General features: G+C 42.5%; 5 protein-coding genes and 1 pseudogene across 11 annotated transcripts; all 6 read right to left on the bottom strand.

The window, feature by feature from the left end:
* Positions 1–16,876: 16,876 nt before the first annotated feature.
* Positions 16,877–19,900, bottom strand: LOC110517641 (zymogen granule membrane protein 16). Of its 2 annotated transcripts, none has more exons than XM_090188626.1 (5): positions 19,758–19,900; positions 19,424–19,441; positions 19,225–19,277; positions 18,781–18,949; positions 16,877–17,776 (listed from the first exon to the last, which is right to left on the bottom strand). In XM_090188626.1, exons 3-5 carry the CDS (start codon positions 19,274–19,276, stop codon positions 17,410–17,412), a joined length of 588 nt encoding a protein of 195 aa, XP_090044752.1. In that variant the 5' UTR covers position 19,277; positions 19,424–19,441; positions 19,758–19,900; the 3' UTR covers positions 16,877–17,409. The 2 variants fall into 2 exon arrangements, with proteins under 2 accessions (XP_090044752.1, XP_090044748.1); XM_090188622.1 differs by having other exon boundaries at positions 19,754–19,838.
* A 15,154-nt stretch (positions 19,901–35,054) lies between these two features.
* On the bottom strand, positions 35,055–38,078 carry LOC149984839 (zymogen granule membrane protein 16-like). 2 transcript variants are annotated; one of them, XM_090188618.1, is made up of 5 exons: positions 37,936–38,078; positions 37,602–37,619; positions 37,403–37,455; positions 36,959–37,127; positions 35,055–35,954 (listed from the first exon to the last, which is right to left on the bottom strand). In XM_090188618.1, exons 3-5 carry the CDS (start codon positions 37,452–37,454, stop codon positions 35,588–35,590), a joined length of 588 nt encoding a protein of 195 aa, XP_090044744.1. In that variant the 5' UTR covers position 37,455; positions 37,602–37,619; positions 37,936–38,078; the 3' UTR covers positions 35,055–35,587. The 2 variants fall into 2 exon arrangements, with proteins under 2 accessions (XP_090044744.1, XP_090044740.1); XM_090188614.1 differs by having other exon boundaries at positions 37,932–38,016.
* Positions 38,079–53,232: 15,154 nt separating this feature from the next.
* On the bottom strand, positions 53,233–56,256 carry LOC149984838 (zymogen granule membrane protein 16-like). 2 transcript variants are annotated; one of them, XM_090188612.1, is made up of 5 exons: positions 56,114–56,256; positions 55,780–55,797; positions 55,581–55,633; positions 55,137–55,305; positions 53,233–54,132 (listed from the first exon to the last, which is right to left on the bottom strand). In XM_090188612.1, the coding sequence occupies exons 3-5, from the start codon at positions 55,630–55,632 to the stop codon at positions 53,766–53,768; spliced, it is 588 nt and encodes a 195-aa protein (XP_090044738.1). In that variant the 5' UTR covers position 55,633; positions 55,780–55,797; positions 56,114–56,256; the 3' UTR covers positions 53,233–53,765. The 2 variants fall into 2 exon arrangements, with proteins under 2 accessions (XP_090044738.1, XP_090044736.1); XM_090188610.1 differs by having other exon boundaries at positions 56,110–56,194.
* Positions 56,257–73,120: 16,864 nt separating this feature from the next.
* On the bottom strand, positions 73,121–114,913 carry LOC118937668 (zymogen granule membrane protein 16). 3 transcript variants are annotated; one of them, XM_090188636.1, is made up of 5 exons: positions 114,818–114,913; positions 74,952–74,969; positions 74,752–74,804; positions 74,306–74,474; positions 73,121–74,020 (listed from the first exon to the last, which is right to left on the bottom strand). In XM_090188636.1, exons 3-5 carry the CDS (start codon positions 74,801–74,803, stop codon positions 73,654–73,656), a joined length of 588 nt encoding a protein of 195 aa, XP_090044762.1. In that variant the 5' UTR covers position 74,804; positions 74,952–74,969; positions 114,818–114,913; the 3' UTR covers positions 73,121–73,653. The 3 variants fall into 3 exon arrangements, with proteins under 3 accessions (XP_090044762.1, XP_036793408.1, XP_090044770.1); XM_036937513.2 differs by lacking the exon at positions 114,818–114,913 and adding an exon at positions 75,296–75,418; XM_090188644.1 differs by lacking the exon at positions 114,818–114,913 and adding an exon at positions 75,292–75,364.
* Positions 112,191–114,935, bottom strand: LOC110507434 (zymogen granule membrane protein 16-like). Of its 2 annotated transcripts, none has more exons than XM_090188604.1 (5): positions 114,814–114,935; positions 114,484–114,501; positions 114,285–114,337; positions 113,840–114,008; positions 112,191–113,260 (listed from the first exon to the last, which is right to left on the bottom strand). In XM_090188604.1, the coding sequence occupies exons 3-5, from the start codon at positions 114,334–114,336 to the stop codon at positions 112,843–112,845; spliced, it is 639 nt and encodes a 212-aa protein (XP_090044730.1). In that variant the 5' UTR covers position 114,337; positions 114,484–114,501; positions 114,814–114,935; the 3' UTR covers positions 112,191–112,842. The 2 variants fall into 2 exon arrangements, with proteins under 2 accessions (XP_090044730.1, XP_090044732.1); XM_090188606.1 differs by having other exon boundaries at positions 114,818–114,935.
* Positions 114,936–116,820: 1,885 nt separating this feature from the next.
* Positions 116,821–117,998, bottom strand: LOC110520765 (zymogen granule membrane protein 16-like; annotated as a pseudogene).
* Between the last annotated feature and the right edge of the window lie 26,181 nt (positions 117,999–144,179).

The raw sequence follows: 144,179 nt of genomic DNA, 5'->3' as shown, positions 1-144,179 counted from the left end.
AAATCTCAGATTGTAACTTTAACTTAAACACTATGCAGCTTGTCATGCAATGCCAGGCTAGAAGGAGAGCAGACTTCATAGACAAAATGTTTGATGTTATGAATGGGTATGGCAGATATACAGTTGAATTCGGAAGTTTACATAAACTTAGTTTGGAGTCATTAAAACTCGTTTTTCAACCACTCCACAAATTTCTTATTAACAAACTATAGTTTTGGCAAGTCGGTTAGGACATGTACTTTGTGGATGACACAAGTCATTTTTCCATCAATTGTTTACAGACAGATTATTTAACTTAGAATTCACTGCATCACAATTCCAGTGGGTCAGAGGTTTACATACACTAAGTTGACTGTGCCTTTAAACAGCTTGGAAAATTCTAGAAAATTGTGTAATGGCTTTAGAAGCTTCTGATAGGCTAATTGACATAATTTGAATCAATTGCATCAATTGAATCAAATACACCTGTGGATGTATTTCAAGGCCTGCTTTCCAACTCAGTGCCTCTTTGCTTGACATCATGGGAAAATCTAAAGAAATCAGCCAAGACCTCAGATTTTTTCTTTAGACATCCACAAGTCTGGTTCATCATTGGGAGAAATTTCCAAACACCTGAAGGAACCATGTTCATCTGTACAAACAATAGTGCGCAAATATAAACACTGTGGGACCACGCAGCCGTCGTACCGCTCAGGAAGGAGACTCGTTCTGTCTCCTAGAGATGAACGTACTTTGATGCGAAAAGTGCAAATCAATCCCAGAACAACAGCAAAGGATCTTGTAAAGATGCTGGAGGAAACCGGTACAAAAGTATCTATATCCACAGTAAAACGAGTCCTATATCGACATAACATGAAAGGCCGCTCAGCAAGGAAGAAGCCACTGCTCCAAAACCGCCATAAAAAAGCCAGACTACGGTTTGCAACTGCACATGGGAACAAAGATTGTACTTTTTGGAGAAATGTCCTCTGGTCTGATGAAACAGAAATAGAACTGTTTGGCCATAATGACCATCGTTATGTTTGGAGGAAAAAGGGGAGGCTTGCAGGCCAAAGAACACCATAACAACCATGAAGCACGGGGGTGGCAGCATCATGTTGTGGGGGTGCTTTGCTGCAGGAGGGACTGGTGCACTTCACAAAATAAATGTAATCATGAGGAAGGAAAATTATGTGGATATATTGAAGCAACATGTCAAGACATCAGTCAGGAAGTTAAAGCTTGGTCGCAAATAGGTCTTCCAAATGGACAATGACCCCAAGCATACTTCCAAAGTTGTGGCAAAATGTCTTAACTTCACTAGGGTAGGGGGCAGCATTGGGAATTTTGGATGAAAAGCATGCCCAAATTAATCTCAACTACACCTCATATTGAATAATGTGGAAATTGAGCAAGTTGAGGTGATTAAACTGCTTGGAGTAACTCTGGATTGTAAACTGTCATTGTCAAAACCTATTGATACCACGGTAGCTAAGATGGGGAGAAGTCTGTCTATAATAAAATGCTGCTCTGCCTTCTTAACAACACTATCAACAAGGCAGGTCCTACAGGCCCTGGTTTTGTCACACCTGGACTACTGTTCAGTCATGTGGTCAGGTGCCACAAAGAGGGATTTGGGAAAATTACAGTTGGCTCAGAACAGGGCAGCCCGGCTGGCTCTTAAAAGCACACGGAGAGCTAACATTAATGACATGCATGTCAATCTCTCATGGCTCAAAGTGGAAGAGAGATTGACTTCCTCATTACTTGTTTCTGTAAGAGGTGTTGACAAGCTGAAGATACCGAGCTGTCTGTTAAAATACTGGCACCCATGCATACCCCACAAGACATGCCACCATAGGTCTCGTGACACTCCCCAAGTCCAGAACAGACTATGGGAGGCGCACAGTACTACATAGAGCCATGACTACATGGAACTATATTCCACATCAGGTAACTGATGCATGCACTAGAATCAGATATTAAAAGCAGGTAAAAATACACCTTATGGAACAGCGTGGACTGTGAAGTAACACAAACATAGGCACAGACACATGCATACACACACATGATAACATACGCACTATGCACACAAATACATGGATTTTGCATTGTAGATATGTGGTAGTGGAGTATGGGCCTGAGGGCACACACTTGGTGTGTTGTGAATTCTGTAATGAATGTTTTGTAATGTTTTTAAAATTGTACAACTGCCCTAATTTTGACGGACCCCAGGAAGAGTAGCTGCTGCCTTGGCAGCATGGGGATCCATAATAAACCCCAGGAAGAGTAGCTGCTGCCTTGGCAGCATGGGGATCCATAATAAACCCCAGGAAGAGTAGCTGCTGCCTTGGCAGCATGGGGATCCAAAATAAACCCCAGGAAGAGTAGCTGCTGCCTTGGCGGCATGGGGATCCATAATAAACCCCAGGAAGAGTAGCTGCTGCCTTGGCAGCATGGGGATCCATAATAAACCCCAGGAAGAGTAGCTGCTGCCTTGGCAGCATGGGGATCCATAATAAACCCCAGGAAGAGTAGCTGCTGCCTTGGCAGCATGGGGATCCATAATAAACCCCAGGAAGAGTGGCTGCTGCCTTGGCAGCATGGGGATCCATAATAAACCCCAGGAAGAGTAGCTGCTGCCTTGGCAGCATGGGGATCCATAATAAACCCCAGGAAGAGTAGCTGCTGCCTTGGCAGCATGGGGATCCATAATAAACCCCAGGAAGAGTAGCTGCTGCCTTGGCAGCATGGGGATCCATAATAAACCCCAGGAAGAGTAGCTGCTGCCTTGGCAGCATGGGGATCCATAATAAATACATATACAAATGACCCCTAGAGTCTATTGACTTGGTTACAGTACTGGTTGAATGATGGTTAACTGACAGATGCCAGCAATTTTCTGATATCTCTAACATTTAATGTGAATGATTCACTACTCTAAAACAGACATGTGTGTGGAGATATATCTCTCTCCTGTCTGGCAAGAGAAACAGATTCTGACGATTAGAGCAGTTTCCCACAACCTGCCTGCCTAATGAATAGAACGGAATGGGGATATATCTGTCTGTCACTGAACTTAATCGTCATAACATCAGGAAAGTCTAATCCAGAGCCAGAAAAGTTCATGATCTCACAGCAGTGTCGAGCCTGTTTGACTAGTTGATGGAGCAGAAAAATGCTTGGCATTGCTTTTAGGGGGAATATTTAGATCGGACCAATTTTTTTAAATTGTTGTCATTAGCACAAAGTTCAACAAAGGCCCCAATAGATGCTACATATTAGTCCAAATCTAGAAGGGGTAATAGACATGCATTATTTATCTCTATTAAATGCAGACTATGAGAGCAGTACACTGATTCACAACATGTTAACAGATTGCAAAGGAATACCTTACCCATACAAGAACAACATACAACAGAGACAAATGAAAAGAGAATAATGAAAGAGACAAATTAAAGTATTTCAAAAGCACCACGTCTTCCCTTCAAAGAAAATAGTTTTTAGGCTTGATGATGATACACTATCAGCAAAACTATCAAAATTATCAAACATTGAGGAATGAAAGATACAGGATTTTATATCTTTCTTTCTTTTTTTATTGGTACATTTTTTGGGGAAGCATGGCTTCCCTTGGCATCCATGAATACACAACACTGATAAGAATTTTAAAAAGACATACACTAAACAAAATAACAATTACATTAATATATCAGATGAATTCGAAATTCACATTTGTTTATATTTTTCATTTGACCAAATTAGTCTTATTGAGATAAAAAATAAAAAAACGTTTTTAAGAATGACCTTGTCAAAATAGCAGCACATAAGGTTTCATACAGAGACACATTTACAACATAAAAACACAACAATATAAAAACATCAATATACACATTGAGCAGACAAGATGCTTTGGTTGGGGTGTAGTACATCTACAGGTAGGTGTCAACACATTGACAGCCCCCCTTCCCCCACTTCATTGTTCAGGTCAACAAGATACAATCATGTGAGATTACACGATAGTTCTGATTGGTCTGCTGGACAACACAATAATTTTTTTTAATTCAAATTATTATATTTTAGAATCAGTCTCCCCATCTTTAGTTGTTTCTGACACAGGATTTGCAGAACTATGAAACCATGTCGTTTTTTGTGTGTGTCTTCTCTTGTGTTGAAATGTAGTTTTTTTGAGTTCAGGTCAAGGTAGCTTGACTATTGTCTATAAACTTCTATAGAATTTCATCCTATAATCGTTTGTTCCATACACTTGAACTTGACTGAACTGACTGTAAAACACTCTAATCACTAGCATACATGCCTCCCCTTTTTAAACAATCAGCATTCAGAATTAGACCCACCTGTTGTATTGTTAACCGCTAAGCCACAATGGGGTGTGGTATATTGCAAATATACTACGGCTAAGGGCTGTTGTTGAGCATGACTCAACGTGGTTTGCCTTGATACGGCCCTTAGCCGTGGTATATTGTCCATATATCACAAACCCCTGAGGTGCCTTATTGCTATTATAAACTGGTTACCAACGTAATTAGAGCAGTAGAATAAATGTTTTGTCATAACCGTGGAATTTGGTATGATATACCACAGCTGTCAGCCAATCAGCATTCAGGGCTTGAACCACCAAGATTATAATCATAAATTAACAATGCGAAAAAACAAAGTGAATGTGCGTTTGATGAAGGTTACTATGGAGTGTCCCGGTGACCTTTTGGCCTTCATACCATCTATAGCGGACTTAAAACAAAAAAAGATCATTATGAATATTCTACAGGACAACGTCACAAGAGATACCCTTCTGGAGGTTTTCACTCAATCCCCAGTTGTAACTAACCTGATTTATCTTATAAACCAGTGAATTATTAGAATCAGGTGTGCTAGATTAAGGTTGGAATGAAAAGCTACAGGATGGTAGCTCTCTAGGAACAGGGTTGGAGAGCCCTCTTCTAATGCGACTATGGTGCATTGTTTTATGGAGAATAGTTGTGTGTTGATTGGTTTGATGAATAAGTTCTGTTAGCAGGACTAATTGAGCCCATAATTTGGTTTCCAGGTTTTACTGCTAACCTACAAAGCATTACATGGGCTTGCTCCTACCTATCTCTCTGATTTGGTCCTGCCGTACATACCTACACGTACGCTACGGTCACAAGACACAGGCCTCCTAACTGTCCCTAGAATTTCTAAACAAACCGTTGGAGGTGGGGCTTTCTATTATAGAGCTCCATTTTTACGGAATTGTCTGCCTACCAATGTGAGAGACGCAGACTCGTTCTCAACCTTTAATCTCTCTAGGGTACGTGGGACGGTCCCACCTCGTCAACAGCCAGTGAAACTGCAGGGCGCCAAATTCAAAACAACAGAAATCCCATAATTAAAATTCCTCAAACATACATGCATTTTAAAGATAAACTTGTTGTGAATACAGCCTGTTGGGGAATAATCAGAACTAGTTGGTAACATAGTTAAGATGTTTTATATTCATCATATGTTTGTAAGTTACTTCTCATCAGAAAGTGTTTGTATAATACTGTGGCGTGGGTTGCAGTATCTGTTCTCTGTCAAGAATATGTTATTTGGGCCGGAGAGAGGGGAAGAGGTCAAGCGTGTATCTCTTGGCTCCACAATGTCTGTGTGCCAGTCAATGTGTCTCGGTGATCTTGTCAAGGAGGTGGATTTGATATATGCCTGTTGATATAAGGATTTGTTTATGGTTCTGAGTTTGAGAAAATAACATAGTTTAGGAGACAAAGCTGAACGATAAATTATGCCGATGCTGTCTGGCTATGTGTGTCTTTGCTATAAAGGATCTCAGTTGCAATGTGTAAGGGACTCTCAGAGAATTCATTGATAGACACTGAATTGATCTGAGAGTCACAGGGTTGTGATGGAGCTCATATAATTAAAGATGGACTTTGTGATAACTAACTCTGACTTGTGTGTGGTTTGCTCTCATGATTGGGTAAATACAGGAAATTTCCACGACAAGCCACAGTGTCCGATTTCAAAAAGGTTTTACGACGAAAGCAAACCAAACGATTATGTTAGGTCACCACCAACTCACAGAAAAACGCGCGAGACTGAGCTCGTGGCTCTCTGGCAGACCTCTGACTCAATCCCCTCTCATTCCCCTCCCCACTTCACAGTAGAAGCATCAAAGAAGGTTCTAAAGACTGTTGACATCTAGTGGAAGCCTTAGGAAGTGCAATATGACCCCATAGACACTGTTTATTCGATAGGCCAAGAGATGAAAAACTACAAACCTCAGATTTCCCACTTCATGGTTGGATTTTTTTCTCAGGTTTTTGCCTGCCATAAGAGTTCTGTTATACTCACATACATCATTCAAACAGTTTTAGAAACGTCAGAGTGTTTTCTATCCAAATCTACTAATTATATGCATATTCTATATTATTTTATGGTTGAGTAGCAGGCAGTTTAATTTGGGCATGCTTTTCAACCAAAATGTCCAATGCTGCCCCCTACCCTAGAGAACTTAAGTATTTTTTGAAGACTCATCTCTTCAGTAGGTCCTATGATTGAGTGTAGTCTGGCCCAGGAGTGTGAAGGTGAACGGAAAGGCACTGGAGCAACGAACCGCCCTTGCTGTATCTGCCTGGCTGGTTCCTCTCTCTCCACTGGGATTCTCTGCCTCTAACCCTATTACAGGGGCTGAGTTACTGGCTTGCTGGTGCTCTTCCATGCCGTCCCTAGGAAGGGTGCGTGACTTGAATGGGTTGAGTCACTGATGTGATCTTCCTGTCTGGGTTGGCGCCCCCCTTGGGTTGTGCCAGTCTTTGTGGGCTATACTCGGCCTTGTCTCAGGATGGTGGTTGAAGATATCCCTCTAGTGATGTGGGGGCTGTGCTTTGGCAAAGTGGGTGGGGTTATATCCTGCCTGTTTGGCTCTGTCCGGGGGTATCGTCGGACTGGACCACAGTGTTTCCCGACCCCTCCGGTCTCAGCCTCCAGTATTTATGCTGCAGTAGTTTATGTGTCGAGGGGCTAGGGTCAGTCTGTTATATCTGGAGTGTTTCTCCTTTTTAATCCGGTGTCCTGTGTGAATTTAAGTATGCTCTCTTCTAATTCTTTCTTTCTCTCTCTCTCTCTGAGGACCTGAGCCCTAGGACCATGCCTCAGGACTACCTGGCCTGATGACTCCTTGCTGTCCCCAGTCCACCTGGCCGTGCTGCTGCTCCAGTTTCAAATGTTCTGCTTGCGGATATGGAACCCTGGACTGTTCACCAGATGTACTACCTGTCCCAGATCTGCTGTTTTCAACTCTCTAGAGTCAGCAGGAGCAGTAGAGATACTCTGAATGATCGTCTATGAAAAGCCAACTGACATTTACTCCTGAGGTGCTGAACTGTTGCACTCTCGACAACCACTGTGATTATTATTATTTGACCCTGCTGGTCATCTATGAACATTTAACATCTTGGCCATGTTCTGTTATAATCTCCACCCAGCACAGACAGAAGAGGACTGGTTCCTCTCTAGGTTTATTCCTAGGTTCCGGCCTTTCTAGGGAGTTTTTCCTAGCCACCGTGCTTCTACATCTGCATTGCTTGCTGTTTGTGGTTTTAGGCTGGGTTTCTGTACAGCACTTTGAGATATCAGCTGATGTAAGAAGGACTTTATAAATACATGTTGTCATAACAAGAAAAAAGCATCAATGTATACCATTTAGCATATTATTAACTAATTATAAACTCATCGGCCAGTTTATTAGGCTTCCCCATATAGTCCCGGGTTGGAGCCCCCTTTGCCTCCACAACAGCCTGACTTCTTTGGGGCATGGATTCTACAAGTCGTAGACATTCCACAGGGATGTTGGTCCAAGCTGACACAATGGTATCACACAGTTGCTGCAGATTGGGCAGAAGTACTCCACCACCACCAGCCTGTACCGTTGACACCAGGCAGGATGGGTCCATGGACTCATGCTGCTTACGATAGTGTAATGTTACAATATGAAAAATAAAATAGTCACCTTTAGTCTTGTGAGTCAACTCTGATGATGAGTCTGTAGCTGCTCTTCCATTTGAGATGAGAATGGGTTATGATTATACCTCCACGTATGTATATTCTTAAAGTATTCCTACGTACTATTGCAGCCTGCCGCGTAAGCCCTCCTATCTGTAGATGTACAGTACCTACAAGATTCCCCAAACAATATTTTTAACTGTCTTACATGAACCATCTACTGGTTTGACATCTTTTGGCAGGATTATCTTAGCCAACCCCAGTTAAACTTATTGGCTAACTAGTCTCAAGAAAAACATGTCATTCAGCATCTGACAACACATTATCTAGTCATCAATCAAAGAAGAAGACAGATGATTGTAACTCTTTCAATTTCACCTGGTTGTTCGCTATTAAAAAACATGTACCAGGAACTGCCATTACTTCCTCAATCCTTTCCTGACGAGCAAATGATGTCACGCATGTTTTCTTCTAAAGACAGGTGTAGAGGAGGCATACAGAAACAGTCATACACTGTTATAAATTATCATAGGTCCACAAGTGAGTTGGTTGCAAATCTGATTGAATGATGGTTAACTGACAGATGGCAGCAATTTTCTGATATCTGTAACATTTAATGTGAATGTTTCACTCCTCTAAAACAGACCTGTGTGTGGAGATATATCTCTCTACTTTCTGGCAAGAGAAACAGATTCTGACAATTAGAGCAGTTTCCCACAACCTGCCTGCCTAATGAATAGAATGGAATGGGGATATATCTGTCTGTCACTGAACTTAATCATCATAATAACAGGAAAGTCCAACCCAGAGCCAGAAAGTATCACCTAAGTTCCATGATCTCACCGCAGTGTCGAGCAAATTTGACTACTTGATGGAGCAGAAAAATGCTTGGCATTGCTTTTAGGGGTAATATTTAGATCGGACCAATAAAAATGTTATTTTGTCATTGATACAAAGTTCCACAAAGGCCCCAATAGATGCTGCATATTAGGCCAAGTCCATGAGGGGTATAAGACACAAACTCAGCAAAAAAAGAAACGTCCCTTTTTCAGGACCCTGTATTTCAAAGATAATTGGTAAAATCCAAGTAACTTCACCGATCTTCGTTGTAAAGTGTTTAACACTTTTTCCCATGCTTGTTCCATGAACCATAAACAATTAAAGAACATTCACCTATTGAACGGTCGTTAAGACACTAACACACACACACACACACACACACACACACACACACACACACACACACACACACACACACACACACACACACACACACACACACACACACACACACACACACACACACACGGTAGGCAATTAAGGTCACAGTTATGAAAACGTAGGACACTAAATAGGCCTTTCTACTGACTCTGAAATTCACCAAAAGAAAGATGCCCAGGGTCCCTGCTCATCTGCGTGAACATGCCTTAGGCATGCTGCAAAGAAGCATGAGGACTGCAGATGCTTGGGGTCAGGGCAATAAATTGCAATGTCCAAACTGTAAGACGCCTAAGACAGCGCCACAGGGGAGACAGGACGGACAGCTGATCGTCCTCGCAATGGCAGACCACGTGTAATAACACCTGCACGGGATCGGTACATCTGAACATAACACCTGTGGGACAGGTACAGGATGGCAACAACAACTGCCCGAGTAACATCAGAAATGCACAATCCCTCCATCAGTGCTCAGACTGTCCGCAATAGGCTTAGAGAGGCAGGACTGAAGGCTTGTAGGCCTGTTGTAAGGCAGGTCCTTACCAGATATCACCGTCAACAATGTTGCCTTTCGGCACAACTCCACCGTCATTGAACCAGACAGGACTGTAAAAAAGTGGTTTTGTCTCACCAAGGTTTATGGTCGGATTCGCGTCGAAAGAATGTGCGTTACACCGAGGCCTGTACTCCGGAGCGGGATCTATTTGGAGGTCCGTCATGGTCTGGGGCGGTGTGTCACAGCATCATCGGACTGAGCTTGTTGTCATTGCAGACAATCTCAACGCTGTGCGTTACAGGGAAGACATCCTCCTCCCTCATGTGGTACCCATTCTGCAGGCTCATCATGATCCCTCATCCTCATCCCTCCACCATGACAATGCCACCAGCCATACTGCTCGTTCTGTGCGTGATTTCCTGCAAGACAGGAATGTCAGTGTTCTGACATGGCCAGCAAAGAGCCCGCATCTCAATCCCTTTGAGCAATTCTGGGACCCGTTGGATCGGAGGGTGAGGACTGGGGACATTCCCCCCAGAAATGTCCAGGAACTTACAGGTGCCTTGGTGGAAGAGTGGGGTAACATCTCACAGCAAGAACTGGCAAATCTGGTGCAGTCCATAAGGAGGAGATGCACTGCAGTACTTAATGCAGCTGGTGGCCACACCAGATACTGACAGTTGCTTTTGATTTTGACCCCCCCAATGTTCAGGGACACATTATTCAATTTCTGTTAGTCACATGTCTGTGGAACTTGTTCTGTTTATGTCTCAGTTGTTGAATCGTGTTATGTTCATACAAATATTTACACATGTTAAGTTTGCTGAAAATAAACGTAGTTGACAGTGAGAGGACGTTTCTTTTTAGATTAAATAAATAACAAATAATAATACATTATTTATCATTATTAAATATTAAAGAGTGGGGAGACACTTAGAAACCTTGCCTTAAACATAATGATTTAAAACACAGTACACACACACACACACACACACACACACACACACACACACACACACACACACACACACACACACACACACAGGAATGAGGATATGCTAAAAACTCTGTCACACAAAACTTTGAACAACAATCCGAACTATGAAACTTGAGATCAGGTCAAGGTAGCTATATTCGTCTATAGACTTCTATAGTCTTTCATCCTATAATCGTCTGTTCCATGCACTTGAACTTGACTGAACAAACTGTAAAATGTGTGCATATATTTCTCTTGTATACAGGGGTGAGAGGATTTGTCAGGACTCTGAGAACGGTTTTGAACATTCAGTTTGGTCTGAAGACATTGAGTTAATTACTTCCCTTGGTGTTGGCTGCTTTTTCAGCCCTTCAATGCTTCTTCCTAATGGCTTACTTGTTCTGTTTGAAGTGATTCCAGACCCATCCTTTCTCTCCATCCTCCTCTCTTCTAAATCAGCTGCTCCAGAGACCATAAAAGACCTTCTGCTCGTGATATAAAACATAATTCTGCTAGTTTCATTTTCTTTTTCAATCATCCAGGCTGTATCACAACCGGCCGTGATTGGGAGTCCCATAAAATAAATAAATAAATACAATATGTGGATGAGATAGTTGGATAGGCTATTTACAGATGGGCTATGTGCAGGTGCAATGATCTGTGAGCTGCTCTGACAGCTGGTGCTTGAAGTTAGTGAGGGAGATATGAGTCTCCAGCTTCAGCGATTTTTGCAGTTCGTTCCAGTCATTGGCAGCAGAGAACTGGAAGGAGAGGCGGACAAAGAAGGAATTGGCTTTGGGGGTGACCAGTGAAATATACCTGCTGGAGCGCGTGCTATGGTTGGGTGCTATAGAGTGCTATGGTGACCACTGAACTGAGATAAGGCGCGGCTTTACCTAGCAAAGACTTGTAGATGACCTGGAGCCAGTGGGTTTGGCGACGAGTACGAAGCGAGGGCCAGCCAACGAGAGCGTACAGTTTGCAGTGGTGGGTAGTATATGGGGCTTGGGTGACAAAACGGATTGCACTGTGATAGACTGCATCCAATTTGTTGAGTAGAGTGTTAGAGGCTATTTTGTAAATGACATCGCCAAAGTCGAGCATCGGTAGGGTAGTCAGTTTTACGAGGGTATGTTTGGCAGCATGAGTGAAGGATGCTTTGTTGTGAAATAGGAAGCCGATTCTAGATTTAATTTTGGATTGGATATGCTTAATGCGGGTCTGGAAGCAGAGTTTACAGTCTAACCAGACACCTAGGTATTTGTAGTTGTCCACATATTTTAGGTCAGAACGGACCAGAGTAGTGATGCTGGATGGGCGGGCAGGTGCGGGCAGCAATCGGTTGAAGAGCATGCATTTTGTTTTACTTGCAATTAAGAGCAATTGAAGGCCACGGAAGGAGAGTTGTATGGCATTGAAGCTCGTCTGGAGGTTAGTTAGCACAGGGTCCAAAGAAGGGCCAGAAGAATACAGAATGGTGTTGTCTGCGTAGAGGTGGATCAGGGAATCACCAACAGCAAGAGCGACATCATTGATGTATACATAGAAGAGAGTTGGCCCGAGAATTGAACCCTGTGGCACCCCCGTAGAGACTGCCAGAGGTCTGGACAATAGGCCCTCCGATTTGACACACGGAACTCTACCAGAGAAGTAGTTGGTGAACCAGCGAGGCAGTCATTTGAGAAGCCAAGGCTGTTTAGTCTGCCGATAAGAATGTGGTGATTGACAGAGTCGAAAGCCTTGATGAAGACGGCTGCACAGTACTGTCTTTTATCGATGGTGGTTATAATATAATTTAGGACCTTGAGCGTGGCTGAGGTGCACCCATGACCAGCTCGGAAACCAGATTGCATAGTGGAGAAGGTACGGTGGGATTAGAAATGGTCGGTGATCTGTTAATTAACTTGGCTTTCGAAGATTTTAGAAGGGAAGGATGGATATAGGTCTATAACAGTATGGGTCTAGATTGTCTCCGAATTTGAAGTGGGGGATGACCGCGGCAGCTTTCCAATCTTTGGGGATCTCAGACAATATGAAAGTGAGGTTGAATAGGCTAGTAATAGGGGACAACAATGTTGGCAGATAATTTTAGAAAGAGAGGTTCCAGAATGTCTATCCCAGCTGATTTGTATGGGTCCAGATTTTGCAGCTCTTTAAGAACATCAGCTATCTGGATTTGGGTGAAGGAGAAATGGGGAGGCTTGGGCGAGTTGCTGTGGGGGGGTGCAGGGCAGTTGACCGGGGTAGGGGTAGCCAGATGGAAAGCATGGCCAGCTGTAGAAAAATGCTTACTTGGGGAGGAGGCCTCTAATGTTAACATGCATGAAACCAAAGCTTTTAAGTCAACAAATGAATGCGCCTGGGGAATGGGAGTGGAGCTAGGCACTGCTGGGCCTGGATTAACCTCTACATCACCAGAGGAACAGAGGAGGAGTAGGAGAAGGGTACGGCTAAAGGCTATAAGAGCTGGTCGTCTAGTACGTTCGGAACAGTGAGTAAAAGGAGCAGGTTTCTGGGCGCGATTGAATAGATTCAAGGCATAATGTATAGACAAAGGTATGGTAGGGTTTGAATAAAGTGGAGGTGAATCTAGGCATAGAGTGACAATGAGAGAGATATTGTCACTTTAAACATAATTTAAACCAGGTGATGTCACCTCATGTGTGGGAGGCGGAACTGAAGGGTTAGCTAAGGCATATTGAGCAGGGCTAGAGGTTCTACAGTGAAATAAGAGAATAATCACTAACCAGAACAGCAATGGACAAGGCATAATGACATTAGGGAGAGACATGCGTAGCCGAGTGATTATAGGGGTCCAGTGAGTAGTTAAGCTGGCTGGAGACACGGTGATTCAGACAGCTAGTGGGCCGGGGCTAGCAAGTAGCACAAGGGCCTTAGAGGTACGTCGCGACGGAAGAGGTCTGTTGTAGCCTCCTCGTGTGGTAACATCGGCAGACCAGCAGACCAGCATCGGCAGACCAGCCGTGATGGATTGGTAGGGTTCCGCCTGGTCCAATTGGAAAATAGGTATAGTGGCCCAAGAAATTGGCCGATGGACCTATTCAGCTACCAGTCCGATATTCCCTAGACAGCTAGCGGACCACAGCTAGCAGGCTAGCATATGGGCATTCAGGGGACATCGCAACGGAGGGGCCTGTTGCAAAAAGAACACTCGGCAGATTATGTCGGTAGTCAAGATGTGATGGATTAGCAGGGCTTCGTGTAGTAATAGTGGTCCACAACAATTGGCAAAAATAGGTATTGTAGCCCAAGGAGTAGAGCACACTTCTGTCTATTTGAGCTGGTCAGTATGTGTTGGTAATCCTGTCGTATAGTAAAATGCATAAGCGTTGCTCTCCACTTTCTGGAATTCGAGGATGATAGCTAAGGAGGTGGAGAAACACTGAATTGAAGTTCAGTTTATAACATTGAGAAAAAAAGTATCTTAACAGCTGATCAGGCCGTTGATTGTGGCTGTGCAAAGTTGCTGGATGTTGGCGAGAAGTGGAGCATGCTTTTGTACACGCTGGTCTAGAGCATTCCAAACATGCTCAATGGGAAACATGTCTGGTGAGTATGCAGGCCATGGAAGAACTGGAACATTTTGAGCTTCCAAGAATTGTGTACAGATCCTTGTGACATTATCATGCTGAAACATGAGGTGAAGGCGGTGGATGAATGGCACGACAATGGTCCTCAGGATCTCGTCACGGTATTTCTGTGCATTCAAATTGCCATCGATAAAAATGCAATTGTGTTCGTTGTCTGCTTATTCCTGCCCATACCATAACCCCAGCGCCACCAAGGGGCACTCTAATTACAATGTTGACATCAGCAAACCGCTCACCCACATGACGCCATACGCTGTCTGCCATCTGGCCGGTATAGTTGAAACCGAGATTTATCTGTGAAGATCACACTTCTCCAGCAGACCAGTGGCCATTGAAGGTGGGCATTTTTCCCACATTAGTCAGGTACATTCCCAAACTGCAGTCAGGTCAAGTCCCTGGTGAGAACGACGAGCACACAGATGAGCTTCCCTGAGACAGTTTCTGACAGTTTGTGCAGAAATTATTTTGTTGTGCAAACCCACAGTTTCATCAACTCTCCGGGTGGCTGGTCTCAGACGATCCCTCAGGGGAAGAAGCCAGATGTGGAGGTCCTGGGCTGGTGTGGTTACATGTGGTCTGAGGTTATGAGGCCGGTTGGAAGTACTGCCAAATTCTCTAAAATGGCATTGAAGGCGGCTTATGGTAGAGAAATTAACATGATCTTCTCTGGTAACAGTGCTGGTGGACATTCCTGCAGTCAGCATGTCAGTTGCATGCTCCCTCAACTTGAAATGCCTGTGACATTTTTTGGGAAACATGGGACCAACACTTTACATGTTGCGTTTTTCTGTTCTTCAGTATATATACACTGAAAACTTGTCATAAACACCTACTGTACATCATTTGAAATGTTGCGCAGGTTGTGCTTTGTGATGCCTTGAGGGTCCAATACAGGGGGATACATTTACTTAGATGAATGATTCTGGTCTGAAAATACAGTAGTGAAGCAGTAGTCAAGCTAACATTTTAGGCTCTATAATAAACTATAATGTAGCATTGTTCATGGTTTAACAACTATAATTTAAAAAATCACATATCATTTCTTTAAGATTTGCAGGCATCCCATTGCAGTATCATCCACATTACACTAAATGCAAATAGCAAAAATGCATATAATTTTTGCCCCATTTAAATCGATGTCTGTTCCTCAAATTAGCTCGGATTTACTGGGACTAAGACAATGTTTCAAGGAAACACAGACTTATTCTGTAAAACAAAGACAATATATATATTTTTCCTACTTTCATTCGATCTCACCAAAACTAGTTAAGCAGCTTTGACTGTTGAACCATCCATATACTGTATAAGCCCCATCTATCAAACTGTCTAATCTAGACCATCCATATACTGTATAAACCCCATCTATCAAACTGTCTAATCTAGACCATCCATATACTGTATAAGCCCCATCTATCAAACTGTCTAATCTAGACCATCCATATACTGTATAAACCCCATCTATCAAACTGTCTAATCTAGACCATCCATATACTGTATAAGCCCCATCTATCAAACTGTCTAATCTAGACCACCCATATACTGTATAAGCCCCATCTATCAAACTGTCTAATCTAGACCATCCATATACTGTATAAACCCCATCTATCAAACTGTCTAATCCAGACCATCCATATAATGTATAAACCCCATCTATCAAACTGTCTAATCTAGACCATCCATATACTGTATAAACCCCATCTATCAAACTGTCTAATCTAGACCATCCATATACTGTATAAGCCCCATCTATCAAACTGTCTAATCTAGACCATCCATATACTGTATAAACCACATCTATCAAACTGTCTAATCTAGACCATCCATATACTGTATAAACCCCATCTATCAAACTGTCTAATCTAGACCATCCATATACTGTATAAACCACATCTATAAAACTGTCTAATCTAGACCATCCATATACTGTATAAACCACATCTATCAAACTGTCTAATCTAGACCATCCACACAGTCTGTGATTCGTAACAAAGTGGTGTCCCTCCCCACCACTTGTTTTGGTATACAGCTGAACATTGAACAGCTTCCCAAATCTCAGACTTTAGCTTTAACTAAAACACTATGCAGCACCATATTATAACAATGGTGTTGGTATGATATGTATTATGATTCTCCTGATTCTACACTTATTGTGGTTATATACTGTTATTTATTGTGATTCGATGTTCCAAACATTGCTCACTATATGTCTGTGGCAGAGAGACTAGAAATCATGAGAAAGTAATGGAAATAAAATTTCCTCCAAATATGTGCTTCCTATTTCAAATGAAAATGTTGAACTTTCTATGAAGGAAAATAAGAGTTTTAGTGCAGACAGCCAACTAACACAAAAATAATAGTTTGATATTGTTGATGCGATACGACATGATATATTGTGGAAAATAATATCCCGATATGTAACTATCCATTTTTTCCCCTTCATTACTATTGAATAGGCGTTTCAACGGTCTTGCTGTTATAAATGTAGTTCCTTATTGACACCATTGAGGTAGGGTTTGTTAAGATGACAGATTAGTTTATCGTAGCGTCTGGCCACTACTGTATGTATATGCTTATCAAAAGGAATACAATGAAATATAATGATTAAAGATATGCTTTTTATTAAAATGTCCAGAAGCAGATGTAGCAGAAAAGGATCAACAAATAACAAATGCAGCGTGTATAAAATAGTGAAGGTGAAACACCTGGAAACACTATTATCTCCCCATAATATTTGATTGTTCCATTAATCAAAGATATAATTAATCCTTTAAATCCCATATGAATCTTTCCTTTATTGTGATAAAATGTGATAACAACGCATGTTGACCCAAGCTGACAGGACTGTTTGAATATTCCTATCTAATGGATGCTTCATGAGAATTTGAACTGAATGAATTTGAATGTTAAGAAATATTTTATTACTGCTTCAAGTGAGGAATCACCTCAAAAGTACTTCCAAAGTACTCAAAACATTCCAATTCAATCAGTGAAATAAAAGTGAAATAACAAACAGATAGTGAAATAAAAACTGTTCTGTCAGCGTCTATGTCAAACATCCGTCCATCATATAAGGTCAGTTTCCTGGACCCAGATTAAGTTTACTCCTGGACTAAAAAGCATTTTTCCCCCTAAAAAATAGGAGTTACTGTTTCCAGTGCTGTTCCCAGAGTACTGTTTCCAGCCCCTTCCATGTCCACAAATCCCCAGTGGGCTCCGATGGAGGTGATTCCAACACCGTTGAAGCGACCGCTGAGGATCCTCAGCTCATTGCCCATGTTGGATGGGTAGAAGTTGAAGGAGACCTGGTTGGGCATGCCGGCTGACAGAGTGCGCCCCATGTTGGTGGTTAACACCAGGGAGCAGATGTAGTCTGCTGGGTTGTACTTCCCAGACACCTCGACAATGGCCTCATCATTAAACAGCTCCATCACCTGCTTTACACTCCCTTCGTTACCGAACACAGGAGACCAGGTGTTGCCGTATCTCAGCTGGAACCTAAAACAGAGGAAGCTTTTCACGTTGGTTGTGTTTTGATAAGGCACATTCAGACCGAGACAGCAGGTAACATCAGAGAATATCAAGGAATTACATTTTACATTGTACTCTGGGTTAGATACGATAACACTATTGTTTGGTCATAAACTGAATATGTAATAAACACAACAAAGAAAGAAAGAGTGTTTGTTGGGTAGTGTAGTTGGACTGAGTCAGTGGTGTTTGTTGTGTAGTGTAGTTGGACTGAGTCAGTGGTGTTTGTTGGGTAGTGTAGTTGGACTGAGTCAGTGGTGTTTGTTGGGTAGTGTAGTTGGACTGAGTCAGTGGTGTTTGTTGGGTAGTGTAGTTGGACTGAGTCAGTGGTGTTTGTTGTGTAGTGTAGTTGGACTGAGTCAGTGGTGTTTGTTGTGTAGTGTAGTTGGACTGAGTCAGTGGTGTTTGTTGGGTAGTGTAGTTGGACTGAGTCAGTGGTGTTTGTTGTGTAGTGTAGTTGGACTGAGTCAGTGGTGTTTGTTGGGTAGTGTAGTTGGACTGAGTCAGTGGTGTTTGTTGGGTAGTGTAGTTGGACTGAGTCAGTGGTGTTTGTTGGGTAGTGTAGTTGGACTGAGTCAGTGGTGTTTGTTGGGTAGTGTAGTTGGACTGAGTCAGTGGTGTTTGTTGGGTAGTGTAGTTGGACTGAGTCAGTGGTGTTTGTTGGATAGTGTAGTTGGACTGAGTCAGTGGTGTTTGTTGTGTAGTGTAGTTGGACTGAGTCAGTGGTGTTTGTTGGGTAGTGTAGTTGGACTGAGTCAGTGGTGTTTGTTGGGTAGTGTAGTTGGACTGAGTCAGTGGTGTTTGTTGGGTAGTGTAGTTGGACTGAGTCAGTGGTGTTTGTTGGGCAGTGTAGATGGACTGAGTCAGTGGTGTTTGTTGGGCAGTGTAGTTGGACTGAGTCAGTGGTGTTTGTTGGGTATTGTAGTTAGACTGAGTCAGTGGTGTCTGTTCATGGGTCAGAGTCTGCTCACCCGCTGATGTAATTGTTGCTGTTGTAGTTGTAGTAGTAGTAGTAGTAGTAGTAGTTGTTGTTGGTCTCCCACACTCTGACTCCCGTGATGCGCCCCTCACCGTAGGAAGCAAATGGGGTGCCACCTCCCTGACCCACCGCAGAGGAATACGAGTACGGGTCTTTGATGGCTAAAATAACATGGCCAATATGTTTACTATATTTACTATATTAATAATACATATTTATATACATCATTTTATTTTTAACAACACATTTCTGAAAGATCTTGACATTATGAATAAAGTGCAGATGAATTAACTAAAGTACATTCTGCAATTATTTAATACATTAGTTTATGTCTCAAAGAAGAACTCCTAAGTCTAACTGTTAAAAGACAAGTTGGTGAAAGCACAAGAGCTATTATTTAATCATTATAATTCAGAATTGTATTTTTATAACTCACGCATTGCCAAGCAGCCAGCCAAGAACATTGTGACAACCAGGATTAAGAACATTCTGCAAAAGTGAGGCATCGACACTTAAGACCTTTAATTTCAGTCAATTTCACTCTCATTCTGTTTCACTTTAAATGGTAAAACTTGAAATAATGTAGTTAATAATGTTTTTCATAGTAGTTTGTCAAAACAAATAAGTCATTTTACCTGTCAGGTCAGTGTTTCCTAGGAGGGAAAAGAAAATAACCTTTTGAATTGTGATGTAACAAACAACAAACCATTGTTGAATGTGAAATGTTATAAAACGGCTCTAAAAAGTTGAACCTCTAGTTTACTACAATCACTCTTGCAGTGCTAAGCTACTGTCACATTAAAAATAATGTCAGATCACTGAATTTAAATTTAGTGGCAAAAGGGCCAAAATGTTTGTGCCCAAGAACCAAGAGAAAATTAGAATTAACTTCATAACATTTCCCACACCAGTACTATGCATTAAAAACAAGTGCACATTTTCAATTTAGTTAGTTGTGTAGTTACCCACAGTGCTATCTTGAGATGTGTGAAACCCTGTGAAAGCTTATTGTCTCTCTTTCTCTGCCAGGTCCTTCTAGTCTACTGCTTCCTCTAAGAACTGCATTTATACCTGCTGAACATTCCATCAGCTCTAGATGGAAGGAGCATGACAAAGAACACGTTTAGTCAGTCACTATTGAGAAGTCAGACATTGTTTTCTAATTGGTCGAGGCTACTTTGGGAGGGAGTATCAAGGAAGTACTATAAGGAAATAATAATTGTGTTCTTTTGAATTGTAACTAATTAATGATCTGAAATAGGGATTAAAAAAATATACAATCGAACAACCGAACAATTAAAATAATATACCAACTTTGTATGAATGTGTACGAAAATCGCTCAAAATCAGTCTCCCAATCTTCAGTTGTTTTATTACACCAAGAGGAACTCCTTCCCTTCAAACATTAACATGCTGAAAAAGACGTGTGGATCTTGTCATTAACAGGATGGTTAGTTCATTGGTTTGCTCAAATACCTACAGTATTTTATTGTAGAATATTTGTTTCAGAACATGTTTTTCCATTTAATTCTAGATGTGCAGACGAGATTCAACATTTTTATCCTCCATTATTGTCCGACGTTTTCTGCAGTCTGTTACAACACTCACATCTTCATTAAATCACTGGCAACCTGTTCATGTTACTACAGGAAAACAATCTGATTTATTTTTCTGCAGATGAAGCAGATAAATATCAGTAGAAGTTACAAAGTGAGAAAATAAATAAAATATTATATACACATTACTGAGTGAAATACCCTGAGGCACTTGTTACCACCTATCTATAAAATGTGATAGTTCAATTAACATATTGTTAGATTACTTGTTAGATATTACTGCATGGTCGGAACAAGAAGCACAAGCATTTCGCTACACTCGCATTAACATCTGCTAACCATGTGTATGTGACCAATACAATTTGATTTGATTTGAGAGTAATACAAATACAGTGGGGCAAAAAAGTATTTAGTCAGCCACCAATTGTGCCAGTTCTCCCACTTAAAAAGATGAGAGAGGCCTGTAATTTTCATCATAGCTACACATCAGCTATGACAGACAAAATGAGAAAAAAAATCCAGAAACACACATTGTAGGATTTTTAATGAATTTATTTGCAAATTATGGTGGCTCATGTAACATGAAACCCACATTTCACATGTTGCATTTAAAAAAAATTGTTGAGTGTAAAGTAGTTAGGTCACATAAAGATGTATGTAATTCATATGAATGAAATCATCAACATGTATTGATCACATCTTTACTAATGCTGCAGAAATGAACTTTAAAGCAGTATCCAAATCCATGTGATATAGTGATCACAATATAATAGCCATATCTAGGAAGTTCCAAAGGCTGGGCCTAATATAGTGTATAAGAGGTCATACAATACGTTTTGTAGTTATTCATATGTTGATGATGTAAAGAATATTTGCTGGTCTGTGGTGTGTAATGAGGAGCAACCAGATCCTGCACTTGACACATTTATCAAATTGCTTATTCCAGTTACTACTGAGCACGCACCCATTAAGAATATGACTGTTGGGGCCGCCCGGGTGGCGCAGTGGTTTTCTGTACTGCAGTGCCAGCTGTGCCATCAGAGTCCTGGGTTCGCGCCCAGGCTCTGTCGTAACCGGCCGCGACCGGGAGGTCCGTGGGGCGACGCACAATTGGCCTAGCGTCGCCCGGGTTAGGGAGGGCTTGGTAGGGGTAGGGGTAGGGGTGTCCTTGTCTCATCGCGCACCAGCGTCTCCTGTGGCGGGCTGGGCGCAGTGTACGCTAGCCAGGTGCACGGTGTTTCCTCCGGCGCATTGGTGCGGCTGGCTTCCGGGTTGGATGTGCGCTGTGTTAAAGAAGCAGCGGCTTGGTTGGTTGTGTATCGGAGTGACTTTCAACCTTCGTCTCTCCCGAGCCCGTACGGGAGTTGTAGCGATGAGACAAGATAGTAGCTACTACGAAATTGGGGAGAAAAAAGGGGTAAAATTCAACAAAAAAAATAATATAAAAACGGTTAAATCCCCTTGGATTGATGAGTTGTAAAAAAAAAAAAGTTGTATGGTTGATAGGGATGAGGCAAAAGGTATGGCAAGTAAGTCTGTCAGCCCAACTGATTGGCAAACGTACTGTAAATTAAGAAATCCTGTGACTAAGCTTAAGAAAAAGAAAAATAAACTATAACAAAGATACATTATATAAAGAATGACAGTGAAAAGATTTGGAGCACCTTAAATGACATTTTGGGGAAAAAAGCCAACACGGCTCCATCATTCATTAAATCAGATGGCTCATTTATCAGATATTGCAAACTACTTTAATTACTTTTTCAGATAAACAGTACATGCCAGCAACAAACGCTGACACTACACATCCAAGTATATCTGACCAAATTATCAAAGACAGGAATTGTACTTTTGAATTTCTGTAAAGTCAGTGTGGTACATTTTATATTGCTACTCCATCAATTTAAGCCTACTAGAAAGTGTGTGCCCTCAGGCCTGTAGGCAAGCTAAAGTCTTTCCACTACCCAAGAATAGTAAAGCCCCCTTTAATGGCTCATATAGCTGACCAGTCAGTCTGTTACCAACCCTTAGTTTACTTCTGGAAAGAATTGTGCTTGACCAGATGCCGGTGCGGTAGGTAACTTAGTGGTTCGAGTGTTGGGCCAGTATCTGAAAGGTTGCTGGATCGAATCCCCGAGCTGACAAGGTAAAAATCTGTCATTCTGCCCCTGAATAAGACACTGTTCCCTGTAAATATGAATTTGTTCTTAACTGACTTGCCTAGTTAAATATTTGTATTTTTTAAATACAATGATATTTCACAGTAAACAAATTGACAACAGACTTTCTGCACGCATATAGGGAAGGACACTCAACAAGCATGGCACTTACACAAATGACTGATGAATGGCTCAGAGAAATTGATGATAAAATGATTGTGGGGGCTGTCTTGTTAGACTTCAGTGCAGTTTTTGACGTTATGGATCATAGTCTGCTGTTATGACTTTCCACCCCCTGCTATAACGTGGATTAAGAGTTACTGTCTAACAGAACACAGAGGGTGTTCTTTATTGGAAGCCTCTCAAACATAGAACTAGGTAGAAGCAGGAATTTCCCAGGGTAGCTGTTTAGCCCCTTGCTTTTTTCAATCTTTACTAACGACATGCCACTGGCTTTGAGTAAGGCCAGTGTGTCTATGTTTGCAGATGACTCAACACTATACACGTCAGCTACTACAGCAACTGAAATGACTGAAACACTTAACAAAGAGTTGCAGTTAGTTTCGGAATGGGTAGCAGGGACTAAGTTAGTCCTAAATATAATATGAATATAATATTTTCTTAAATCTCCTAGCTATAGGACAGACACTTCAAAACGTTATTCCTTATGATTCATTTTTGACTGTATTTTTTGCCATGCAGGAATGTGTTATTCAATGCGTTTCTATAGCCTATAGCAATAAAGGCTGAACTCAGTCATTTATTTTATTTTTTTAACTTATTTTTTTATCCTTAAGAGTGTCCTAAAATTCAAAATATATTAGGTAAATGATCCATGGTATGACCATCTTAAAACAATTCCATATGCTAGCTTAGACCCCCCTCCCCCTCGTCCCCCGCACACACACACACACACACACACTCTCAGGAATGAATGGCTTTGACATAAGAAAGGTGAGGATGGATCAACAAAATTGTATTTACTTTACAATAATAACCTAATTCACACAGTTGTCCAGAACAGCTGATGCTCTCATGCATGCCTCAGTGTTGCTAGCCTCGAAGCTAGCATAGAAGTGATTCTGCTTGTCTGGTAGGCTCGTGTCACTGGGCAGCTCGCGGCTGTGCTTCCCTTTGTAGTCTGTAATAGTTTGCAAGCCCTGCCACATCTGATGAGCGTCGGAGCCGGTGTAGTATGTTTTAATCTTAGCCCTGTAGTGATGCTTTGCCTGTTTGATGGTTCGTCACAGGGCATAGCGGGATTTCTTGTAAGCTTCTGGGTTAGAGTCCCACACCTTGAAAGCGGCAGCTCTACCCTTTAGCTCAGTGCGAATGTTGCCTGTAGTCCATGGCTTCTGGTTGGGGTATGTACGTACAGTCACAGTGTTGACGACGTCCTCAATGCACTTATTGATAAAGCCAGTGACTGATGTGGTGTATTCCTCAATGTCATCGGAAGAATCCCGGAACATGTTCCAGTCTGTGATAGCAAAACAGTCCTGTAGTTTAGCATCTGCTTCATCTGATCACTTTTTTATAGACCTAGTCACTGGTGCTTCCTGCTTTAATTTTTGCTTGTAAGCAGGAATCAGGAGGATAGAGTTGTGGTCGTATTTACCAAATGGAGGGCGAGGGAGAGCTTTGTACGCGTCTCGGTGTGTGGAGTACAGGTGATCTAGAATTGTTTTCCCTCTGGTTGCACATTTAACATGTTGATAGAGATTTGGTAGAAGTGATTTAAGTTTCCCTGCATTAAAGTCTCCGGCCACTAGGAGCGCCGCCTCTAGGGGGGGCGGTTCCTGTTTGCTTATTTCCTTATACAGCTGACTGAGTGCGGTCTTAGTGCCAGCATCTGTTTGTGGTGGTAAATAAACAGTGTCACGCCCTGACCTTAGTTGTCTTTGTTTTCTTTATTATTTTGGTTCAGGGTGTGACGAGGGTGGTATGTGTTTTTTCCCTTGTTTTTTGTACATTTTTGGGGTTTTGGTATTGTCTAGGTAAATGTAGGTCTATGGTGGCCTGAATTGGTCCCCAATCAGAGACACCTGTTTATCGTTGTCTCTGATTGGGGATCCTATTTAGGTTGCCATTTTCCATTTTGGTTTTGTGGATTATTGTCTGTGTGTAGTTGCATGTCAGCACTCGTTATTATTAGCTTCACGTTCGTTTTGTTTATTGTTTCTTTGTGTTCTTCGTAAATGTATTCAAATCACGCTGCGCCTTGGACTCATCATTACGACGAACGTGACAGAATAACCCACAATAACAGGACCAAGCAGTGTGAAAAGGAGGAGCAGACGTTATGGACTTGGGAGGAGATTTTGGACGGAAAAAGATCCTGGACAATGGAGGAAATATTAGCTGGAGCAGGACCCTGGACGCAGCCTGGGGAGTATCGCCGTTCTAAGATGGGGAAATACCGAAGAATAGAGGAACGGCGACAATATGAGGGTACACGGCTGGCACGGAAGCCTGAGAGGCTTTGGGGGGACACAAGAGGAGATTGGCTGAGTCAGGTAGGATACCTGAGCCAACTCCTCATGCTTACCTTGGGGAGCGTGTAACTGGTCAGGCACCGTGTTATGCAGAGATGCGCTTGGTGTCTCCAGTGCGCTATTCTAGCTCTGTGCGCTCTATTCCAGCTCCTCGCATTTGCAGGTCTAGAATGGGCATCCAGCCAGGATGTATTGAGCCAGCTCTATGTTCTGGATCTCCAATGTGTCTCCACGGTCCAGTGTATCCTGTGCCTCCTCCCCGCACTGGTGCGTGTCACCAGCCCGGTACCACCAGTTCCGGCACCACACACCAGGCCTCCAGTGCACCTCCAGGGTCCAGTACGCCCTGTTCCTTCTCCTCGCACTCGCCCTGAGGTGCATGTCACCATCCCAGTACCACCAGTGCCGGCACCACGCACCAGGCCTACAGTGCGCTTCGGCAGTCCAGAACGTCCAGTGACAGTACCCAGTCCAGAGCGTCCGTTGACAGTACCCAGTCCAGAGCTTCCGGCGACAGTTCACAGACCGGAACCTCCAACGACGGGCCACAGTCCAAAACCTCAAGCGACGGGCCACAGTCCGGAACCTCCAACGACGGGCCACAGTCCGGAACCTCCAACGATGGGCCACAGTCCGGAACCTCCAACGACGGGCCACAGTCCGGAACCTCCAACGACGGTCCCCAGCCCGGGGTCTCCAGCGATGGTCCCAAGCCCGGGGTTTCCAACGACGGGCCACAGTCCGGAACCTCTAACGATGGGCCACAGTCCGGAACCTCCAACGACGGTCCCAAGCCCGGGGTCTCCAGCAACGGTCCCAAGCCCGGGGTCTCCAGCAACGGTCCCCAGCCCGGGGTCTCCAGCACCGTCCCCAGCCCGGGGTCTCCAGCAACGGTCCCCAGCCCGGGGTCTCCAGCAACGGTCCCAGGCCCGGGGTCTCCAGCGATGGTCCCCAGTCCTGAACCAGAGCCGCCACCAAATTTAGATGCCCACCCAGACACTCCCAAATAGGTTTAGGTTTACGGCCGCGAGTCCGCACCTGTCACGCCCTGACCTTAGTTACCTTTGTTTTCTTTATTATTTTGGTTAGGTCAGGGTGTGACGAGGGTGGTATTTGTGTTTTAGTCCTGTCTAGGGTTTTTTGTATATATATGGGGTTTTGGTATTGTCTAGGTAAATGTAGGTCTATTGTGGCCAGAATTGTTTCCCAATCAGAGACAGCTGTTTATCTTTATCTCTGATTGGGGATCCTATTTAGGTTGACATTTTCCATTTTGGTTTTGTGGGTTATTGTCTATGTGTAGTTGCATGTCAGCACTCGTTATTATTAGCTTCACGTTCGTTTTGTTAGTTTGTTAGTTTGTTTAGTGTTTCTTTGTGTTCTTCGTAAATAAAGAAGAATGTATTCAAATCATGCTGCGCCTTGGTCTCATCGTTACGACGAACGTGACAAACAGCCATGAAAAGTAGTAGTGTGGCCTGCAATTGATTTATTTATACTTATAATACTTATTTTCCACCATAATTTGCAAATAAATTCGTAAAAAATCCTACAATGTGATTTCCTGGATTTTTTTTTCCTCATTTTGTCTGTCGTAGTTGAAGCGTACCTATGATGAAAATTACAGGCCTCTCTCATATTTTTAAGTGGGAAAACTTGCACAATTGGTGGCTGACTAAATACTTTTTTGCTTGTGCTTCTAGTTCCGACAATGCAGTAATACCCTAATGAGTAATCTAACCTAACAATTCCACAACAACTCCCTTATACACAAGTGTAACGGGATGAATATGTACATAAAAATGTATGAATGAGTGATGGTACAGAACGGCAGGGGCAAGATGCAGTAGATGGTATCGGGTACAGTATATACATATGAGATGAGTATTGTAGGGTATGTAAACATATAAATGTGGCATTGTTTAAAGTGTCTAGTAATGCATGTATTACATAAAGATGGCAAGATGCAGTAGAGGGTATAGAGTACAGTATATACATTGTATACACACCTTTTGGCCTTCATACCATCTATAGTGGACTTAAAACAAACCAAAAATAATTATGAATATTCTACAGGACAAAGTCACAAGAGATACCCTCCTGGAGGTTTTCATTCCAACCCCAGTTGTAACTAACCTGATTTATCTTATAAACCAGTGAATTATTAGAATCAGGTGTGCTAGATTAAGGTTGGAATGAAAAGCTACAGGATAGTAGTTCTCTAGGAACAGGGTTGGAGAGCCCTCTTCTAATGAGACTATGGTGCATTGTTTTATGGAGAATAGTTGTGTGTTGATAGGTTTGATGAACCAGCTCTGTTAGCAGGACTAATTGAGCCCATAATGTGGCCAATATAGGAGAGATATGTTGTCATATCAAGAAAAAAGCATTAATGTATACCATTATGCATATTATTAACTAATTATAAACTCATCGGCCAGTTTATTAGGCACCCCCATCTAGTCCCGGGTTGGAGCCCCCTTTGCCTCCACAACAGCCTGACTTCTTTGGGGCATGGATTCTACAAGTCGGAGACATTCCACAGGGATGTTGGTCCATGCTGACGCAATGGCATCACGCAGTTGCTGCAGATTGGACAGCGGTTCTCCACCGCCACCAGCCTGTACCGTTGACACCAGACAGGATGGGTCCATGGACTCATGCTGCTTACGATAGTGTAATGTTAGAATGTGAAAAATAAAATAGTCACCTTTAGTCTTGTTAGTCAACTCTGATGATGAGTCTGTAGCTGCTCTTCCATTTGAGATGAGAATGAGTTGTGATTATACCTCCACATATGTATATTCTTAAAGTAATCCTACGTACTATTGCACCCTGCCTCGTAAACCCTCCTATCTGTAGATGTACAGTACCCACAAGATTCAGAAAATAATATTTTTAACTGTTTTACATGAAACATGTACTGGTTTGACATCTTTTGGCAGGATTATCTTAGCCAACCCCAGTTAAACTTATTGGCTAACTAGTCTCAAGAAAAACATGTCATTCAGCATCTGACAACACATTATCTAGTCATCAATCAAAGAAGAAGACAGATGATTGTAACTCTTTCAATTTCACCTGGTTGTTCGCTATAAAAACACATGTACCAGGAACTGCCATTACTTCCTCAAACCTTTCCTGATGAGCAAATGATGTCAAGCATGTTTTCAGACAGAAACAGTCATACACTGTTATAAATGATCATAGGTCCACAAGTGAGTTGGTTGCAATACTGATTCAATGATGGTTAACTGACAAATGGCAGCAATTTTCTGATATCTGTAACATTTAATGTGAATGTTTCACTCCTCTAAAACAGACCTGTGTGTGGAGATATATCTCTCTCCTGTCTGGCAAGAGACACAGATTCTGACGATTAGAGCAGTTTCTCACAACCTGCCTGCCTAATGAATAGAACGGAATGGGGATATATCTGTCTGTCACTGAACTTAATCATCATAATAACAGGAAAGTCCAACCCAGAGCCAGAAAGTATCACCTAAGTTCATGATCTCACCGCAGTGTCGAGCCTGTTTGACTACTTGATGGAGCAGAAAAATGCTTGGCATTGCTTTTAGGGGGAATATTTAGATCGGACCAATAAAAATGTTATTTTGTCATTGATACAAAGTTCCACAAAGGCCCCAATAGATACTGCATATTAGGCCAAATCCAGGAGGGGTATAAGACACAAACTCAGCAAAAAAAGAAACGTCCCTTTTTCAGGACCCTGTATTTCAAAGATAATTGGTAAAATCCAAATAACTTCACCGATCTTCGTTGTAAAGTGTTTAACACTTTTTCCCATGCTTGTTCCATGAACCATAAACAATTAAAGAACATTCACATGTGGAACGGTCGTTAAGACATTAACAGCTTACAGACGGTAGGCAATTAAGGTCACAGTTATGAAAACTTAGGACACAAAATAGGCCTTTCTACTGACTCTGAAAAACACCTAAAGAAAGATGCCCAGGGTCCCTGCTCATCTGCGTGAACATGCCTGCAAGGAAGCATGAGGACTGCAGATGCTTGGGGCCAGGGCAATAAATTGCAATGTCCAAACTGTAAGACGCCTAAGACAGCGCTACAGGGGAGACAGGACGGACAGCTGATCGTCCTCGCAATGGCAGACCACGTGTAACAACACCTGCACAGGATCGGTACATCTGAACATAACACCTGCGGGACAGGTACAGGATGGCAACAACAACTGCCCGAGTTGCATCAGAAATGCACAATCCCTCCATCAGTGCTCAGACTGTCCGCAATAGTCTTAGAGAGGCAGAACTGAGGGCTTGTAGGCCTGTTGTAAGGCAGGTCCTCACCAGATATCACCGGCAACAATGTTGCCTATAGGCACAACTCCACCGTCATTGAACCAGACAGGACTGTAAAAAAGTGGTTTTGTCTCACCAAGGTTTATGGTCGGATTCGCGTCGAAAGAATGTGCGTTACACCGAGGCCTGTACTCCGGAGCGGGATCGATTTGGAGGTGGAGGGTCCGTCATGGTTTGGGGAGGTGTGTCACAGCATCATCGGACTGAGCTTGTTGTCATTGCAGACAATTTCAACGCTGTGCGTTACAGGGAAGACATCCTCCTCCCTCATGTGGTAGCCATTCTGCAGGCTCATCATGATCCCTCATCCTCATCCCTCCACCATGACAATGCCACCAGCCATACTGCTCGTTCTGTGTGTGATTTCCTGCAAGACAGGAATGTCAGTGTTCTGACATGGCCAGCAAAGAGCCCGCATCTCAATCCCAGTTGACAGTGAGAGAGGACGTTTCTTTTTTGATTAGTTTACATTATTTATCATTATTAAATATTAAAGAGTGGGGAGACACACTTAGAAACCTTGCCTTAAACATAATGATTTAAAATGCAGTACACACACACACACACACACACACACACACACACACACACACACACACACACACACACACACACACACACACACACACACACATACACACACACACACACACATATATACACACAGGAATGTGGATATGCTAAAAACTCTGTCACACAAACCTTTGAACAACAATCCAAACTATGAAACCATGTCGTTTTTTGTGTCTTTTCTTGTGTTGATATTTGGTTTCTTGAGATCAGGTCAAGGTAGCTATATTCGTCTATAGACTTCAATAGTCTTTCATCCTATAATCGTCTGTTCCATGCACTTGAACTTGACATAACTGACTGTAAAATGTGTGCAATAATTTCTCTTGTATACAGGGGTGAGAGGATTTGTCAGGACTCTGAGAACGGTTTTGAACATCCAGTTTGGTCTGAAGACATTGAGTTAATTGATTCCCTTGGTGTTGGCTGCTTTTTCAGCCCTTCAATGCTTCTTCCTAATGGCTTACTTGTTCTGTTTGAGAACCGGACGTGGAGGAAGGAAGAGGAAATGAAAGTGATTCCAGACCCATCCTTTCTCTCCATCCTCCTCTCTTCTAAATCAGCTGCTCCAGAGACCATAAAATACCTTTTGCTCGTGATAACAAATATAATTCAGCATTTTCTTTTTCAATCATCCAGGCTGTATCACAACCGGCCTAGTTAAACAAAGGTTTTATAAAAAATAAAAAAATGCTCCAAAAACATAATTGTTCCACTCCAAAGTTATTACTGTTCCATGATTATAATTTACATGGTTGAGAAGTGAAAGATGAGCACGTACATGTACTCTGTGACACCCCTTCCCTCTGTTGTCGCAAATCACACGTCATTAAAATGCAAGTTCATTGCCTTACATACAAGTATAGCCTTATACCAACACATGGAAAGTAAGATCTAATGTCAACAATGCAAGCATCATGAAACATATCATTGTTAAATTGTGGAGAACGATAATAAAACAAATGTATCATGCGTTTTTTAGCAGAAAAGCCTTATCGAACATGTGAACTTTCATGTGCCTTAATAACAAATTGTATGCCATCTGTAAATACGAATTCAATTGTTAAATTACGAGCCTAGTCTGTTTAGTCACAGAAAAAGACAGCAATGCTCCTGCTAGCTGCTGAGATGATGAGTGGGCTGGAAATGCTGAGAGATGAGTTTGGATTGGTCTGCCATACATTTAAATAAAAAATGATCTCACATTTACTAAACCAGGTAGGCTAGTTGCGACCTGACCAAGATAAAGTAAAGCAGTGTGTGTTGTTGTATGTGCCAAACTGCTTTGCTTTATCTTGGAATAAACAAACATACAGTCAATAAAAAAGTATATATACAGTGTGTGCAAATTAGGTAAGATAAGGGAGGTAAAGGCAATAAAATAGGCCGTAGTGTAGCTTCCTTCCCTCTCCTCGCCCCAACCTGGGCTCGAACCAGGGACCCTCTGCACACATCGACAACAGCCACCCTCGAAGCATCGTTACCCATCGCTCCAAGAAAGCCATGGCCCAGAGCAAGGGGAACAACTACTTCAAGGTCTCAGAGCGAGTCACCGATTGAAACACTGTTAGCGTGCACCACACTAACTAGCTAGCCATTTCACATTGGTTACACTAGCAGTGAGGTAATTACAATATAGCAATTAAACACAGGAGTGATAGATGTGCAGAATATGAATGTGCAACTATACTGGGGTGCAAAGGAGCAAAATAAATAAAGAAATAAATACAATATGGGGATGAGATAGTTGGATGGGCTATTTACAGATGGGCTATTTACAGATGGGCTATGTGCAGCTAGTGGGCCGGGGCTAGCAAGTAGCACAAGGGCCTTAGAGGTACGTCGCGACGGAAGAGGTCTGTTGTAGCCTCCTCGTGTGGTAACATCGGCAGACCAGCAGACCAGCATCGGCAGACCAGCCGTGATGGATTGGTAGGGTTCCGCCTGGTCCAATTGGAAAATAGGTATAGTGGCCCAAGAAATTGGCCGATGGACCTATTCAGCTACCAGTCCGATATTCCCTAGACAGCTAGCGGACCACAGCTAGCAGGCTAGCATATGGGCATTCAGGGGACATCGCAACGGAGGGGCCTGTTGCAAAAAGAACACTCGGCAGATTATGTCGGTAGTCAAGATGTGATGGATTAGCAGGGCTTCGTGTAGTAATAGTGGTCCACAACAATTGGCAAAAATAGGTATTGTAGCCCAAGGAGTAGAGCACACTTCTGTCTATTTGAGCTGGTCAGTATGTGTTGGTAATCCTGTCGTATAGTAAAATGCATAAGCGTTGCTCTCCACTTTCTGGAATTCGAGGATGATAGCTAAGGAGGTGGAGAAACACTGAATTGAAGTTCAGTTTATAACATTGAGAAAAAAAGTATCTTAACAGCTGATCAGGCCGTTGATTGTGGCTGTGCAAAGTTGCTGGATGTTGGCGAGAAGTGGAGCATGCTTTTGTACACGCTGGTCTAGAGCATTCCAAACATGCTCAATGGGAAACATGTCTGGTGAGTATGCAGGCCATGGAAGAACTGGAACATTTTGAGCTTCCAAGAATTGTGTACAGATCCTTGTGACATTATCATGCTGAAACATGAGGTGAAGGCGGTGGATGAATGGCACGACAATGGTCCTCAGGATCTCGTCACGGTATTTCTGTGCATTCAAATTGCCATCGATAAAAATGCAATTGTGTTCGTTGTCTGCTTATTCCTGCCCATACCATAACCCCAGCGCCACCAAGGGGCACTCTAATTACAATGTTGACATCAGCAAACCGCTCACCCACATGACGCCATACGCTGTCTGCCATCTGGCCGGTATAGTTGAAACCGAGATTTATCTGTGAAGATCACACTTCTCCAGCAGACCAGTGGCCATTGAAGGTGGGCATTTTTCCCACATTAGTCAGGTACATTCCCAAACTGCAGTCAGGTCAAGTCCCTGGTGAGAACGACGAGCACACAGATGAGCTTCCCTGAGACAGTTTCTGACAGTTTGTGCAGAAATTATTTTGTTGTGCAAACCCACAGTTTCATCAACTCTCCGGGTGGCTGGTCTCAGACGATCCCTCAGGGGAAGAAGCCAGATGTGGAGGTCCTGGGCTGGTGTGGTTACATGTGGTCTGAGGTTATGAGGCCGGTTGGAAGTACTGCCAAATTCTCTAAAATGGCATTGAAGGCGGCTTATGGTAGAGAAATTAACATGATCTTCTCTGGTAACAGTGCTGGTGGACATTCCTGCAGTCAGCATGTCAGTTGCATGCTCCCTCAACTTGAAATGCCTGTGACATTTTTTGGGAAACATGGGACCAACACTTTACATGTTGCGTTTTTCTGTTCTTCAGTATATATACACTGAAAACTTGTCATAAACACCTACTGTACATCATTTGAAATGTTGCGCAGGTTGTGCTTTGTGATGCCTTGAGGGTCCAATACAGGGGGATACATTTACTTAGATGAATGATTCTGGTCTGAAAATACAGTAGTGAAGCAGTAGTCAAGCTAACATTTTAGGCTCTATAATAAACTATAATGTAGCATTGTTCATGGTTTAACAACTATAATTTAAAAAATCACATATCATTTCTTTAAGATTTGCAGGCATCCCATTGCAGTATCATCCACATTACACTAAATGCAAATAGCAAAAATGCATATAATTTTTGCCCCATTTAAATCGATGTCTGTTCCTCAAATTAGCTCGGATTTACTGGGACTAAGACAATGTTTCAAGGAAACACAGACTTATTCTGTAAAACAAAGACAATATATATATTTTTCCTACTTTCATTCGATCTCACCAAAACTAGTTAAGCAGCTTTGACTGTTGAACCATCCATATACTGTATAAGCCCCATCTATCAAACTGTCTAATCTAGACCATCCATATACTGTATAAACCCCATCTATCAAACTGTCTAATCTAGACCATCCATATACTGTATAAGCCCCATCTATCAAACTGTCTAATCTAGACCATCCATATACTGTATAAACCCCATCTATCAAACTGTCTAATCTAGACCATCCATATACTGTATAAGCCCCATCTATCAAACTGTCTAATCTAGACCACCCATATACTGTATAAGCCCCATCTATCAAACTGTCTAATCTAGACCATCCATATACTGTATAAACCCCATCTATCAAACTGTCTAATCCAGACCATCCATATAATGTATAAACCCCATCTATCAAACTGTCTAATCTAGACCATCCATATACTGTATAAACCCCATCTATCAAACTGTCTAATCTAGACCATCCATATACTGTATAAGCCCCATCTATCAAACTGTCTAATCTAGACCATCCATATACTGTATAAACCACATCTATCAAACTGTCTAATCTAGACCATCCATATACTGTATAAACCCCATCTATCAAACTGTCTAATCTAGACCATCCATATACTGTATAAACCACATCTATAAAACTGTCTAATCTAGACCATCCATATACTGTATAAACCACATCTATCAAACTGTCTAATCTAGACCATCCACACAGTCTGTGATTCGTAACAAAGTGGTGTCCCTCCCCACCACTTGTTTTGGTATACAGCTGAACATTGAACAGCTTCCCAAATCTCAGACTTTAGCTTTAACTAAAACACTATGCAGCACCATATTATAACAATGGTGTTGGTATGATATGTATTATGATTCTCCTGATTCTACACTTATTGTGGTTATATACTGTTATTTATTGTGATTCGATGTTCCAAACATTGCTCACTATATGTCTGTGGCAGAGAGACTAGAAATCATGAGAAAGTAATGGAAATAAAATTTCCTCCAAATATGTGCTTCCTATTTCAAATGAAAATGTTGAACTTTCTATGAAGGAAAATAAGAGTTTTAGTGCAGACAGCCAACTAACACAAAAATAATAGTTTGATATTGTTGATGCGATACGACATGATATATTGTGGAAAATAATATCCCGATATGTAACTATCCATTTTTTCCCCTTCATTACTATTGAATAGGCGTTTCAACGGTCTTGCTGTTATAAATGTAGTTCCTTATTGACACCATTGAGGTAGGGTTTGTTAAGATGACAGATTAGTTTATCGTAGCGTCTGGCCACTACTGTATGTATATGCTTATCAAAAGGAATACAATGAAATATAATGATTAAAGATATGCTTTTTATTAAAATGTCCAGAAGCAGATGTAGCAGAAAAGGATCAACAAATAACAAATGCAGCGTGTATAAAATAGTGAAGGTGAAACACCTGGAAACACTATTATCTCCCCATAATATTTGATTGTTCCATTAATCAAAGATATAATTAATCCTTTAAATCCCATATGAATCTTTCCTTTATTGTGATAAAATGTGATAACAACGCATGTTGACCCAAGCTGACAGGACTGTTTGAATATTCCTATCTAATGGATGCTTCATGAGAATTTGAACTGAATGAATTTGAATGTTAAGAAATATTTTATTACTGCTTCAAGTGAGGAATCACCTCAAAAGTACTTCCAAAGTACTCAAAACATTCCAATTCAATCAGTGAAATAAAAGTGAAATAACAAACAGATAGTGAAATAAAAACTGTTCTGTCAGCGTCTATGTCAAACATCCGTCCATCATATAAGGTCAGTTTCCTGGACCCAGATTAAGTTTACTCCTGGACTAAAAAGCATTTTTCCCCCTAAAAAATAGGAGTTACTGTTTCCAGTGCTGTTCCCAGAGTACTGTTTCCAGCCCCTTCCATGTCCACAAATCCCCAGTGGGCTCCGATGGAGGTGATTCCAACACCGTTGAAGCGACCGCTGAGGATCCTCAGCTCATTGCCCATGTTGGATGGGTAGAAGTTGAAGGAGACCTGGTTGGGCATGCCGGCTGACAGAGTGCGCCCCATGTTGGTGGTTAACACCAGGGAGCAGATGTAGTCTGCTGGGTTGTACTTCCCAGACACCTCGACAATGGCCTCATCATTAAACAGCTCCATCACCTGCTTTACACTCCCTTCGTTACCGAACACAGGAGACCAGGTGTTGCCGTATCTCAGCTGGAACCTAAAACAGAGGAAGCTTTTCACGTTGGTTGTGTTTTGATAAGGCACATTCAGACCGAGACAGCAGGTAACATCAGAGAATATCAAGGAATTACATTTTACATTGTACTCTGGGTTAGATACGATAACACTATTGTTTGGTCATAAACTGAATATGTAATAAACACAACAAAGAAAGAAAGAGTGTTTGTTGGGTAGTGTAGTTGGACTGAGTCAGTGGTGTTTGTTGTGTAGTGTAGTTGGACTGAGTCAGTGGTGTTTGTTGGGTAGTGTAGTTGGACTGAGTCAGTGGTGTTTGTTGGGTAGTGTAGTTGGACTGAGTCAGTGGTGTTTGTTGGGTAGTGTAGTTGGACTGAGTCAGTGGTGTTTGTTGTGTAGTGTAGTTGGACTGAGTCAGTGGTGTTTGTTGTGTAGTGTAGTTGGACTGAGTCAGTGGTGTTTGTTGGGTAGTGTAGTTGGACTGAGTCAGTGGTGTTTGTTGTGTAGTGTAGTTGGACTGAGTCAGTGGTGTTTGTTGGGTAGTGTAGTTGGACTGAGTCAGTGGTGTTTGTTGGGTAGTGTAGTTGGACTGAGTCAGTGGTGTTTGTTGGGTAGTGTAGTTGGACTGAGTCAGTGGTGTTTGTTGGGTAGTGTAGTTGGACTGAGTCAGTGGTGTTTGTTGGGTAGTGTAGTTGGACTGAGTCAGTGGTGTTTGTTGGATAGTGTAGTTGGACTGAGTCAGTGGTGTTTGTTGTGTAGTGTAGTTGGACTGAGTCAGTGGTGTTTGTTGGGTAGTGTAGTTGGACTGAGTCAGTGGTGTTTGTTGGGTAGTGTAGTTGGACTGAGTCAGTGGTGTTTGTTGGGTAGTGTAGTTGGACTGAGTCAGTGGTGTTTGTTGGGCAGTGTAGATGGACTGAGTCAGTGGTGTTTGTTGGGCAGTGTAGTTGGACTGAGTCAGTGGTGTTTGTTGGGTATTGTAGTTAGACTGAGTCAGTGGTGTCTGTTCATGGGTCAGAGTCTGCTCACCCGCTGATGTAATTGTTGCTGTTGTAGTTGTAGTAGTAGTAGTAGTAGTAGTAGTTGTTGTTGGTCTCCCACACTCTGACTCCCGTGATGCGCCCCTCACCGTAGGAAGCAAATGGGGTGCCACCTCCCTGACCCACCGCAGAGGAATACGAGTACGGGTCTTTGATGGCTAAAATAACATGGCCAATATGTTTACTATATTTACTATATTAATAATACATATTTATATACATCATTTTATTTTTAACAACACATTTCTGAAAGATCTTGACATTATGAATAAAGTGCAGATGAATTAACTAAAGTACATTCTGCAATTATTTAATACATTAGTTTATGTCTCAAAGAAGAACTCCTAAGTCTAACTGTTAAAAGACAAGTTGGTGAAAGCACAAGAGCTATTATTTAATCATTATAATTCAGAATTGTATTTTTATAACTCACGCATTGCCAAGCAGCCAGCCAAGAACATTGTGACAACCAGGATTAAGAACATTCTGCAAAAGTGAGGCATCGACACTTAAGACCTTTAATTTCAGTCAATTTCACTCTCATTCTGTTTCACTTTAAATGGTAAAACTTGAAATAATGTAGTTAATAATGTTTTTCATAGTAGTTTGTCAAAACAAATAAGTCATTTTACCTGTCAGGTCAGTGTTTCCTAGGAGGGAAAAGAAAATAACCTTTTGAATTGTGATGTAACAAACAACAAACCATTGTTGAATGTGAAATGTTATAAAACGGCTCTAAAAAGTTGAACCTCTAGTTTACTACAATCACTCTTGCAGTGCTAAGCTACTGTCACATTAAAAATAATGTCAGATCACTGAATTTAAATTTAGTGGCAAAAGGGCCAAAATGTTTGTGCCCAAGAACCAAGAGAAAATTAGAATTAACTTCATAACATTTCCCACACCAGTACTATGCATTAAAAACAAGTGCACATTTTCAATTTAGTTAGTTGTGTAGTTACCCACAGTGCTATCTTGAGATGTGTGAAACCCTGTGAAAGCTTATTGTCTCTCTTTCTCTGCCAGGTCCTTCTAGTCTACTGCTTCCTCTAAGAACTGCATTTATACCTGCTGAACATTCCATCAGCTCTAGATGGAAGGAGCATGACAAAGAACACGTTTAGTCAGTCACTATTGAGAAGTCAGACATTGTTTTCTAATTGGTCGAGGCTACTTTGGGAGGGAGTATCAAGGAAGTACTATAAGGAAATAATAATTGTGTTCTTTTGAATTGTAACTAATTAATGATCTGAAATAGGGATTAAAAAAATATACAATCGAACAACCGAACAATTAAAATAATATACCAACTTTGTATGAATGTGTACGAAAATCGCTCAAAATCAGTCTCCCAATCTTCAGTTGTTTTATTACACCAAGAGGAACTCCTTCCCTTCAAACATTAACATGCTGAAAAAGACGTGTGGATCTTGTCATTAACAGGATGGTTAGTTCATTGGTTTGCTCAAATACCTACAGTATTTTATTGTAGAATATTTGTTTCAGAACATGTTTTTCCATTTAATTCTAGATGTGCAGACGAGATTCAACATTTTTATCCTCCATTATTGTCCGACGTTTTCTGCAGTCTGTTACAACACTCACATCTTCATTAAATCACTGGCAACCTGTTCATGTTACTACAGGAAAACAATCTGATTTATTTTTCTGCAGATGAAGCAGATAAATATCAGTAGAAGTTACAAAGTGAGAAAATAAATAAAATATTATATACACATTACTGAGTGAAATACCCTGAGGCACTTGTTACCACCTATCTATAAAATGTGATAGTTCAATTAACATATTGTTAGATTACTTGTTAGATATTACTGCATGGTCGGAACAAGAAGCACAAGCATTTCGCTACACTCGCATTAACATCTGCTAACCATGTGTATGTGACCAATACAATTTGATTTGATTTGAGAGTAATACAAATACAGTGGGGCAAAAAAGTATTTAGTCAGCCACCAATTGTGCCAGTTCTCCCACTTAAAAAGATGAGAGAGGCCTGTAATTTTCATCATAGCTACACATCAGCTATGACAGACAAAATGAGAAAAAAAATCCAGAAACACACATTGTAGGATTTTTAATGAATTTATTTGCAAATTATGGTGGCTCATGTAACATGAAACCCACATTTCACATGTTGCATTTAAAAAAAATTGTTGAGTGTAAAGTAGTTAGGTCACATAAAGATGTATGTAATTCATATGAATGAAATCATCAACATGTATTGATCACATCTTTACTAATGCTGCAGAAATGAACTTTAAAGCAGTATCCAAATCCATGTGATATAGTGATCACAATATAATAGCCATATCTAGGAAGTTCCAAAGGCTGGGCCTAATATAGTGTATAAGAGGTCATACAATACGTTTTGTAGTTATTCATATGTTGATGATGTAAAGAATATTTGCTGGTCTGTGGTGTGTAATGAGGAGCAACCAGATCCTGCACTTGACACATTTATCAAATTGCTTATTCCAGTTACTACTGAGCACGCACCCATTAAGAATATGACTGTTGGGGCCGCCCGGGTGGCGCAGTGGTTTTCTGTACTGCAGTGCCAGCTGTGCCATCAGAGTCCTGGGTTCGCGCCCAGGCTCTGTCGTAACCGGCCGCGACCGGGAGGTCCGTGGGGCGACGCACAATTGGCCTAGCGTCGCCCGGGTTAGGGAGGGCTTGGTAGGGGTAGGGGTAGGGGTGTCCTTGTCTCATCGCGCACCAGCGTCTCCTGTGGCGGGCTGGGCGCAGTGTACGCTAGCCAGGTGCACGGTGTTTCCTCCGGCGCATTGGTGCGGCTGGCTTCCGGGTTGGATGTGCGCTGTGTTAAAGAAGCAGCGGCTTGGTTGGTTGTGTATCGGAGTGACTTTCAACCTTCGTCTCTCCCGAGCCCGTACGGGAGTTGTAGCGATGAGACAAGATAGTAGCTACTACGAAATTGGGGAGAAAAAAGGGGTAAAATTCAACAAAAAAAATAATATAAAAACGGTTAAATCCCCTTGGATTGATGAGTTGTAAAAAAAAAAAAGTTGTATGGTTGATAGGGATGAGGCAAAAGGTATGGCAAGTAAGTCTGTCAGCCCAACTGATTGGCAAACGTACTGTAAATTAAGAAATCCTGTGACTAAGCTTAAGAAAAAGAAAAATAAACTATAACAAAGATACATTATATAAAGAATGACAGTGAAAAGATTTGGAGCACCTTAAATGACATTTTGGGGAAAAAAGCCAACACGGCTCCATCATTCATTAAATCAGATGGCTCATTTATCAGATATTGCAAACTACTTTAATTACTTTTTCAGATAAACAGTACATGCCAGCAACAAACGCTGACACTACACATCCAAGTATATCTGACCAAATTATCAAAGACAGGAATTGTACTTTTGAATTTCTGTAAAGTCAGTGTGGTACATTTTATATTGCTACTCCATCAATTTAAGCCTACTAGAAAGTGTGTGCCCTCAGGCCTGTAGGCAAGCTAAAGTCTTTCCACTACCCAAGAATAGTAAAGCCCCCTTTAATGGCTCATATAGCTGACCAGTCAGTCTGTTACCAACCCTTAGTTTACTTCTGGAAAGAATTGTGCTTGACCAGATGCCGGTGCGGTAGGTAACTTAGTGGTTCGAGTGTTGGGCCAGTATCTGAAAGGTTGCTGGATCGAATCCCCGAGCTGACAAGGTAAAAATCTGTCATTCTGCCCCTGAATAAGACACTGTTCCCTGTAAATATGAATTTGTTCTTAACTGACTTGCCTAGTTAAATATTTGTATTTTTTAAATACAATGATATTTCACAGTAAACAAATTGACAACAGACTTTCTGCACGCATATAGGGAAGGACACTCAACAAGCATGGCACTTACACAAATGACTGATGAATGGCTCAGAGAAATTGATGATAAAATGATTGTGGGGGCTGTCTTGTTAGACTTCAGTGCAGTTTTTGACGTTATGGATCATAGTCTGCTGTTATGACTTTCCACCCCCTGCTATAACGTGGATTAAGAGTTACTGTCTAACAGAACACAGAGGGTGTTCTTTATTGGAAGCCTCTCAAACATAGAACTAGGTAGAAGCAGGAATTTCCCAGGGTAGCTGTTTAGCCCCTTGCTTTTTTCAATCTTTACTAACGACATGCCACTGGCTTTGAGTAAGGCCAGTGTGTCTATGTTTGCAGATGACTCAACACTATACACGTCAGCTACTACAGCAACTGAAATGACTGAAACACTTAACAAAGAGTTGCAGTTAGTTTCGGAATGGGTAGCAGGGACTAAGTTAGTCCTAAATATAATATGAATATAATATTTTCTTAAATCTCCTAGCTATAGGACAGACACTTCAAAACGTTATTCCTTATGATTCATTTTTGACTGTATTTTTTGCCATGCAGGAATGTGTTATTCAATGCGTTTCTATAGCCTATAGCAATAAAGGCTGAACTCAGTCATTTATTTTATTTTTTTAACTTATTTTTTTATCCTTAAGAGTGTCCTAAAATTCAAAATATATTAGGTAAATGATCCATGGTATGACCATCTTAAAACAATTCCATATGCTAGCTTAGACCCCCCTCCCCCTCGTCCCCCGCACACACACACACACACACACACTCTCAGGAATGAATGGCTTTGACATAAGAAAGGTGAGGATGGATCAACAAAATTGTATTTACTTTACAATAATAACCTAATTCACACAGTTGTCCAGAACAGCTGATGCTCTCATGCATGCCTCAGTGTTGCTAGCCTCGAAGCTAGCATAGAAGTGATTCTGCTTGTCTGGTAGGCTCGTGTCACTGGGCAGCTCGCGGCTGTGCTTCCCTTTGTAGTCTGTAATAGTTTGCAAGCCCTGCCACATCTGATGAGCGTCGGAGCCGGTGTAGTATGTTTTAATCTTAGCCCTGTAGTGATGCTTTGCCTGTTTGATGGTTCGTCACAGGGCATAGCGGGATTTCTTGTAAGCTTCTGGGTTAGAGTCCCACACCTTGAAAGCGGCAGCTCTACCCTTTAGCTCAGTGCGAATGTTGCCTGTAGTCCATGGCTTCTGGTTGGGGTATGTACGTACAGTCACAGTGTTGACGACGTCCTCAATGCACTTATTGATAAAGCCAGTGACTGATGTGGTGTATTCCTCAATGTCATCGGAAGAATCCCGGAACATGTTCCAGTCTGTGATAGCAAAACAGTCCTGTAGTTTAGCATCTGCTTCATCTGATCACTTTTTTATAGACCTAGTCACTGGTGCTTCCTGCTTTAATTTTTGCTTGTAAGCAGGAATCAGGAGGATAGAGTTGTGGTCGTATTTACCAAATGGAGGGCGAGGGAGAGCTTTGTACGCGTCTCGGTGTGTGGAGTACAGGTGATCTAGAATTGTTTTCCCTCTGGTTGCACATTTAACATGTTGATAGAGATTTGGTAGAAGTGATTTAAGTTTCCCTGCATTAAAGTCTCCGGCCACTAGGAGCGCCGCCTCTAGGGGGGGCGGTTCCTGTTTGCTTATTTCCTTATACAGCTGACTGAGTGCGGTCTTAGTGCCAGCATCTGTTTGTGGTGGTAAATAAACAGTGTCACGCCCTGACCTTAGTTGTCTTTGTTTTCTTTATTATTTTGGTTCAGGGTGTGACGAGGGTGGTATGTGTTTTTTCCCTTGTTTTTTGTACATTTTTGGGGTTTTGGTATTGTCTAGGTAAATGTAGGTCTATGGTGGCCTGAATTGGTCCCCAATCAGAGACACCTGTTTATCGTTGTCTCTGATTGGGGATCCTATTTAGGTTGCCATTTTCCATTTTGGTTTTGTGGATTATTGTCTGTGTGTAGTTGCATGTCAGCACTCGTTATTATTAGCTTCACGTTCGTTTTGTTTATTGTTTCTTTGTGTTCTTCGTAAATGTATTCAAATCACGCTGCGCCTTGGACTCATCATTACGACGAACGTGACAGAATAACCCACAATAACAGGACCAAGCAGTGTGAAAAGGAGGAGCAGACGTTATGGACTTGGGAGGAGATTTTGGACGGAAAAAGATCCTGGACAATGGAGGAAATATTAGCTGGAGCAGGACCCTGGACGCAGCCTGGGGAGTATCGCCGTTCTAAGATGGGGAAATACCGAAGAATAGAGGAACGGCGACAATATGAGGGTACACGGCTGGCACGGAAGCCTGAGAGGCTTTGGGGGGACACAAGAGGAGATTGGCTGAGTCAGGTAGGATACCTGAGCCAACTCCTCATGCTTACCTTGGGGAGCGTGTAACTGGTCAGGCACCGTGTTATGCAGAGATGCGCTTGGTGTCTCCAGTGCGCTATTCTAGCTCTGTGCGCTCTATTCCAGCTCCTCGCATTTGCAGGTCTAGAATGGGCATCCAGCCAGGATGTATTGAGCCAGCTCTATGTTCTGGATCTCCAATGTGTCTCCACGGTCCAGTGTATCCTGTGCCTCCTCCCCGCACTGGTGCGTGTCACCAGCCCGGTACCACCAGTTCCGGCACCACACACCAGGCCTCCAGTGCACCTCCAGGGTCCAGTACGCCCTGTTCCTTCTCCTCGCACTCGCCCTGAGGTGCATGTCACCATCCCAGTACCACCAGTGCCGGCACCACGCACCAGGCCTACAGTGCGCTTCGGCAGTCCAGAACGTCCAGTGACAGTACCCAGTCCAGAGCGTCCGTTGACAGTACCCAGTCCAGAGCTTCCGGCGACAGTTCACAGACCGGAACCTCCAACGACGGGCCACAGTCCAAAACCTCAAGCGACGGGCCACAGTCCGGAACCTCCAACGACGGGCCACAGTCCGGAACCTCCAACGATGGGCCACAGTCCGGAACCTCCAACGACGGGCCACAGTCCGGAACCTCCAACGACGGTCCCCAGCCCGGGGTCTCCAGCGATGGTCCCAAGCCCGGGGTTTCCAACGACGGGCCACAGTCCGGAACCTCTAACGATGGGCCACAGTCCGGAACCTCCAACGACGGTCCCAAGCCCGGGGTCTCCAGCAACGGTCCCAAGCCCGGGGTCTCCAGCAACGGTCCCCAGCCCGGGGTCTCCAGCACCGTCCCCAGCCCGGGGTCTCCAGCAACGGTCCCCAGCCCGGGGTCTCCAGCAACGGTCCCAGGCCCGGGGTCTCCAGCGATGGTCCCCAGTCCTGAACCAGAGCCGCCACCAAATTTAGATGCCCACCCAGACACTCCCAAATAGGTTTAGGTTTACGGCCGCGAGTCCGCACCTGTCACGCCCTGACCTTAGTTACCTTTGTTTTCTTTATTATTTTGGTTAGGTCAGGGTGTGACGAGGGTGGTATTTGTGTTTTAGTCCTGTCTAGGGTTTTTTGTATATATATGGGGTTTTGGTATTGTCTAGGTAAATGTAGGTCTATTGTGGCCAGAATTGTTTCCCAATCAGAGACAGCTGTTTATCTTTATCTCTGATTGGGGATCCTATTTAGGTTGACATTTTCCATTTTGGTTTTGTGGGTTATTGTCTATGTGTAGTTGCATGTCAGCACTCGTTATTATTAGCTTCACGTTCGTTTTGTTAGTTTGTTAGTTTGTTTAGTGTTTCTTTGTGTTCTTCGTAAATAAAGAAGAATGTATTCAAATCATGCTGCGCCTTGGTCTCATCGTTACGACGAACGTGACAAACAGCCATGAAAAGTAGTAGTGTGGCCTGCAATTGATTTATTTATACTTATAATACTTATTTTCCACCATAATTTGCAAATAAATTCGTAAAAAATCCTACAATGTGATTTCCTGGATTTTTTTTTCCTCATTTTGTCTGTCGTAGTTGAAGCGTACCTATGATGAAAATTACAGGCCTCTCTCATATTTTTAAGTGGGAAAACTTGCACAATTGGTGGCTGACTAAATACTTTTTTGCTTGTGCTTCTAGTTCCGACAATGCAGTAATACCCTAATGAGTAATCTAACCTAACAATTCCACAACAACTCCCTTATACACAAGTGTAACGGGATGAATATGTACATAAAAATGTATGAATGAGTGATGGTACAGAACGGCAGGGGCAAGATGCAGTAGATGGTATCGGGTACAGTATATACATATGAGATGAGTATTGTAGGGTATGTAAACATATAAATGTGGCATTGTTTAAAGTGTCTAGTAATGCATGTATTACATAAAGATGGCAAGATGCAGTAGAGGGTATAGAGTACAGTATATACATTGTATACACACCTTTTGGCCTTCATACCATCTATAGTGGACTTAAAACAAACCAAAAATAATTATGAATATTCTACAGGACAAAGTCACAAGAGATACCCTCCTGGAGGTTTTCATTCCAACCCCAGTTGTAACTAACCTGATTTATCTTATAAACCAGTGAATTATTAGAATCAGGTGTGCTAGATTAAGGTTGGAATGAAAAGCTACAGGATAGTAGTTCTCTAGGAACAGGGTTGGAGAGCCCTCTTCTAATGAGACTATGGTGCATTGTTTTATGGAGAATAGTTGTGTGTTGATAGGTTTGATGAACCAGCTCTGTTAGCAGGACTAATTGAGCCCATAATGTGGCCAATATAGGAGAGATATGTTGTCATATCAAGAAAAAAGCATTAATGTATACCATTATGCATATTATTAACTAATTATAAACTCATCGGCCAGTTTATTAGGCACCCCCATCTAGTCCCGGGTTGGAGCCCCCTTTGCCTCCACAACAGCCTGACTTCTTTGGGGCATGGATTCTACAAGTCGGAGACATTCCACAGGGATGTTGGTCCATGCTGACGCAATGGCATCACGCAGTTGCTGCAGATTGGACAGCGGTTCTCCACCGCCACCAGCCTGTACCGTTGACACCAGACAGGATGGGTCCATGGACTCATGCTGCTTACGATAGTGTAATGTTAGAATGTGAAAAATAAAATAGTCACCTTTAGTCTTGTTAGTCAACTCTGATGATGAGTCTGTAGCTGCTCTTCCATTTGAGATGAGAATGAGTTGTGATTATACCTCCACATATGTATATTCTTAAAGTAATCCTACGTACTATTGCACCCTGCCTCGTAAACCCTCCTATCTGTAGATGTACAGTACCCACAAGATTCAGAAAATAATATTTTTAACTGTTTTACATGAAACATGTACTGGTTTGACATCTTTTGGCAGGATTATCTTAGCCAACCCCAGTTAAACTTATTGGCTAACTAGTCTCAAGAAAAACATGTCATTCAGCATCTGACAACACATTATCTAGTCATCAATCAAAGAAGAAGACAGATGATTGTAACTCTTTCAATTTCACCTGGTTGTTCGCTATAAAAACACATGTACCAGGAACTGCCATTACTTCCTCAAACCTTTCCTGATGAGCAAATGATGTCAAGCATGTTTTCAGACAGAAACAGTCATACACTGTTATAAATGATCATAGGTCCACAAGTGAGTTGGTTGCAATACTGATTCAATGATGGTTAACTGACAAATGGCAGCAATTTTCTGATATCTGTAACATTTAATGTGAATGTTTCACTCCTCTAAAACAGACCTGTGTGTGGAGATATATCTCTCTCCTGTCTGGCAAGAGACACAGATTCTGACGATTAGAGCAGTTTCTCACAACCTGCCTGCCTAATGAATAGAACGGAATGGGGATATATCTGTCTGTCACTGAACTTAATCATCATAATAACAGGAAAGTCCAACCCAGAGCCAGAAAGTATCACCTAAGTTCATGATCTCACCGCAGTGTCGAGCCTGTTTGACTACTTGATGGAGCAGAAAAATGCTTGGCATTGCTTTTAGGGGGAATATTTAGATCGGACCAATAAAAATGTTATTTTGTCATTGATACAAAGTTCCACAAAGGCCCCAATAGATACTGCATATTAGGCCAAATCCAGGAGGGGTATAAGACACAAACTCAGCAAAAAAAGAAACGTCCCTTTTTCAGGACCCTGTATTTCAAAGATAATTGGTAAAATCCAAATAACTTCACCGATCTTCGTTGTAAAGTGTTTAACACTTTTTCCCATGCTTGTTCCATGAACCATAAACAATTAAAGAACATTCACATGTGGAACGGTCGTTAAGACATTAACAGCTTACAGACGGTAGGCAATTAAGGTCACAGTTATGAAAACTTAGGACACAAAATAGGCCTTTCTACTGACTCTGAAAAACACCTAAAGAAAGATGCCCAGGGTCCCTGCTCATCTGCGTGAACATGCCTGCAAGGAAGCATGAGGACTGCAGATGCTTGGGGCCAGGGCAATAAATTGCAATGTCCAAACTGTAAGACGCCTAAGACAGCGCTACAGGGGAGACAGGACGGACAGCTGATCGTCCTCGCAATGGCAGACCACGTGTAACAACACCTGCACAGGATCGGTACATCTGAACATAACACCTGCGGGACAGGTACAGGATGGCAACAACAACTGCCCGAGTTGCATCAGAAATGCACAATCCCTCCATCAGTGCTCAGACTGTCCGCAATAGTCTTAGAGAGGCAGAACTGAGGGCTTGTAGGCCTGTTGTAAGGCAGGTCCTCACCAGATATCACCGGCAACAATGTTGCCTATAGGCACAACTCCACCGTCATTGAACCAGACAGGACTGTAAAAAAGTGGTTTTGTCTCACCAAGGTTTATGGTCGGATTCGCGTCGAAAGAATGTGCGTTACACCGAGGCCTGTACTCCGGAGCGGGATCGATTTGGAGGTGGAGGGTCCGTCATGGTTTGGGGAGGTGTGTCACAGCATCATCGGACTGAGCTTGTTGTCATTGCAGACAATTTCAACGCTGTGCGTTACAGGGAAGACATCCTCCTCCCTCATGTGGTAGCCATTCTGCAGGCTCATCATGATCCCTCATCCTCATCCCTCCACCATGACAATGCCACCAGCCATACTGCTCGTTCTGTGTGTGATTTCCTGCAAGACAGGAATGTCAGTGTTCTGACATGGCCAGCAAAGAGCCCGCATCTCAATCCCAGTTGACAGTGAGAGAGGACGTTTCTTTTTTGATTAGTTTACATTATTTATCATTATTAAATATTAAAGAGTGGGGAGACACACTTAGAAACCTTGCCTTAAACATAATGATTTAAAATGCAGTACACACACACACACACACACACACACACACACACACACACACACACACACACACACACACACACACACACACACACACACACATACACACACACACACACACATATATACACACAGGAATGTGGATATGCTAAAAACTCTGTCACACAAACCTTTGAACAACAATCCAAACTATGAAACCATGTCGTTTTTTGTGTCTTTTCTTGTGTTGATATTTGGTTTCTTGAGATCAGGTCAAGGTAGCTATATTCGTCTATAGACTTCAATAGTCTTTCATCCTATAATCGTCTGTTCCATGCACTTGAACTTGACATAACTGACTGTAAAATGTGTGCAATAATTTCTCTTGTATACAGGGGTGAGAGGATTTGTCAGGACTCTGAGAACGGTTTTGAACATCCAGTTTGGTCTGAAGACATTGAGTTAATTGATTCCCTTGGTGTTGGCTGCTTTTTCAGCCCTTCAATGCTTCTTCCTAATGGCTTACTTGTTCTGTTTGAGAACCGGACGTGGAGGAAGGAAGAGGAAATGAAAGTGATTCCAGACCCATCCTTTCTCTCCATCCTCCTCTCTTCTAAATCAGCTGCTCCAGAGACCATAAAATACCTTTTGCTCGTGATAACAAATATAATTCAGCATTTTCTTTTTCAATCATCCAGGCTGTATCACAACCGGCCTAGTTAAACAAAGGTTTTATAAAAAATAAAAAAATGCTCCAAAAACATAATTGTTCCACTCCAAAGTTATTACTGTTCCATGATTATAATTTACATGGTTGAGAAGTGAAAGATGAGCACGTACATGTACTCTGTGACACCCCTTCCCTCTGTTGTCGCAAATCACACGTCATTAAAATGCAAGTTCATTGCCTTACATACAAGTATAGCCTTATACCAACACATGGAAAGTAAGATCTAATGTCAACAATGCAAGCATCATGAAACATATCATTGTTAAATTGTGGAGAACGATAATAAAACAAATGTATCATGCGTTTTTTAGCAGAAAAGCCTTATCGAACATGTGAACTTTCATGTGCCTTAATAACAAATTGTATGCCATCTGTAAATACGAATTCAATTGTTAAATTACGAGCCTAGTCTGTTTAGTCACAGAAAAAGACAGCAATGCTCCTGCTAGCTGCTGAGATGATGAGTGGGCTGGAAATGCTGAGAGATGAGTTTGGATTGGTCTGCCATACATTTAAATAAAAAATGATCTCACATTTACTAAACCAGGTAGGCTAGTTGCGACCTGACCAAGATAAAGTAAAGCAGTGTGTGTTGTTGTATGTGCCAAACTGCTTTGCTTTATCTTGGAATAAACAAACATACAGTCAATAAAAAAGTATATATACAGTGTGTGCAAATTAGGTAAGATAAGGGAGGTAAAGGCAATAAAATAGGCCGTAGTGTAGCTTCCTTCCCTCTCCTCGCCCCAACCTGGGCTCGAACCAGGGACCCTCTGCACACATCGACAACAGCCACCCTCGAAGCATCGTTACCCATCGCTCCAAGAAAGCCATGGCCCAGAGCAAGGGGAACAACTACTTCAAGGTCTCAGAGCGAGTCACCGATTGAAACACTGTTAGCGTGCACCACACTAACTAGCTAGCCATTTCACATTGGTTACACTAGCAGTGAGGTAATTACAATATAGCAATTAAACACAGGAGTGATAGATGTGCAGAATATGAATGTGCAACTATACTGGGGTGCAAAGGAGCAAAATAAATAAAGAAATAAATACAATATGGGGATGAGATAGTTGGATGGGCTATTTACAGATGGGCTATTTACAGATGGGCTATGTGCAGCTAGTGGGCCGGGGCTAGCAAGTAGCACAAGGGCCTTAGAGGTACGTCGCGACGGAAGAGGTCTGTTGTAGCCTCCTCGTGTGGTAACATCGGCAGACCAGCAGACCAGCATCGGCAGACCAGCCGTGATGGATTGGTAGGGTTCCGCCTGGTCCAATTGGAAAATAGGTATAGTGGCCCAAGAAATTGGCCGATGGACCTATTCAGCTACCAGTCCGATATTCCCTAGACAGCTAGCGGACCACAGCTAGCAGGCTAGCATATGGGCATTCAGGGGACATCGCAACGGAGGGGCCTGTTGCAAAAAGAACACTCGGCAGATTATGTCGGTAGTCAAGATGTGATGGATTAGCAGGGCTTCGTGTAGTAATAGTGGTCCACAACAATTGGCAAAAATAGGTATTGTAGCCCAAGGAGTAGAGCACACTTCTGTCTATTTGAGCTGGTCAGTATGTGTTGGTAATCCTGTCGTATAGTAAAATGCATAAGCGTTGCTCTCCACTTTCTGGAATTCGAGGATGATAGCTAAGGAGGTGGAGAAACACTGAATTGAAGTTCAGTTTATAACATTGAGAAAAAAAGTATCTTAACAGCTGATCAGGCCGTTGATTGTGGCTGTGCAAAGTTGCTGGATGTTGGCGAGAAGTGGAGCATGCTTTTGTACACGCTGGTCTAGAGCATTCCAAACATGCTCAATGGGAAACATGTCTGGTGAGTATGCAGGCCATGGAAGAACTGGAACATTTTGAGCTTCCAAGAATTGTGTACAGATCCTTGTGACATTATCATGCTGAAACATGAGGTGAAGGCGGTGGATGAATGGCACGACAATGGTCCTCAGGATCTCGTCACGGTATTTCTGTGCATTCAAATTGCCATCGATAAAAATGCAATTGTGTTCGTTGTCTGCTTATTCCTGCCCATACCATAACCCCAGCGCCACCAAGGGGCACTCTAATTACAATGTTGACATCAGCAAACCGCTCACCCACATGACGCCATACGCTGTCTGCCATCTGGCCGGTATAGTTGAAACCGAGATTTATCTGTGAAGATCACACTTCTCCAGCAGACCAGTGGCCATTGAAGGTGGGCATTTTTCCCACATTAGTCAGGTACATTCCCAAACTGCAGTCAGGTCAAGTCCCTGGTGAGAACGACGAGCACACAGATGAGCTTCCCTGAGACAGTTTCTGACAGTTTGTGCAGAAATTATTTTGTTGTGCAAACCCACAGTTTCATCAACTCTCCGGGTGGCTGGTCTCAGACGATCCCTCAGGGGAAGAAGCCAGATGTGGAGGTCCTGGGCTGGTGTGGTTACATGTGGTCTGAGGTTATGAGGCCGGTTGGAAGTACTGCCAAATTCTCTAAAATGGCATTGAAGGCGGCTTATGGTAGAGAAATTAACATGATCTTCTCTGGTAACAGTGCTGGTGGACATTCCTGCAGTCAGCATGTCAGTTGCATGCTCCCTCAACTTGAAATGCCTGTGACATTTTTTGGGAAACATGGGACCAACACTTTACATGTTGCGTTTTTCTGTTCTTCAGTATATATACACTGAAAACTTGTCATAAACACCTACTGTACATCATTTGAAATGTTGCGCAGGTTGTGCTTTGTGATGCCTTGAGGGTCCAATACAGGGGGATACATTTACTTAGATGAATGATTCTGGTCTGAAAATACAGTAGTGAAGCAGTAGTCAAGCTAACATTTTAGGCTCTATAATAAACTATAATGTAGCATTGTTCATGGTTTAACAACTATAATTTAAAAAATCACATATCATTTCTTTAAGATTTGCAGGCATCCCATTGCAGTATCATCCACATTACACTAAATGCAAATAGCAAAAATGCATATAATTTTTGCCCCATTTAAATCGATGTCTGTTCCTCAAATTAGCTCGGATTTACTGGGACTAAGACAATGTTTCAAGGAAACACAGACTTATTCTGTAAAACAAAGACAATATATATATTTTTCCTACTTTCATTCGATCTCACCAAAACTAGTTAAGCAGCTTTGACTGTTGAACCATCCATATACTGTATAAGCCCCATCTATCAAACTGTCTAATCTAGACCATCCATATACTGTATAAACCCCATCTATCAAACTGTCTAATCTAGACCATCCATATACTGTATAAGCCCCATCTATCAAACTGTCTAATCTAGACCATCCATATACTGTATAAACCCCATCTATCAAACTGTCTAATCTAGACCATCCATATACTGTATAAGCCCCATCTATCAAACTGTCTAATCTAGACCACCCATATACTGTATAAGCCCCATCTATCAAACTGTCTAATCTAGACCATCCATATACTGTATAAACCCCATCTATCAAACTGTCTAATCCAGACCATCCATATAATGTATAAACCCCATCTATCAAACTGTCTAATCTAGACCATCCATATACTGTATAAACCCCATCTATCAAACTGTCTAATCTAGACCATCCATATACTGTATAAGCCCCATCTATCAAACTGTCTAATCTAGACCATCCATATACTGTATAAACCACATCTATCAAACTGTCTAATCTAGACCATCCATATACTGTATAAACCCCATCTATCAAACTGTCTAATCTAGACCATCCATATACTGTATAAACCACATCTATAAAACTGTCTAATCTAGACCATCCATATACTGTATAAACCACATCTATCAAACTGTCTAATCTAGACCATCCACACAGTCTGTGATTCGTAACAAAGTGGTGTCCCTCCCCACCACTTGTTTTGGTATACAGCTGAACATTGAACAGCTTCCCAAATCTCAGACTTTAGCTTTAACTAAAACACTATGCAGCACCATATTATAACAATGGTGTTGGTATGATATGTATTATGATTCTCCTGATTCTACACTTATTGTGGTTATATACTGTTATTTATTGTGATTCGATGTTCCAAACATTGCTCACTATATGTCTGTGGCAGAGAGACTAGAAATCATGAGAAAGTAATGGAAATAAAATTTCCTCCAAATATGTGCTTCCTATTTCAAATGAAAATGTTGAACTTTCTATGAAGGAAAATAAGAGTTTTAGTGCAGACAGCCAACTAACACAAAAATAATAGTTTGATATTGTTGATGCGATACGACATGATATATTGTGGAAAATAATATCCCGATATGTAACTATCCATTTTTTCCCCTTCATTACTATTGAATAGGCGTTTCAACGGTCTTGCTGTTATAAATGTAGTTCCTTATTGACACCATTGAGGTAGGGTTTGTTAAGATGACAGATTAGTTTATCGTAGCGTCTGGCCACTACTGTATGTATATGCTTATCAAAAGGAATACAATGAAATATAATGATTAAAGATATGCTTTTTATTAAAATGTCCAGAAGCAGATGTAGCAGAAAAGGATCAACAAATAACAAATGCAGCGTGTATAAAATAGTGAAGGTGAAACACCTGGAAACACTATTATCTCCCCATAATATTTGATTGTTCCATTAATCAAAGATATAATTAATCCTTTAAATCCCATATGAATCTTTCCTTTATTGTGATAAAATGTGATAACAACGCATGTTGACCCAAGCTGACAGGACTGTTTGAATATTCCTATCTAATGGATGCTTCATGAGAATTTGAACTGAATGAATTTGAATGTTAAGAAATATTTTATTACTGCTTCAAGTGAGGAATCACCTCAAAAGTACTTCCAAAGTACTCAAAACATTCCAATTCAATCAGTGAAATAAAAGTGAAATAACAAACAGATAGTGAAATAAAAACTGTTCTGTCAGCGTCTATGTCAAACATCCGTCCATCATATAAGGTCAGTTTCCTGGACCCAGATTAAGTTTACTCCTGGACTAAAAAGCATTTTTCCCCCTAAAAAATAGGAGTTACTGTTTCCAGTGCTGTTCCCAGAGTACTGTTTCCAGCCCCTTCCATGTCCACAAATCCCCAGTGGGCTCCGATGGAGGTGATTCCAACACCGTTGAAGCGACCGCTGAGGATCCTCAGCTCATTGCCCATGTTGGATGGGTAGAAGTTGAAGGAGACCTGGTTGGGCATGCCGGCTGACAGAGTGCGCCCCATGTTGGTGGTTAACACCAGGGAGCAGATGTAGTCTGCTGGGTTGTACTTCCCAGACACCTCGACAATGGCCTCATCATTAAACAGCTCCATCACCTGCTTTACACTCCCTTCGTTACCGAACACAGGAGACCAGGTGTTGCCGTATCTCAGCTGGAACCTAAAACAGAGGAAGCTTTTCACGTTGGTTGTGTTTTGATAAGGCACATTCAGACCGAGACAGCAGGTAACATCAGAGAATATCAAGGAATTACATTTTACATTGTACTCTGGGTTAGATACGATAACACTATTGTTTGGTCATAAACTGAATATGTAATAAACACAACAAAGAAAGAAAGAGTGTTTGTTGGGTAGTGTAGTTGGACTGAGTCAGTGGTGTTTGTTGTGTAGTGTAGTTGGACTGAGTCAGTGGTGTTTGTTGGGTAGTGTAGTTGGACTGAGTCAGTGGTGTTTGTTGGGTAGTGTAGTTGGACTGAGTCAGTGGTGTTTGTTGGGTAGTGTAGTTGGACTGAGTCAGTGGTGTTTGTTGTGTAGTGTAGTTGGACTGAGTCAGTGGTGTTTGTTGTGTAGTGTAGTTGGACTGAGTCAGTGGTGTTTGTTGGGTAGTGTAGTTGGACTGAGTCAGTGGTGTTTGTTGTGTAGTGTAGTTGGACTGAGTCAGTGGTGTTTGTTGGGTAGTGTAGTTGGACTGAGTCAGTGGTGTTTGTTGGGTAGTGTAGTTGGACTGAGTCAGTGGTGTTTGTTGGGTAGTGTAGTTGGACTGAGTCAGTGGTGTTTGTTGGGTAGTGTAGTTGGACTGAGTCAGTGGTGTTTGTTGGGTAGTGTAGTTGGACTGAGTCAGTGGTGTTTGTTGGATAGTGTAGTTGGACTGAGTCAGTGGTGTTTGTTGTGTAGTGTAGTTGGACTGAGTCAGTGGTGTTTGTTGGGTAGTGTAGTTGGACTGAGTCAGTGGTGTTTGTTGGGTAGTGTAGTTGGACTGAGTCAGTGGTGTTTGTTGGGTAGTGTAGTTGGACTGAGTCAGTGGTGTTTGTTGGGCAGTGTAGATGGACTGAGTCAGTGGTGTTTGTTGGGCAGTGTAGTTGGACTGAGTCAGTGGTGTTTGTTGGGTATTGTAGTTAGACTGAGTCAGTGGTGTCTGTTCATGGGTCAGAGTCTGCTCACCCGCTGATGTAATTGTTGCTGTTGTAGTTGTAGTAGTAGTAGTAGTAGTAGTAGTTGTTGTTGGTCTCCCACACTCTGACTCCCGTGATGCGCCCCTCACCGTAGGAAGCAAATGGGGTGCCACCTCCCTGACCCACCGCAGAGGAATACGAGTACGGGTCTTTGATGGCTAAAATAACATGGCCAATATGTTTACTATATTTACTATATTAATAATACATATTTATATACATCATTTTATTTTTAACAACACATTTCTGAAAGATCTTGACATTATGAATAAAGTGCAGATGAATTAACTAAAGTACATTCTGCAATTATTTAATACATTAGTTTATGTCTCAAAGAAGAACTCCTAAGTCTAACTGTTAAAAGACAAGTTGGTGAAAGCACAAGAGCTATTATTTAATCATTATAATTCAGAATTGTATTTTTATAACTCACGCATTGCCAAGCAGCCAGCCAAGAACATTGTGACAACCAGGATTAAGAACATTCTGCAAAAGTGAGGCATCGACACTTAAGACCTTTAATTTCAGTCAATTTCACTCTCATTCTGTTTCACTTTAAATGGTAAAACTTGAAATAATGTAGTTAATAATGTTTTTCATAGTAGTTTGTCAAAACAAATAAGTCATTTTACCTGTCAGGTCAGTGTTTCCTAGGAGGGAAAAGAAAATAACCTTTTGAATTGTGATGTAACAAACAACAAACCATTGTTGAATGTGAAATGTTATAAAACGGCTCTAAAAAGTTGAACCTCTAGTTTACTACAATCACTCTTGCAGTGCTAAGCTACTGTCACATTAAAAATAATGTCAGATCACTGAATTTAAATTTAGTGGCAAAAGGGCCAAAATGTTTGTGCCCAAGAACCAAGAGAAAATTAGAATTAACTTCATAACATTTCCCACACCAGTACTATGCATTAAAAACAAGTGCACATTTTCAATTTAGTTAGTTGTGTAGTTACCCACAGTGCTATCTTGAGATGTGTGAAACCCTGTGAAAGCTTATTGTCTCTCTTTCTCTGCCAGGTCCTTCTAGTCTACTGCTTCCTCTAAGAACTGCATTTATACCTGCTGAACATTCCATCAGCTCTAGATGGAAGGAGCATGACAAAGAACACGTTTAGTCAGTCACTATTGAGAAGTCAGACATTGTTTTCTAATTGGTCGAGGCTACTTTGGGAGGGAGTATCAAGGAAGTACTATAAGGAAATAATAATTGTGTTCTTTTGAATTGTAACTAATTAATGATCTGAAATAGGGATTAAAAAAATATACAATCGAACAACCGAACAATTAAAATAATATACCAACTTTGTATGAATGTGTACGAAAATCGCTCAAAATCAGTCTCCCAATCTTCAGTTGTTTTATTACACCAAGAGGAACTCCTTCCCTTCAAACATTAACATGCTGAAAAAGACGTGTGGATCTTGTCATTAACAGGATGGTTAGTTCATTGGTTTGCTCAAATACCTACAGTATTTTATTGTAGAATATTTGTTTCAGAACATGTTTTTCCATTTAATTCTAGATGTGCAGACGAGATTCAACATTTTTATCCTCCATTATTGTCCGACGTTTTCTGCAGTCTGTTACAACACTCACATCTTCATTAAATCACTGGCAACCTGTTCATGTTACTACAGGAAAACAATCTGATTTATTTTTCTGCAGATGAAGCAGATAAATATCAGTAGAAGTTACAAAGTGAGAAAATAAATAAAATATTATATACACATTACTGAGTGAAATACCCTGAGGCACTTGTTACCACCTATCTATAAAATGTGATAGTTCAATTAACATATTGTTAGATTACTTGTTAGATATTACTGCATGGTCGGAACAAGAAGCACAAGCATTTCGCTACACTCGCATTAACATCTGCTAACCATGTGTATGTGACCAATACAATTTGATTTGATTTGAGAGTAATACAAATACAGTGGGGCAAAAAAGTATTTAGTCAGCCACCAATTGTGCCAGTTCTCCCACTTAAAAAGATGAGAGAGGCCTGTAATTTTCATCATAGCTACACATCAGCTATGACAGACAAAATGAGAAAAAAAATCCAGAAACACACATTGTAGGATTTTTAATGAATTTATTTGCAAATTATGGTGGCTCATGTAACATGAAACCCACATTTCACATGTTGCATTTAAAAAAAATTGTTGAGTGTAAAGTAGTTAGGTCACATAAAGATGTATGTAATTCATATGAATGAAATCATCAACATGTATTGATCACATCTTTACTAATGCTGCAGAAATGAACTTTAAAGCAGTATCCAAATCCATGTGATATAGTGATCACAATATAATAGCCATATCTAGGAAGTTCCAAAGGCTGGGCCTAATATAGTGTATAAGAGGTCATACAATACGTTTTGTAGTTATTCATATGTTGATGATGTAAAGAATATTTGCTGGTCTGTGGTGTGTAATGAGGAGCAACCAGATCCTGCACTTGACACATTTATCAAATTGCTTATTCCAGTTACTACTGAGCACGCACCCATTAAGAATATGACTGTTGGGGCCGCCCGGGTGGCGCAGTGGTTTTCTGTACTGCAGTGCCAGCTGTGCCATCAGAGTCCTGGGTTCGCGCCCAGGCTCTGTCGTAACCGGCCGCGACCGGGAGGTCCGTGGGGCGACGCACAATTGGCCTAGCGTCGCCCGGGTTAGGGAGGGCTTGGTAGGGGTAGGGGTAGGGGTGTCCTTGTCTCATCGCGCACCAGCGTCTCCTGTGGCGGGCTGGGCGCAGTGTACGCTAGCCAGGTGCACGGTGTTTCCTCCGGCGCATTGGTGCGGCTGGCTTCCGGGTTGGATGTGCGCTGTGTTAAAGAAGCAGCGGCTTGGTTGGTTGTGTATCGGAGTGACTTTCAACCTTCGTCTCTCCCGAGCCCGTACGGGAGTTGTAGCGATGAGACAAGATAGTAGCTACTACGAAATTGGGGAGAAAAAAGGGGTAAAATTCAACAAAAAAAATAATATAAAAACGGTTAAATCCCCTTGGATTGATGAGTTGTAAAAAAAAAAAAGTTGTATGGTTGATAGGGATGAGGCAAAAGGTATGGCAAGTAAGTCTGTCAGCCCAACTGATTGGCAAACGTACTGTAAATTAAGAAATCCTGTGACTAAGCTTAAGAAAAAGAAAAATAAACTATAACAAAGATACATTATATAAAGAATGACAGTGAAAAGATTTGGAGCACCTTAAATGACATTTTGGGGAAAAAAGCCAACACGGCTCCATCATTCATTAAATCAGATGGCTCATTTATCAGATATTGCAAACTACTTTAATTACTTTTTCAGATAAACAGTACATGCCAGCAACAAACGCTGACACTACACATCCAAGTATATCTGACCAAATTATCAAAGACAGGAATTGTACTTTTGAATTTCTGTAAAGTCAGTGTGGTACATTTTATATTGCTACTCCATCAATTTAAGCCTACTAGAAAGTGTGTGCCCTCAGGCCTGTAGGCAAGCTAAAGTCTTTCCACTACCCAAGAATAGTAAAGCCCCCTTTAATGGCTCATATAGCTGACCAGTCAGTCTGTTACCAACCCTTAGTTTACTTCTGGAAAGAATTGTGCTTGACCAGATGCCGGTGCGGTAGGTAACTTAGTGGTTCGAGTGTTGGGCCAGTATCTGAAAGGTTGCTGGATCGAATCCCCGAGCTGACAAGGTAAAAATCTGTCATTCTGCCCCTGAATAAGACACTGTTCCCTGTAAATATGAATTTGTTCTTAACTGACTTGCCTAGTTAAATATTTGTATTTTTTAAATACAATGATATTTCACAGTAAACAAATTGACAACAGACTTTCTGCACGCATATAGGGAAGGACACTCAACAAGCATGGCACTTACACAAATGACTGATGAATGGCTCAGAGAAATTGATGATAAAATGATTGTGGGGGCTGTCTTGTTAGACTTCAGTGCAGTTTTTGACGTTATGGATCATAGTCTGCTGTTATGACTTTCCACCCCCTGCTATAACGTGGATTAAGAGTTACTGTCTAACAGAACACAGAGGGTGTTCTTTATTGGAAGCCTCTCAAACATAGAACTAGGTAGAAGCAGGAATTTCCCAGGGTAGCTGTTTAGCCCCTTGCTTTTTTCAATCTTTACTAACGACATGCCACTGGCTTTGAGTAAGGCCAGTGTGTCTATGTTTGCAGATGACTCAACACTATACACGTCAGCTACTACAGCAACTGAAATGACTGAAACACTTAACAAAGAGTTGCAGTTAGTTTCGGAATGGGTAGCAGGGACTAAGTTAGTCCTAAATATAATATGAATATAATATTTTCTTAAATCTCCTAGCTATAGGACAGACACTTCAAAACGTTATTCCTTATGATTCATTTTTGACTGTATTTTTTGCCATGCAGGAATGTGTTATTCAATGCGTTTCTATAGCCTATAGCAATAAAGGCTGAACTCAGTCATTTATTTTATTTTTTTAACTTATTTTTTTATCCTTAAGAGTGTCCTAAAATTCAAAATATATTAGGTAAATGATCCATGGTATGACCATCTTAAAACAATTCCATATGCTAGCTTAGACCCCCCTCCCCCTCGTCCCCCGCACACACACACACACACACACACTCTCAGGAATGAATGGCTTTGACATAAGAAAGGTGAGGATGGATCAACAAAATTGTATTTACTTTACAATAATAACCTAATTCACACAGTTGTCCAGAACAGCTGATGCTCTCATGCATGCCTCAGTGTTGCTAGCCTCGAAGCTAGCATAGAAGTGATTCTGCTTGTCTGGTAGGCTCGTGTCACTGGGCAGCTCGCGGCTGTGCTTCCCTTTGTAGTCTGTAATAGTTTGCAAGCCCTGCCACATCTGATGAGCGTCGGAGCCGGTGTAGTATGTTTTAATCTTAGCCCTGTAGTGATGCTTTGCCTGTTTGATGGTTCGTCACAGGGCATAGCGGGATTTCTTGTAAGCTTCTGGGTTAGAGTCCCACACCTTGAAAGCGGCAGCTCTACCCTTTAGCTCAGTGCGAATGTTGCCTGTAGTCCATGGCTTCTGGTTGGGGTATGTACGTACAGTCACAGTGTTGACGACGTCCTCAATGCACTTATTGATAAAGCCAGTGACTGATGTGGTGTATTCCTCAATGTCATCGGAAGAATCCCGGAACATGTTCCAGTCTGTGATAGCAAAACAGTCCTGTAGTTTAGCATCTGCTTCATCTGATCACTTTTTTATAGACCTAGTCACTGGTGCTTCCTGCTTTAATTTTTGCTTGTAAGCAGGAATCAGGAGGATAGAGTTGTGGTCGTATTTACCAAATGGAGGGCGAGGGAGAGCTTTGTACGCGTCTCGGTGTGTGGAGTACAGGTGATCTAGAATTGTTTTCCCTCTGGTTGCACATTTAACATGTTGATAGAGATTTGGTAGAAGTGATTTAAGTTTCCCTGCATTAAAGTCTCCGGCCACTAGGAGCGCCGCCTCTAGGGGGGGCGGTTCCTGTTTGCTTATTTCCTTATACAGCTGACTGAGTGCGGTCTTAGTGCCAGCATCTGTTTGTGGTGGTAAATAAACAGTGTCACGCCCTGACCTTAGTTGTCTTTGTTTTCTTTATTATTTTGGTTCAGGGTGTGACGAGGGTGGTATGTGTTTTTTCCCTTGTTTTTTGTACATTTTTGGGGTTTTGGTATTGTCTAGGTAAATGTAGGTCTATGGTGGCCTGAATTGGTCCCCAATCAGAGACACCTGTTTATCGTTGTCTCTGATTGGGGATCCTATTTAGGTTGCCATTTTCCATTTTGGTTTTGTGGATTATTGTCTGTGTGTAGTTGCATGTCAGCACTCGTTATTATTAGCTTCACGTTCGTTTTGTTTATTGTTTCTTTGTGTTCTTCGTAAATGTATTCAAATCACGCTGCGCCTTGGACTCATCATTACGACGAACGTGACAGAATAACCCACAATAACAGGACCAAGCAGTGTGAAAAGGAGGAGCAGACGTTATGGACTTGGGAGGAGATTTTGGACGGAAAAAGATCCTGGACAATGGAGGAAATATTAGCTGGAGCAGGACCCTGGACGCAGCCTGGGGAGTATCGCCGTTCTAAGATGGGGAAATACCGAAGAATAGAGGAACGGCGACAATATGAGGGTACACGGCTGGCACGGAAGCCTGAGAGGCTTTGGGGGGACACAAGAGGAGATTGGCTGAGTCAGGTAGGATACCTGAGCCAACTCCTCATGCTTACCTTGGGGAGCGTGTAACTGGTCAGGCACCGTGTTATGCAGAGATGCGCTTGGTGTCTCCAGTGCGCTATTCTAGCTCTGTGCGCTCTATTCCAGCTCCTCGCATTTGCAGGTCTAGAATGGGCATCCAGCCAGGATGTATTGAGCCAGCTCTATGTTCTGGATCTCCAATGTGTCTCCACGGTCCAGTGTATCCTGTGCCTCCTCCCCGCACTGGTGCGTGTCACCAGCCCGGTACCACCAGTTCCGGCACCACACACCAGGCCTCCAGTGCACCTCCAGGGTCCAGTACGCCCTGTTCCTTCTCCTCGCACTCGCCCTGAGGTGCATGTCACCATCCCAGTACCACCAGTGCCGGCACCACGCACCAGGCCTACAGTGCGCTTCGGCAGTCCAGAACGTCCAGTGACAGTACCCAGTCCAGAGCGTCCGTTGACAGTACCCAGTCCAGAGCTTCCGGCGACAGTTCACAGACCGGAACCTCCAACGACGGGCCACAGTCCAAAACCTCAAGCGACGGGCCACAGTCCGGAACCTCCAACGACGGGCCACAGTCCGGAACCTCCAACGATGGGCCACAGTCCGGAACCTCCAACGACGGGCCACAGTCCGGAACCTCCAACGACGGTCCCCAGCCCGGGGTCTCCAGCGATGGTCCCAAGCCCGGGGTTTCCAACGACGGGCCACAGTCCGGAACCTCTAACGATGGGCCACAGTCCGGAACCTCCAACGACGGTCCCAAGCCCGGGGTCTCCAGCAACGGTCCCAAGCCCGGGGTCTCCAGCAACGGTCCCCAGCCCGGGGTCTCCAGCACCGTCCCCAGCCCGGGGTCTCCAGCAACGGTCCCCAGCCCGGGGTCTCCAGCAACGGTCCCAGGCCCGGGGTCTCCAGCGATGGTCCCCAGTCCTGAACCAGAGCCGCCACCAAATTTAGATGCCCACCCAGACACTCCCAAATAGGTTTAGGTTTACGGCCGCGAGTCCGCACCTGTCACGCCCTGACCTTAGTTACCTTTGTTTTCTTTATTATTTTGGTTAGGTCAGGGTGTGACGAGGGTGGTATTTGTGTTTTAGTCCTGTCTAGGGTTTTTTGTATATATATGGGGTTTTGGTATTGTCTAGGTAAATGTAGGTCTATTGTGGCCAGAATTGTTTCCCAATCAGAGACAGCTGTTTATCTTTATCTCTGATTGGGGATCCTATTTAGGTTGACATTTTCCATTTTGGTTTTGTGGGTTATTGTCTATGTGTAGTTGCATGTCAGCACTCGTTATTATTAGCTTCACGTTCGTTTTGTTAGTTTGTTAGTTTGTTTAGTGTTTCTTTGTGTTCTTCGTAAATAAAGAAGAATGTATTCAAATCATGCTGCGCCTTGGTCTCATCGTTACGACGAACGTGACAAACAGCCATGAAAAGTAGTAGTGTGGCCTGCAATTGATTTATTTATACTTATAATACTTATTTTCCACCATAATTTGCAAATAAATTCGTAAAAAATCCTACAATGTGATTTCCTGGATTTTTTTTTCCTCATTTTGTCTGTCGTAGTTGAAGCGTACCTATGATGAAAATTACAGGCCTCTCTCATATTTTTAAGTGGGAAAACTTGCACAATTGGTGGCTGACTAAATACTTTTTTGCTTGTGCTTCTAGTTCCGACAATGCAGTAATACCCTAATGAGTAATCTAACCTAACAATTCCACAACAACTCCCTTATACACAAGTGTAACGGGATGAATATGTACATAAAAATGTATGAATGAGTGATGGTACAGAACGGCAGGGGCAAGATGCAGTAGATGGTATCGGGTACAGTATATACATATGAGATGAGTATTGTAGGGTATGTAAACATATAAATGTGGCATTGTTTAAAGTGTCTAGTAATGCATGTATTACATAAAGATGGCAAGATGCAGTAGAGGGTATAGAGTACAGTATATACATTGTATACACACCTTTTGGCCTTCATACCATCTATAGTGGACTTAAAACAAACCAAAAATAATTATGAATATTCTACAGGACAAAGTCACAAGAGATACCCTCCTGGAGGTTTTCATTCCAACCCCAGTTGTAACTAACCTGATTTATCTTATAAACCAGTGAATTATTAGAATCAGGTGTGCTAGATTAAGGTTGGAATGAAAAGCTACAGGATAGTAGTTCTCTAGGAACAGGGTTGGAGAGCCCTCTTCTAATGAGACTATGGTGCATTGTTTTATGGAGAATAGTTGTGTGTTGATAGGTTTGATGAACCAGCTCTGTTAGCAGGACTAATTGAGCCCATAATGTGGCCAATATAGGAGAGATATGTTGTCATATCAAGAAAAAAGCATTAATGTATACCATTATGCATATTATTAACTAATTATAAACTCATCGGCCAGTTTATTAGGCACCCCCATCTAGTCCCGGGTTGGAGCCCCCTTTGCCTCCACAACAGCCTGACTTCTTTGGGGCATGGATTCTACAAGTCGGAGACATTCCACAGGGATGTTGGTCCATGCTGACGCAATGGCATCACGCAGTTGCTGCAGATTGGACAGCGGTTCTCCACCGCCACCAGCCTGTACCGTTGACACCAGACAGGATGGGTCCATGGACTCATGCTGCTTACGATAGTGTAATGTTAGAATGTGAAAAATAAAATAGTCACCTTTAGTCTTGTTAGTCAACTCTGATGATGAGTCTGTAGCTGCTCTTCCATTTGAGATGAGAATGAGTTGTGATTATACCTCCACATATGTATATTCTTAAAGTAATCCTACGTACTATTGCACCCTGCCTCGTAAACCCTCCTATCTGTAGATGTACAGTACCCACAAGATTCAGAAAATAATATTTTTAACTGTTTTACATGAAACATGTACTGGTTTGACATCTTTTGGCAGGATTATCTTAGCCAACCCCAGTTAAACTTATTGGCTAACTAGTCTCAAGAAAAACATGTCATTCAGCATCTGACAACACATTATCTAGTCATCAATCAAAGAAGAAGACAGATGATTGTAACTCTTTCAATTTCACCTGGTTGTTCGCTATAAAAACACATGTACCAGGAACTGCCATTACTTCCTCAAACCTTTCCTGATGAGCAAATGATGTCAAGCATGTTTTCAGACAGAAACAGTCATACACTGTTATAAATGATCATAGGTCCACAAGTGAGTTGGTTGCAATACTGATTCAATGATGGTTAACTGACAAATGGCAGCAATTTTCTGATATCTGTAACATTTAATGTGAATGTTTCACTCCTCTAAAACAGACCTGTGTGTGGAGATATATCTCTCTCCTGTCTGGCAAGAGACACAGATTCTGACGATTAGAGCAGTTTCTCACAACCTGCCTGCCTAATGAATAGAACGGAATGGGGATATATCTGTCTGTCACTGAACTTAATCATCATAATAACAGGAAAGTCCAACCCAGAGCCAGAAAGTATCACCTAAGTTCATGATCTCACCGCAGTGTCGAGCCTGTTTGACTACTTGATGGAGCAGAAAAATGCTTGGCATTGCTTTTAGGGGGAATATTTAGATCGGACCAATAAAAATGTTATTTTGTCATTGATACAAAGTTCCACAAAGGCCCCAATAGATACTGCATATTAGGCCAAATCCAGGAGGGGTATAAGACACAAACTCAGCAAAAAAAGAAACGTCCCTTTTTCAGGACCCTGTATTTCAAAGATAATTGGTAAAATCCAAATAACTTCACCGATCTTCGTTGTAAAGTGTTTAACACTTTTTCCCATGCTTGTTCCATGAACCATAAACAATTAAAGAACATTCACATGTGGAACGGTCGTTAAGACACTAACAGCTTACAGACGGTAGGCAATTAAGGTCACAGTTATGAAAACTTAGGACACAAAATAGGCCTTTCTACTGACTCTGAAAAACACCTAAAGAAAGATGCCCAGGGTCCCTGCTCATCTGCGTGAACATGCCTGCAAGGAAGCATGAGGACTGCAGATGCTTGGGGCCAGGGCAATAAATTGCAATGTCCAAACTGTAAGACGCCTAAGACAGCGCTACAGGGGAGACAGGACGGACAGCTGATCGTCCTCGCAATGGCAGACCACGTGTAACAACACCTGCACAGGATCGGTACATCTGAACATAACACCTGCGGGACAGGTACAGGATGGCAACAACAACTGCCCGAGTTGCATCAGAAATGCACAATCCCTCCATCAGTGCTCAGACTGTCCGCAATAGTCTTAGAGAGGCAGAACTGAGGGCTTGTAGGCCTGTTGTAAGGCAGGTCCTCACCAGATATCACCGGCAACAATGTTGCCTATAGGCACAACTCCACCGTCATTGAACCAGACAGGACTGTAAAAAAGTGGTTTTGTCTCACCAAGGTTTATGGTCGGATTCGCGTCGAAAGAATGTGCGTTACACCGAGGCCTGTACTCCGGAGCGGGATCGATTTGGAGGTGGAGGGTCCGTCATGGTTTGGGGAGGTGTGTCACAGCATCATCGGACTGAGCTTGTTGTCATTGCAGACAATTTCAACGCTGTGCGTTACAGGGAAGACATCCTCCTCCCTCATGTGGTAGCCATTCTGCAGGCTCATCATGATCCCTCATCCTCATCCCTCCACCATGACAATGCCACCAGCCATACTGCTCGTTCTGTGTGTGATTTCCTGCAAGACAGGAATGTCAGTGTTCTGACATGGCCAGCAAAGAGCCCGCATCTCAATCCCAGTTGACAGTGAGAGAGGACGTTTCTTTTTTGATTAGTTTACATTATTTATCATTATTAAATATTAAAGAGTGGGGAGACACACTTAGAAACCTTGCCTTAAACATAATGATTTAAAATGCAGTACACACACACACACACACACACACACACACACACACACACACACACACACACACACACACACACACACACACACACACACACACACATACACACACACACACACACATATATACACACAGGAATGTGGATATGCTAAAAACTCTGTCACACAAACCTTTGAACAACAATCCAAACTATGAAACCATGTCGTTTTTTGTGTCTTTTCTTGTGTTGATATTTGGTTTCTTGAGATCAGGTCAAGGTAGCTATATTCGTCTATAGACTTCAATAGTCTTTCATCCTATAATCGTCTGTTCCATGCACTTGAACTTGACATAACTGACTGTAAAATGTGTGCAATAATTTCTCTTGTATACAGGGGTGAGAGGATTTGTCAGGACTCTGAGAACGGTTTTGAACATCCAGTTTGGTCTGAAGACATTGAGTTAATTGATTCCCTTGGTGTTGGCTGCTTTTTCAGCCCTTCAATGCTTCTTCCTAATGGCTTACTTGTTCTGTTTGAGAACCGGACGTGGAGGAAGGAAGAGGAAATGAAAGTGATTCCAGACCCATCCTTTCTCTCCATCCTCCTCTCTTCTAAATCAGCTGCTCCAGAGACCATAAAATACCTTTTGCTCGTGATAACAAATATAATTCAGCATTTTCTTTTTCAATCATCCAGGCTGTATCACAACCGGCCTAGTTAAACAAAGGTTTTATAAAAAATAAAAAAATGCTCCAAAAACATAATTGTTCCACTCCAAAGTTATTACTGTTCCATGATTATAATTTACATGGTTGAGAAGTGAAAGATGAGCACGTACATGTACTCTGTGACACCCCTTCCCTCTGTTGTCGCAAATCACACGTCATTAAAATGCAAGTTCATTGCCTTACATACAAGTATAGCCTTATACCAACACATGGAAAGTAAGATCTAATGTCAACAATGCAAGCATCATGAAACATATCATTGTTAAATTGTGGAGAACGATAATAAAACAAATGTATCATGCGTTTTTTAGCAGAAAAGCCTTATCGAACATGTGAACTTTCATGTGCCTTAATAACAAATTGTATGCCATCTGTAAATACGAATTCAATTGTTAAATTACGAGCCTAGTCTGTTTAGTCACAGAAAAAGACAGCAATGCTCCTGCTAGCTGCTGAGATGATGAGTGGGCTGGAAATGCTGAGAGATGAGTTTGGATTGGTCTGCCATACATTTAAATAAAAAATGATCTCACATTTACTAAACCAGGTAGGCTAGTTGCGACCTGACCAAGATAAAGTAAAGCAGTGTGTGTTGTTGTATGTGCCAAACTGCTTTGCTTTATCTTGGAATAAACAAACATACAGTCAATAAAAAAGTATATATACAGTGTGTGCAAATTAGGTAAGATAAGGGAGGTAAAGGCAATAAAATAGGCCGTAGTGTAGCTTCCTTCCCTCTCCTCGCCCCAACCTGGGCTCGAACCAGGGACCCTCTGCACACATCGACAACAGCCACCCTCGAAGCATCGTTACCCATCGCTCCAAGAAAGCCATGGCCCAGAGCAAGGGGAACAACTACTTCAAGGTCTCAGAGCGAGTCACCGATTGAAACACTGTTAGCGTGCACCACACTAACTAGCTAGCCATTTCACATTGGTTACACTAGCAGTGAGGTAATTACAATATAGCAATTAAACACAGGAGTGATAGATGTGCAGAATATGAATGTGCAACTATACTGGGGTGCAAAGGAGCAAAATAAATAAAGAAATAAATACAATATGGGGATGAGATAGTTGGATGGGCTATTTACAGATGGGCTATTTACAGATGGGCTATGTGCAGGTGCAATGATCTGTGAGCTGCTCTGACAGCTGGTGCTTGAAGTTAGTGAGGGAGATATGAGTCTCCAGCTTCAGCGATTTTTGCAGTTCGTTCCAGTCATTGGCAGCAGAGAACTGGAAGGAGAGGCGGACAAAGAAGGAATTGGCTTTGGGGGTGACCAGTGAAATATACCTGCTGGAGCGCGTGCTATGGTTGGGTGCTATAGCGTGCTATGGTGACCACTGAACTGAGATAAGGCGCGGCTTTACCTAGCAAAGACTCTTAGATGACCTGGAGCCAGTGGGTTTGGCGACGAGTACGAAGCGAGGGCCAGCCAACGAGAGCGTACAGTTTGCATTGGTGGGTAGTATATGGGGCTTGGGTGACAAAATGGATTGCACTGTGATAGACTGCATCCAATTTGCTGAGTAGAGTGTTGGAGGCTATTTTGTAAATGACATCGCTGAAGTCGAGCATCGGTAGGATAGTCAGTTTTAGGAGGGTATGTTTGGCAGCATGAGTGAAGGATGCTTTGTTGTGAAATAGGAAGCCGATTCTAGATTAAATTTTGGATTGGATATGCTTAATGCGGGTCTGGAAGGAGAGTTTGCAGTCTAACCAGACACCTAGGTATTTGTAGTTGTCCACATATTCTAGGTCAGAACGGACCAGAGTAGTGATGCTGGATGGGCGGGCAGGTGCAGGTAGCAATCGGTTGAAGAGCATGCATTTTGTTTTACTTGCAATTAAGAGCAATTGAAGGCCACGGAAGGAGAGTTGTATGGCATTGAAGCTCGTCTGGAGGTTAGTTAGCACAGTGTCCAAAGAAGGGCCAGAAGAATACAGAATGGTGTTGTCTGCGTAGAGGTGGATCAGGGAATCACCAACAGCAAGAGCGACATCATTGATGTATACAGAGAATAGAGTTGGCCCGAGAATTGAACCCTGTGGCACCCCCGTAGAGTCTGCCAGAGGTCTGGACAATAGGCCCTCCGATTTGACACACTGAACTCTACCAGAGAAGTAGTTGGTGAACCAGCCGAGGCAGTCATTTGAGAAGCCAAGGCTGTTGAGTCTGCCGATAAGAATGTGGTGATTGACAGAGTCGAAAGCCTTGATGAAGACGGCTGCACAGTACTGTCTTTTATCGATGGTGGTTATGATATCATTTAGGACCTTGAGCGTGGCTGAGGTGCACCCATGACCAGCTCGGAAACCAGATTGCATAGTGGAGAAGGTACGGTGGGATTAGAAATGGTCGGTGATCTGTTTATTAACTTGGCTTTCGAAGATTTTAGAAGGGAAGGATGGATATAGGTCTATAACAGTTTGGGTCTAGATTGTCTCCCAATTTGAAGAGGGGGGTGACCGCAGCAGCTTTCCAATCTTTGGGGATCTCAGACAATATGAAAGTGAGGTTGCAACAATGTTGGCAGATAATTTTAGAAAGAGAGGTCCCAGAATGTCTATCCCAGCTGATTTGTATGGGTCCAGATTTTGCAGCTCTTTCAGAACATCAGCTATCTGGATTTGGCTGAAGAAGAAATGGGGAGGCTTGGGCGAGTTGCTGTGGGGGGGTGCAGGGCAGTTGACCGGAGTAGGGGTAGCCAGATGGAAAGCATGGCCAGCTGTAGAAAAATGCTTACTTGGGGAGGAGGCCTCTAATGTTAACATGCATGAAACCAAGGCTTTTAAGTCAACAAATGAATGCGCCTGGGGAATGGGAGTGGAGCTATGCACTGCTGGGCCTGGATTAACCTCTACATCACCAGAGGAACAGTACATTCGGAACAGTGAGTAAAAGGAGCAGGTTTCTGGGCGCGATTGAATAGATTCAAGGCATAATGTACAGACAAAGGTATGGTAGGGTTTGAATAAAATGGAGGTAAACCTAGGCATAGAGTGACGATGAGAGATATATTGTCTCTTTAAACATAATATAAACCAGGTGATGTCACCGCATGTGTGGGAGGTGGAACTGAAGGGTTAGCTAAGGCATATTGAGCAGGGCTAGAGGTTCTACAGTGAAATAAGACAATAATCACTAACCAGAACAGCAATGGACAAGGCATAATGACATTAGGGAGAGACATGCGTAGCCGAGTGATCATAGGGGTCCAGTGAATAGTTAAGCTGGCTGGAGACATGGTGATTCAGACAGCTAGCGGGCCGGGGCTAGCAAGCTAGCACAAGGGCCTTAGAGGTACGTCGCGACGGAAGAGGTCTGTTGTAGCCTCCTCGTGCGGTAACATCGGCAGACCAGCCGTGATGGATTGGTAGGGTTCCGTTTAGTAAAGGTGCCTGGTCCAATTGGAAGATAGGTATAGTGGCCCAAGAAATTGGCCGATGGACCTATTCTGCTAACAGTCCGATATTCCCTAGACAGCTAGCGGACCACAGCTAGCAGGCTAGCACATGGGCATTCAGGGGACATCGCGACGGAGGGGCCTGTTGCAAAAAGAACCCTCGGCAGATTATGCCGGTAGTCAAGACGTGATGGATTAGCAGGGCTTCGTGTAGTAAAAGGGGTCCAGGACAATTGGCAAAAATAGGTATTGTAGCCCAAGGAGTAGAGCACACTTCTGTCTATTTGAGCTGGTCAGTATGTGTTGGTAAAATGCATAAGTGTTGCTCTCCACTTTCTGGATTTTGAGTATGATAGCTAAGGAGGTGGAAAAACACTGAATTGAGTTCAGTGAATTGAAGTTCACTGAACTGAATTGAAGTTCAGTTTATAAACATTGAGAACAAACTGATCTCAACAGCTGATCAGGCCGTTGATTGTGGCCTGTGGAATGTTGACCCACTCCTCTTCAGTGGCTGTGCAAAGTTGCTGGATATTGGTGAGAAGTGGAGCATGCTTTTGTACACGCTGGTCTTGAGCATTCCAAACATGCTCAATGGGGGACATTTCTGGTGAGTATGCAGACCATGGAAGAACTGGAACATTTTCAGCTTCCAAGAATTGTGTACAGATCCTTGTGACATTATCATGCTGAAACATGAGGTGAAGGCGGTGGATGAATGGCACGACAATGGTCCTCAGGATCTCGTCACGGTATCTCTGTGCATTCAAATTGCCATCGATAAAAATGCAATTGTGTTCGTTGTTTGCTTATTCCTGCCCATACCGTAACCCCAGCGCCACCAAGGGGCACTCTAATTACAATGTTGACATCAGCAAACCGCTCACCCACATGATGCCATACGCTGTCTGCCATCTGGCCGGTATAGTTGAAACCGAGATTTATCTGTGAAGATCACACTTCTCCAGCGGGCCAGTGGCCATTGAAGGTGAGCATTTTTCCCACATTAGTCAGGTACATTCCCAAACTGCAGTCAGGTCAAGTCCCTGGTGAGAACGACGAGCACACAGATGAGCTTCCCTGAGACAGTTTCTGACAGTTTGTGCAGAAATTATTTTGTTGTGCAAACCCACAGTTTCATCAACTCTCCGGGTGGCTGGTCTCAGACGATCCCTCAGGGGAAGAAGCCAGATGTGGAGGTCCTGGGCTGGTGTGGTTACATGTGGTCTGAGGTTATGAGGCCGGTTGGAAGTACTGCCAAATTCTCTAAAATGGCATTGAAGGCGGCTTATGGTAGAGAAATTAACATGATCTTCTCTGGTAACAGTGCTGGTGGACATTCCTGCAGTCAGCATGTCAGTTGCACGCTCCCTCAACTTTAAATGCCTGTGACATTTTTTGGGAAACATGGGACCAACACTTTACATGTTGCGTTTTTCTGTTGTTCAGTGTTTATACACTGAAAACTTGTCAAAAACACCTACTGTACATCATTTGAAATGTTGCGCAGGTTGTGCTTTGTGATGCCTTGAGGGTCCAATACAGGGGAATACATTTACTCAGATTAGTGATTCTGGTCTGAATATACAGTAGGGAAGCAGTAGTCAAGCTAACATTTTAGGCTCTATAATAAACTATAATGTAGCATTGTTCATGGTTTAACAACTATAATTTAAAAAATCACACATCATGTCTTTAAGATTTGCAACCATCCCATTGCAGTATCATCCACATTACACTAAATGCAAATAGCAAAAATCCATATAATTTTTGCCCCATTTAAATCGATGTCTGTTCCTCAAATTAGCTCGGATTTACTGGGACTAAGACAATGTTTCAAGGAAACACAGACTTATTCTGTATAACAAAGACAATATTTATATTTTTCCTACTTTCATTCTATCTCACCAAAACTAGTTAAGCAGCTTTGACTGTTGAACCATCCATATACTGTATAAGCCCCATCTATCAAACTGTCTAATCTAGACCATCCATATACTGTATAAGCCCCATCTATCAAACTGGCTAATCTAGACCATCCATATACTGTATAAACCCCATCTATAAAACTGTCTAGTCTAGACCATCCATATACTGTATAAGCCCCATCTATCAAACTGTCTAATCTAGACCATCCACACAGTCTGTGATTCGTAACAAAGTGGTGTCCCTCCCCACCACTTGTTTTGGTATACAGCTGTACATTGAACAGCTTCCCAAATCTCAGACTTTAGCTTTAACTAAAACACTATGCAGCCCCATATTGTCACAATTATACAGTGTTGATATGATATGTATTACGATTCTCATGATTCTACACTTATTGTGGTTATATACTGTTATTTATTGTGATTCGATGTTCCAAACATTGCTCACTATATGTCTGTGGCAGAGAGACTAGAAAGCATGAGAAAGTCATGGAAATAAAATTTCCTCCAAACATGTGCTTCCTATTTCAAATGAAAACGTTGAACTTTCTATGAAGGAAAATAAGAGTTTTAGTGCAGACAGCCAACTAACTCAAAAATAGTTTGATATTGTTGATGCGATACGACATGATATATTGTGGAAAATAATATCCCGATATGTAACTATCCATTTTTTCCCCTTGTTTACTATTGAATAGGCGTTTCAACAGTCTTGCTGTTATAAATGTAGTTCCTTATTGACACCATTGAGGTAGGGTTTGTTAAGATGACAGATTAGTTTATCGTAGCTTCTGGCCACTACTGTATGTATTGTCTTATCAAAAGGAATACAATGAAATATAATGATTAAAGATATGCTTTTTATTAAAATGTCCAGAAGCAGATGTAGCAGAAAAGGATCAACAAATAACAAATGCAGCGTGTATAAAATAGTGAAGGTGAAACACCCTGAAACACTATTATCTCCCCATAATATTTGATTGTTCCATTAATCAAAGATATAATTAATCCTTTAAATCCCATATGATTCTTTCCTTTATTGTGATAAAATGTGATAACAACGCATGTTGATCCAAGCTGACAGGACTGTTTGAATATTCCTATCTAATGGATGCTTCATGAGAATTTGAACTGAATGAATTTGAATGTTAAGAAATATTTTATTACTGCTTCAAGTGAGGAATCACCTCAAAAGTACTTCCAAAGTACTCAAAACATTCAAATTCAATCAGTGAAATAAAAGTGAAATAACAAACAGATAGTGAAATAAAAACTGTTCTGTCAGCGTCTATGTCAAACATCCGTCCATCATATAAGGTCAATTTCCTGGACCCAGATTAAGTTTACTCCTGGACTAAAAAGCATTTTTCCCCCTAAAAAATAGGAGTTACTGTTTCCAGTGCTGTTCCCAGAGTACTGTTTCCAGCCCCTTCCATGTCCACAAATCCCCAGTGGGCTCCGATGGAGGTGATTCCAACACCGTTGAAGCGACCGCTGAGGATCCTCAGCTCATTGCCCATGTTGGATGGGTAGAAGTTGAAGGAGACCTGGTTGGGCATGCCGGCTGACAGAGTGCGCCCCATGTTGGTGGTTAACACCAGGTAGCAGATGTAGTCTGCTGGGTTGTACTTCCCAGACACCTCGACAATGGCCTCATCATTAAACAGCTCCATCACCTGCTTTACACTCCCTTCGTTACCGAACACAGGAGACCAGGTGTTGCCGTATCTCAGCTGGAACCTAAAACAGAGGAAGCTTTTCACGTTGGTTGTGTTTTGATAAGGCACATTCAGACCGAGACAGCAGGTAGCGTCAGAGAAAATCAAGGAATTACATTTTACATTGTACTCTGGGTTAGATACGATAACAATATTGTTTGGTCATAAACTGAATATGTAATAAACACAAAGAAAGAAAGAAAGAGTGTATGTTGGGTAGTGTAGTTGGACTGAGTCAGTGGTGTTTGTTGGGTAGTGTAGTTAGACTGAGTCAGTGGTGTCTGTTCATGGGTCAGAGTCTGCTCACCCGCTGATGTAATTGTTGCTGTTGTAGTTGTAGTAGTAGTAGTAGTAGTAGTAGTTGTTGTTGGTCTCCCACACTCTGACCGCTGTGATGCGCCCCTCACCGTAGGAAGCAAATGGGGTGCCACCTCCCTGACCCACCGCAGAGGAATACGAGTACGGGTCTTTGATGGCTAAAATAACATGGCCAATATGTTTACTATATTTACTATATTAATAATACATATTTATATATACATAATTTTATTTTTAACAACACATTTCTGAAAGATCTTTACATTATTAATAAAGTGCAGATGAATTAACTAAAGTACATTCTGCAATGATTTAATACATTAGTTTATGTCTCAAAGAAGAACTCCTAAGTCTAACTGTTAAAAGACAAGTTGGTGAAAGCACAAGAGCTATTATTTAATAATTATAATTCAGAATTGTATTTTTATAACTCACGCAAAGCCAAGCAGCCAGCCAAGAACATTGTGACAACCAGGATTAAGAACATTCTGCAAAAGTGAGGCATCAACACTTAAGACCTTTAATTTCAGTCAATTTCACTCTTCAGTCAGTTTCACTTTAAATGGTAAAACTTGAAATAATGTAGTTAATAATGTTTTTCATAGTAGTTTGTCAAAACAAATAAGTCATTTTACCTGTCAGGTCAGTGTTTCCTAGGAGGGAAAAGAAAATAACCTTTTGAATTGTGAAATGTGACATAACAAACAACAAACCATTGTTGAATGTGAAATGTTATAAAACGGCTCTAAAAAGTTGAACCTACTCTTGTTTACTATAATCACTCTTGCAGTGCTAAGCTACTGTCACATTAAAAATAATGTTAGATCACTGAATTTAAATTTAGTGGCAAAAGGGCCAAAATGTTTGTGCCCAAGAACCAAGAGAAAATGAGAATTAACTTCATAACATTTCCCACACCAGTACTATGCATTAAAAACAAGTGCACATTTTCAATTTAGTTAGTTGTGTAGTTACCCACAGTGCTATCTTGAGATGTGTGAAACCCTGTGAAAGCTTCTTGTCTCTCTGTCTCTGCCAGGTCCTTCTAGTCTACTGCTTCCTCTAAGAACTGCATTTATACCTGCTGAACATTCCATCAGTTCTAGATGGAAGGAGCATGACAAAGAACACCTTTAGTCAGTCACTATTGAGAAGTCAGACATTGTTTTCTAATTGGTCGAGGCTACTTTGGGAGGGAGTATCAAGGAAGTACTATAAGGAAATAATAATTGTGTTCTTTTGAATTGTAACAAATTAATGTTCTGAAATAGGGATCAAAAAAATATACAATCTAACAACCGAACAATTAAAATAATATACCAGCATCGTATGAATGTGTACGAAAATCGCTCAAAATCAGTCTCCCAATCTTCAGTTGTTTTATTACACCAAGAGGAACTCCTTCCCTTCAAACATTAACATGCTGAAAAAGACCTGTGGATCTTGTCAACCTCCTGTGGTGACAAACAAGATTGAGAACATTCTGCCAAAGATAGTCATCATTACTAATCAAATCAAATAAAATGTATTTGTAAAGCCCTTCGTACATCAGCTGATATCTTGCTGTACAGAAACCCAACCTAAAACCCCAAACAGCAAGCCATGCAGGTGTAGAAGCACCTAATGACTTTTCATCATTACTAATGACTTTTCATTTCACTGTTTCACTTTTACTCCACTTATCTTCAAATGGTAAAAGTTGAAATAAGTTTGTTAATAATTTTTTCATAGTAGTTTATAAAAACAAGTGAGGCATTTTACCTGTCAGGTCAACCACCCCTAGGGAGAAAATAACATACACATTTTACCTGTCAGGTCAACCACCCCTAGAGGGGGAAATAACATACACGTTTTACCTGTCAGGTCAACCACCCCTAGGGGGGAATAACATACACGTTTTACCTGTCAGGTCAACCACCCCTAGGGGGGAAATAACATACACGTTTTACCTGTCAGGTCAACCACCCCTAGGAGGGGAATAACATACACGTTTTACCTGTCAGGTCAACCACCCCTAGGGGGAAATAACATACACGTTTTACCTGTCAGGTCAACCACCCCTAGGGGGGGAAATAACATACACGTTTTACCTGTCAGGTCAACCACCCCTAGGGGGAAATAACATACACGTTTTACCTGTCAGGTCAACCACCCCTAGGGGGGAAATAACATACACGTTTTACCTGTCAGGTCAACCACCCCTATGGGGGGAAATAACATACACGTTTTACCTGTCAGGTCAACCACCCCTAGGGGGGGAATAACATACACGTTTTACCTGTCAGGTCAACCACCCCTATGGGGGGAAATAACATACACGTTTTACCTGTCAGGTCAACCACCCCTAGGGGGGGAATAACATACACGTTTTACCTGTCAGGTCAACCACCCCTAGGGGGAAATAACATACACGTTTTACCTGTCAGGTCAACCACCCCTAGGAGGGGAAATAACATACACGTTTTACCTGTCAGGTCAACCACCCCTAGGGGGGGAATAACATACACGTTTTACCTGTCAGGTCAACCACCCCTAGGAGGGGAAATAACATACACGTTTTACCTGTCAGGTCAACCACCCCTAGGGGGGGAATAACATACACGTTTTACCTGTCAGGTCAACCACCCCTAGGAGGGGAAATAACATACACGTTTTACCTGTCAGGTCAACCACCCCTAGCGGGGAAAATAACATACACGTTTTACCTGTCAGGTCAACCACCCCTAGGGGGGGAATAACATACACGTTTTACCTGTCAGGTCAACCACCCCTAGGGGGGGAATAACATACACGTTTTACCTGTCAGGTCAACCACCCCTAGCGGGGAAAATAACATACACGTTTTACCTGTCAGGTCAACCACCCCTAGGGGGGGAATAACATACACGTTTTACCTGTCAGGTCAACCACCCCTAGGGGGGGAATAACATACACGTTTTACCTGTCAGGTCAACCACCCCTAGGAGGGAAAATAACATACATGTTTTACCTGTCAGGTCAACCACCCCTAGGGGGGGAATAACATACACGTTTTACCTGTCAGGTCAACCACCCCTAGTGGGGGAAATAACATACACGTTTTACCTGTCAGGTCAACCACCCCTAGAGGGGAAAATTACAAACACGTTTTACCTGTCAGGTCAACCACCCCTAGGGGGGAAATAACATACACGTTTTACCTGTCAGGTCAACCACCCCTAGCGGGGAAAATAACATACACGTTTTACCTGTCAGGTCAACCACCCCTAGGGGGGGAATAATATACACGTTTTACCTGTCAGGTCAACCACCCCTAGGGGGAAAATAACATACACGTTTTACCTGTCAGGTCAACCACCCCTAGGAGGGAAAATAACATACATGTTTTACCTGTCAGGTCAACCACCCCTAGGGGGGGAAATAACATACACGTTTTACCTGTCAGGTCAACCACCCCTAGGGGGGGAATAACATACACGTTTTACCTGTCAGGTCAACCACCCCTAGGAGGGAAAATAACATACATGTTTTACCTGTCAGGTCAACCACCCCTAGGGGGGGAATAACATACACGTTTTACCTGTCAGGTCAACCACCCCTAGTGGGGGAAATAACATACACGTTTTACCTGTCAGGTCAACCACCCCTAGAGGGGAAAATTACAAACACGTTTTACCTGTCAGGTCAACCACCCCTAGGGGGGAAATAACATACACGTTTTACCTGTCAGGTCAACCACCCCTAGGGGGGAATAACATACACGTTTTACCTGTCAGGTCAACCACCCCTAGGGGGGAAATAACATACACGTTTTACCTGTCAGGTCAAACACCCCTAGGGGGGGAATAACATACACGTTTTACCTGTCAGGTCAACCACCCCTATGGGGGGAAATAACATACACGTTTTACCTGTCAGGTCAACCACCCCTAGAGGGGGAATAACATACACGTTTTACCTGTCAGGTCAACCACCCCTAGGGGGGAAATAACATACACGTTTTACCTGTCAGGTCAACCACCCCTATGGGGGGAAATAACATACACATTTTACCTGTCAGGTCAACCACCCCTAGGGGGGGAAATAACATACACATGTTACCTGTCAGGTCAACTACCCCTAGGTGGGGAATAACATACACGTTTTACCTGTCAAGTCAACCACCCCTAGGGGGGGAATAACATACACGTTTTACCTGTCAGGTCAACCACCCCTAGGGGGGGAAATAACATACACGTTTTACCTGTCAGGTCAACCACCCCTAGGAGGGGGAAATAACATACACGTTTTACCTGTCAGGTCAACCACCCCTAGGGGGGAAATAACATACACGTTTTACCTGTCAGGTCAACCACCCCTAGCGGGGAAATAACATACACGTTTTACCTGTCAGGTCAACCACCCCTAGGGGGGAAATAACATACACGTTTTACCTGTCAGGTCAACCACCCCTAGGGGGGAAATAACATACACGTTTTAGCTGTCAGGTCAACCACCCCTAGCGGGGAAATAACATACACGTTTTACCTGTCAGGTCAACCACCCCTAGGGGGGGAAATAACATACACGTTTTACCTGTCAGGTCAACCACCCCTAGAGGGGGAATAACATACACATTTTACCTGTCAGGTCAACCACCCCTAGAGGGGGAATAACATACACGTTTTACCTGTCAGGTCAACCACCCCTAGGGGGGACTAACATACACGTTTTACCTGTCAGATCAACCACCCCTAGGAGGGAATAACATACACGTTTTACCTGTCAGGTCAACCACCCCTAGGGGGGAAATAACATACACGTTTTACCTGTCAGGTCAACCACCCCTAGAGGGGGAAATAACATACACGTTTTACCTGTCAGGGCAACCACCCCTAGGGGGAAAATAACATACACGTTTTACCTGTCAGGTCAACCACCCCTAGATGGGGAAATAACATACACGTTTTACCTGTCAGGTCAACCACCCCTAGGGGGGGAATAACATACACATTTTACCTGTCAGGTCAACCACCTCTAGGGGGAAAATAACATACACGTTTTACCTGTCAGGTCAACCACCCCTAGGGGGGAATAACATACACGTTTTACCTGTCAGGTCAACCACCCCTAGTGGGGAAAATAACATACACGTTTTACCTGTCAGGTCAACCACCCCTAGGGGGGGAATAACATACACGTTTTACCTATCTGGTCAACCACCCCTAGAGGGGGGAAATAACATACACGTTTTACCTGTCAGGTCAACCACCCCTAGGGGGGGAAATAACATACACGTTTTACCTGTCAGGTCAACCACCCTAGGGGGGGAATAACATACACGTTTTACCTGTCAGGTCAACCACCCCTAGAGGGGGGAAATAACATACACGTTTTACCTGTCAGGTCAACCACCCCTAGGGGGGGAAATAACATACACGTTTTACCTGTCAGGTCAACCACCCCTAGGGGGGGAATAACATACACGTTTTACCTGTCAGGTCAACCACCCCTAGGGGGAAAATAACATACACGTTTTGAATGGTGAAATGTGACCTAACAAACAACATTTACACCTGCTGAACATCCCATCAGCTCTCGGTGGAAGGTGCATGATGGAGAACAGCTTTATTAACTTACTATAAAATAAATCATGCAACAATTACGAAGATTTTACTGAGTTACTGTTCATTTAAGGAAAACAGTCAATTGAAATAAATAAATTAGGCCCTAATCTACGGATTTCACATGACTGGGAATACAGATACAGTATGCATCTGTTGTTCACAGATACCTTTAAAACAAAATAGGGGCGTGGCTCAGAAAATCAGTCAGTATCTGGTGTGACAGGGTTGACCAGTGGAATTTGTGTTGTGGAATGTTGTCCCACTCCTTTTGAATGGCTGTGCAGAGTTCCTGGATATTGCTGTCATACACATTGATCCTGGGGCATTCCAAACGTGCTCAGTGGGTGACATGTCTGGTAAGTATTCAGGTCATGGAAGAACTGGGCCATTTTCTGCTTCCAGCTATTGTGTACAGATCCTTGCAACATGGGACTGTGCATTATCATGCTGGAACATGAGGTGAAGGCGGCGGATGAATGGCACGACAATGGGCCTCAAGATCTTGTCACGGTATCTCTGTGCATTAATCAAATCAAAATCAAATCAAAATCAAATCAAAATCAAATCAAATTCAAATCAAATCAAACTCAAATCAAATCAAATCAAATCAAATGTATTTATATAGCCCTTCGTACATCAGCTGATATCTCAAAGTGCTGTACAGAAACACAGCCTAAAACCCCAAACAGCAAGCAATGCAGGTGTAGAGGCACGGTGGCTAGGAAAAACTCCCTAGAAAGGCCAAAACCTAGGAAGAAACCTAGAGAGGAACCAGGCTATGTGGGGTGGCCAGTCCTCTTCTGGCTGTGCCGGGTGGAGATTATAACAAAACATGGTCAAGATGTTCAAATGTTCATAAATGACCAACATGGTCAAATAATAATAAGGCAGAATAGTTGAAACTGGAGCAGCAGCACAGTCAGGTGGACTGGGGACAGCAAGGAGTCGTCATGTCAGGTATTCCTGGGGCATGGTCCTAGGGCTCAGGTCCTCCGAGAGAGAGAAAGAAAGAGAGAATTAGAGAGAGCATATGTGGGATGGCCAGTCCTCTTCTGGCTGTGCCGGGTGGAGATTATAACAGAACATGGCCAAGATGTTCAAATGTTCATAAATGACCAGCATGGTCGAATAATAATAAGGCAGAACAGTTGAAACTGGAGCAGCAGCACAGCCAGGTGGACTGGGGACAGCAAGGAGTCATCATGTCAGGTAGTCCTGGGGCATGGTCCTAGGGCTCAGGTCCTCCGAGAGAGAGAAAGAGAGAAGGAGAGAATTAGAGAACGCACACTTAGATTCACACAGGACACCAAATAGGACAGGAGAAGTACTCCAGATATAACAAACTGACCCTAGCCCCCCGACACATAAACTACTGCAGCATAAATACTTAAAATACATTAAAATTGCCAATGGTAAAACGTAAATGTGTTCACTGTCCATGGCTTATGCCTGCCCATACCATATCCCCACCGCCACCATGGGACACTCTGATCACAATCAGCAAAGCGCTCGCCCACACGACGCCATACACATGGTCTGTGGTTGTGAGGCCGGTTGGACGTACTGCCAAATTAAAATAAGATTATCTGGCAACCGCTCTGGTGGACATTCCTGCATTTAGCATGCCAATTGCATGGTCCCTCAAAACTTGAGACATCAGTAATGTGTGACAAAATTGCACATTTTAGAGGGGCCTTTTATTGTCCCCAGCACAAGGTGTATCTGTATAATGATCATGCTGTTTAATCAGCTTCTTGATATGCCATACCTGTCACATGGATGGATTATCTTGGTAAAGGAGAAATGCTCACCAACAGGGATGTAAACACATTTGTGCACAACATTTTAGAGAAATACACTTTTTGTGCATATGGAACATTTCTGGGATCTTTTATTTCAGCTCATGAAACATGGGACCAACATTTTATATGTTGCGTTTATATTTTTTATTTAGTGTACAGTAGTTAGTTCACATGAAGATATATGTAATTCATCTCTATTGACCAAAACAACTAAATCTAGACATTCTGGAGTCCTACTATGACAGTAAAACATAAGAACTGTAATCTGTTGTCAACTAAATGTAGACATTCTGGAGTCCTACTATGACAGTAAAATATAAGAACTATAATCTGTTGTCAACTAAATCTGGACATTCTGGAGTCCTACTATGACAGTAAAATATAAGAACTATAATCTGTTGTCAACTAAATCTAGACATTCTGGAGTCCTACTATGACAGTAAAACATAAGAACTGTAATCTGTTGTCAACTAAAGTTCATGACAATCATTGGATAATGTTGCATCATGCATTCCTGCTTGGACATGTTAGATGAAACAACTTGAATACCTCAGTAGTTTATTATTTATACTTCTTAATAAAGCAATAAGAATGACTTTATAAGATGATTACTCAGGGCTGGTGTCCCCAACTGTAAAATGTTGTGACACCAGAGGGAAATGTTAGTCTGGAGCTCTGTAGAAGTAACACTTAGGGTAGATGTTCATTCAGGGGGACGCGTGATTTAAAATATAGCCCACGTTATTAGATTTACGTTTATAAAGTATAAGGCTTAAGCAGACAGACAGGTAGACAGAGAACAAGAAGAAGCACAGAGTGACTGCAGAGAAGATGCTGAGACAGATAGACAGCACAACAGGGAGGCAAACCAAATGTGACTCACCACCTGGATTCGGTCTTATGTAGCAACATTTGAAATGGGTCTTTTTACATTGGTAAAAAGTAGAGACTCAGAGCTACAAAATGGTATATCATACACTGCATTTTTGAGGAACAATGGGAAAGTAATTCTTCTTTGAAAGTTGATAAACTTGTAAACTCACTTTTGAAAAAAGGGCCTTTGAATGTTTTGGTACCTACTGGAGAACTCTCCTTTGTCTACACCCATTCAGCATTGTTCACACACTCTTAAGCCAGCACCACCCATCTATTTAAAGATTCACATGTGAGGTCATGTGCTAAACAGTGAGTAGTGTAGTAAAGATTAAAAGTGGTAGTAGCCAACAACATGGAAAAATTCCAGGTAAACAGAAAGTGTCCAGATAAAAAATACTTTATAAATATTAGAAGACGATTTCCCAGACACACTTGTCTGAATTGATGGGCCATGTGAAAGAAATGCTATAACCCCCAGCCACGTCCAGTGGTGGAAAAGGTATTCTGGTCATACTTGAGTAAATGCAATGATACCTTAATAGAAAATGACAGAAGTAAAAGTAAAAGTCACCCAGTAAAATACTACTTGAGTAAAAGTCTAAAAGTATTTGGTTTTAATAATACTTAAGTCTCAAAAGTCAAAGTATAAATAATTTCAAATTCAATATATGTAACCAGACGGCCCAATTTTCATATTATTTTTTTATTGACGGATATCCAGGGTCACACTCCAACACTAATTTATAAATGAAGCATTTGTGTTAAGTGAGTCTGCCAGATCAAATGCAGTATGGATGACCAGGGATGTTCTCTCGTTACATTTCCTGTCATAATGTAACGAGTACTTTTGGGTGTCAGGGAAAATGTATGGAGTAAAAAGTACATTGTTTTTATTTGGAATGTAGTGAAGTAGAAGAATTCCAGGTAAACAGAAAGTTGCCAAAAATATGAATAGTAAAGTAATGTAGATACCCCCAAAAAATACTTAAGTAGTACTTTAGACTGTGGTGGAGCTTGTACATTTGTCCGCCAGGCACAATACCAGAGCTCAAACTTGTTCTTGTTTTGGCCACCACAGTTATCACAATTCAGGTCCAACTGTGTTTCCCCAACTCTGTAGTTAGTGAAGAAATGGTGCATGTAGTTGATGTCTGTGCTGCTGCCTTTGCTGGATGACAAGCCTTCATCAATCAATAGTTTACTTGTTGTGTATTCCTGCACAGCAGACACCAAACCAGCAACACTTGCGAAGAGTTAAAAAGTAGATGGAACCTGGCTGCATAGGGTCAGAAGGATAGTGCTCCTGCAAACAACAAAATAACATTATGATAAATTACAATTAATTGTCTCACCCCTGTCAATCTGTCTTTCCACAGCTCAGTGAAAGGTATTTCCCTGCCTCCCATATATATATATTTTTTTTCTTCTGTTGTGTGTGTCTATCTATCTAGCCATCTATGTCCTTAATCAGTATAAAGGAGGAAATGTTGCTTACATGCAAAATCAAAGCTGTAATGCATCCTGATGACTTTGCTTGCTCTTTCAGTAGGGGCCACCAGAGACAACTGCAGGTCTTGACAGGTGGTCTTGCAGTCAGCAACCATCGTCTGGTAGACAGACCGCTCACTCTGAACAAGCAGGAGATGCTGCTCTTGCTTCTTCAGCTTGGCTGATTTAACAGCTTCTGGCAGATTGGCAGATCTGAAGACCTGATAGTTGTTCACCTGGCACTGCCAGTACAGGTCTGTCCTGGTCTTATTGCTCAAGATGTGGGCCAGCAATTTTCTCCACAGATTCCTGAAGGACGACAGCCAGACTACACGTATCTCTGGAAAATACAGAAATAATGTGAGATCAGTAAAAGTAGTGCCAATCATGTTGGAGGTCAATTAAATAATCAAAATGTGTTTATGCTTTACATACTAAGTATTGTCATCAATTCCTTGTAGAGACGCCACACTGCTGCTTTTGTCACATGGGATGGCAGCAGCTTTCCACCAAAGTGTTTGTGTCCTGGGTGGGGTCCTGGAAATGCTATTGCATTATCCTCTGTGTAGTTGTTGATGAAGTTCACCACTCGCTGCAAGTCCTCATGCTTCAGGTGTCACCTGTGCTTGCTTGGGCCAGCTCTCTTTTTGATGGGAGACATTAGACCATTCTCCATGTATGACTAGTGGAGGAGAGTTAGTCTTATTTTACTGATGCTGAAAGACAAATTCCAGAAACAAAAATGTCAACATTATTATTGTTAATGATTAGTTATTGGAGAAACGAGACCAAGATGAGACTCTGGACAAGGCGGATACGGTATATTAAAGGCCGTTTATTCAAGCGTAATGATATCTGGCAAAACGTGCTGCACGGCTCCCATTCGTCCAGCTCTTAGGGAGCTTTCGGAAGAAGAGAGACCTAAAACATATTTGTGCAGTTCATTTATACATTGAAATGACGTAGGTAGATTCTGGTAGTCCTGACTCCTGGTAGGCTGCTTGTAGGTGATAGACAGTCCTCTCCAGCCTGGTGTCAGTATCCCATTGGTTCTCGACAGAGTTCTTTGTCTTTGGAGCCCATCCCAAAGGGTTTTGAGTGTGTGCGTATATTTATGGGTTTTCAGTGTGTTTGTTATCTTAGTCCGCCACCCGTGTGGGGGTTTCCAGTGTAGTTAGTATATAGAGAAACAGAGAGAGGGGGAAGGTATAACACAGAGTACAAGCCAAAATTGCATGGTTAAGCCCAGGCAGACAACAGTCAGTGAATGCGTCATGTTTTAATATGTTATTACAAATCCCCCTCTTCACTTCTATTAGACGTGACAAAAACTAAAAGTAAGAAAAATAGAACAGGAAATTTAGGAAATTTGTAGTCCCCCGCTTCACGTCTCCAAAGAGACGTGAAAACTACTCATATGTGCATGTTTCAAACTCCACCAGAGGATCCTCCTGTTGTAGGAGGCGGAACATCAGTGCAGGGTCATTATTTGGTGCAATAGCAGAAGTAATAACTCGAGAAAGCAGGGAGCGGGCACATGGGATGCAACAACAGCCACAGAGGGTTAATATTGCAACAAACACAGAGATAGAGACCAGAATAGAAGAGACCAGGACCTTATATTTACCAAATGCATCCATCCAGGAGTCCCACGTGCTGGTATCAACCCCAGAGTGGGATTTCATTTCACCATTCAGGGTACGCAGGCCTTCTAACGCAACAGTGAGACTGCCATCAGAGGCTGTGTTATTGCGGATAAATGTGCAACATTGCTCCCCAAACATAAAACATATCCCACCCTTCTCAGCCAGCAACATGTCAACGGCAATGCGATTTTGAAAAGCCATAAGGGAGGTAGCCGCCAGTTGATCATGTACGGCCTCAAAACCTTGTTGAGTCCAGTTACCTAATTTTTGGACATTGAAATGTATATAGTTAATGCGGTCAACATTTTTATTCACAGTGCACCACCAGCAGAGAGATGATTCAAAACCTGTGGCGACCTGGTCCACCAGCTTGTACTCATCAGGGACCCCCCTAGGAACACCTATAGCATCAATATACGTGGGATCCCCAACAGTCAGGGCTGTTTTCCGCTTGGTTCTGGTGGGCAGAAACTGTGGGTCCACAACCTGTATCCGGGTCACCAAATCACCCACACCTATAGGGTAAACAGAGATAGGCAGCAGAAGTGTTACAAGCGCACAAGTACCCGTAGCCTTATTGGGAGGTCTGTCAAAAAGCAGAGGTCCCCCACACCACCATCAGATGTCAGCCCTGATCACTGGCTTAAAACCACCAACTACTACAATAGTATTTGTACACCAACCAACAGGGAGTAACCCTAACAGTAGTATACCCCCTGTCATGTTAATACAGGAGAATTCGGCCCTGGCAACATCAGAAGAAAATACTGGTGCCCTGACCGTAGCGGAGACAACAGGGTAAACTGCATCCCACAAGGAGCAATTACCAGTCGGATTGTCTTTGTCCATAAGGGGCATTAAACATCCGATCTCGACAGTGGCCGGGACAATGCGGAGCAATGGTCTAGCACCCATGCAAACTACGCAACTAGTGGGGGTTGTATTGGCTGCTTGTTCGGTCAATAATAACCAATTGTTAGACAAACCTGAGATACCTGTAGCAACCCGAATGTTCTCATCCGGGGTAGGGGTGGTGACCACTAAAACAGCAGAACCCCACCCATCCCTGTGCTGGGGTAGGGTATGTGGCTTTGCCATATCGTCACGCACCGTCACAGAAGTAGGCTGTGGTTGTGGCGTAACGCAGATATATAGTGTGAAATGGACTTCAGCCCTGTTGGTATCTACATATGGGGCCAACGTAAAAAACCTGACAACCCATAGTGGTCCCAGGTCGTACAATCAGCTTTAGTTGAAAACCAGTGCGTGAAAGTGTAAGCCGTTTGCGCCAGGCAAGGACAACCCGTCCCTTGGAATAGCTGGACCAGTCATACCCTGTTTCCGCCACCAGGTTTTTCCAAGACCACTCACCATATCCCCTTTGGTTATATACCAGTTAAAACTGGAATAGGTCCAGGCAGGTAGCCCCAAACTATTTTGCGCATGACCCAAAAAGGCCCCAAGGCAGGTAAACGGTGGTGGTGGCATTGAAAGGCAAACACAAGGTAGTGCTCTTCAACTCCTGGGGGGTGCACTTAGTGACCCCCACCTCACGCCTAGAAACGGTATGGTCTTGTGGTAGATAAGAGGGAAAAGAGAGAGAGTTAGTTTCACCTGGCAGAGTAGAATTCAGTGTGTGAGTCTGTAGTGGGTGCATCTGTTGGTCTATAAGCCATGTGAGTGTACATACAGTGACTCCTCCCATGAGAAGAAAAATAACAAACAGAGATCCCCAACCATTCCCAAGGAGTACGGTGTGACTTAGTCAGTGAATATGGGGCTGAACCTCCCATTTTCCCTGACTAAGGAGGTGCAAGATTTAGGGCCGAATGTAGACCACTTAGGTCGGTTCTGACTTCCGTCAGTGTGCGGGAAGGGGTTGGAGCTGGTGTACAATGTGTGAGGTGGTGCCAAGGTGCGCCCAATTTACCTTTGACCTGGACTGAGTGTGAAGTAACCTCCTTCACTTCGTACGGACCAGTCCACCTGGGTTCCAGCCACTTTCTCTTGTGGACCTTTACCCTTACCCAGTCTCCAACTTTTACCTTCAGTGGTGGTGTGTCCCCCGGCAGCTCCCCCTCCTGGACCTTGTGAACCTGGGTAGAGAGTGCTGCAGAGAGAACCGTCAGTTTTTTCACATAATTAGACATTACAATTTATTGCACATCAAGGGCGGGCATATGACCTCCCTCCCTTGGTGGGCCAGGCATGACTCTACCAGTCATTATCTCATGAGGAGAGAGATGGGTGCCTGACCCTGGTGAGGCTCTCATGGCCATCAACGCCAGGGGCAGGGCTTCGACCCATTTCAACTTCGACTCGGCACATACCTTTGACTTGCGCGTTCCATGAGACCTTGGGATTGTGGCCTATAACTGATTTCGCATCCTCCCCCGCCGTTGGAATTGCCTCTACCCATCTGGAAAACCTATCCACCATCACTAATAGGTATTATTTCCCATTAACCACATTATTCGTCCCCATGTCAGTGTAATCTATGCTAATATCCTGAAATCATGTCTTAGGTACTGGGTATGAGCCCATTGGTGTTCGATATGGTTTCTTTGGGTTGTGTCTGTCACAAACATTGCATTCATCACAAAATAAATCATTGTCATAAAATAAGTCAGTCATATTTTTCATGTGAGGTTGCCACCAGATGTGCGAGGCCTTTTGGAGGGTCTTTAGTTTGCCTTCGTGTGTGGGGCCATGTGCTTCTCATAAAAGTTCTGGGTCCATCAGTGTGGACTGCTTCATGGGCATGGGCTGAGTCTGTATAGATATTCACAGTCTTTCCTTTTCCTCTGATGAGGGCCTGCGTCAATCCGATGATTTCAGCTAATTGGGCCGATGCTGGTTGAGGGATGATGGCTGATTGAAGGGTGACATCACGAGGTGAGCTGTTTTTTCAATAGCTTTTGCTACTGCAGCAACGTATCTGGAGCATGTTGTCTGTTCTACCTCAATGTGGTCAAGTTTGGAAGAGTAGTACCTCAAGACCCTTCTCTCCCCCTCTTGTTTCTGGAATAGGACGGATGAGGTGAATCCTTCCCTTTCAGAAACATCCAAATGGAACTTGTTCTTGTAGTCAGGTGCAGTCAGAGCTGCTGCCGCTGATAGATCTGTTGTCAGGAGTGCTATGGCTGTTGATGCTTCAGCCGTCCAGGCCAGGGGTGCATGGAGGTTCCTTGATCGTAGGATGACCGGTGCTGCCACCCCCTCTGGGCCACACACAATGGTACAACACCTGATAGGTGTGGTCAGGTGCATCATGTCTTCGTCCCAGTCTGCAGTGTAGAGGCAGTCATCAGTTTCTGTTGCATTGAGTGTGCAATGGATCTCAGCTTGGGGAGTCTTATATGGGTGCAGAGTGTAGATTTGAGCTTTCAGTTGGTTGAACTTAAACTGGATGTGAGGGGTGGCAGGCCCTGTGGGTAGGCATTTTAGCCAGTACACTTCTGGGGTTTCAGACAGTGTGGGCATCTTTTATGGCCAGGGCATGGTGTTCCCTGCCATACCTTGAAACTGTGGTTGGTTGTAATCTTGCTGTTGCTGCTGCATGTGGCTGGGTCCTGGGTGGTTGTATTGTAGAGGAGGGGGTCCTCTTCTTCCTCCTCCTCATCCTGTGTTCGTGGCTTTGGCTAGTAGTGTTTTCATGTAGAGGCTCCTCCATGTAGGCTGGGCATCTGTCCCATCAATGTGGTCTTCCAAGGCTGGTACTCAACGAAGTGTGGATCAGCTGCTGGGCGTAGGGGAAGTTGGTAGGCCCCTTCCTGCTCCTTTCAGTGCTTGTGTCAAGCCTATGATTTCAGCTAATTGTCTGTGTTTGGAGTAGAGGAGAACTGAATAAGATCGTGGCCTTTCTCTCTTTAGGAGGCCCGGTTGAGATCCACCTTCCCTTCCTTGTGGGTAGTTCGGCAGGGACCCACCTGGGCCTTGTAGTGCTGTGGGGCTTGAGCAATCGGGCCTTTCTTCACAGACGAGGAGGCCTTCTTGAATCCCCACAGTCATGTTCCCTTTTAGCTGTCCTCCCTGCATCATGAAGACCGGGGCCTGTATGGCTGCTGGTGTGGTGTCTCCTCTATTGCCCATGTCCCTATTCTCAGCTTAGCCTCAGCTCTCTCTCCTGTGCCTGACTGCCTCCTCTAATTCTCTTTCCATAGCGCTGAGCTGTTCCCTTGACGGGGCACCTCCACTAATGTAACCTGCCTGGGTCCATCTCAGCCTAATTTCCCCCCATATCTTCTTTATTGTTTTATACTCCTGTTTTCCTCCTGCCCTTTCCTGTATTCTCTGATCTAAATATTCATTGAATTTGAGTTTGGGAACGGTAATTGAGGCCATATTGACGATTCACTATGTCTGGGTCCGATAAAAAATAATGTAAAACAATTAAAAAACAACTAAATGTGCTAACAAGACATTGCACTATGGCCCTCAGCAACTATGTGCACTTAGCCCGTCACTTGGTCGAAACCAGCGATGTATCCCTGGTGCCAACACAGACTTATCTCTCGTGTCTCACCCTCGTGCACACAGAGTTTTGTAGAATTACTGTACTATAATATCGAAAAGGGATATTCGCGAGATAATTATGCGTCTAGGGTATTTTATTGGAGTAATTTTACAGCTTCACACATTTCTAGGGCCTGGCGAAATGTTAGTGTCCCAAACGCCTACTTTTGGGTCAATGACAATGCATTCAGATGCCTTCTATAATATTTGTCAAATTAATTCTAGGCAACCCCAACAGCACAAAGAGAACAGAAATCAATTCGTTACACGGCACGGCGGCCGCACAATCCCCGCCCAAACTTTTGACTCGGCGGTCAAATTTAGAGCCGGTGGTCAGTATCACTCGGTCTCATGGAACGGTGAATCAGTGACATTAATCTGGAGAGATCAGGTTTAATTCCTTCACTCCTAGTCCAATTATTTAGCTTATTAACTGATGCTCCTAGTGGGATGCCTACTCCACTAGTTCCAGTCTTAAATATACGTCTCGATCAATTAACAAAACATTTCATCATCTCATTCATATTTCATTTCACTGAGTTATCGAATCCCTCACCGTAACACCTAAACGATTGCCACATCGAATATTGCCAGACTATATGGATCCGATTAAAACAGTGCATCACATTCCATCAAATTCTGTTATCAAATCCTTCACCGTTACACCCAACCGATTTACATATCAATTGTTGCCAGACTATATGGATTAGATTTTAAACAATATATTTACACAGATATCATTGTGCAAATGCCTTTGGTTATCGGAAAATTTTTCATTAATTTAATGACAATTCATACTCACGCACTCAGTACTCCTGATCATAATTTGGATATTGACTATGATATAATATGCAGATTTTGATTTAACAGGTTCTGCTTACCTTATAGTGTCGAGCTCTTTGATCAGTTTCCTGAGGCGAGTTGAATCCCCGATGACTCCTGTAGACAGGTCGCCCGTCCTTCTAGAATCTGTCGTCAACTTGTCTTTTCTCTCATCAAGTCTATGGACCGAATTCATGGGTTTCAACCATCCTCTGCTACCAATTTGTTAATGATTCGTTATTGGAGAAACGAGACCAAGATGAGACTCTGGACAAGGCGGATTCGGTATATTAAAGGCTGTTTATTCAAGCGTAATGATATCTGGCAAAACGTGCTGCACGGCTCCCATTCGTCCAGCTCTTAGGGAGCTTTCGGAAGAAGAGAGACCTAAAACATATTTGTGCAGTTCATTTATACATTGAAATGACGTAGGTAGATTCTGGTAGTCCTGGCTCCTGGTAGGTTGTTCGTAGGTGATAGACAGTCCTCTCCAGCCTGGTGTCAGTATCCCATTGGTTCTTGACAGAGTTCTTTGTCTTTGGAGCCCATCCCAAAGGGTTTTGAGTGTGTGCGTATATTTATGGGTTTTCAGTGTGTTTATTATCTTAGTCCGCCACCCGTGTGGAGGTTTCCAGTGTAGTTAGTATATAGAGTAACAGAGAGAGGGGGAAGGTATAACACAGAGTACAAGCCAAAATTGCATGGTTAAGCCCAGGCAGACAACAGTCAGTGAATGCGTCATTACATGTTTTAATATGTTATTACATTATACAATGGATGCGAAATGGCATTCTGAGATAACATCACTACACACAGTTCATACACGTAATGTTAGCTAGCTAGCCAGCCATCGAATTTCAGCTGGCTAGCCAACAGCATGCTTTAACTAGCAATACAAACTGATTGTCATAGCTAGCTAAAGTTAACCAAATCGATTCAATGTTAGCTAGTTAGCTAGCTAACATTAGGCTATAACTAGCAATGCGAAATGGCATTCTGAGAAAACATCATTAACATTTCACACACTTCATATATATATGTAAGTCAATGTTAGCTAGCAAGCCAGCCATCTAACCTCCGCTAACGTTAGCTAGCCAACAGCAAGCTTTAACTTGGGGTCTTTTGTTTAGACATGTAACGTTAACGTTAGCAAGCTAGATAAAAAAGGATCTAAAATCCCAATCCATAGAGTAACTTTACTATCAATACAAACCGATTGTCATTGCTAGCTAAAGTTAACCAGATAGGTTCAATGTTAAGTAGCAAACCATCCATCAAACTTCAGCTGGCTAGCTAACAGCAAGCTGTTACTAGGAAACTCAGTCAACTCCTTCCGTGATAACAACACTGTTGATTGCCGTTTCTTCCCTATCCCTGTCATCAGAAGACTCTACAATGTCTTCTTCAATGAAAATGTTTTTACCTAAATCAGGGATTTCCTCATCGTCTGATTAATTTTCAGTCAGAGAGAGTCAGCACGCCACGATCATCCTCCAGAAAGTCCACAGACTAGAGCCTGATAAATTCAGGTCAGTAATGTTATTGAGAGCAGTAGCAACATATTTGCAGTTCTCCATGGCTAAAATTATATATTTAGAAAAAACTGCAGCAGAAAGTATTATCTACGCATAACTAGCAGCTCATTTTATAGACGCAGACCAATCCAAATGAATTTCTCGGCATGTCCAGTCTACTCATTATCTCAGTCATTTATGGCTATAGGGAAGGTTGATTACTTTTTCTGTGGCTATACCAAGTAGGCTTGTATTTTAACAATTTTATTCATATTTACAGATGGCATACAAGTTTGTTTTTAACCTCTCTGACATCCGGATGAAAAGCGTGCCCAAAGTAAACTGCCTGTTACTCAGGTCCAGAAGCTAGGGTATGCATATAATTGGTAGATTTGGATAGAAAACACTCTAACGTTTCTAAAACCGTTAAAATAATGTCTGTGAGTATAACACAGCTGATATGGCAGGCGAAACCCCGAGGACAAACCATCCCTCCCCCAACAAATTCAGCTTACCACTTTTTTCAATGGCTATTACTTTAATTATAAGGCCAAGTCCTTCCAGATTGCAGTTCCTAGGGCTTCCACTAGATGTGAACAGTCTTTAGAAAGATTTTTAGGCTGAGTTTTGAAAAAATGACCAAGAAATTTGAGTTTTTCTAGGTGGCATTTAGCATGCCAATTGCATGGTCCCTCAAAACTTGAGACATCAGTGATGTGTGACAAAATTGCACATTTTAGAGGGGCCTTTTATTGTCCCCAGCACAAGGTGTATCTGTATGGGGCAGTGGGTTATCATGCTGGAACACAAGGTGAAGACAGCAGATGAATGGTACGACAATGAGCCTCAGGATCTTGTCACGGTTTCTCTGTGCATTCAAATTGCCAATGATAAAACGCAAATGTGTTCACTGTCCATAGCTTATGCCGGCCCATACCATAACAGCACCGCCACCATGGAGCACACTGATCACAATCAGAGTGCCCCACACGACGCCGTACACGTGGTCTGTGGTTATGAGGCCGGTTGGACGAACTGCCAAATTAACAATAAATTATCTGCCAACAGCTCTGGTGGACATTCCTGCATTTAGCATGCCAATTGCATGGTCCCTCAAAACTTGAGACATCAGTGATGTGTGACAAAATTGCACATTTTAGAGGGGCCTTTTATTGTCCCCAGCACAAGGTGTATCTGTAAAATAATCACGCTGTTTAATCAGCTTCTTGATATGCGATACGTGTCGCATGGGTGGATTATCTTCGTAAAGGAGAAATTATCACTAACAGGGACATAAACACATTTGTGCACAACATTTTAGAGAAATATGTTTTTTGTGCATATGGAACATTTCTGGGATCTTTCATTTCAGCTCATGAAACATTGGACCAACATTTTATATGTTGCGTTTATATTTTTTATTTAGTGTACAGTAGTTAGTTCACATGAAGATGTATGTAATTCATCTCTATTGACCAAAACAACTAAATCTGGACATTATGGAGTCCTACTATGACAGTAAAACATAAGAACTATAATCTGTTGTCAACTAAATCTAGACATTCTGGAGTCCTACTATGACTGTAAAACATAAGAACTATAGTCTGTTGTCAACTAAATCTGGACATTCTGGAGTCCTACTATGACAGTAAAACATAAGAACTATAATCTGTTGTCATCTAAATCTGGACATTCTGGAGTCCTACTATGACAGTAAAATATAAGAACTGTAATCTGTTGTCAACTAAATCTGGACATTCTGGAGTCCTACTATGACAGTAAAATATAAGAACTATAGTCTGTTGTCATCTAAATCTGGATATTCTGGAGTCCTACTATGACTGTAAAATATAAGAACTGTAATCTGTTGTCAACTAAAGTTCATGACAATCATTGGATAATGTTGCATCATGAATTCCTGCTTGGACATGTTAGATGAAACAACTTGAATACCTCAGTAGTTTATTATTTATACTTCTTAATAAAGCAATAAGAATGACTTTATAAGATGATTACTCAGGGCTGGTGTCCCCAACTGTAAAATGTTGTGACACCAGAGGAAAATGTTAGTCTGGAGCTCTGTAGTAGTAACACTTAGGGTAGATGTTCATTCAGGGGGACACGTGATTTAAAATATAGCCCACGTTATTAGATTTACGTTTATAAAGTATAAGGCTTAAGCAGACAGACAGGTAGACAGAGAACAAGAAGAAGCACAGAGTGACAGCAGAGAAGATGCTGAAACAGATAGACATCACAACAGGGAGGCAAACCAAATGTGACTCACCACCTGGATTCGGTCTTATGTAGCAACATTTGAAATGGGTCTTTTTACATTGGTAAAAAGTAGAGACTCAGAGCTACAAAATGGTATATCATACACTGTATTTTTGAGGAACAATGGGAAAGTAATTCTGCTTTGAAAGTTGATAAACTTGTAAACTCACTTTTGAAAAAAGGGCCTTTGAATGTTTTGGTACCTACTGGAGAACTCTCCTTTGTCTACACCCATTCAGCATTGTTCACACTCTTAAGCCAGCACCACCCATCTATTTAAAGATTCACATGTGAGGTCATGTGCTAAACAGTGAGTAGTGTAGTAAAGATTAAAAGTGGTAGTAGCCAACAACATGGAAAAATTCCAGGTAAACAGAAAGTGTCCAGATAAAAAAGACTTTATAAATATCAGATGGCGCTTACCCAGACACACTTGTCTGAATTGATGGGCCATGTGAAAGAAATGCTATAACCCCCAGCCACGTCCAGTGGTGGAAAAGGTATTCTGGTCATACTTGAGTAAATGTAATGATACCTTAATAGAAAATAACAGAAGTAAAAAGTAAAAGTCACCAAGTAAAATACTACTTGAGTAAAAGTCTAAAAGTATTTGGTTTTAATAATACTTAAGTCTCAAAAGTCAAAGTATAAATAATTTCAAATTCCAAATATGTAACCAGACAGCCCAATTTTCTTATTATTTTTAAATTGACGAATATCCAGGGTCACACTCCAACACTAATTTACAAATGAAGCATTTGTGTTAAGTGAGTCTGCCAGATCAAATGCAGTATGGATGACCAGGGACGTTCTCTCGTTACATATCCTGTCAAAATGTAACGAGTACTTTTGGGTGTCAGGGAAAATGTATGGAGTAAAAAGTACATTGTTTTCTTTCAGAATGTTGTGAAGTAGAAGTAAAAGTTGCCAAAAATATGAATAGTAAAGTAATGTAGATACCCCCAAAAAATACTTAAGTAGTACTTTAGACTGTGGTGGAGCTTGTACATTTGTCCGCCAGGCACAATACCAGAGCACAAACTTGTTCTTGTTTTGGCCACTACAGTTATCACAATTCAGGTCCAACTGTGTTTCCCCAACTCTGCAGTTGGTGAAGAAATGGTGCATGTAGTTGATGACTGCGCTGCTGCCTTTGCTGGATGACATACCTTCATCAATCAATAGTTTACTTGTTGGGGTATTCCTGCACAGCAGACACCAAACCAGCAACACTTGCGAAGAGTTAAAAAGTAGATGGAACCTGGCTGCATAGGGTCAGAAGGATAGTGCGCCTGCAAACAACAAAATAACAATATGATAAATTAAAATTGTCTCACCCCTATCAATCTGTCTTTCCACAGCTCAGTGAAAGGTATTTGCCTGCCTCCCATATATATCAAATCAAATCAAATCAAATGTATTTATATAGCCCTTCGTACATCAGCTGATATCTCAAAGTGCTGTACAGAAACCCAGCCTAAAACCCCAAACAGCAAGCAATGCAGGCGTAGAAGCACGGTGGCTAGGAAAAACTCCCTAGAAAGGCCAAAACCTAGGAAGAAACTTAGAGAGGAACCAGGCTATGTGGGGTCCTCTTCTGGCTGTGCCGGGTGGAGATTATAACAGAACATGGCCAAGATGTTCAAATGTTCATAAATGACCAGCATGGTGGAATAATAATAAGGCAGAACAGTTTAAACTGGAGCAGCAGCACGGTCAGGTGGACTGGGGACAGCAAGGAGTCATCATGTAAGGTATTCCTGGGGCATGGTCCTAGGGCTCAGGTCCTCCGAGAGAGAGAAAGAAAGAGAGAATTAGAGAGAGCATATGTGGGGTGGCCAGTCCCCTTCTGACTGTGCCGGGTGGAGATTATAACAGAACATGGCCAAGATGTTCAAATGTTCATAAATGACCAGCATGGTCAAATATTAATAAGGCAGAACAGTTGAAACTGGAGCAGCAGCACGGCCAGGTGGACTGGGGACAGCAAGGAGTCATCATGTCAGGTAGTCCTGGGGCATGGTCCTAGGGCTCAGGTCCTCCGAGAGAGAGAAAGAAAGAGAGAAGGAGAGAATTAGAGAACGCACACTTAGATTCACACAGGACACAGAATTGGACAGGAGAAGTACTCCAGATATAACAAACTGACCCTAGCCCCCCGACACATAAACTACTGCAGCATAAATACTGGAAGCTGAGACAGGAGGGGTCAGGAGACACTGTGGCCCCATCCGAGGACACCCCCGGACAGGGCCAAACAGGAAGGATATAACCCCACCCACTTTTCCAAAGCACAGCCCCCACACCACTAGAGGGATATCTTCAACCACCAACTTACCATCCTGAGACAAGGCTGAGTATAGCCCACAAAGACCTCCGCCACGGCACAACCCAAGGGGGGGGGGGGGGGCGCCAACCCAGACAGGATGACCACATCAGTGAATCAACCCACTCAGGTGACGCACCCCCTCCAGGGACGGCATGAGAGAGCCCCAGTAAGCTAGTGACTCAGCCCCTGTAATAGCGTTAGAGGCAGAGAATCCCAGTGGAAATCGGGGAACCGGCCAGGCAGAGACAGCAAGGGCGGTTCGTTGCTCCAGAGCCTTTCCGTTCACCTTCCCACTCCTGGGCCAGACTACACTCAATCATATGACCCACTGAAGAGATAAGTCTTCAGTAGAGACTTAAAGGTTGAGACCGAGTTTGCGTCTCTGACATGGGTAGGCAGACCGTTCCATAAAAATGGAGCTCTATAGGAGAAAGCCCTGCCTCCAGCTGTTTGCTTAGAAATTCTAGGGACAATTAGGAGGCCTGCGTCTTGCGACCGTAGCGTACGTGTAGGTATGTACGTCAGGACCAAATCAAAGAGATAGGTAGGAGCAAGCCCATGTAATGCTTTGTAGGTTAGCAGTAAAACCTTGAAATCAGCCCTTGCTTTGACAGGAAGCCAGTGTAGAGAGGCTAGCACTGGAGTAATATGATCAAATTTTGGGGTTCTAGTCAGGATTCTAGCAGCCGTATTTAGCACTAACTGGAGTTTATTTAGTGCTTTATCCGGGTAGCCGGAAAGTAGAGCATTGCAGTAGTCTAACCTAGAAGTGACAAAAGCATGGATTAATTTTTCTGCATAATTTTTGGACAGAAAGTTTCTGATTTTTGCAATGTTACGTAGATGGAAAAAAGCTGTCCTTGAAATGATCTTGATATGTTCTTCAAAAGAGAGATCAGGGTCCAGAGTAACGCTGAGGTCCTTCACAGTTTTATTTGAGACGACTGTACAACAATTAAGATTAATTGTCAGATTCAACAGAAGATCTATTTGTTTCTTGGGACCTAGAACAAGCATCTCTGTTTTGTCCGAGTTTAAAAGTAGAAAGTTTGCAGCCATCCACTTCCTTATGTCTGAAACACATTCTTCTAGCAAGGGCAATTTTGGGGCTTCACCATGTTTCATTGAAATGTACAGCTGTGTGTCATCCGCATAGCAGTGAAAGTTAACATTATGTTTTCGAATAACATCCCCAAGAGGTAAAATATATAGTGAAAACAATAGTGGTCCTAAAACGGAACCTTGAGGAACACCGAAATTTACAGTTGATTTGTCAGAGGACAAAACATTCACAGAGACAAACTGATATCTTTCCGACAGATATGATCTAAACCAGGCCAGAACTTGTCCGTGTAGACCAATTTGGATTTCCAATCTCTCCAAAAGAATGTGGTGATCGATGGTATCAAAAGCAGCACTAAGGTCTAGGAGCACGAGGACAGATGCAGAGCCTCGGTCCGATGCCATTAAAATGTCATTTACCACCTTCACAAGTGCAGTCTCAGTGCTATGATGGGGTCTAAAACCAGACAGAAGCATTTCGTATACATTGTTTGTCTTCAGGAAGGCAGTGAGTTGTTGCGCAACAGCCTTTTCTAAAAATGTTGAGAGGAATGGAAGATTTGATATAGGCCGATAGTTTTTTATATTTTCTGGGTCAAGGTTTGGCTTTTTCAAGGGAGGCTTTATTACTGCCACTTTTAGTGAGTTTGGTACACATCCGGTGGATAGAGAGTCGTTTATTATGTTCAACATAGGAGGGCCAAGCACAGGAAGCAGCTCTTTCAGTAGTTTAGTTGGAATAGGGTCCAGTATGCAGCTTGAAGATTTAGAGGCCATGATTATTTTCATATATATAAAATATATATATTTTTTCTTCTGTTGTGTGTGTATATCTATCTAGCCATCTATATCCTTAATCAGTATAACGGAGGAAATGTTGCTTACATGCAAAATCAAAGCTGTAATGCATCCTGATGACTTTGCTTGCTCTTTCAGTAGGGGCCACCAGAGACAACTGCAGGTCTTGACAGGTTGTCTTACAGTCAGCAACCATCGTCTGGCAGACAGACGGCTCACTCTGAACAAGCAGGAGATGCTGCTCTTGCTTCTTCAGCTTGGCTGATTTAACAGCTTCTGGCAGATTGGCAGATCTGAAGACCTGATAGTTGTTCACCTGGCACTGCCAGTACAGGTCTGTCCTGGTCTTATTGCTCAAGATGTGGGGCAGCAATTTTCTCCACAGATTCCTGAAGGACGACAGCCAGACTACACGTATCTCTGGAAAATACAGAAATAATGTGAGATCAATAAAAGTAGTGCCAATCATGTTGGAGGTCAATTAAATAATCAAAATGTGTTTATGCTTTACATACTAAGTATTGTCATCAATTCCTTGTAGAGACGCCACACTGTTGCTATTGTCACGTGGGACGGCAGCAGCTTTCCACCAAAGTGCTATAACTAGCAATGCAAAATGGCATTCTGAGAAAACCTCACTAACATTACACACACTTCATATATAAGTCAAGTCAGCCATCTAACCTCTGCTAACGTTAGCTAGCCAACAGCAAGCTTTAACTTGGGTTCTTTTGTTTAGACATGTAATGTTAACGTTAGCAAGCTAGATAAAAAAAGGATCTAAAATCCCAATCCATAGAGTAATGTTACTATCAATACAAATCGATTGTCATTGTTAGCTAAAGTTAACCAGATAGGTTCAATGTTAGCTAGCAAACTAGCCATCAAACTTCAGCTGGCTAGCTAACAGCAAGCTTTTACTAGCAAACTCGGTCAACTCCTTCCGTGATAACAACACTGTTGATTGCTGTTTCTTCCCCATCACTGTCATCAGAAGACTCTACAATGTCTTCTTCAATGAAAATGTTTTTACCTAAACCAGGGATTTCCTCATCGTCTGATTAATTTTCAGTCAGAGAGAGTCAGCACGCCACGATCATCCTCCAGAAAGTCCACTGACTTTTGTTGATAGAGCCGGATAAATTCAGGGCAGTAATGTTATTGAGAGCAGTAGCAACATATTTGCAGTTCTCCATGGCTAAAATTATATATTTAGAAAAAACTGCAGCAGAAATGACTATCTACGCATAACTAGCAGCTCATTTTATAGACGCTGATGCAGACCAATCCAAACGAATTTCTAGGCATGTCCAGTCCACTCATTATCTCTGTCATTTATGGCTATAGGGAATGTTGATTACTTTTTCTGTGGCTAAAACAACTAGGCTTGTATTTTAACAATTTGTTACTTATTTACAGATGGCATACAAGTTTGTTATTAACCTCTCTGGGGTAGGGGGCAGTATTTTGACATCCGGATGAAAAGCATGCCCAAAGTAAACTGCCTGTTACTCAGGCCCAGAAGCTAGGGTATGCATATAATTGGTAGACTTGGATAGAAAACACTCTACAGTTTATAAAACTGTTGAAATAATGTATGTGAGTATAACACAACTAATATGGCAGGCGAAACCCCGAGGACAAACCACCCCCCCCCCCAAACAAAAATCAGCTTACCACTTTTTTCAATGGCTATTACTTTAATTATAAGGCCAAGTTCTCCCAGATTGCAGTTCCTAGGGCTTCCACTAAATGACCCAGAAATTTTAGTTTTTCTAGGTGGCTTCCATTTTGGCTGTAGTGTTTCCAAGCGGGTTGAAGAAAGCGCGTTCTTTGGTATTTTTTCTCTGGCAAAGACATTAACTAATTCTCCGTATTAAATTGTATCATTTATTTGCGTATTAGGATACCTATGGTTTGATTATAAACGTTGTTTGACGTGTTTGGAAAAGTTTATTAGTAGCGTTTGGGATTCATTTTGTATGCATTATGATGGAGGGAAAATGGGTGGATTATTGACTGAAGCGAGCGAGCTAAACTGAGTTTTTATGGACAATATGAAGGACATTATCGAACAACAGGACCATTTGTGATATAACTGGGACCTTTTGGAGTGGCAACAGAAGAAGATCATCAAAGGTAAGGCATTTTTTACATCGCTATTTCTGACTTTTGTGTCGCACCTGCCTGGTTGAAACATGATTTTCATCTGTTTGTATGCGCGGCGCTGTCCTCAGATAATCGCATGGTTTGCTTTCGCGGTAAAGCCTTTTTGAAATCTGACATGGTGGCTGGATTAACAAGAAGTTAAGCTTTATTTTGATGTATATATTTTCAAGAATGTTAAATATTTGAATTTAGTATTTTTGAATTTCCCACTCTGCAATTTAACTGGATGTTGGCCAGGTGGGACGCTACCCTTGAGAGGTTTTAAGGCACATGAAAGTTCACGTTTGAGAAAAAAAATACGTTCCAACTGCTCTCCTGTGAAGTCATGACTTGTGACATACGCCTTTTCTGAATCGGGTCACAAATGGCTCGAGCAGAGGCCCAGTTAGAGTGGTGAGTTTAATTTAAATTTTTGTCACTGGCTTACACACAATACCCCATAATGTCAAAGTGGAATTATGTTTCTTTCCCCTCAATCCTGCCAAATCCAACGGTGGGGGGGGGGGGGGGGGGGGGGGGGGGATTTGGCACCTATGATCCACACCCAACATAGCAAGTCATGACAACAGTTACAGAGTTTAAAATCCACTAGAGTCTACTGTAACACTATTTTAAAAATCCCCATCAAAATCTGTCAGATTAAGATAGAGATATCTGTATTGTATGGGCATCTCATCTTCACTGTCACTTTCCAACCTTGTTGGGGATGGCTCGTTGTCAGGCTCAAAAAGCCTCAAATTTGCCCGGATGGCCACCAATTTTTCAACCCTTGTATTAGTCAGCCTGTTGTGTGCTTTGGTGTGTGTGTTCTCAAACGAGGACCAATTGCGCTCTGAGGTGGCTGATGTTGGTTTGATTTTGAGGAGGATGGAGGCAACAAGGGAAAGAGCCTGAGATCCTAATGTCTCTTCCACCAGGTGGGTGATGAGATAAGCTGGCACGACTGCCATATTGCATCTCCATCCCAAAGCCCTTGCTTGGAAGTGGACTTCGCCAGACTGCCAAGAACCTTGCCCTCATCCAGGCCAAGGTGGCGAAACACGGTAGTGATTACACCATAGGTCTTGTTGACCTCTGTACAAGACAGGATGCTCTTGCCAGCAAACTTGGGAATCATACTTAGGCAGACTTCTTTCCATGTTGTATTTGTGGGTAGTTGACTTTGTTAGTGGCACTATAGCCCTCTTAAGCTTCAAGGTCGTTTTGTATTGTTTATTGTTTTGTTGGCGACATTAGAAATAAAGTAATGTACACTCACCACGCTGCGCTTTGGTCCACTTATTCCTTCCAGGAAGACGGCCGTGACAATTAGAACAGTTTCCCACAGCCTGCCTGCCTGATGAATAGAATGGAATGGGGATATATCTCTCTGTCACTGAGCTTTATCATCATAACAATAGGAAAGTCCAACCCAGATCCAGAAAGTATCACCTAGTTCATGTTCTCACTTCAGTGTCGAGCCTGTTTGACTACTTGATGGAGCAGAAAAATGATTGGCATTGCTTTTAGGGGGAATATTTAGATCGGACCAAAAAAAACAGTACTTTTGTCTCAGACACAAAGTTCAACAAAGGCCCCAATAGGTGCTGCATATTGGTCAAAATCTAGGAAGGGAATAAGACATACATTATTTATCTCTATTAAATAGTCAAATGTGGTGAGACACACTTAGAAACCTTGCCTTAAAAATAATGATTTAAAACACAGTACACTATGCACACACACACACACACACACACATATATACACACACAGGAATGAGGATATGCTAAAAACTCTGTCACGCAAAACTTTTAACCCCAATCCACTTCATAGGCCAATAATATGCGTAACATGATCTAAAGTTGTACAGGAACAAAAGAACAACAAGTGTTCTGAAGTGTATCCAGTCTAGGCCATCAGGCTTCTCTACCCACTGTGCAGACTAAGAGAGCAGTGCACTGATTCACAACATGTTAACAGATTGCAAAGGAATACCTTACCCATACAAGAACAATACACAACAGAGACAAATGAAAAGAGAGAAATGAAAAGAGAATAATGAAAGAGACAAATTAAAGTATTTCAAAAGCACCACGTCTTCCCTTCAAAGAAAATAGTTTTTAGGATTGATGATGATACACTATCAGCGAAACTATCAAAATTAGGGAACACAGACAGACAAAAGATTCAAAGCCTGGTTGCCCTTGGCATCCATGAATGCATCCATGAATGCACACCACTGATAGGAATTTTAAAAAGATTTACACTAAACAAAACACCAGTTACATGAATATGCCAAAATCCAGATGAATTCGAAATTCCCATTTTATTTTACCAAATTATTCTCATTGAGATAAAAAATTATTAAGAGAAAGACTTGGCCAAAATAGCAGCACATAACGTTTTATACAAAGACACATTGACAACATAAAACACCAATCACAACAATATAAAAACATCGATATACACATTGAGCAGACAAGATGCTTTGGTAGGGGTGTAGTGCATCTACAGGTAGGGCCGGGACAACACATTGACAGCCCCCTCACATCATTGTTCAGGTTGAGTTCATTTGTGCATGTAGGTAGGGGTGAAGTGACTATGCATAGATAATAAACAACGAGTAGCGTCAGTGTACAAAAGGGAGGGGGGGGTCAATGTAAATCGGTGATGTTAAATGGGGGCCTGTTCGGCCCGCCTTTTCCTGTAGTCCACGATCAGCTCCTTTGTCTTGCTCAAATTGAGGTAGCGGTTGTTGTCCGAGCACCACTCTGCCAATTCTATGGCCTCCTCCCTATAGGCCGTCTCATTGTTGTCGGTGATCAGGTTTACCACTGTTGTGTCCTCAGCAAACTTAATGATGGTGTTGGAGTCATGTTTTGCCACACAGTCGTGGGTGAACAGGGAGTACAGGAGGGGACTAAGTACATACCCCTGAGGGGCCCCCATGTTGTGGATCAGCTCGTTGAATGTTTTGTTACCTACCCTTACCACATGCGGGCAAAATATCCTCCAAACACCAGCTTCTCTGGCATTATCACTTTTATAGAACGGGTTACCAACATATTCAAATAATGATTGACATATATTTTTTTTAAATGTTATTTTAATTAATTTATTCATACTATTTTATCCTTCCACAAGATATAGTCCCAACACAAATATAGGGTTGCTACCCATGCCAGCTAGTAATTTGTTCTATCGGTTCAGTCTTTTTGTTCTGTATCTATGGACGCGACCCAATCGTTCGATCTAAATGTTCTATTGCCATACTGGCTGGCAACGTTCACATCCCTTGCTTGCTAGCTAGCCAACTACGGCTAACTTTCAGTCACATCAAACAGTGCAGCCAGAAAACAACAAAGTACCTGAATTTGCATTTGATAACGCAGTTTTCTAGAGACATTTGGATACATCCATAACAATGAGCTAATAAGCCGCAATTTCACCTGGCATAGGAAATGTGCTCTCTTGTCAGGACATTGTTGTTCAGAGGAGCTAGCCAACAACACAGCTAACACAATCACTTCAAACTGAAGCTGGAAAAACGACATACTAGTTGCACTTTGTTTCGTTTGACCTGCTTTCTATTGACATTTCTTTGTTTATATCCATAAACATTATGCCAACTGATTCATGATTTTGACTGGCTGAGAAACGCGGCCTGCCTGTCTGTCTCCTCCCGACACTTTCATTACTATGGGACAGCTTGAATATTGAAATAATGTTGCCAAAGTCGGAAAGACAGACCCCAAGGTTTATACAAATCTCCGCTGTTGAAAACAAAATGTTAGTCTAAAAGAAACTTGAGATAATGTCTAGATGCCTTTTATAGTGGTGAACAAGTTTATAAATTGCCTGGCTGGGCTGATGAGACAGTGGATTGCGCAGGCAAATGGAACAGAGTAAATAGGCATTTTAACGTTATAGATTTAGCCGGTGGTAACTTGTGGAATAGACACCGGCTTTAATGGGGTTTTAAGGCTGGAATGCGGTTTTAACCAATCAGCATTCAGAATTAGACCCACCCATTATATAATCATAAATAAACAATGCATACAACAAAGTGGATGTGCTTTTGATGAAGATTACTATGGAGTGTCCCAGTGATATTTTGGCCTCCATACCATTTGGATGTATAGCGGACTTAAAACAAAAATATATCACTATGAATATTCTAAATGAGAATGTCACAAGATGTAGCACAGTCAAACACAAGTCACTTATGAATGATTTGATTAAGTCCTGTTTTGCATTTATTTATTCGTGATGAGGAGGGTTCCCAGATAGGAGCCTTGTATTAACACACAATGCCTCTCCCCACTGCTCTCTCAACCTGTCCCTGGCCCTCCCCTTCAGTTTGTTACAGGGTGAACTTAAGTGTCCATACTTACATTTCTTAGCAGTATTAACACGTGTATAATATTATGTTTTGATGTAATTACATCGTCTGTTATGTTGGTTGTTAAGACTATATAAAAGTTGTAGTTAAGCCTTCAGCTGTTTTCACATTTCCTTTGCCTCTCCCAATGATCTTTGTCTGTCTATATGCTGCCATCTGCTGGTTCAGATTAGACACTACCACAGAACACATTTATTACCGTCACACTGAGGACATGGTGATGAATATCGAGTTTCTAACTGGAGAGAGTAGTAACTAATCAATGATTGAAAACTACATCAACAACTGTCTGGTTTAGCGAAGGTACATTAGGCCAAGACTATGGTCCTTATTGGACATGCCCCAGCAGGTCTAGACAGTCGTTAACTGAACACACTGTTCTGTTTGACCAGAAGGCACACTGTACAGTATCTGTTTGAGCAAGGGTGCGACTACAGTTTAGTAAATTAATAATCAACAGCTAACCTGCATTGTGCACTCCTTTAGAAGTAAGACTCCACCTGCTGTCATTGCCCTTATGAAAAAAGATTCCAGTCAGAGTGCAGTATAACTGCAGTTAGAATCCAGTATATCTGCAGTATGCAGCAATTATTGCATCCGAAATAAGACAGCCGACTGCAGTTACTCCACTTTTACCTCAGTTTCAAAACTACAATCAGCATTCTACTGGCTTGGTCTCTCTTCAGTCTTTGGCTGTAGATTACTCCTGCTCGGGTCCTCTGAAATACAGCACCCTATGCAAAACATTACCAACCATACGGGCATGAAAAGGCAATACTTTTTGGCAGGCCGATTTCCCTACCATCAAAAATAAGTTCCTCTTTATGCAACCACTCTCAACTCAGTGACTTTGCCTACATACAGTAGGCTTTGTTATACGACGACAGAATAACATTCAGACAGGTCCTAGATTAATATCTAAAATAAACAAAAACTAGTTGTTTCACAAATTCACAGAGTTCCGCAGAAGTCTTGTTGCCTACTCAGGAAAGACCATGGCTATTTTTTCCACTTTCCATTGATTAGAGTTTTCCACCTTCCATTGATTAGAGTTTTTCTTAATTCAGAGGGCCAGGATCCAAAAGCGGTAGTTTGATATTGAAGATGGAAGGAGCAGCGACGCACACTGTGATAACGCCTACAACAGTGGTGGTGGTGTTGGTCCATGTCCTCAGTGATGTGGATGGTGAGGAACTTAAAACTAGTGACTCTCTCTACTGCAGTCCGGTTGATGTGGATCAGGGCATGTTCCCACCTCTGCTTCCTGAACTTAACAATCAACTCCTTTGCTTTGCTGAGGGAGAGGTTGTTGTCATGACACCACAATGCCAGTTCACATACCTCCTCCCTATAGGCTGACTCGTTGTCATTGGTTATCAGGCCTATAACCGTGTTGTCATCAGCAAAGTTCATGAGGGAGTTGGTGTTGTGCAAAGCCACACAGTTGTGGATGAACAGGGAGTACAGCAGAGGACTGAGGACACCCCTGGGGGGCCCCTGAGTTAAGAGTCAGTGTAGAGGAGGTGTTTTTGCCAATTCTCACAGCCTGTGGTCTACCCCTCAGGGGGTTTAGGATCCAGTTGCGGAGAGTGATGTCCTAACTACAACACAAACATATTTGTGTCCAAGTTTGATGTAATAATTTATTGAAATCACTTTGGCAGTGGCTTTTACCATCTTTCTCACAATAACTGCCATCAGAATTCATGGAGGGAATCAATACCGCTTTGTTGATTAAACAAATTAAACACACTATGAAGATCAGACATTTTATATTGTTCATACCTTGTATCACATGGCTAATTGTACCCTTATCATAGGGGCACAATTAGTTCTGATAAAGGGAAGAGTTTGTCATTTCCTGAATCCCATTACTTTTATACAGATTTGCAGTCTGTTCGACCTGTATATTTTATGTGCATTATATACACATTTTGCATAGGCTAATAACCTATTCTGTTTTTCTGAAGCTGGAGATCAAAGCTTTGACTCCAGTATTAAAATGGATTGGACAGTAATGTTGTCCCACACTAGATGGTGCTACAATACAAGGCTAAGAAACAGGGCTGATGAAGAACATTACAGTTCATTCTCTTATTGATTGTTCAATAAAAGTATCACATACGAATAATATATTCATATATGTGACCCGTTTCAGGAAACTTGTCCTATGTTGCGGGTCACTACTTCACAGGACAGGCGTTTGAATGTAAACTTTTTTTTTTATCATGCGTTTTTTTGGCAGAAATGCCTTCTCGAACATGTGAACTTTCATGTGCCTTAATAACAAACTTGTATGCCATCTGTAAATACGAATACAATTGTTAAATTATGAGCCTAGTTGGTTTAGCCACCGAATAAGACAGTAGTCTTCTTGCTAGCCGCTGAGAAAAATTAGTGGGCTGGACATGCCGAGAGATGAGTTTGAATTGGTCTGCCATATAGCACTGTCTATTGAGCTGATCAGTATTTGTTGGTAATCCTGGCTAATGCAGCTTTTTTTAAATGTATCGCATAGTAAAACTGCTTGTGTGTTGCTCTCCACTCTCTGAAACTTGAGTATGATAGCTAAGGAGATGGAGAAAACACATGTCTCCGGATTACATTTTCAAACTAAGGGCAATCATGGCATCCTTGACAGGAGATGCGTCCATGTATACGGGTAAGAAAGAAAGTGGTTCCATTTCAAGTCAGTGTACTGTTAGCTAACTAATGTTAGCTGGCAGGCTCGCTAGCTAACATTACGTGTATGCTCTTATTATTCGTATCTCATAGCCATTTGCTTGGCTAGCTAACATTGAGCCAGGTTGGTGACGTCATGAGTTGGGATTATGGTTCATTGTTTAGCTAGCTACGAGTCTGCTACACTGAACAAAAATATAAATGCAGCATGCAACAATTTAGAAAATTTTACAGAGTTACAGTTCATATAAGGAAATCAGTCAATCATTTTTTGGGGGGGCCCTAATCAATGGATTTCACATGACTGGGAATACAGATATGCATCTGTTGGTCACAGGTACCTTTAAAAAAGTAGGGGTGGGTATCAGAAAACCAGTCAGTATCTGATGAGACCACCATTTGCCTCAAGCAGCGCGACACATCTCCTTCACATAGAGTTGATCAGGCCATTGATTGTGGCCTGTGGAATGTTGTCCCACTCCTCTTCAATGGCTGTGCGAAGTTGCTGGATATTGGCGGGAACTGGAACACGCTTTCGTACACCCTGGTCCAGAGCATTCCAAACATGCTCAATGGGGGACATGTCTGGTGAGTATGCAGGCCATGGAAGAACTAGGACATTTTCAGCTTCCAAGAATTGTGTACAGATCCTTGCGACATTGGGCCGTGCATTATCATGCTGAAACATGAGGTGAAGGCAGCGGATGAAGGGCACGAAAATGGGCCTCAGGATCTCGTCACGGTATCACTGTGCATTCAAATTGCCATCGATAAAAATGCAATTGTGTTCGTTGTCCATAACTTATGCCTGCCCATACCATAACCCCACCGCCACCATGGGGCACTCTGATCACAACGTTCATAATCTCGCCCACATGACGCCATACATGTGGTCTGTTGTTGTGAGGCCGATTGGAAGTACTGCCAAATTATCTAAAAACAATGTTGGAGGTTGGCTTTCCTGACACAGTTTCTGACAGTTTGTGCAGAAATTCTTTGGTTGTGCAGACCCACAGATTCATCAACTTTCTGGGTGGCTGGTCTCAGACGATCCCTCAGTGGGTGAAGCCAGATGTGGAGGTCCTGGGCTGGCGTGGTTACAAGTGGTCTGCGGTTATGAGGCTGGTTGGAAGTACTGCCAAATTCTCTAAAATGGTGTTGGAGATGGTTATGGTAGAGAAATTAACATTATCTTCTCTGGTAACAGCGCTGGTGGACATTCCTGCAGTCAGCATGCCAATTGCATGCTCCCTCAACTTGAGACATCTTTGGCATTGTGTTGTGTGACACAACTGCACATTTTAGAGTGGCCTTTTATTTTCCCCAGCAAAAGGTGCACCTGTATAACAATCATGCTGTTTAATCAGCTTCTTGATATGCCACACCTGTCTTGGCAAAGTTGAAATGCTCACTAACCGATGTAAACAAAACAAATTAGAGGAATGTGAAACCTGGGACCAACACTTTACATGTTGTCTTTTTTGTTGTTCAGTGTACATAGTATGGAAACCTGTCAAAAACACCTACTGTACATCATTGGAAATGCTGCCAGGGTTTTGCTTTGTGATGCAATACAGGGAGATACTGTAGTGAAGCAGTAGTCAAGCTAACATTTTAGAAAAATCACATATAATTTATTTAAGATTTGCAGCCATCCCATTGCAGTATCATCCCCATTACACTAAATGCAAATAGAAAAAAATCCATATAATTTTTGCACCATTTAAATCGATGTCTGTTCCTCAGATTCGCTCGGACTTACTGGGACTAAAACAATGTTTCAAGGAACCACAGACTTATTCTGTAAAACAAAGACCATAAAAAAAGCATTTCCTACTTTCATTCGATCTCACCAAAACTAGTTAAGCAGCTTTGACTGTTGAACCATCCATATACTGTATAAGCCCCATCTATCAAACTGTCTAATCTAGACCATCCATATACTGTATAAACCACATCTATCAAACTGTCTAATCTAGACCATCCATATACTGTATAAACCACATCTATCAAACTGTCTAATCTAGACCATCCATATACTGTATAAACCCCATCTATCAAACTGTCTAATCTAGACCATCCATATACTGTATAAACCACATCTATCAAACTGTCTAATCTAGACCATCCATATACTGTATAAACCCCATCTATCAAACTGTCTAATCTAGACCATCCATATACTTGTAACGGTTCTCTCCTTGTGAAGTAGAGGCGGACCAAAGCGCAGCGTGGTGGTTGTTCATTGTAATTTATTGACGACACTATACATGAACAAACTAACGAAAAAACAAGAAACGTGAGAACTCAAAACAGCCCTGTCTGGTGCAAACACAAAAACAGGAACAATCACCCACAAACACACAGTGAAACCCAGGCTACCTAAATATGGTTCCCAATCAGAGACAATGACGAACACCTGCCTCTGATTGAGAACCATATCAGGCCGAACATAGAACTAGACAAACTAGACATGAAACATAGAATGCCCACTCAGATCACACCCTGACCAACCACAACATAGAAATATACAAAGTAAACTATGGTCAGGGTGTGACAATACTGTATAAACCCCATCTATCAAACTGTCTAATCTAGACCATCAATATACTGTATAAACCACATCTATCAAACTGTCTAATCTAGACCATCCATATACTGTATAAACCACATCTATCAAACTGTCTAATCTAGACCATCCATATACTGTATAAACCACATCTATCAAACTGTCTAATCTAGACCATCCATATACTGTATAAACCCCATCTATCAAACTGTCTAATCCAGACCATCCATATACTGTATAAACCCCATCTATCAAACTGTCTAATCTAGACCATCAATATACTGTATAAACCCCATCTATCAAACTGTCTAATCTAGACCATCCATATACTGTATAAACCACATCTATCAAACTGTCTAATCTAGACCATCCATATACTGTCTAAACCCCATCTATCAAACTGTCTAATCTAGACCATCCATATACTGTATAAACCACATCTATCAAACTGTCTAATCCAGACCATCCATATACTGTATAAACCCCATCTATCAAACTGTCTAATCTAGACCATCCATATACTGTATAAACCACATCTATCAAACTGTCTAATCTAGACCATCCATATACTGTATAAACCCCATCTATCAAACTGTCTAATCTAGACCATCCATATACTGTATAAACCCCATCTATCAAACTGTCTAATCTAGACCATCCATATACTGTATAAGCCCCATCTATCAAACTGTCTAATCTAGACCATCCACACAGTCTGTGATTCGTAACAAAGTGGTGTCCTTCCCCACCACTTGTTTTGGTATACAGCTGTACATTGAACAGCTTCCCAAATCTCAGACTTTAGCTTTAACTAAAACACTATGCAGCCCCATATTATAACAATTATATGGTGTTGGTATGATATATATTATGATTCTCATGATTATACACTTATTGTGGTTATATACTGTTATTTATTGTGATTCGATGTTCCAAACATTGCTCACTATATGTCTGTGGCAGAGAGACTAGAAAGCATGAGAAAGTAATGGAAGTAAAATTGCCCCCCAAAAATGCGCTTCCTATTTAAAATGAAAATGTAAAGGAAAACAGTCTACAAAGACAAATAAGAGTTTTAGTGCAGGGACAGCCAACTAGCACAAAAATAATAGTTTGATATTGTTGATGCGATACAACATGATATATCGTGGAAAATAATATCCCGATATGTAACTATCCATTTTTTCCCCTTGTTTACTATTGAATAGGCGTTTCAACAGTCTTGCTGTTATAAATGTAGTTCCTTATTGACACCATTGAGGTAGGGTTTGTTAAGATGACAGATTAGTTTATCGTAGCGTCTGGTCACTACTGTATGTATATGCTTATCAAAAGGAATACAATGAAATATAATGATTAAAGATCTGCTTTTTATTAAAATGTCCAGAAGCAGATGTAGCAGAAAAGGATCAACAAATAACAAAAGCAGCGTGTATAAAATAGTGAAGGTGAAACACCCTGAAACACTATTATCTCCCCATAATATTTGATTGTTCCATTAATCAAAGATATAATTAATCCTTTAAATCCCATATGATTCTTTCCTTTATTGTGATAAAATGTGATAACAACGCATGTTGACCCAAGCTGACAGGACTGTTTGAATATTCCTATCTAATGGACGCTGACAGAACTGTTTTTTATTTCACTATCTGATGGGAGAGAGAATGAGAAACTGAATGAATTTGAATGTTTTGAATAATTTGGAATATTTTTGAGGTGATTCCTCACTTGAAGCAGTACAAAAATACTTTTAAACTTTCAAATTAATTCAGTTTAAATTCTCATGAAGCATCCATTAGATAGTGATATAAAAAACTGTTCTGTCAGCGTCTATGTCAAACATCCGTCCAACATATAGGGTCAGTTTCCTGGACCCAGATTAAGTTTACTCCTGGACTAAAAAGCATGTTGAAAGGAGAATCTCCATTGAAAGTAACTAGTCCAGGATTAGGCTTAATCTGTATCTGGGATACCATCCCAAAGAGCAAGACATACTTTTTTCCCCCTAAAAAATAGGAGTTACTGTTTCCAGTGCTGTTTCCAGAGTACTGTTTCCAGCCCCTTCCATGTCCAACAATCCCCAGTGGGCTCCGATGGAGGAGTTTCCAGCCCCTTCCATGTCCACCAATCCCCAGTGGGCTCCGATGGAGGTGATCCCGGCACCATTGATGCGACCACTGAGCAGCCTCAGCTCATTGCCCATGTTGTCTGGGTAGAAGTTGAAGGAGACCTGGTTGGGCAGGCCGGCTGACAGAGTGCGCCCCATGTTGGTGGTTAACACCAGGTAGCAGATGTAGTCTGCTGGGTTGTACTTCCCAGACACCTCAACGATGGCCTCATCATTAAACAGCTCAATCTCCTGCTTTAAGCCCCCTTCACCACCAAACACAGGAGACCAGTTGCTACCGTATCTGAGCTGCAACCTAAAACAGAGGAAGCTTTTCAAGTTGGTTGTGTTTTGATAAGGCACATTCAGACCGAGACAGCAGGTAGCGTCAGAGAATATCAAGGAATTACATTTTACATTGTACTCTGGGTTAGATACGATAACACTATTGTTTGGTCATGTACTGAATATGTAATAAACACAACAAATGAATAAATACATAAATACATAAAGAAATAAAGAAAGAAAGAAAGAAAGAAAGAACGAAAGTCTATTGGGTAGTGTAGTTGGACTGAGTCGTGGTGAATGTTGGGTAGTGTAGTTGGACTAAGTCGTGGTGAATGTTGGGTAGTGTAGTTGGACTAAGTCGTGGTGAATGTTGGGTAGTGTAGTTGGACTAAGTCGTGGTGAATGTTGGGTAGTGTAGTTGGACTGAGTCAGTGGTGTTTGTTGGGTAGTGTAGTTGGACTGAGTCAGTGGTGTTTGTTGGGTAGTGTAGTTGGACTGAGTCAGTGGTGTTTGTTCGGTAGTGTAGTTGGACTGAGTCAGTGGTGTTTGTTGGGTAGTGTAGTTTGACTGAGTCGTGGCTTCTGTTTATGGGTCAGGGTCTACTCACCCACTGATGTAGTTGTTGCTGTTGTAGTTGTAGTAGTAGTAGTAGTAGTAATAGTTGTTGTTGGTCTCCCACACTCTGACTCCCGTAATGCGCCCCTCACCGTAGGAAGAAAATGGGGTGCCAAGTCCCTGACCCACCTCAGAGGAATACGAGTATGGATCTTTGATGGCTAAAATAACATGGCCAATATGTTTACTATATTTACTATATTAATAATACATATTTATATATACATCATTTTATTTTTAACAACACATTTCTGAAAGATCTTTACATTATTAATAAAGTGCAGATGAATTAACTAAAGTACATTCTGCAATGATTTAATCCATCAGTTTATGTCTCAAAGAAGAACTCCTAAGTCTAACTGAAAAAGACAAATTGGTGAAAGCACAAAAGCTATTATTTAATCATTATAATTCAGATTTGTATTTTTATAACTCACGCAAAGCCAAGCAGCCAGCCAAGAACATTGTGACAACCAGGATTAAGAACATTCTGCAAAAGTGAGGCATCAACACTTAAGACCTTTAATTTCAGTCAATTTCACTCTCATTCCGTTTCACTTTAAATGGTAAAACTTGAAATAATGTAGTTAATAATGTTTTTCATAGTAGTTTGTCAAAACAAATAAGTCATTTTACCTGTCAGGTCAGTGTTTCCTAGGAGGGAAAATAAAATAACCTTTTGAATTGTGACGTAACAAACAACAAACCATTCTTAATGTGAAATGTTATAAAACAGCTCTAAAAAGTTGAACCTCCTCTTGTTTACTACAATCACTCTTGCAGTGCTAAGCTACTGTAAAACTTTTTTAAAGTCAGATCATTTCATTTACATTTAGAGGCCAAAGGGCATATTGTTTGTGCCCAAGAACCAAGAGATAATGAGTATTAACTTCATAACATTTCCCACACCAGTATTATGCATTAAATACAATTGCACATTTTCTATTTAGTTAGTTGTGTAGTTACCCACAGTGCTATCTTGAGATGTGTGTCAAAACCTGTGAAAGCTTCTTGTCTCTCTGTCTCTGCCAGGTCCTTCTAGTCTACTGCTTCCTCTAAGAACTGCATTTATACCTGCTGAACATTCCATCAGCTCTAGATGGAAGGAGCATGACAAAGAACACCTTTAGTCAGTCACTATTGAGAAGTCAGACATTGTTTTCTAATTGGTCGAGGCTACTTTGGGAGGGAGTATCAAGGAATTACTATAAGGAAATAATAATTGTGTTCTTTTGAATTGTAACAAATTAATGTTCTGAAATAGGGATCAAAAAAAGATACAATCTAACAACCGAACAATTAAAATAATATACCAACATCGTATGAATGTGTACGAAAATCGCTCAAAATCAGTCTCCCAATCTTCAGTTGTTTTATTACACCAAGAGGAACTCCTTCCCTTTAAACATTAACACGCTGAAAAAGACGTGTGGATCTTGTCATTAACAGGATGGTTAGTTCATTGGTTTGCTCAAATATCTACAGTATTTTATTGTAGAATGTTTGTTTCAGAACATGTTTTTCCATTTAATTCTAGAGGGGCAGATGAGATTCTACATTTTCTGTCTCCATTATTTTCCAACGTTTTCTGCAGTCTGTTACAACACTCACATCTTCATTAAATCACTGACAACCTGTTCATGTTACTACAGGAAAACAATCTGATTTATTTTTCTGCAGATGACCAGATAAATATCAGTAGAAGTTACAAAGTGATAAAATAAAAGTTTGTATACAGATGACAAGGTGAAATACCCCGAGGCACTTGTGACTACCTATCCATAATATGTGTTAGTTCAATTAACACATTAATACAAATATATAATGTAGGACCTAATTTATCAAAAATAAAGGTCAATATAAATCAAAATTGCTATATTAACTACTTTTGTGTATGTAAGTTGAGTTATCTATTTTCTTTTAGTTGGGTAAGAACATGAATTTATCTCAATAACTACCCATTGGGCACACACTGGTTGAATCAACGTTGTTTCCACGTCATTTCAATGAAATTATGTTGAACCAATGTGGAATAGACGTTGAATTGACGTCTTTGCCCAGTTGGTAGCTTCCCTTACAAAACATTTGTTTGCTGTATAACGCTAAGATAACAAGCTGAACTCATGTACTGTATATTAAATGTATTCTGATAAACTCATACATACTCATCTTTTCATTTGTTGTGGTAAATACAACCTTCAATAATGCATGTGACCTGTATGTGACTCTTCTCCTTCAAAGGCGTAACCTCAAAAAGAAAAGTGTGCATATTTAGAAAATACTCAATAATATTCTAAACATTCAAAATTAATTAAAAACTTCTTAAGGATAGGTGTCCCACAAGCAGGACAACTTCCGGGAAACTGGAGGGTGCGCAATTCAAATAAATAATCATGAATATTATGGATTTTAAACATTTATGTACATATAAGTGTGTTATATCGGCTGAAAGCTTAAATTCTTGTTAATCTAACTGCACTGTCCAATTTATAGTAGCTATTACAGCGAAAACATGCCATGCAATTGTTTGAGGAAGGCGCCCCACATCAAAATATTTTTCCACGGGAACAGGTTTCCTACATTTACATAACTATTAACTATTCACTTAATTTTTGAAAATCTTCCTCTGATTTGTCATCCAAAGGGGCCCAGCTATAACATGTAGTGTCGTTTTGTTAGATACAATCCTTCTTTATATCCCAGAAAGTCTGTCTTGTTGGCTCCATCGATTTGAGTAATCAACTCATTCAACTTGCAGAGAAAGGAATCCGAAAATCTACCCCTAAACTTTGTTTCAACAAGTCAAAATTAGTTTATATTTACTCCTCAGATACCCTAACATGTAATCAAACTATAATATTTATTTTGGAAATGCCCAATGGAGAATCTCCATTAATCGGAACTGGTCCAGAACTAGGCTTAATCTGTTTCCAGGGAACCAACCCAAAGAGCAAGACATACTTTTTTTTCCAATTAAGAGAAGGTGCTGTTTCAAGCCTCTTCCAAGTACACCAATCCCCAGTGGGCTCCAATGGAGGTGATGCCGGCACCGTTGAAGCGACCGCTTCAGCCTCAGCTCATTTCCCATGTGGGCTGGGTAGAAGTTGAAGGAGACTTGGAAGGGCTGGCCGGCCAACAGAGAGAGCCCCCGGTTGGTGGTGAACACCAAGGTGTAGATGTATTTTAGAGGGTTGTACTTCCCAGACACCTGGACGATGGCTCCATCTCCTGCTCTTCACCAACTTCGCAACCAATCACAGGAGACCAGTTGTAGCCGTATCTCAGCTAGAACCTCAGAACCAGAGCAGGATTTTCACAATACATATAGAAAGAGTGTGTCTGTTGGGTAGTGTTGTTGGACTGAGTCGTGGTGTCTGTTGGGTAGTGTAGTTGGACTGAGTCAGTGGTGTCTGTTGGGTAATGTAGTTGGACTGAGTCAGTGGTGTCTGTTCATGGGTCAGGGTCTGCTCACCTGCTGATGTAGGTGTTGGTGTTGTAGTAGTAGTAGTAGTAGTAGTAGTAGTAGTAGTTGATGTTCTCCCACACACTGACCACTGTGGTGCGTCCCTCACTGGAGGAAGCAAATGGGGTGCCACCTCCCTGAACCACCGCAGAGGAATACGAGTGTGGATCTTTCATGGCTAAAATAACATGGGCATTATATTTAAAATGTATGTATACATGATTTTAGTTTTACCAACACATTTCTCAAAGATCTTCACATTATGATTAAAGTGCAGATTAATTTACTAAAGTACATTCTGCAATGCTGTAATCCATCAGAGGTTGTCTCAAAGAATACCTCCTAAGTCTAACTGAAAAAGACAAGTTGATGAAAGCAGAAAAGCTATTATTTAATTATTTAATTATTATTCACAATTGTATTGTTATTACTCATGCATTGCCAAGCAGCTGGCCAAGAACACTGACAAACAGTGGAGGCTGCTGAGGGAAGGACAGCTCCAAATAATGTCTGGAACTGAGCAAATGGAATGGTATCAAGCACATGGAAATGATGTGTTTGTTGTATTTGATACCATTCCACTAAGTCGGCTCATGTCATTACCACGAGCCCATCCTCCCCAATTATGGTGCCATCAACCTCCTGTGGTGACAAACACGATTGAGAACATTCTGCCAAAGATAGTCATCATTACTAATGACTTTTCATTTCACTCAGTTTCACTTTCACTACACTTCACTTCAAATGGCAAAACATGAAGTACGTTTGTTAATAATGTTTTTCATAGTAGTTTATAAAAACAAGAGAGGCATTTTACCTGTCAGGTCAACCACCCCTATGGGGGAAATAACATACACGTTTTACCTGTCAGGTCAACCACCCCTATGGGGGAAATAACATACACGTTTTACCTGTCAGGTCAACCACCCCTAGGAGGGGAATAACATACACGTTTTACCTGTCAGGTCAACCACCCCTAGGGGGGAATAACATACACGTTTTACCTGTCAGGTCAACCACCCCTAGGAGGGGAAATAACATACACGTTTTACCTGTCAGGTCAACCACCCCTAGAGGGGAAATAACATACACGTTTTACCTGTCAGGTCAACCACCCCTAGGGGGGGGGGGGGGGGGGGAGAAAATACACTTGTTTTAATTGTGAAATGTGACCTGACAAAGAACATTTACACCTGCTAAACATTCCATCAGCTCTAGATGTAAGGAGCATGACAAAGAACACCTTTATTAACTTACCATAAAATGCATCATGAAACAATTACAAAGATTTCACTGACTTACAGTTCATATAAGGAAAACAATCAATTGAAATAAATAAATTAGGCCCTAATCTATGGAGAAATACATCTGTTGGTCACAGATACCTTAAAAAACATAGGGGCGTGGATCAGAAAACCAGTCAGTATCTGTTGTGACAGGGTTGATCAGGTTATTGACTGTGGAATGTTGTCCTTTTCAATGGCTGTGTGGAGTTGCTGGATATTGGCGGGAACTGGAACACACCGTCATTTGAACATCTTGGCCATGTTCTGTTATAATCTCCACCCGGCACAGCCAGAAGAGGACTGGCCACCTAACATAGCCTGGTTCCTCTCTAGGTTTCTTCCTAGGTTCTGGCCTTTCTAGATAGTTTTTCCTAGCCACCGTGCTTCTACACCTGCATTGCTTTGCTGTTTGGGGTTTTACAATGGGTTTCTGTACAGCACTTTGTGACATCAGCTGATGTAAGAAGGGCTTTAGAAATACATTTGATTTATTGATTGATTGATCATACACATTGATCCGGGGCATTCCAAACATGTGATATGTCTGGTGAGTATGCAGGCCATGGAAGAACTGGGACATTTTCTGCTTCCAGCAATTGTGTACAGAACCTTGTGACATGGGGCCGTGCATTATCGTGCTGGAACATGATGTGAAGGCAGCGGATGAATGGCATGACAATGGGCCTCAGGATCTAGTCACAGTATCTCTGTGCATTCAAATTGCCAACAATAAAATGCCCATACCATAACCCCACAGCCACCATGGGGCACTCTGTTCACAACGTTCACAATGTCGCCCACACCATGCCATACATGTGGTCTGTGGTTGTGAGGCCGGTAGGACGTACTGCCAAATTATCTAAAAACAACGTTGGAGGCGGCTTATGGTAGAGAAATTAACATTAAATTATCTGGCAACAGCTCTGGTGGAGATTCCTGCATTTAGCATGCCAATTGCACACTCCCTCAAAACTTGAGACATCAGTGACATTGTGATGTGTGACAAAATTGCACATTTTAGAGGGGCCTTTTATTGTCCCCAGCACCAGGTGTATCTGTGATCATGCTGTTTAATCAGCTTCTTGATATGCCATACAATATGCCATAAAGGAGAAATGCTCACCAACAGGGATGTAAACACATTTGTGCACAACATTTTAGAGAAATACGCTTTTTGTGCATATGGAACATTTCTGGGATCTTTTATTTCAGCTCATGAAACATGGGACCAACATTTTATGTTACGTTTATATCGTTCTGTGTACAGTAGTTAGTTCACATGAAGATGTATGTAATTCATCTCTATTGACCAAAACAACTAAATCTGGACATTCTGGAGTCATACTATGACAGTAAAATATAAGAACTATAATCTGTTGTCATCTAAATCTAGACATTCTGGAGTCCTACTATGACAGTAAAATATAAGAACTATAGTCTGTTGTCATCTAAATCTGGACATTCTGGAGTCCTACTATGACAGTAAAATATAAGAACTATAATCTGTTGTCATCTAAATCTAGACATTCTGGAGTCCTACTATGACAGTAAAACATAAGAACTATAGTCTGTTGTCAACTAAAAGTTCATGACAATCACTGGATTATGTTGCATCATGCATTCCTGCTTGAACATGTTAGATGAAACAACTTGAATACCTCAGTAGTTTATTATTTATACTTCTTAATAAAGCAATAAGAATGACTTTATAAGATGATTACTCAGGGCTGGTGTCCCCAACTGTAAAATGTTGTGACACCAGAGGAAAATGTTAGTCTGGAGCTCTGTAGTAGTAACACTTAGGGTAGATGTTCATTCAGGGGGACACGTGATTTAAAATATAGCCCAAGTTGTTAGATTTATTTTTATAAAGTATAAGGCTTAAGCAGAGAGACAGGTAGACAGAGAACAAGAAGAAGCACAGAGTGACAGCAGAGAAGATGCTGAGACAGATAGACAGCACAACAGGGAGGCAAACCAAATGTGACTCACCACCTGGATTCGGTCTTATGTAGCAACATTTTAAATGGGTCTTTTTACATTGGTAAAAAGTAGAGACTCAGAGCTACAAAATGGTATATCATACACTGCATTTTTGAGGAACAATGGGAAAGTAATTCTGATTTAAAAGTTGATAAACTTGTAAACTCACTTTTGAGAAAAGGGCCTTTGAATGTTTTGGTACCTACTGGAGAACTCTCCTTTGTCTACACCCATTCAGCATTGTTCACACACTCTTAAGCCAGCACCACCCATCTATTTAAAGATTCACATGTGAGGTCATGTGCTAAACAGTGAGTAGTGAAGTAAAGATTTAAAGTGGTAGTAGCCAACAATATGGAAAAATGCCAGGTAAACAGAAAGTGTCCAGATAAAAAAGACTTTATAAATATTAGATGGCTCTTACCCAGACACACTTGTCTAAATTGATGGGCCATGTGAAAGAAATACTATAACCCCACGCCACGTCCAGTGGTGGAAAAAGTATTAGGGTCATACTTGAGTAAATGCAATGATACCTTAATAGATAATGACAGAAGTAAAAGTAAAAGTCACCCAGTAAATTACTAAAAAAATCACCCAGTAAAAGTCTAAAAGTATTTGGTTTTAAAATCCATTGTTTTCTTTCGAAATGTAATGAAGTGGAAGTAAAAGTTGCCAAAAATATGAATAGTAAAGTAATGTAGATACCCCCAAACAATACTTAAGTAGTACTTCAGACTGTGGTGGAGCTTGTACATTTGTCCGCCAGGCACAATACCAGAGCACAAACTTGTTCTTGTTTTGGCCACTATAGTTATCACAATTCAGGTCGAATTGTGTTTCCCCAACTCTGTAGTTGGTGAAGAAATGGTGCATGTAGTTGATGTCTGCGCTGCTGCCTTTGCTGGATGACATGCCTTCATCAATCAATAGTTTACTTGTTGGGGTATTCCTGCACAGCAGACACCAAACAAGCCACACTTGCGAAGAGTTAAAAAGTAGATGGAACCTGGCTGCATAGGGTCAGAAGGATAGTGCGCCTGCAAACAACAAAATAACATTATGATAAATTACAATTAATTGTCTCACCCCTGTCAATCTGTCTTTCTACAGCTCAGTGAAAGGCATTTGCCTACCTCCCATATATACAGTGGGGCAAAAAAGTATTTAGTCAGCCACCAATTGTGCAAGTTCTCCCACTTAAAAAGATGAGAGAGGCCTGTAATTTTCATCATAGGTACACTTCAACTATGACAGACAAAATGAGAAAAAAATCCAGAAAATTACATTGTAGGATTTTTAATGAATTTATTTGCAAATTATGGTGGAAAATAAGTATTTGGTCACCTACAAATAAGATTTCTGGCTCTCACAGACATGTAACTTCTTCTTTAAGAGGCTCCTCTGTCCTCCACTCATTACCTATATTAATGGCACCTGTTTGAACTTGTTATCAGTATAAAAGACACCTGTCCACAACCTCAAACAGTCACACTCCAAACTCCACTATGGCCAAGACCAAAAAGGACACCAGAAACAAAATTGTAGACCTGCACCATGCTGGGAAGACTGAATCTGCAATAGGTAAGCAGCTTGGTTTGAAGAAATCAACTGTGGGAGCAATTATTAAGAAATGGAAGACATACAAGACCACTGATAATCTCCCTCGATCTGGGGCTCCACGCGAGATCTCACCCCGTGGGGTCAAAATGATCACAAGAACGGTGAGCAAAAATCCCAGAACCACACGGGGGGACCTAGTGAATGACCTGCAGAGAGCTGGGACCAAAGTACTATTGACAGACCTCTCCCCATCTTTGCAATCTTTGAATCTATATTTTGACCATGATAGTTTACAATCTAAGGTAACACCAAGTAATTTAATCTCCTCAACTTGTTCAACAGCCACACTATTCATTACCAGATTGAGCTGAGGTCTAGAACTTAGGGAATGATTTGTACCAAATACAATGCTCTTAGTTTTAGAGATGTTCAGGACCAGTTTATTACTGGCCACCCATTCCAAAACAGACTGCAACTCTTTGTTACGGGTTTCAGTGACTTCATTTGTTGTGGTTGCTGATGCGTATACAGTATGGTTGAATAATCAGCATACATGGACACACATGCTTTGTTTAATGCCAGTGGCAGGTCATTGGTAAAAATTGAGAAGAGTAGAGGGCCGAGAGAGCTGCCTTGTGGTACACCACACTTCACATGTTTGACATTTGAGAAGCTTCCAAAAATAAAAAAAAACCTTGAGATATATTAGATAGATATCTCTGAATCAACGACATGGCAGACTTTGAAAAGCCATAACACATACCTTTCTTCAACAACAGCTTATGGTCAATAATATCAAAGGTTTCGCTGAAATCTAACAGTACAGTACCCACAACTTTTATTTTTTTATTCTTTATTCCACGGTAAGCCAGTTGAGAACTAGTTCTCATTTACAACTCCGACCTGGCCAAGATAAAGCAAAGCAGTGCAAAAAAACAACAACACAGAGTTACACATAAACAAATGTACAGTCAATAACACAATATAAAATAAATAGAAAAATATATGTACAGTGTGTGCAAATGTAGAAGAGTAGGGAGGTAGGCAATAAATAGGCCCTAGAGACTAAAATAATTACAATTTAGCAATTAAACAGTGGAGTGATATATATGCAGGTGATGATGTGCCTGTGGAGATACTGGGGTGCAAAAGAGCAAGAGGGCAAGTAATAACATGGGCATGACGTAGTTGGGTGTGCTATTTACAGATTGGCAGTGTACAGGTACAGCGATCGATATGCTGCTCTGACAGCTGACGCTGAAAGTCAGAGAGGGAGATATAAGTCTCCAGCTTCAGATATTTTTGTAATTTGTTCCAGTCATTCCAGTCATTGGCCAGATGTATTCAGAATGGTGTCCTCTGCGTAGAGGTGGATCAGAGAATTACACGCAGCAAGAGCGACACCATTGATATATACAGAGAAAAGAGTCGGCCTGAGATTTGAACTCTTTGGCAACCCCATAGAGACTGCCAGAGGTCCAGACAACAGGCCCTCCGATTTGACACACAGAACTCTATCTGAGAAGTAGTTGGTGAACCAGGCGAGGCAGTCATTTGAGAACCCAAGGCTATTGAGTCTGCTGATAAAAATGCGGTGATGGACATAGTCGAAAGCTGCTCTGACAGCTGACGCTTAAAGTTAGAGAGGGAGATATAAGTTTTCAGCTTCAGAGATTTTTGCAATTCGTTCCAGTCATTGGCAGCAGAGAAATGGAAGGAAAGGCGGACAAAGTAAGTGTTGGCTTTGGGGAGGACCAGTGAAATATACCTGCTGGAGCGAGTGCTACGCGTGGGTGTTGCTATGGTGACCAGTGAGCTGTGATATGGCAGAGCTTTACAGAGCAAAGACTTATAGATGACCGGGAGCCAGTGGATTTGGCGATGGATATGTAGTGAGGGCCAGCCAAGGAGAGCATACAGGTCGCAGTGGTGGGTAGTGTATGGGGCTTTGGTGATAAAACGGATGGAGCTGTGATAGACTACATCCAGTTTGCTGAGTAGAGTGTTGGGAGCAATTTTGTAAATGACATCGCCAAATTCAAGGATCAATAGAATAGGCAGTTTTACGAGGGTATGTTGGCGCCATGAGTGAAGGAGGCTTTGTTGCAAAATAGGAAGCGGATTCTAGATTCTGGAGGGAGAGTTTACAGTCAAACCAGACACCTAGGTATTTGTAGTTGTCCACATATTCTTGGTCAGAATCGTCCAGAGTAGTGATGCTTGTTGGCCAGGAGGGTGCTTGCAGCAGTCGGTTGAAGAGCATGCACTTAGTTATCCTAGAATTTAAAATCAGTTGGAGGCCACGTCAGGAGTGTTGTATGGCATTGAAGCTCGTTTGGAGGCACAGTGCCCAAAGAAGGGCCAGATGTATACAGAATGGTGTCGTCTGCTTAGAGGTGAATCAGAGAATCACCAGCAGCAAGAGTGACATCATTGATATATACAGAGAACAGAGTCAGCCCAAGATTTGAACCCTGTGGCACCCCCATAGAGACTGCCAGAGGTCCGGACAACAGGCCCTCCGATTTGACACACTTAACTCTATCTGAGAAGTAGTTGGTGAACCAGGCGAGGCAGTCATTTGAGAAGCCAAGGCTATTGAGTCTGCCAATAAGAATGCGGTGATTGACAGAGTCGAAAGCCTTGGCCATGTCGATGAAGACGGCTGCACAGTACTGTCTTTTATAGATGGCGGTTATGATATCGTTTAGGACCTTGAGTGTGGCTGAGGTGCACCCATGACCAGCTCGGAAACCAGATTGCATAGTGGAGAATGTACGGTTGGATTCGAAATGGTCTGTGATCTGTTTGTTAACTTGGCTTTCGAAGATTTTAGAAAGGCAGGGTGGATATAGGTCTGTAACAGTTTGGGTCTAGAGTGCCTCCCTCTTTGAAGAGGGGGATGAGTGCGGAAGCTTTCCAATCTTTAGGGATCTCAGACGATACGAAAGAGAGGTTGAATATGCTAGTAATAGGGGTTGCATCAATTTCAGTGGATAATTTTAGAGAGAGGGTCCAGATTGTCTAGCCCAGTTGAATTGTAGGGATCCAGATTTTGCAGTTCTTTCAGAACATCAGCTGTCTGGATTTGGGTGAAGGAGAAGAGGGCGGGGGCAAGTTGCTGCGGGGGGTGCTGAGATGTTGGCCACGTAAGGGGTAGCCAGGTGGAAAACATGGCCAGCCGTGGAAAAATGCTTATTGAAATTATCGATTTGATTATCGACAATCATCTTATTATCAATTTCTTTCAACCAATCATCAGTCATTTGTGTCAGTGCAGAACAGTACATGTTGAGTGCTCTTATCTATAAGCATGCTGGAAGTCTGATAATTTGTTTACAGAGAAGTAGCATTGTATTTTGTCAAACACAATTTTTTCCAACAGTTTGCTAAGAGCTGGCAGCAAGCTCATAGGTCTGCTTTTAGAGCCAGTAAAGGCCGCTTTACCACTCTTGGGTAGGGGAATGACTTTGGCTTCTTTCCAGGCCTGAGGACAAAGACTTTCCTCTAGGCTCAGATTAAAGATTTGATGGATAGTAGAGGCTATGGAGTCTGCTACCATCCTCCTATTTTTTCCATCTCAATTTGCAGTAAGTCAGCCAGTCAGATGTGCAGCCAGACTTATTAGCCACTCCTTTGGCCCCATCTCTTTCAGTTATACAGTTTTTCAGTTCCTCATCAATCCAGGGAGCCTTAACAGTTGTAAAAGTATGTTTCTTAACAGGTGCATGTTTATCAATAGTTGGAATAAGTCATTTCATAATTGTATCAAGTGCCGCATCTGGATGCTACTTATTAATCACATCAGACCAACAAATATTTTTAACATCATCCACATAAGAGTCACAGCAAAATATTTTTTTACGATCTTTTATACACTATTTTAGGCCCAGCTTTTGGAACTGTGGCTTTCCTGGATATAGCCACTATATTGTGATCACTGCATCTAATGGGTATGGATACATCTTTAGAACAAAGTTCTACAGTTTTAGTAAAAATGTGATCAATACATGTGGATGATCTTGTTCCTGTAGTGTTTGTTAACACCCTGGTAGGTTGATTAATAACCTGAACCCGATTACAGTTTACAGTGAGAAGCTTCCTCTTGAGCGGACTACATGATGAAAACGAGTCAATATTCAGGTCCCCAAGAAAGTCGACCTCTCTGTTTACATCACATACACTATTAAGCATTTCACACATATTATTTAGAAACTGACTTTTAGCACTTGGTGTCCTATAGCAACACCCCAAATGAAAGGGCTTTGGATGTGCCAGGTGAACCTGCAACCACACTTCAATAACACTTGACATAGGATCTTCCCTAAGCATTACAGGGATATGACTCCTCCCCAATAGCATTCCTGTCTCTTCTATAGATGTTATATCCTTGTATTGCTATTGCTGCATCATCAAATTAATGATCTAAGTGAGTCTCAGAAATGGCTAATATATTAATCTTATCTGATGTTATCAAGTTATTGTTTTCATGAACCTTATTTCTAAGGCTACATACAGCACAGTATATTAAAATGGGCTATTTTTAGCCCTTTCCTGGGTAGCTTATCAGAGATAGACATAATATAGAAAAGATCAAACAAAGCAATAGAAAAAATACATTCAGCAGCACATTCATCAGTTTGTGTGTGTGTGTGTGTGTGTGTGTGTGTGTGTGTGTGTGTGTGTGTGTGTGTGTGTGTGTGTGTGTGTGTGTGCGTGCGTGCGTGCGTGCGTGCGTGCGTGTGTGTGTGCGTGCGTGCGTGCGTGCGTGTGTGTGTGCGTGCGTGCGTGCGTGCGTGCGTGCGTGCGTGCGTGCGTGTGTGTGTGTGTGTGTGTGTGTGTGTGTGTGTGTGTGTGTGAGTAAGTGTGTGTGTGTGTGTGTGTGTGTGTGTGTGTGTGTGTGTGTGTGTGTGTGTGTGTGTGTGAGTAAGTGTGTGTGTGTGTGTGTGTGTGTGTGTGTGTGTGTGCTGCGGGGTTGAAGATCATTTCCTATTGAGCTGACATATGCAGTTTTCCCTTGAATGCAGTCGCCACCAACACGAGAACATTGCCTTTACATTTCAATCGCGCCATAAAGGGGAACTTCCACGATACAGATTGAATTGAGCCCTGACTGAAAAAGACAATTTGAAGTGAAAACATAAAACGTATTAATTAATTATTATAATTCAGAATTGTATTGTTATTACTCATGCATTGCCAAACAGCTGGCCAAGAACACTGACAAACAGGTTTGAGGACATTCTGCTATCAGGTATGACTCAGATGCAGAAATTGTAAAAAAAAACAAAAAAAACAGGGAACAGTCAAAAGGTGATAGGCCCGTGGCAGAGCAGGGAAGGGTGTTGCAGGCGTTTTCGACCCACATGTGTTCTTGGGTGGAGCAGGAGAGGAAGAGGATGTCATCGAGATAGATGAAGACAAACCAGTTCTACATGTCGCAGAGAACATCATTAACCAGAGCCTGGAGCACAGCAGGGGCGTTGCTGAGGCCATATGACATGACCAGATGCTCGCAGTGACCGCTGGTCATATTGAAGGCAGTTTTCCACTCGTCCCCTTCCTGTATCAATACTATAAGTGGGAGGCAGAAGGACGGATGAACCCAGCAGCTAGGGAGTCCTCAATGTAGGTCTCCATAGCCTTGATCTCCAGACCCGACAAAGAGTCCCAATACCACAGTAACCTGAGGAGACTTAATGAGCAGGAACTGGGTCATCTCTCTGTAGTTCCCTGACACATGTAGGTTGATGGTATTGTGGGTGACCCGGCCAATAGAGCACCCGTCTACTGCTCTAACGTCCATGGGAATGGAGAGGGGCTGAGTGGGGATACCCAGCTCGGAAGCCAGGGTAGCGTCCGTAAAGCTCCAGAGTCAATGTGTACCCAGAGAGATTTAGAATGGTTCCCCCACAGCAATATGGCATGAAAAGGAATGTGATTAAGGGGAGAGGAAAATGTATCCGTATGGCCCACCAGAGCCTTTTAGTGGACAGGTGGAGACGAAATGACCAGTAGACCCACAATACAGGCAACTCTTAGTGTGAAGCCTGTATAGCCGTTCAGCTGGAGACAGCCTAGCTCTGCCTAGTTACATGGGCTCGGGAAGAGATAAATCATCAGTCTTCGGAGGCTCTCGTGGGAACTCAGGTAACCAACAGAGCCGTCGGGGACTTCCAGTATACCTCGAATGCAAAGTAGAATCGACTCTCCTCTCCTTCCTTCGTTCCCATAGTCATACATCGATCCTAATGGTCAAGGCGATGAGCGATTCGAAATCCATCGGTAGTTCCTGGGCTGCAAGCTCGCCCTTTACTTCCTCCGATACTCCGTGTAGGAACGTGTCGAATAGCGCTTCCAGGTTCCAAGCACTCTCAGCTGCTAACGTGTGGAAATCTACTGTGTAGTCTGCCACACTTCGGTATCTTGGCATAGCTGGAGCAGCTTGCGAGCATCCTCTCTCCCTGAGAATGTAGAATCAAACCCCATCCGAACTTCCTCCACGAACTCCTCCAGACTGAGGTGCTCCCACACCGCTGTGGCCCAGGCGAGTGCCCTCCCAGACATCACCGTAATGATGTACTCTATCCTCGAGCCGTCTGAGGGAAACGAAAAAGTCTGGCAGGTTCCGGAATCTCCATCGTACCACTCCGGAGGAGGTAAGCAGGGTTCTCGTGACACTAGGGTGACCGGGGACGCGGCGCTGCTAATAGCCAAGTTACTGAGGGACGTGGAGGTTACCGTCGTGGTAGGCTGCACAAAAACAACTATTTTACCTGTCAGGTTAACCACTGTTTCCTGGGGGGAATAAAATAAAATAAACGTTTGAATTGTGAAATGTGACATCACAAACCATTCTTGAACGTGAAATGTTATAAAACAGCTTTAAAAAGTTGAACCTACTCTTGTTTCCTACAATCACAACTGCAGTGCTAAGCTACTGCCAAATAGATGTCGGATCATTGAATTAAAATTTAGAGGCAATAGGGCTAGAATGTTTATTTCTTTAGAGTCTAAGACAATGGGTGGGGGGTGTAAGCTGACATATGGAATTGTTTTAAGATGGTCATACTATGGATCACTTAGCTATTTGATTTAGAACTTTAGGACCCCTTTATGTATCCCCACATTTTTTTAACAATTATTTGATCAAATATTCATTTTGGCTGCCAAAGCCTATAGAAACACATTCACAAATGTCAAAAAGCAGTCAAAAAGTCAAAAAATATATCATGAGAATCAAGGTTTTGAAGTGTCTGTCCTAAATCTAGGAGATATAAAAAATCTCAGGAAATAAACAAATACACAGATTTTACCCCTTTTCTGTGTAGGCACAAAACGACCTTCATACTGTACTTCCATTTGTTTTTTAAACCAGTACCGGTTACCTTTAGATGAGTCCCGTGACACTTGTGGTGTTATAGAGCAAAACGGAGAACACCATCGTGTTCGTGAGAATCTCAACCTTTCCACAGTGGGGTCCCAATAGTTTGTAGCCCAAACAGTTAGGACTCTACCAAACAGAAGTTGGCATATTAATGGTAGCGACTTCAGATGAGTCTTCTGCCACTTGTGTGGGTCGTAGAGGAAAACGTGTTTATCAGGATGCTTTACTGTTGGCATGACACAGGACTGATGGTAGCGCTCACCTTGTCTTCTCCGGACAAACTTTTTTTCCGGATGCCCCAAACAATCGGAAAGGGGATTCATCAGAGAAAATGACTTAACCCCGGTCCTCAGCAGTCCAATTCCTGTAACTTTTGCAGAATATCAGTCTGTCCCTGATGTTTTTCCTGGAGAGAAGTGGCTTCTTTGCTGCCCTTCTTGACACCAGGCCATCCTCCAAAAATCTTCGTCTCACTGTGCGTGCAGATGCACTCACACCTGCCTGCTACCATTCCTGAGCAAGCTCTGTACTGGTGGTGCCCCAATCCCGCAACTGAATCAACTTTAGGAGACGGTCCTGGCGCTTGCTGGACTTTCTTGGGCGCTCTGAAGCCTTCTTCACAACAATTGAACCGCTCTCCTTGAAGTTCTTGATGATCCGATAAATTTAAGTGAAATCTTACTGGTAGCAATATCCTTGCCTGTGAAGCCCTTTTTTGTGCAAAGCAATGATGACGGCAAGTGCTTCCTTGCAGGTAACCATGGTTGACAGAGGAAGAACAATGATTCCAAGCACCACCCTCCTTTTGAAACTTCCAGTCTGTTATTCAAACTCAATGCATTGAAATGCATTGGAAATGTTTTTTGGAGATTCAGTTCATTTGCATGGCAAAGAGGGACTTTGCAATTAATTGCAATTCATCTGATCACTCTTCATAACATTCTGGAGTATATGCAAATTGCCATCACACAAACTGAGGCAGCAGACTTTGTGAAAATTAATATTTGATTCAGTACATGTATTTGAGTTTAATTCTAGCAGGCCAGATGAGATACTACATTTTCTGTCTCTATTAATGTCTGAAGTTTGCTGCAGTCTGTTACAACACTCACATAGTCTTATCCAGAGCGACCAACAGTTAGTGCATTCATCTTAAGATAAATAGGAGGGATAACCAAATATCACAAAGTCATAGTAAGTACAACTGCTCCTCAGTAAAGCAGCTATCAGCTATTTAATCACTGGGAAACAAGCTGATTTGAGGTTTTAGCCCAACCCATCTACTGTACCAGTGAAGTTTCCTATAATAAAAAGACATTGATGTGAAGACGGAGAAATGCAGTAGTTCCTGATGATCTCATGACAACAGAGAAGTATACTTAGACTTTGCCATTGTTAATACTTTATTTGAAGTGGGTCTTACATATTATTAGGGAATCATTACACCTTTATGAAACCAGCCATCACATAATGTATGAGTATTGCAGTACTCCTGTCCCTCAGACCAGTAAGGGTCTCTTTTCTCCTTTCCCACAGCAGCCAATTAGGAGTTGTACTGGCTTTGGGCTGTGAGGACAATACAAACATGTTATAATGTCTTACTATCATCATTATAAGTTATATATTCCCGTAAGTGCTTTGTGACATGCAACTACAATTGTCAAATGTCACTATTTTTTACATATTCTAATGCAGGGCACTCCAACCCTGTTCCTGGAGAGCTACCCTCTTGTAGGTTTATACCAGGACTCTCCATCCCTGTTCCAGGAGAGCTACCCTGCTGTAGTTTTTCACTCAAACTATGTTCCTGGAGAGCTACCCTGCTGTAGTTTTTCACTCAAACTATGTTCCTGGAGAGACACCCTCCTGTAGGTTTATACCAGGACTCTCCATCCCTGTTCCTGGAGAGCTACCCTGCTGTAGTTTTTCACTCAAACTATGTTCCTGGAGAGACACCCTCCTGTAGGTTTATACCAGGACTCTCCATCCCTGTTCCTGGAGAGCTACCCTGCTGTAGTTTTTCACTCAAACTATGTTCCTGGAGAGACACCCTCCTGTAGGTTTTCACTCCAACCCTGTTCGTGGAGAGCTACCCTCCTGTAGGTTTTCACTCCATCCCTGTTCGTGGAGAGCTAACCTCCTGTAGGTTTTCACTCCATCCCTGTTCGTGGAGAGCTACCCTCCTGTAGGTTTTCACTCCAACCCTGTTCCTGGAGAGCTACCCTCCTGTAGGTTTTCACTCCATCCCTGTTCGTGGAGAGCTAACCTGTAGGTTTTCACTTCAACCCCAGTTGTAACTAATCTGATTTATCTTATTAACCAGTGAATTATTTGAATCAGATTTTGCTAGAATAGGGTTGGAATGAAAAGCTACAGGATGGTATCTCTCTAGGAACAGGGTTGGAGAGCCCTCTTCTAATGAGACTATGGTGCATTGTTTTATGGAGAATAGTTGTGTGTTGATAGGTTTGATGAATCAGCTCTGTTAGCAGAACTAATTGAGCCCATAATGTGGCCAACTGCATGCTGTCACTGGATGCTTTACTCTGGAAAAGAAAAGAAAACAAGTTAATGTGTTCAGATATGTATTCTGCATTCCAATATAGGAGATATGTTGTCATAACAAGAAAAAAGCATCAATGTATACCATTATGCATATTATTAACTAATTATGAACTCATCAGCCAGTTTATTAGGCACCCCCATCGAGTCCCGGGTTGGATCCCCCCGTTGCCTCCACAACAGCCTGTATTATTTGGGGAATTGATTCTACAAGTCGGAGACATTCCACAGGGATGTTGGTCCATGCTGACGCAATGACATCACACAGTTGCTGCAGATTGGACAGCGGTTCTCCACCGCCACCAGCCTGTACCGTTGACACCAGACAGGATGGGTCCATGGACTCATGCTGCTTACGATAGTGTAATGTTACAATATGAAAAATGAAATAGTCACCTTTAGTCTTGTGAGTCAACTCTGATGATGAGTCTGTAGCTGCTCTTCCATTTGAGATGAGAGTGAATTATGATTATACCTCCTCATATGTATATTTTTTAAGTAATCTTACTTACTATTGCACCCTGCCTCGTAAGCCCTCCTATCTGTAGATGTAGAGTACCTACAAGATTCCCAAAACAATATTTTTAACTGTCTTACATGAACCATCTACTGGTTTGACATCTTTTGGCAGGATTATCTTGGCCAACCCCAGTTAAACTTATTGTCTAACTAGTCTCAAGAAAAACATGACATTCAGCATCTGACAACACATTATCTAGTCATCAATCAAAGAAGAAGACAGATGATTGTAACTCTTTCAACTTCACCTAGCTGGTGGCTATAAAAACACACGTACCAGGAACTGCCATTACTTCCTCAATCCTTTCCTGATGAGCAAATGATGTCACTAGGGTTGCACCTTTTGGGTTATATTCAGAGGTGGAAACTTTCCGTGGGAATTAACAGGAATATATGGGAATTAACGGAAATATATGCAAATGAGTTAGCATTGAATATATTTACCATATCATATGGAAACAGAAACATAGACATTTTACCTTATCATAAGTATACATAATTGCAAATGATAAAATATTTCCAATAAAAAAATGTAAAACAATTTAGTTAAGAATTGAACTTTAATGAAATGAGTTGACTCTTCACATGGGATGATTTCACTGAACAACAAAGGAAAGGGAATATTGAATGATCCCCAATGATCCATCAACTCTCCCAAAACCGTTTTCAATATACATCTGTAAAATTGTTACGGTGCGTGAATGAGGACCCAAAAGCGAATTAACTTAAACAGAGCTTCTTTAATTACCAAACATAGGTAGGCTCAGACGGACCGGCAGATTCCGACAGGACAAGACAAGGTTACAGCAAACATGACGACAGTCTGGTTCAGGCATGAAACACAACAAACAAGAATCCGACAAGGACAGGAACAAAAACAGAGAGAGATATAGGGACCTAATCAGAGGGAAAAAGGGAACAGGTGGGAAACGGGGTGACGAGGTGGTTAGGAGGAGACAAGGCACAGCTGGTGGAAATTGGGGGAGAAAAGGTAACCTAACAACGACCAGCAGAGGGAGACAGGGTGAAGGGAAAGGACAGAGACAAGACACAACATGACAGTACATGACAGTACCCCCCCACTCACCGAGCGCCTCCTGGCGCACTCGAGGAGGAAACCTGGCGGCAACGGAGGAAATCCTCGATCAGCGCACGGTCCAGCACGTCCCGAGAGGGAACCCAACTCCTCTCCTCAGGACCGTACCCCTCCCAATCTACGAGGTACTGGTGACCACGGCCCCGAGGACGCATGTCCAAAATTCTACGGACCCTGTAGATGGGTGCGCCCTCGACAAGGATGGGGGGGGGGGGGGGAAGACGAGCGGGGGCGCGAAGGACGGGCTTGATGCAGGAGACATGGAAGACCGGGTGGACGCGACGAAGGTATCGCGGAAGAAGAAGTCGAACTGCGACAGGATTAATGACCCGAGAAATACGGAACGGACCAATGAACCGCGGGGTCAACTTGCGAGAAGCCGTCTTAAGGGGAAGGTTCTGAGTGGAGAGCCAAACTCTCTGACCGCGACAATATCTAGGACTCTTAGTTCTACGCTTATTAGCAGCCCTCACAGTCTGCGTCCTATAACGGCAAAGTGCAGACCTGACCCTCTTCCAGGTGCGCTCGCAACGTTGGACAAAAGCCTGAGCGGAGGGGACGCTGGACTCGGCGAACTGAGATGAGAACAGCGGAGGCTGGTACCCGAGGCTACTCTGAAAAGGAGATAGCCCGGTCGCAGACGAAGGAAGCGAGTTGTGGGCGTATTCTGCCCAGGGGAGCTGTTCTGACCAAGACGCAGGATTGCGAAAAGAAAGACTGCGTAAGATGCGACCAATAGTCTGATTGGCCCGTTCTGCTTGACCGTTAGACTGGGGGTGAAAGCCGGAAGAGAGACTGACGGAAGCCCCAATCAAACGGCAAAACTCCCTCCAAAATTGAGACGTGAATTGCGGACCTCTGTCCGAAACGACGTCTGACGGAAGGCCATGAATTCTGAAAACATTCTCGATGATGATTTGTGCCGTCTCTTTAGCAGAAGGAAGCTTAGCAAGGGGAATGAAATGAGCCGCCTTAGAGAACCTATCGACAACCGTAAGAATAACAGTCTTCCCCGCTGACGAAGGCAGTCCGGTGACAAAATCTAAGGCGATGTGAGACCACGGTCGAGAGGGAATAGGAAGCGGCCTGAGACGGCCGGCAGGAGGAGAGTTACCTGACTTAGTCTGCGCGCAGACCGAACAAGCAGCCACGAAACGACGCGTGTCATGCTCCCGGGTGGGCCACCAAAAACGCTGGCGAATGGAAGCAAGCGTACCCCGAACGCCAGGGTGGCCGGCTAACTTGGCAGAGTGAGCCCACTGAAGAACGGCCAGACGAGTAGGAACGGGAACGAAAAGAAGGTTCCTAGGACAAGCGCGCGGCGACGGAGTGTGAGTGAGCGCTTGTTTTACCTGCCTCTCAATTCCCCAGACAGTCAACCCGACAACACGCCCCTCAGGGAGAATCCCCTCGGGGTCAGTGGAGGCTACTGAAGAACTGAAGAGACGAGACAAAGCATCAGGCTTGGTGTTCTTAGAGCCCGGACGATAAGAAATCACGAACTCGAAACGAGCGAAAAACAGCGCCCAACGCGCCTGACGCGCATTAAGTCGTTTGGCAGAACGGATGTACTCAAGGTTCCTATGGTCAGTCCAAACGACAAAAGGAACGGTCGCCCCCTCCAACCACTGTCGCCATTCGCCTAGGGCTAACCGGATGGCGAGCAGTTCGCGGTTACCCACATCATAGTTACGTTCCGACGGCGACAGGCGATGAGAAAAATACGCGCATGGGTGGACCTTGTCGTCAGAGAGGGAGCGCTGAGAAAGAATGGCTCCCACGCCCACCTCTGACGCGTCAACCTCGACAACGAACTGTCTAGAGACGTCAGGTGTAACAAGGATAGGAGCGGATGTAAAACGATTCTTGAGGAGATCAAAAGCTCCCTGGGCGGAAACGGACCACTCAAAGCACGTCTTGACAGAAGTAAGGGCTGTGAGAGGAGCTGCCACCTGACCGAAATTACGGATGAAACGACGATAGAACTTCGCGAAGCCGAGAAAGCGCTGCAGCTCGACGCGTGACTTAGGGACGGGCCAATCAATGACAGCTTGGACTTTAGCGGGATCCATCTTAATGCCTTCAGCGGAAATAACAGAACCGAGAAATGTGACGGAGGAGGCATGAAAAGTGCACTTCTCAGCCTTCACAAAAAGACAATTCTCTAAAAGGCGCTGGAGGACACGTCGAACGTGCTGAACATGAATCTGGAGTGACGGTGAAAAAATCAGGATATCGTCAAGGTAAACGAAAACAAAGATGTTCAGCATGTCTCTCAGGACATCATTGACTAATGCCTGAAAGACAGCTGGAGCGTTAGCGAGGCCGAAAGGAAGAACCCGGTATTCAAAGTGCCCTAACGGAGTGTTAAACGCCGTCTTCCACTCGTCCCCCTCCCTGATGCGCACGAGATGGTAAGCGTTACGAAGGTCCAACTTAGTGAAAAACCTGGCTCCCTGCAGGATCTCGAAGGCTGAAGACATAAGAGGAAGCGGATAACGATTCTTCACTGTTATGTCATTCAGCCCTCGATAATCTATGCAGGGACGCAGAGACCCGTCCTTCTTCTTGACAAAAAAAACCCCAGCTCCGGCGGGAGAGGAGGAGGGGACTATGGTACCGGCGTCAAGAGCTACAGACAAATAATCTTCGAGAGCCTTACGTTCGGGAGCCGACAGAGAGTATAGTCTACCCCGGGGGGGGGTGGTTCCCGGAAGGAGATCAATACTACAATCATACGACCGGTGTGGAGGAAGAGAGGTGGCCCTGGACCGACTGAACACCGTGCGCAGATCGTGATATTCCTCCGGCACCCCTGTCAAATCACCAGGCTCCTCCTGTGAAGAAGAGACAGAGGAAACAGGAGGGATAGCAGACATTAAACATTTCACATGACAAGAGACGTTCCAGGAGAGGATAGAATTACTAGACCAATTAATGGAAGGATTATGACAAACTAGCCAGGGATGGCCCAAAACAACAGGTGTAAAAGGTGAACGAAAAATTAAAAAAGAAATGGTTTCACTATGATTACCAGAAACAGTGAGGGTTAAAGGTAGCGTCTCACGCTGAATCCTGGGGAGAGGACTACCATCCAGGGCGAACAAGGCCGTGGGCTCCTTTAACTGTCTGAGAGGAATGTCATGTTCCCGAGCCCAGGTCTCGTCCATAAAACAGCCCTCCGCCCCAGAGTCTATTAAGGCACTGCAGGAAGCTGACGAACCGGTCCAGCGTAGATGGACCGACAAGGTAGTGCAGGATCTTGAAGGAGAGACAGGAGTAGTAGCGCTCACCAGTAGCCCTCCGCTTACTGACGAGCTCTGGCCTTTTACTGGACATGAAGTGACAAAATGACCAGCGGAACCGCAATAGAGACAGAGGCGGTTGGTGATTCTCCGTTCCCTCTCCTTAGTCGAGATGCGGATACCTCCCAGCTGCATGGGCTCAGCACCCGAGCCGGCAGAGGAAGATGGTAGTGATGCGGAGAGGGGGGCGACGGAGAGCGCGAGCTCCTTTCCACGAGCTCGGTGACGAAGATCAACCCGTCGCTCAATGCGAATAGCGAGTTCAATCAAGGAATCCACGCTGGAAGGAACCTCCCGGGAGAGAATCTCATCCTTTACCTCTGCGCGGAGACCCTCCAGAAGACGAGCGAGCAAGGCCGGCTCGTTCCAGCCACTGGAGACAGCAAGAGTGCGAAACTCAATAGAGTAGTCTGTTATGGATCGATTGCCTTGACATAGGGAAGACAGGGCCCTGGAAGCCTCCTCCCCAAAAACAGATCGATCAAAAACCCGTATCATCTCCTCCTTAAAGTCCTGATACTGGTTAGTACACTCAGCCCTTGCCTCCCAGATTGCCGTGCCCCACTCACGAGCCCGTCCAATAAGGAGAGATATGACGTAGGCGACACGAGCAGTGTTCCTGGAGTAAGTGTTGGGCTGGAGAGAAAACACAATATCACACTGGGTGAGGAACGAGCGGCATTCAGTGGGCTCCCCAGAGTAACACGGCGGGTTATTGATTCTGGGCTCCGGAGATTCGAAAGCCCTGGAAGTGGCCGGTGGATCGAGGCGGAGATGGTGAACCTGTTCTGTGAGGTTGGAGACTTGGGTGGCCAGGGTCTCAACGGCATGTCGAGCAGCAGACACTTCCTGCTCGTGTCTGCCTAGCATCGCTCCCTGGATCCCGACGGCTGAGTGGAGAGGATCCGAAGTCGCTGGGTCCATTCTTGGTCGGATTCTTCTGTTACGGTGCGTGAATGAGGACCCAAAAGCGAATTAACTTAAACAGAGCTTCTTTAATTACCAAACATAGGTAGGCTCAGACGGACCGGCAGATTCCGACAGGACAAGACAAGGTTACAGCAAACATGACGACAGTCTGGTTCAGGCATGAAACACAACAAACAAGAATCCGACAAGGACAGGAACAAAAACAGAGAGAGATATAGGGACCTAATCAGAGGGAAAAAGGGAACAGGTGGGAAACGGGGTGACGAGGTGGTTAGGAGGAGACAAGGCACAGCTGGTGGAAATTGGGGGAGAAAAGGTAACCTAACAACGACCAGCAGAGGGAGACAGGGTGAAGGGAAAGGACAGAGACAAGACACAACATGACAGTACATGACAAAAATGATAGTCTTGAAACTCAAGCTTTGGTTGTCTTCCTCTCAGGCTTCCATGTCTTCTCCCTGGACCTCGTCAATGTCCACCTCTTGAACATCAGACTCTGAGGCCTCATTTTCACTGTCACTTTCCAACCTTGTTGGGGATGGCTCGTTGTCAGGCTCAAAAAGCCTAAAATTTGCCTTGATGGCCACCAATTTTCCAACCCTTGTATTAGTCAGCCTGTTTTGTGCTTTGGTGTATAGGTTCCCAAACAAGGACCAATTGCGCTCTGAGGCGGCTGATGTTGGTGGGATTTGGAGAAAGATGGAGGCAACAAATCAAATCAAATCAAATCAAATGTATTTATATAGCCCTTCGTACATCAGCTGATATCTCAAAGTGCTGTACAGAAACCCAGCCTAAAACCCCAAACAGCAAGCAATGCAGGTGTAGAAGCACGGTGGCTAGGAAAAACTCCCTAGAAAGGCCAAAACCTAGGAAGAAATCTAGAGAGGAACCAGGCTATGTGGGGTGTCCAGTCCTCTTCTGGCTGTGCCGGGTGGAGATTACAACAGAACATGGCCAAGATGTTCACATGTTCATAAATGACCAGCATGGTCCAATAATAATAAGGCAGAACAGTTGAAACTGGAGCAGCAGCACGGCCAGTTGGACTGGGGACAGACAGGAGTCATCATGTCAGGTAGTCCTGAGGCATGGTCCTAGGGCTCAGGTCCTCCGAGAGAGAGAAAGAAAGAGAGAATTAGAGAGAGTACACTTAAATTCACACAGGACACCGAATAGGACAGGAGAAGTACTCCAGATATAACAAACTGACCCTAGCCCCCCGACACATACACTACTGCAGCATAAATACTGGAGGTTAAGACAGGAGGGGTCAGGAGACACTGTGGCCCCATCCGAGGACACCCCCAGACAGGGCCAAACAGGAAGGATATAACCCCACCCACTTTGCCAAAGCACAGCCCCCACACCACTAGAGGGATATCTTCAACCACCAACTTACCATCCTGAGACAAGGCTGAGTATAGCCCACAAGATCTCCGCCACGGCACAACCCAAGGAGGGGGCGCCAACCCAGACAGGATGATCACATCAGTGACTCAACCCACTCAGGTGACGCACCCCTCCCAGGGACGGTATGAGAGAGCCCCAGTAAGCCAGTGACTCTGCCCCTGTAACAGGGTTAGAGGCAGAGAATCCCAGTGGAAAGAGGGGAACCGGCCAGGCAGAGACAGCAAGGGCGGTTCGTTGCTCCATAGCCTTTCCGTTCACCTTTCCACTCCTGGGCCAGACTACACTCAATCATATGACCCGCTGAAGAGACGAGTCTTCAGTAAAGACTTAAAGGTGGAGACCGAGTTTGCGTCTCTGACATGGGTAGGCAGACCGCTCCATAAAAATGGAGCTCTATAGGAGAAAGCCCTGCCTCCAGCTGTTTGTTTAGAAATTATAGGGATTCTAGCAGCCGTATTTAGCACTAACTGAAGTTTATTTAGTGCTTTATCCGGGTAGCCGGAAAGTAGAGCATTGCAGTAGTCTAACCTAGAAGTGACAAAAGCATGGATTAATTTTTCTGCATCATTTTTGGACAGAAAGTTTCTGATTTTTGCAATGTTACGTAGATGGAAAAAAGCTGTCCTTGAAATGGTCTTGATATGTTCTTCAAAAGAGAGATCAGGGTCCAGAGTAACGCCGAGGTCCTTCACAGTTTTATTTTATTTCGTATACATTGTTTGTCTTCAGGTAGGCAGTGAGTTGCTGCGCAACAGCCTTTTCTACAATTTTTGAGAGGAATGGAAGATTCGATATAGGCCGATAGTTTTTTATATTTTCTGGGTCAAGGTTTGGCTTTTTCAAGAGAGGCTTTATTACTGCCACTTTTAGTGAGTTTGGTACACATCCGGTGGATAGAGAGCCGTTTATTATGTTCAACATAGGAGGGCCAAGCACAGGAAGCAGCTCTTTCAGTAGTTTAGTTGGAATAGGGTCCATTATGCAGCTTGAAGGTTTAGAGGCCATGATTATTTTCATCATTGTGTCAAGCGATATAGTACACTCTCTTGATCCTAGGTCCTGGCAGAGTTGTGCAGACTCAGGACAACTGAGCTTTGAAGGAATACGCAGATTTAAAGAGGAGTCCGTAAGTTGCTTGCTAATAATCATGATCTTTTCCTCAAAGAAGTTCATGAATTTATCACTGCTAAAGTGAAAGCCATCCTCTTTTGGGGAATGCTGCTTTTTAGTTAGCTTTGCGACAGTATCAAAAAGGAATTTCGGATTGTTCTTATTTTCCTCAATTAGGTTAGAAAAATAGGATGATCGAGCAGCAGTAAGGGCTCTTCGGTACTGCACGCTACTGTCTTTCCAAGCTAGTCTGAAGACTTCCAGTTTGCTGTGGCGCCATTTCCGTTCCAATTTTCTGGAAGCTTGCTTCAGAGCTCGGGTATTTTCTGTGTACCAGGGAGCTAGTTTCTTATGAGAAATGTTTTTCGTTTTTAGGGGTGCAACTGCATCTAGGGTATTGCGCAAGGTTAAATTGAGTTCCTCAGTTAGGTGGTTAACTGATTTTTGTCCTCTGGCGTCCATGGGTAGACAGAGGGAATCTGGAAGGACATCAAGGAATCTTTGTGTTGTCTGTGAATTTATAGCACGACTTTTGATGTTCCTCGGTTGGGGTCTGAGCAGATTATTTGTTGCAATTGCAAATGTAATAAAATGGTGGTCCCATAGTCCAGGATTATGAGGAAAAACATTAAGATCCACAACAATTATTCCATGGGACAAAACTAGGTCCAGAGTACGACTGTGACAGTGAGTGGGTCCAGAGACATGTTGGACAAAACCCACTGAGTCGATGTTGGGAAATGATGGGAAAACAAGGGAAAGAGCCTCAGATCCTAATGTCCCTTCCACCAGGTGGGTGATGAGATATGTTGGCACAACTGCCATATTGCATCTCCATCCCAAAGCCCTTGCTTGGAAGTGTACTTCTCCAGACTGCCAATAACCTTGCCCTCATCCAGGCCAAGGTGGCGAGACATGGTAGTGATGACACCATAGGTCTTGTTGATCTCTGTACCAGACAGGATGCTATTGCCAGTGTACTTTGGGTCCAACATGTACGCTGCGGTGTGTATTGGCTTCAGGCAGAAGTCTTCACGCTTTTTGATGTATTCCAGAACTGCAATTTCCTCTGCTTGGAGCAACAGTGAAGTGGGCAGGGCAGTACAGACTTCTTCTCTTACATCTGCAAGCAGAGTCTGAACATCAGACAGGATGGCATTGTCTTCCTCAATCCGTGAAATGGCTACTGCTATAGGTTTCAGGAGTTTCAGGCTGCTTACCCCTCTCTCCCAAAATACATCATCCAGGAGGATCCTCTTGATGGGGCTGTCCATATCGGCAGACTGTTATAAGGCAATTTCTTGGAGAGACTCCTTCCCCTCCAGGAGACTGTCAAACATGATGACAATACCACCCCGACGTGTGTTGCTGGGCAGCTTCAATGTGGTGCTCTAATATAACTTGATGATCCTTAACATACCTAACCATTGCCTTGGCTTTCTTGTAGAGTGTATACATTGTTTTCAGTGCCATGATGTCCTTGAGGAGCAGATTCAATGCATGAGCAGCACAGCCAATGGGTGTGATGTGAGGGTAGGACTCCTCCTCTTTAGACCAAACTGCTTTCATGATCATAACATTGTCTGTCACCAGTGCAAATACCTTCTGTGGTCCAAGGTCATTGATGACTGCCTTCAGCTCATCTGCAATGTAGAGACCGGTGTGTCTGTTGTCCCTTGTGTCTGTGCTCTTGTAGAAAACTGGTTGAGGGGTGGAGATGATGGAGTTAATTATTCCTTGCCCACGAACATTCGACCACCCATCAGAGATGATTGCAATACAGTCTGCTTTCTCTATGATTTGCTTGACCTTCACTTGAACTCTGTTGAACTCTGATTCCAGCAAAAGAGTAGATAAAGCATGTGTTAGGGTTTTTCCTAGGGGTCATGATAGGGGCTGTACCAAATGTGTGATGTATTATAATAATTGATTATGCTTATGTTGTATTAATAGAAGGGGTGAGGTTATAAGACCCCTCACTCCTTACATTTATCGGGTCCTTGACTACATATTAATATATATACATTATGAGGTTTAACCTCTCTGCGCACCGAACCCGTTAGCGGGATGAAATTCGACAACATACGATGATCGCTACATAAATAGTCATATTAAACATTCATGAAAATACAAGTGTCTCACATGTTTCGAAAGCCTAGAATCTTGCTAATCCAACTGCGTTGTCAGATTTAAAAAAGGATTTACTGCTAAAGAATACGATGTGATTATCTGAGGATAGAGCCCCATAAAAACAACTATTTCAACCAGCACAGGGGTAACAAAATCACAAACTGCAATAAAATAAATAGTTTACCTTTGACGATCTTCCTCTGTTTGCAATCCCAATGCTCATTGTTACACAATGAATGGTCTTTTGTTTGATAAAATCCATTTTTATAGCCTAACACGAAACATTTTGTGAACCGCTTGTGTCGTGAATTCCGTCTCATTCCATTTTCGACGACACATTCGATGTAAATACACACACTAAACGTGACTTTTCCAGTCATGATTGGTTTCATTGCAATCAACTGGTTTGTTTGTAACACAACCAAACGTGATGGGCCATTTCGCGGGACGTATTGACTGAAAGAAACCGATTTGAAGACAACAAGTAATGACATAATTGTGCACCAATGATATGACCACTGTTTCGTTGATTGACTGTATTTTAACCCAATGACCACTGATCGTCTTGAAATCTAGCTGGGTAGATAGCCAATGAGCTGAAGTAAACGGCAATATGTAATGTTTATGTGTTGGAAGACCAACCCATGTAGTAAACTCCGGCGTAAAGAGGGTAATTCGCCATTGAAGTTTCATACCGGAAGGAGCAACGCATGTTACGCACAGCGTTTTTTGGTAAAGCGCATCTTCAGCTGTTTATATATCAATCAGTATGGCGACTAAGTCTAAGTAAGTCTAAGTATTTATGCTGCAGTAGTTTGTGTCGGGGGGCTAGGGTCAGTTTGTTATATCTGGAGTACTTCTCCTGTCCTATTCGGTGTCCTGTGTGAATCTAAGTGTGCGTTCTCTAATTTTCTCCTTCTCTCTTTCTCTCTCTCGGAGGACCTGAGCCCTAGGACCATGCCCCAGGACTACCTGACATGATGACTCCTTGCTGTCCCCAGTCCACCTGGCTGTGCTGCTGCTCCAGTTTCAACTGACCTGAGCCCTAGGACCATGCCCCAGGAATACCTGACATGATGACTCCTTGCTGTCCCCAGACCACCTGACTGTGCTGCTGCTCCAGTTTCAACTATTCTGCCTTATTATTATTCGACCATGTTTTGTTATAATCTCCACCCGGCACAGCCAGAAGAGGACTGGCCACCCCACATAGCCTGGTTCCTCTCTAGGTTTCTTCCTAGGTTTTGGCCTTTCTAGGGAGTTTTTCCTAGCCACCGTGCTTCTACACCTGCATTGCTTGCTGTTTGGGGTTTTAGGCTGGGTTTCTGTACAGCACTTTGAGATATCAGCTGATGTACGAAGGGCTATATAAATAAATTTGATTTGATTTGATTTGAAGTCAGGGAAAGCTAAATCTAAGTCTAGATATACAGATGTACACACAATTTTAGAAGAAATTGATCGGGAAAGTGAGACAGAGATTGTTGGAGGACGATTCATTTAGCGATTCCCAAATGGAGGAATATTTTTTGAACGGAGAGGACATCGTTTTGGACTGGTAAGTTATTCTCATGCTAATGCCGTT

This window comes from Oncorhynchus mykiss, chromosome 2 (genome assembly GCF_057628025.1).
Source record: "Oncorhynchus mykiss isolate SJ-2025 chromosome 2, ASM5762802v1, whole genome shotgun sequence".
In the NCBI taxonomy this organism is placed as follows: domain Eukaryota; kingdom Metazoa; phylum Chordata; class Actinopteri; order Salmoniformes; family Salmonidae; genus Oncorhynchus; species Oncorhynchus mykiss.
This window is presented reverse-complemented; position numbering and strand designations above follow the sequence as displayed.

Coding starts and splice junctions, on each gene's coding strand:
- LOC110517641 (XM_090188626.1), bottom strand. CDS start 19,276: ATGTTCTTAATCCTGGTTGTCACAATGTTCTTGGCTGGCTGCTTGGCA. Junction 18,950..19,224: donor GGCTGGCTGCTTGGCAATGC/GTGAGTTATAAA, acceptor ATGTTATTTTAG/CCATCAAAGACCCGTACTCG. Junction 17,777..18,780: donor AGCAACAATTACATCAGCGG/GTGAGCAGACTC, acceptor CCTCTGTTTTAG/GTTCCAGCTGAGATACGGCA.
- LOC149984839 (XM_090188618.1), bottom strand. CDS start 37,454: ATGTTCTTAATCCTGGTTGTCACAATGTTCTTGGCTGGCTGCTTGGCA. Junction 37,128..37,402: donor GGCTGGCTGCTTGGCAATGC/GTGAGTTATAAA, acceptor ATGTTATTTTAG/CCATCAAAGACCCGTACTCG. Junction 35,955..36,958: donor AGCAACAATTACATCAGCGG/GTGAGCAGACTC, acceptor CCTCTGTTTTAG/GTTCCAGCTGAGATACGGCA.
- LOC149984838 (XM_090188612.1), bottom strand. CDS start 55,632: ATGTTCTTAATCCTGGTTGTCACAATGTTCTTGGCTGGCTGCTTGGCA. Junction 55,306..55,580: donor GGCTGGCTGCTTGGCAATGC/GTGAGTTATAAA, acceptor ATGTTATTTTAG/CCATCAAAGACCCGTACTCG. Junction 54,133..55,136: donor AGCAACAATTACATCAGCGG/GTGAGCAGACTC, acceptor CCTCTGTTTTAG/GTTCCAGCTGAGATACGGCA.
- LOC118937668 (XM_090188636.1), bottom strand. CDS start 74,803: ATGTTCTTAATCCTGGTTGTCACAATGTTCTTGGCTGGCTGCTTGGCT. Junction 74,475..74,751: donor GGCTGGCTGCTTGGCTTTGC/GTGAGTTATAAA, acceptor ATGTTATTTTAG/CCATCAAAGACCCGTACTCG. Junction 74,021..74,305: donor AGCAACAATTACATCAGCGG/GTGAGCAGACTC, acceptor CCTCTGTTTTAG/GTTCCAGCTGAGATACGGCA.
- LOC110507434 (XM_090188604.1), bottom strand. CDS start 114,336: ATGTTCTTAATCCTGGTTGTCACAATGTTCTTGGCTGGCTGCTTGGCT. Junction 114,009..114,284: donor GGCTGGCTGCTTGGCTTTGC/GTGAGTTATAAA, acceptor ATGTTATTTTAG/CCATCAAAGATCCATACTCG. Junction 113,261..113,839: donor AGCAACAACTACATCAGTGG/GTGAGTAGACCC, acceptor CCTCTGTTTTAG/GTTGCAGCTCAGATACGGTA.